The following is a 118156-nucleotide window of genomic DNA, read 5'->3' as shown; positions in this document are numbered from 1 at the left end:
GCCTTAGTGGGCAGGCTGACCTCTAGTTCATCAAAGGAGGAAACTGGCTGAATGTCTGCATCAGGATGAGGGGCCACCAGTCTGACCAGTGTCAGATCTTCAAGGGAAGGCCCTTGGCCTCTTAGCTGGATGTACAGAAAGCTCCAGTACAGTTCCACAGCAGCTCAGAATGGAGGGGGTGTGGCCACTGGAGCCATTGCAGTGGGCTGTGCTTGCTAATGAGTGTGCCCCATGGGTATTGTAGTTCTCCCCCCCCCTTTTTTTTCCTGAGCAGTTACCAAATTGGCTCTCCTTGGCTGGTTTCTCCAGATAAGCTGAGTTTTCTCTTTCTGCCAAGGAGTGGGCTGCAGATCCTGTCTGGTCTGCTCAGAGACCACGTTGTCCTCTGAACCAGAGTGAACTCAGAGAAATGGTCCTTAAACTCATCCAAGGTCCAGGAGTAAAAGGCAGAGTAGAGACTCCCAACATCTAGCCCATGTCTTATGCTCTTTCTGAAGCTGGAGTCTGAGATGCCCCTTCCAGCCTTGTCTGCAATCCTGTGAAGGTGGCCTGTGGTGACTTCAGGGCTGCAATCATCCAGTGCTCAGCTGGCCTCTCCCTCCAGAGAGGATCCATTCCTGCCCCTCTAGAGGCGATGGCCTCCTGCCTTGATGCTTCCCAGGGTGACAGCACTGCCCAGCAGCAGAGCCTCCATTCTCTTGATCTGTCAGCTGCCTAGCAGTCAGCCTGTAGGATTACCACACGGGGCCCATCTGCCTCAGACTCTCTTACACCCTCAGCAGGTGGAGCTGGCAGGAAGAAAGCCTCCTACAGGTCTCTTTAAAACAGGAAGAGCCAGCCGTGTGCTCAGGGACCCACCTTCCAAGCCAGTGCAAGTGTCCATGGATAACAGATAGGCTGAGCAGTTTGGGGTATAGGACAATATTACATAGGAAATACAACCAAAAGGTTTAAAAAGAAACCAGTAGCCACTTGGAGGTCTGGTCACTGTCCAGGTTGGGCATTTGGGAGCGGGCTTTTTTCTATGCACATTTTGGGAAAGCGCTGCTCTCACACAAACCCATTGGCTCACCATCCCATGTTCAGATGGGGGCCTGCTTAGTGATTGGGAACACCCTAGATGGATGAACCCATGAGCCAGCTGGCCTCAAGGACTGCAGAACGCTGAGGCCTGCTGCTGTCCAATGACAGGGCACTGAGTGCTGCTGCTGCCTGTGAGCCCAAGCCTGGCTGTGAGCAGGATCCTAACTTCAGCAGACCTCAATGTGCAGGAGACACAGCAGTGCAGGGCGGCATCAGGACAGAGGCCTGTGCATGTTGTCAACTTGAGCTGGAGCAGGGATTGGATGAGGCTGGTGCCACTGGAGAGTAGGAGGTGCAGGTTAGGGAACTCTTGTGCCCCTGCCTTTGGGAATGTAAGGAGTGGGACTGTGCTTGGCAGCTTTCCTTGCCTTCTGTCCTGCTATTGTGAACTACCTACTGTATATGCAAGGCAGAAGACTGGTGTCCTGGCAAGACTAAATGGCCAGCCTGGGATCTCGCTCACATGCCGTGATTTTAACTGTGTATATGGTTGCTGGTATGTGCATGCTGTGTGTGTATGGGTGGGGTGTGTGTATGTGCCAGTGTGTATGTGATAGCCTTTACCTGCCAAGCTATCCCCACCCCCCACCCCCAGCCTCAAAGGGTGGCTTGTGGGGGAGTTTTGAGACAGGATTCTGATATTTAGTCCAAGCTGGCCTTGAACACACAATCTTCCTGCTTCAGCCTCCTGAGTGCTGACTGGGGTTACTCTGGAACACTTGTTTCTTTTTTTTCTTTTCTTTCTTTCTTTTTTCTTTCCTTCCTTCCTTCCTTTCTTTAAGTGGATGTTCTGCCTGCATATGTCAGTGTACCACATGCATTGGATCCTGGATGCTATCAGATCCCCTGGAACTATAGTCAGATGATTATGGCTCCTGTGCTGGGCGCTGAGGATTGACTCTGGGTCAACTTTCTTGGTTTTTTTTTTTTTTTTTTTTTTTTTTTTGGTTTTTTTTTTTGGAGCTGGGGACCGAACCCAGGGCCTTGCGCTTCCTAGGTAAGCGCCCTACCACCGAGCTAAATCCCCAGCCCCGGGTCCTCTGGTTCTTAATGACAGTGCTCTCTCTCTGTCCACCACCTCCTCCCTGCTTCTTAAGTTATACATTCACATGCCATTTTGTTTGACAAGGGATCTGTTGCCAAAGAAGCAAAACAGAAAAGTAGTCTAGGATGTCACTTCTAGATTAGGATGCTCTGGCCACAGCAGAGGGTCTGGGAGAACATTCCAAGGCCAGATTATAGAGACCAACATTGGGTGACAAATTAAATGTACCTCTCCACTGGGGTCCTCTAGTTACTCAGGTCTCTGGTTTGGAGGGGAAGCACAGGACTGAGTAACCATCCCAAGGGTACAACTATGTGTTGTAGAATTCCTAACTGTGCCTCCCTCCTCCATGGCGGCAGAGGTCCTGAGCTGACAGCCCAACTGTATAGCCTCCAGGGATCCTCTGTGAAGAAGGATGTTGGCTGCCCAGGCCTTGCAGGCCTCTCAAGTGGCCTCTCTTAGCCGGGTCAGCTTCCTTGGAAATAACAGCGCAGTATGGCCCCCAAGCCAGTGTGTCTCTGGGCTTCTCTGCAGCTCCCTGTGATGGCGGCTGTGGCTATGGGCAGCCCTCTCTGGCAGTTGCTCCCATGGCCACCCAGCACTTAGTCCTCTCCCTGAGGCATGGGGACATTAAGTCTGTCCTGTAGTTCTCTCAGTCCAGAGCCCCCATGGACAGAGCGGCCAGGAGAGGCTGCTGGTTCACTGCACCCAACAAAAAGCACAGAGCTATGCCCAGGCAGCCGGGTGTTGAACCAGGAAGCTTTATTTACACAGTAAAAGTAACAAGCAAATTCCTGAGACTAGAGCGGCTGTAGTGCAAGACAGTCGCGGCCTGTGGGGGAAGGCAGGCAGTGGTGTGCGGTGCTAGTGAGAAGACCCAGCATGGGCTGCCGTCCTGGTGGGGGCCTGACCACCGCACCGTCCGTCCACCACACTGCCTGAAACAGTACCGCTGCTGCTGCCTGGCTGGGACAGCACACGTGGCCCTAGCACAGCCTGCAGGTCCATCTGTCCCTGACCCCTGGGCACCCCCCAACACTGACAACGCACTTCATTTGCCAATGAGACTATGCTACTGTCAGGCTACCCTACCTAGCCTAAAGAGCCCCATCAGCCTGCAATTTAAAGTATCTTTCCCTTCCTCCTTCAGGGTGGCACTGGGGGCGGGGCGGGGCGGGGCGGGGTCGGACCAGTGGCATGGGTATGGCAAGGAGCAGCATCAGGGGCTGTATGGGCAGAGGGTCCCTGAGCCCTGGCACCTGGCTTACATTTTTAAGTGGCCATCATTCAAGTAATTTTAACCATGTCAGTGGAAATGGGGTACAGGATCCAGGGGTGAGTTCTAACTGCTGTGGACATTGAATGAACCCATAAAAAAGTATGGCCATTGGTCTGCATAGGAGACTCATCTAGAAATTGTGGTGGGGGCATTTCCTGTTTAATGTGGACCTTTCTTTTATTTAACTTTTCTTTCTGCATACAAATTTAGAAAACTTCCCTGCTACAAAAAAAAAAAAATTTTTTTTAAAGTAAGGCTTTCTGAGAATATGCATCTGCATGTGTGGGCAGAGCAAGTTACAGGCCTACAGGAGCCCGAGGTGCTGGCCAGCTTTTACCTTCACCACGCATGAGTAAGGCAAGAGTGGGCAGTCATGTAAACTGTCTAGGCTGCTGCCCTGAACTCAGGTCAGGTTCCCAGCAACTGTGTCGGTGGCGGCCTCTGGAGTGAACGGGAGTCATGTGCTCAGAGGCCCTGTTGGGTCCCAGTTGGCTTCGGTGGATGCTCTGGACCTTCAGGCTGCCTGGACGAGTGAGCGAACAAGCCCACCCTCAGCCTCTCAAGGGGATGGCATTTGCTGTTGCCTGCACTGAAGCCAGGGATCCCAGTGAGGCAAGCCAGCCTGCCTGCTGCCTGTGGTACCGAGTATATGGGAGCCAGAGCGACCTCCCAGGTGAACCTTCCTCCAGGATATCCAAGACGAGAGGTGAGGGGCCAGTGAGTGGGGTCCATGAGTGGGTCTGTCTGGGTCACGTGACTGCTAATAGTGACTAGAAACCTTTTAGACAAAATCTGCTTTGCTTGATGAAAAGAACATCAGCAAATGAACACACTGGACAGAAAAGCTACCGCCATCTTTTCTGGCTGCTTTTGCTGGGGGCTTGGGCTGAGGCCTTAGCCAGACAGGGGCAGTCAAGAGAAGCTGAGGAAGTTAGAAAGGGCCAATGCCTACCCCAGGTTTGGAACATTTCTGCCCAGGGGAACAGTCTCCTAGAGGCAGGAAGGAAAGATAAGCTGTCACTCAGCAAGTTCCTGTTTGTCCTTCAGCCACCAGGCTCAAGGGAGCTAGTCTAAGATTAAGTCATCCACGCAACAGCCTTAGGACACACACCTGCCACCAGGAGCCCCTGGCCCCAGCCCCCAGGGGAGGCAGCTGGCAACCGGCCTATGCTTTGGCCTTAGCAGGCTATGTGAAGCAGACCAGGGGACAGGGCCCAGCCTCTCTTTTCCCTGGGGATGGCTTTAAGCATGATGAAGTTATTTCAGATAACAAAATCATCCACTGTGGGCTTTCTGGGGAACAGGGCACTGGTGTATACACCCCACACCCTCTTAACTACCTCCCTCTGTGACCCACCCGGCAGGGTTCTATGTCATGCATTCACTAGCTTTCTACTTTGCCTTTTTAGTGCCCCCTAGGCCATCTGGACCCCCTACCACCACCACATGTATTCACCAGGCTACCTGACCTGGGGTTATTGGAGTTGGGGGGCTTTCTGTACCTTTGGGTCTTTCTTTTTAAAGAAATGTTGCCTATACATCAGAACTTGAGCCTCTGTTCTTCTGGTGAATAGACAAATTAAAGTTTAAACAAAGGATTCCCACTGAGGTCTTTAGGAGAAAGGTAACAACCATTTGGGCTCAGCCAGCAGAGGATGAAACCTCGAGGGTAGGCACAGCAGAGCAACTACAAACGTGCCTAGATCACATGTCCGAGAACCCAAGAGAATGCACCAGTTATTTTTAGCCGTATGGGAAAACAAGCCACTTGTGTAAGCCAGCCCACTTGCTATTGTCTGCAGAAGATGCCAAGTTTGCTAAAAGCCAGAGTCCCAAAGTGCAGAGCCCTGTAGCATGTCTGCAGGGAGGACTGAGGGAGCTGCCTGAACGGATGCCCTCTGGGAATTATGCTGGGAGTGAGGAGCTGCACGCGGGAGTGTGATTCAAGCCATGCTTCGGCTGGGCCTGCAGAGGAGAGCCTCAGGGCTGGGCTCACATCAGTGGACTGGGGGGTGGGATGGGGTGTCTTGAAGCCAATGGCGGTATGCTTTCATTAAAGCCAGCAGTGTCTGTGAACAAGCAACAATGTGCCAGGAATGCAGCGGAGGCTTCCAGGCCCCCAACATGACTGCTACAGAGGGAAGCCTGCAGAGTGGCTAGCCTGCAAGCATCCAGCAGACATCCCTCTGCCCAGGAATGTACACGGGCCAAGACTCCTGCACCTGCTTGTAGATCCTGAGGACACTATGAAGAGGTCATCTTGTCACTGACATCTCTATACATAACTGAATCCACTGAGCTCAGCACTCAGGGACTGGAGGCAGTAGGAAGGCTACCAATGCCAGCCTTGCCAAGGCAGCCCCTGAGGTGGCAGAGATGTGGGTGATTCTTGGTGCCGTGGGAGAGCTGACAGGCCCACCTTTCAGTCAACACAACCACCGAATGCCTACCCAGTATGGATAGCTTCTGGTCATCCCTAACCTATCCCCTGATCCCGAAAAATGGGACATGGATTATCCCAGAATCCCTGCCAGTGCCCCAAATGGATTAAGGCCACACGGTCTGCTGTCACTACAAGAGGTGTCTCCCGAACCTTTCCAAGCCTGGGCCAGGGAGACCTGGGAGAGAAGGCACGGAGTAAACTAAGTAAAGGAGGCTTTGGGTAACTCCTCAGGAGGAGCCTGAGCGGGGCTATAAGGGTGCTAAGGCCCCTAGCACCCTGCTTGAAGGATGCAGCTGGCCCAGCCCTGCTGGAGAGTGGCTACCCAGCACTCCATAAGGAGCAAAGAGGAGGAGCAAACCGAAAGCCTGTTTTTGGGCTACAGTAGTTCCATGGAACTGGTGGGAGGCCAGCTGCTGCCTGTGAGGTGTAGCCAAGTTGCCTTCACAAATTTGGGCACTGCAGGGTGCTGGCTGGTTCCTTGGAAAATGGCTGGGCTCCTTTTTCGGGGAGCTTTTGCCAGACCCAGGAGCCAGGAGCCCCTCTGGAGTGCCTAGAGGAAAGCCTCCTCCCCAGACCATGGCCATGGCCCTCAGTTGTTCTCTATCTGCTCAATGTCCAGCTCGCCGTCCAGGGAGCAGAGGCTGTTCCTGCAGGCCCCCCTGTCCCGCCAGGCTGTGGCCGGCTCCCCCTTCCTGCAGCAATCCTCATCCAGACTGCAGCCATCTGACTCATCACAGGATAGGTCCTCCTGGCCCGTAAACTGGTCATCAAAGGAGTGGGGGACAGGCTCCGGAACAGGCTCAGGAACTGGGGTCCCAGCAGGAGTCCTGCCCCCTGGGCTGGAGGCTGAGAGCAATGCGGTCCAGGATCGGGTACTGCTGACGAGGGCAAAGGGGCTCTGAGAGCTGTGCTCATCCACCCCCATGTTCAGGCAACTGAGGCTGCTGAAGGTCTGACAGTTCTGTGGAGGAAGAGATACAGTGGTCAGTGAAGAGGCCGCACACCCTACAAAGCCACTCAAAGTTCGTAGTTAATCCACTAGGCTGTAGCAAGACCACCAGCTCTGAGAACGGTTCATGAAGTACCTGTAGCCACTGAACACAACCTGTAGCCAGTCTCTACATAAAAGGCAAGAATGTGATGAGGCCCACTTGTGGGCAGCCGTGGTGAGATGGGCAGACCTCAGACTCGATTGGTGAAATCTTAAATTAGGATGTGACACTGAAGAGGGAGTAGGTCCTAAACCAATCTCAGACAAGGGGCATCTGGAATGAAATAGCCTTAGATCAGACACCTTGTTTATTTTATGTACATGAATACACTATAGCTGTCTTCAGACACACCAGAAGAGGGCATCAGATTCCATTACAGAGGGTTGTGAGCCACCATGTGGTTGCCGGGAATTGAACCCAGGACTTCCGGAAGAGCAGTCAATGCTCTTAACCGCTGAGCCTTCTCTCCAGACTCTCCTGAATTTTTTTTTTTAATCCAAATTTTTGACTGAGTCTGAGAAGACAGCTTAAGGTGTGTGTGAAGAACAGATACAAGACTTTTCTCTTGGTATTAGAGTCTGGACGCCCAGAGCCTTCTATGTGCTAACTCCGCCCTCTGCCTGAACTACATCCCCAGCCCCACATGAACACCCATAGCCACACTGTATTAACTAAAACCAGTGAGTGACCCAGATTCCACAAGTCCTTTCAGACAAGAGACTCAGACTATGGTGGTAGTGTGCTCACTGACACAGTATCACATTTCTTACAAGAAGGGGGCCAAGTTAGATGGAATCAGCACCAGGCTACACTGTGGCCATAACCCCTACCCTACCCACTTCCTCTGACCAGAGTGAGGTGGGGCAGGGCAGGGAGGGGGCGTTGGAAATCTTTATCTAATGTCTTAATTGAGTGTTATCAGAATCATCCAGGGATCTGGTTTGATTTGAGTTCTGAGTTCCCCCTGAAGCTGAAGAAGCAGGTATCTGGAGGGCAGTACTTCTGACCCCCACTGATCTCCAGCAGGAGGAGAGTCAGTAGCCTCTGACTGCTTCTAGCCTCAGCAGCTGGGGGTGTCTCAGTGGCCTCATGGGAAAGAGATGTTATAGTAACAGCTGCAGAGAGAGGAAGTGCGGCTGCACGAGAGCTTCCCCCTGGTGAGGCACCAGGTATAACTGAAGGCAACATTGAAGCCAATACTGTCTCAAGCCACTGACCAGAGTGTCAGGCCTGACACAGTACAGTGGTGCCATCAAACCGTAGATTCCACAACACGGTTCAAATGTGGGGCACCTAATCAGACGTGGACACGGGCTGTGGGAGCAAAGGGCACTCGTGGCCAGCTTGACTTCCCTCAAAGGCGCTGTAGCAACTGGAGAAAGAGGAGCAGGCTCTGGCTTCTCCCCGTGCACAGGAACTTAACAGAACCTGCTGCCTCTCACCTGCCAATGAAAGGCACAGATCTGTCCCACGGGCCTCAATCCTTTCAAAGGCCAAAGTGTCTGTGTGTCACTTTGAAATAAAGATGTCTGCTGGCTGCCACAGCAAACAGGCTATTAAAACAGGCTCAATAGACAGAAGATGAAAGGTGCTCTCTCTAGGGAAAGGCGGCTGTGCCTGTCACAGGCACACACACTGTTCCTGACACTCCACAAAAGACCCTGTCCTGACGCGTTCACTTTTCTTGGGAACTTTCAATTAACAAAGAAAGGAGGGGCCAACAAGATAGCTCAGTGGATAAAAACACATGCACCAAGTCTGATGACCTAAGTTCAATCCCTAGAGAACTGACGCCCCCAAGCTTACCACTGCAAAGACACACACCCACAATGTCTAATAAATAAATATCAAAAAATAAATAAGAGAGAAAAAATAGGCTAAAGTGCCAAGGAGCTCAGCTCTGGGTTTCAGGAAAGAAGGTTGAGCAGGCCCAGGCCAGGAGACCCTCCACCCCCACCGCCATCCCACCCAGCCAGCTGTAAGACCCTGTTGGTGCTGGGATTTGCTGTCTGGAGTCATTGCTGTCACAGGATGCATTCCCTCACTGCCATGGCAATGCTTGGGCACACCTCAGAGATCCCTTCTGCCTTCCAGGCCACTGACCTGAGCTGAGTGAGACATCATGGCACAAGAAAGATGGCTCAGGATGGCAATGCTTTGCTGGGCCAAGTTTCGAGGGTAGAGGCGGCCTAGGGGTGAGGCCAAGACTAGTCAAGGACTCAGGAGCTCAGAGAGCTCAACCCCCTCTCCTGCATCCCTGGCTAAGTACTGCATCTTTTTGCCTGAACAGGCGTGTAAGCGTCAACAGCAATGTCTAGTTAGCACCTGAGTGTCCCAAGTGCTTGCTGACTGTTCTGGTTGGGTGATGCCAACAGCACTTGACTATCACATCTATCCACTGTGCCAGATGCCAGAACATGCCTCATTGTTCTCTGTGAGCTGTAAAGCGAACAAGGGCTGGGGCCTGGGACAGATCCCAAAAGAAAAGCTCCCTCCCTGGTGCTCTAGGGCTGTGTTCTCCTCCTTAACTTGCTGGAGTCATCCTGCCTCACCTTGGTTTTGCACAGCCGATGACCTAAGGGGTAGCTAATGGGTCTCAATTCTGTGGCCAATGTAACAGCATATGTGGTTAGACTGTGTAATCTAAATCCATGTCAGTGTCTAAAGAATCAAGAAATGGGGTCATTGGTGGGTGCTTAGGTCATGGGTTGGAGCTCCCAGTGAGTTGAGGGTTGATGTGTAAGGGTGAGGAACCACATCTCCCCCTTTGTCATGTAAGAATCACAAGGAGAGGGCGCCATCTGTGAGGAAGCAATCCCCAGCAGGCGTAGCCTCTTTAGTGTCCACTCTGTTGTTCCTGAGTTACTGGCTGTAGGGGCCTCCTGCTACAGTGAAAACACTAGCAGTTATGTTAAGCGTGTGACATAGCACACAGTAGAGTGCCGGGACCCATTTGCTGGACCTAAAAATACCAAGGTCAATTGGCCATTTCAGAAGCAGGTCAGCCTCATATGGCATCATGGCTTCAGGGAAGCTACCTCAACCCCTGAATGTTGGTCTGTCTGTTAAATATGGGTGGCCAAGATCATCCTAGGGCCATTCCTCCCCCAAGAGTCTATGATGAGACTTTCTTTCTTCATAGCAGGGTGGGAAGCTGAGGTCTAGGTGATGCATTTTGTCCCAGACAAACCACAGACCACCACAGAAAACCCCCAGTATTCCTCAGAGTCATCTATCTGTCCCCTGCCTGCAAAGCCAGTTTCACTTGGAAAGCTTTGATGACTCAGAATTCAGTCATTTGGCCAAAGTGAAAAATGAGAACCACCACTTAATGTCCCATCCGGTGTCACGCCCCACCTGCCAGGGAACGCTGTGCTCGCCACGGTGGGGCAGTAAGACTACTGTCCAGAGTCTCGACCCATCCCTGGTAAGACACTCAGGCAGTTCCACATGGAGTTCACCCATGCTCAGGCCCACCCTCTCCAGGCAGTTCACACTGTTCCCATGACAAACGCACGCTGCATAGGCCTGTCGATATCCTGGAGGCCTGTATACCTCAAAGGTCTGGGGGCAGCACAGAGTGGTGAAGTTCAAAGGGCCACATGAGTACATCGCTCCATGCTGAAATTGGTACTCTAGGACTTACTCTGCTTCACCCAACAACTTTTGCTCTTGAGGCCCACTGAGAAGACCTGCTCAGCCAACAGGCTCAGTGGGAACTGTCCTTATGGCTCTAAGCTAATGACCAGAGACAGTGCACCCACTCTTAGAGTCCACAAGAGGGATTAGAGAACAAAGCTGTTCCCAGGGCACTTTTCTATCAAACCAAGCCGACATTAGCTTTAGCCAGTCACAGCAGAGGCCACTGACCACACAGTGTTGCTCTAGCCTGGATCTCTAGCTCCGCCCCAGCCCCAGCTTCCTTGGGCTTACTGGAAAATACTGAGGGATCTTCCTCCAGGTGCAGGACCTTTCGGTACACGGACATATTAAAACGTCTTCCCTCTGGGCTGAGCAGAGATAAAGGTGGCTTGCTCCTGGGTCCTTGCTTTCCTGGTATAAGTTGAAACCTAATCCCCCAAGGGAAGCATATCAAGTCAACACACCCTCTGCCCTGCTGCCTGGACAGGGTGACTGCCCTACCAAGGCCTTGTGCTGGACCAGCTTGTTCTCTTCCCCAGGTGCTATAGCCAACATGCCAAGCACGATGACAGGACCCCAGAAAGATCTTCTAAGGGACTCAACCATCTGTTTCCTCAGCAGAGACACAGAAGCCTGAGCATAGCAGGTGACAGCAAAGCTCCCGCCCACCCCAGGGAATGCTGCCTGGGTGCCAAGGGCCCAAGCTCATAAGCCCTGTCCCTCATACTCAGAAGTGGGCATCTGGGGACACAGAGAGGCCAGCTGGTGTGGGGGTGGGGTGGGGGTGTACGCCTAAGAACAGATGGCACAGCATCCTTCTCACCCTGTTGTGGGCCTCAGAGGAGGAGGACAGGCCACCCAGATTCTACAGCCACAGGATCTGGGCTTCTCTGTTGCCCCACGGCATTGCTTCCTGGCTCCTCACCTGGGAAATGCACTGTTGATCTTCATCCAGACATTTCACTGGGCTACTTTAAGGAATGCAAAGGCAATGAGGCAAACTGGGGCTGAGTGTCTGATGACGTCTCACCTAACAGTCCCTTGGCCCACAAAAGCACCTGCTTGCTTGGCTGCTGCCTGCTTACAGCTGCCCCTTTCAGAATGGCTAGGGGCTAGGAGGCCTGGAAGACAGCTTCCTTACAGAGGCGACACCAGCTCAAGATGGACTGTCACAGGTGGAAGGGGTATTATCCAGAGCAGGAATGTCAGGCCCTGAGCAGATGCTGCTGCTGGGCCCGAGTCACCTTGAGTCTTCCAGGAAGCCATGGCTGCTGGAGACAGCACCCCTTGAGCAACCAGGGTGTCCTACGCACAGACGCCGCATGAGGATATCTGAAAGTGACAGGCTATGTTCACCAGGGGCAAGCTTGCTTTCTCCTGGACAGAAAGTGTACAGTCCCTCCACAACCACCACTCTTCAAGTCTGCCATGCTCGCATCTCTTTTTAAGGACTGGGAGATGGCCCGGCCACTAAAATGCTTGCCACACAAGCACAGGGACCTGAGTTGGGTCTCTATAATCCCTGTGTTTTTTATCTCTGTTTTGTTTTTAAAAGCCAGGTGTGGTGCTGCATGCTTGTAATCCCAGAGCTAGGGACCAAGGACATGCAGATCCTTGGGGCCCACTGGCTAGCAAGCATAACTTAAGGCCCAAACCAGAGAACTGTCAAAAAACAAGGTAGGGAGGCTGGAGAGACGGCTCAGTGATTAAGAACAACTGCTGCTCTTGCAGAATGCCAGATTTAATTCCAAATACCCACATGCTAGTTCATAAAACCACCTGCAACTCAGTTCTAGGGCGGGTATGATGCCCTTTTCAGGCCCCCACAGGCTGCTACACACATGTGGTGCATACAAATTCATGAAAGCATGCTTACATACCCAAGAGAATGAATTGAATAAATGAATAAATGGGATGGGAACTGAGAAACACCACCCAAGGCTAACCTCTGGCTTCCACACGGGTACACACACACACACAATCTGAATACGCGCACACACATGTGTACCTGTACATGCACAAACACATAAGTAAAGATTAAAAACAGAAACATTACAGTCCTCTCTATGTTCTGAGTCTTAGGACCACTTCAAATCTTCCTTAAGACACCACCACGACGGGGCCAGACTGTGAGGCCAGGTGGGTAGCCTGGCTCCAGCCAGCCTTGCATGAGGCTGGCCCTTGGATCTGCCTGAGCCATTTTCTCCCCAAGCAGATACTCGTACAACAGAACTGTGCAAGCATCTCAAAACAATAGGCCATGAGACAAGCTTTCTATGTTTCCTTTGTGCTGGGGCTGACAAAGTCTGTAGTTTCCTGGGTTTGGTTTTGATTTATTTATTTATTTATTTATTTATTTATTTATTTATTTATTTATAGACAGAATCTCACTGTGTAGCTCTGGCTAGCCTCAAACTCACAGAGATCCAGCTGCTCTGCCTCCTGAGTGCTGGGGTTAACAGGCTATTGACATATACTCTTAAGCAGGGTCAGCAACACTACGCCCAACCCACTTTTGTGTAGTGCTCACCTTTGGGCCTTTTTAAGCTTGGATGGCCTCCTTACCCTCAGGAATGTAGGAAATGCTGGCTGGAAAACTATGTGGGAGCCAGGATGCCAAGGACTGAGAACAGGAACTGAAGGAAGAGGTGGGTCTCAGGGGTTCTGATAGCACCACTGATTCATCACTGAAAACTCTGGGCTCTTCCCAGATCACAGGCTCTAGAAGCCAACAGACTAACTGGGGTGGTAAATACCTGCTGTGTGGAAACCAGGTCTGTCACTGGGAAGGTGCCTACCTTCCTTCACTGGCTACTGCTTTCCTAATGTCCCTTCGTAGGAACCAGCAAATGCCCTGCCAGCACCTGCTTCATGCTGGGAGATTGCGGCCACCTCTCCTAGGAGGTATCCCAGTGAGGGACAGACTACAGGGCCTGTCTTGGCATAGGCACTCATTTGTCCTTTCTTACTAACAGGGGACAGAGACCAGGAGGCACAATGTGCTTCAAACCTTTGGCTGTTGCCTCTAAGCCAGAAAGGCCAAGGTGCAGTCGAAGCCACAGGTATGCTGTATGGTTGCTAGACCACACCATTCTCAGAGCCACCATAGGGAAACACCACAAAGCTTTGAGAAGCCCCCTTCAGGAAAAACCTTTCTACCCACAGTCACTCTGGGCCTTGGCTAATTCTGCTCTGGAACTCCCTTGCTATAACTCTGGGGGCCACCTTCCTTTTATATTCTACATGCTATGCTCCAGTCTTGGGTAATACTGGAGGCTCCAGGTCCAGATGGTAGAATGAACTAGAAGAAAATGACCTAATATAGAGCTTTCGGTTTTAGAACCGTCTACTTACAGGCATAGCCTCCTAAGAACATAGAACCAAGAAAAACAGACCTAGGGCCAGCAGCCTTAGTCAGAGATAGCAGGACCAGACCCATGGAGAAGAAAGAAAGGTCCAACAGAGTCCCTGATACCACCCATCAAATAGAGGGCTGTCAGGGAGGGGCTGCTTCATAACAGGAAATGCCCAAACTAACCATGTGACTCAGAGTTCTTAAGGATTGGCTAGAGTGATGCTCACTGGCCCAAACCTTCCAGATAGCCCAGAGCCTGGCCCTACTCCAGTCAACTCATTGCTCCCAACATGTGCTCTGGACCGTGCAATCATGTGAACCCCCTCTACTGCCAACTGTTCTGGCTACCCAGCTCCTACCTCTCCTCTTTCACTAGCTTTCTTCCTTAGTACACACAACCTTGCATGCCTCGCTTTGGAGCAGACCTCACATTCCTATTTGCACTCTGTTCCTTGCCAACCATACAGGGAACCTCGATCGTGCCCCACAACCTGGTTCAGGGACTGCCTCACAGTGTGGCTACTGAAGGGCCCCAACCTAGAGTGCTGCAGGGAAGAAAAGACCCTGCAGACTTTCTGAATGGCAGTTAGTCAGTGTCCCCTCTCTGTTGGCACCCAAGAGGACACACCAAGGTTGCGGTTTCTGCTGTAGGCCCAGGATGGCAGATGGCATGCCTGAACACAGAGGGTGTGGAGGCCAACTTCAAGGGCCTCCCAAGCCCTCACAAGTGGAAAACAAACATTTTGTTTCTTCAGTGAACATTCCCCTCAGTGCACACTCAGGAAGGAGTGTGTGAAACCACTTCGCTCAGTTTGATGTGAAGAGGATTCTTTGCTTAACAAAGGTTAAGGGATCTTTCCAAAGCACACAGGGACCTGGCAAGGGGACAAAGCCAATGCTGTCTGAGCCCACAGCCCTCAGGGCAGTGCTGGCCAGCAAAGTCCAGGAGCAGCTTCCACAGCAACTCTGGGGCACAGAGGCGGGTCTAAGCCCTCAGAGAGGATACCGGTCCTGGTTGTCTTCAGCTGCCGTGGAAACCGTGTATTCTAAGAGATTACAACTGGTCCCAGAAGGCAGGACTGTTGTGCACCAGGACCTCCTCGGTTCTACCCCCTGGAGCTGATTATCACCATTCTAGATTCTATGGTCCATGGCATGTAACTCTGGGGATGGGAATCCATACTAGAAACATGAGCAAGTCTCGGCCAGTGTCAGCCATCTCACTCTACAGATGGCAATCAAGGCTGAAGGAGGAAGAGACTTTCTCCAATTTGCACAGCCAATGGATGTGATTGTGAGTGTGTGAGACAGAGGTGGAGGGAGGGAGAGAAGAGGGAGAGAGGGAGAGAAGAGAGGGAGGACACGTCAGGCAGGACACAGTGTAGAGAACCTGGGCAGGCTTAGGCTGGAAGCTGACATGATGTGCCCACTGGGACATAGCATTCAACTTCTCAGCCTCAGCTTCTCATTCGTGCCAGGTCAGAGCTTCTGGATGACTAAAGAGTGGAGAACAAGTGTGGGAGAGATTAACTGCCCCATCATTCTCTGTCCACCCAACCATGCCTGCGCTCAGAGGAGGTAGGTGGCACACAGTAGGGCACAGCCAAGCACCTAGAAAGTCAGTGTTGGTTCAGGATCTGTACCCAGCAAAATAGTCAGTCCAGGCCAAGAAGACATGCTAGCCCCACACAGGGTAAGTCTAACAATGCATAAAGCTAGTGAGAGGAAATGTAAAGAATGTCCTACAGGAACTAAACGAATACGCCTCCCTGTACCAGGACAGGGTGACACAATCTGAAAAACACTATCAGCGTCCCATGAGTCAGTTCACAAGTCTGATGTGAACTCAACCTGAGCCACAAGAACACTCCTGCACCATGGCCTTAAACTTTGATATTTTAGAGTTTCTTTCATCATCTGCCTCAGTCTCCCAAGTGCTGGGATTACAGACCTATACCACCACGCCCAGCTATTTTCTTTCTCTCTCTCTCTCTCTCTCTCTCTCTCTCTCTCTCTCTCTCTCTCTTCCTTCCCCCCTCATTCATTTGTTTTTTTCCAGACTGAGTTTCTCTTCATAGTCCTGCCTGTCTTGGAGTTGGCCTTGAACTCATGTATATTCACCTGCCTCTGCCTCCCAAGTACTGGGAACTAGGTGTGGACCTAGCTTATTGATTTCATTTTTGATAGAAAAATTAACAAATGGCATCTTCTGAAAAGTTCTATAGCTGACATTACAGGCTAATCTTACCAGACCACCCCACAACAAATTATATGTCTAAACAAAGCCTCAGAAGCTGAAAAGGCACAAGAATATACTCCAGTGGAGACCGACACAGCCGAAGACACAGCTCAATATATGGTGGCAACGGAATCTCAAGGCAGGGAGCAAATGATGGGTTTCCACTTGAGACAAATGAGGAGTGTATTAAAAGCAGCAGGGTGGCTCCCCATTCACAGCATGCACAGGACAAACTACAGACCAAAGATAACAACATAAAGCCAGAGACAGACCAGAGGTAAACAGAACTGCTTTATAACCTTGAGGTTGGCCGTTCCTTTCTAAAACTCAAAATCTAGAGCCATTAAAGAAATAAACATGACAGAAACATGCACATTTCAAAAGATGCCCAAAGTTGGGGCATACACAATGATGCTGTCACTAAAACTGTACCAAGCAGGCTGACAGCTCCTTAAAACACTAAGCTCAGCAACTCCATGAGAACCCGAAGTTCAGCTCTGAGGTGGATGTGGAAAGTGAGCCCTGGAGAAACCCATCCCTAGACCTCTGCATACAACTCATCCTGCAAGAGCCATCAGAAACGAGGGACTGGGAATGCTACAGTGTGGAAGCTGTGTGCAGAGGGAGAGAAGCAAGGCACTAAAGAATGTGTACACATAATGCCAAGGATAAAGAAGATCTACACAGGTAGAACACAGATCTACACAGGTAGAACACAGATCTACACAGGTAGAACACAGATCTACACAGGTAGAACACAGATCTACACAGGTAGAACACAGATCAGTGTTTGCCAGATCTGGGGAATAATGACCAGGCACACTTCTGCTTTAAGAAGCAACAAAGTGTTTTAAAATCGATGTGGTAATGGCTATAGAGCTCTGTGAATAAGTTGCAAACCATCCATTGTACATGGCAAATGTATAAGTAGTGTGGTATATGAATTATATCCTAGTAACGTACAAGAATGGTAGAGTCAGAAAACAGAGACCAAATTACAAATAAATATTTGTAACTCAAACCACAACCAAAGTTAATCTCCCTAATGTTCAGTTGGGAAGAGAAATACCAACAGCTATTTTTAAAAAGGACAGTGAAAAGGATACAGAGAAGTCCACACAAATAATCTCTTAAATATGCAAAGAGACACTCGACTGGTCTGGAAATGCAAATTAAAATAACAGCTATGCTGTGAGAGGCAGGTGTAGGAGAATGCGTGCACATTTAAGGCCCTAGCCTGCTCTACATGGTAAGTCCTAGGTCAACCAGAACCGCATAGCAAGACCTTGTCACAAAAGGGAGAAGGGAAGGAGGAAGGGCAGGAGGAAGGGTGGGGAGCACAGAAAAACAGTTGTTTACCTCCCTATCTGCTGGCAAAAACCTAATGTTTGAGCAGGAGGGGGCAGAAAGCAGAGCATGTAAATACGGCCAATCACTGCTCTTGTGACATGGACCTTGCGACATTCTCTAAAGCCACAGGCACAGGCCACTTGTGACCCAGCAGTCCTACTTGAAGGGATGTATCCTGTGGAAGATAAGCTGCCATCTCCCAAAGGAGTGTGTTGAAGAACACAGCTGAAGAAGGCTGGAAACAGCTTGGGGCCATGAGTGGGGCCAGAAAAACAGGTGGCCCACAAAATGAACAGCCTGCATCTAGCCGGGAATGTGGGAGAGGCAGCTCACACTGGCCACAAAAGTACCTGTGGGATGCTGGACTACAGAGATGGATCAGCTGTTAAGAAAGCTGTTCTTCCAGAGAACCAGGGTTCAATTCCCAGCACCTACGTGGTTCATAACTGTAAGTCCAGTTCCAGGGGACAGGACACCCTCTTCTGGCCTCCATGGGTACCAAGCATGCACATGATGCACATATATGCAGACCAAATACCAATACACATAAAATAAATGGAGAATGATGACTAGCGATCTCTGTGTGGTCTCCCTCGGACAGAGCAGCATGATGTACTTTGGATGCTGAATGTCCCCCAATGGTCCACATGTTGAAGACTCAGTCCCCAGCCCATGGCACAATTGGGATGTGGTAGAGCCTTGGAGGTGTGTCTAACTTTTTGACATTGCGATCCAACACTGTCATCTACAAAGTTTGAGAAATGCACAAGTGAGTTACCCAAAAGCAAACAAACTACCCACAAAAATGTCTCATAATGCTTTAGGTAAGTTTATGGGTTTTTTTTGTTTGTTTGTTTGTTTGTTTTTTTGTATTGAGCTGTATCCACAGCTAGAGGGAAGAGTTGGACAAACTGGATAGAGGGTGGGGCCTAGTGTTAGCAAGTGGGGCTCTGGGGGTATCATGCCCTTGAAGGGAAAACTGGGACCCTATTACCCCTTTTCTCTTCCCAGTTGCTGTGAGCTAGACAGACCCCTTCTGCCATGCACTCCAACCATGACAGTCTGTGCTGCCACACACAGACCCAAGAGACTATTCCCTCATAAACCTTCCCTCCCTCTAAATTGTTTATCTCTGGTACTTTTGTCAGAGTGATAGAAAGTTGAGCCTTTGGAAAATATGAGGGCTTCTTTGTACCCACTCTTAAGTTTTAAACTCTAATGTACTATCCAAAAACGTGACTGTATAGTTATTTATTACTTATTTCCTCAGGAGGAGGAGACACTATAAGTTAGGGAGGAAGAACAAAATCGTCAGTCAATTTGTGGTTTGTTTTTTTTTTTTTAAACAAGTTTTCACCCCCTCTCCGTGTTAAAGCATTTTGGTGTGCCTCCTTCAAAGCTCATTTCTTTTCCTTTATGTTCTCTACTGGTAAAAAACAACAACAAAAACCAAACCTACCAGGTCCAGCTTTCGTTACCTAATATCACCAATTAAATGGAGTTGGGATGAGAAAACAAGAGAAACGCACATGAGCCAGGAGCCATACCCATGTGAACACTTGCCTGTTTATGCTATGGCCCACGGTCTCTGCACACAGGGGGAATGCTGCCATGAGGCTGCAAAGTTCTTGCTGCATTTGCTGCGGGGCTAGAATGGGGCTCCCTGTCCCGGGAAGAACGTGGCTTTTTAGACCCCCGAGACAGTACCTGTCTCAGCCGGATCTCCAGAGTGTGTAAGGAGAAGTCTCCTGCAGGAACACTTCAGCAGCAAAAATGTGGAAGACACACTTGGGATGGCTGTCTACAATGTGTGTGGCAACAGACCCCAACTCCACCTGTCACATCTCTGCCCCTTCAGATAAGATGTAGAGGCCAAGTTCAAAGTGTCAGACTCAAGTGGGGAGGGGAAATTCTAATTGCTAAAGAAAAGCAAGCAAGCACTGAGGAAACAGTGGCCTCATTCCTCTGTGTCTTACCCACCTGAGCAGAGACAAGTCAGAGGCAGTCCCTAACCTTGCAAGGCTGTCCTTAGTGGCTGGCAGGGGTGTTTCCCCTCCTGCTCAGGGCCAAATCACAAGAGGGATCTGCATGCATCCCCGAAGGTAGCAGCTTCTCTAAGTCTCTATCTATCTCTGTCTAAGTAAAGGTTTTCCAAGGGTTGACCTTGCTGACCTCAAAGCAACTAAAGGCACTCTAAGGACTCCTGGCTTCTGACTCCAATCTACCATATATTGGGTTCATCCAGAGAGCTCTGCATCTTCTGGGCCCATTTCCAGGAGAGATACATCATGAGCATGAGACTACTTGGACAGGACCTACAGTAAGGGGTTTCTACCCTATCCTGACATTGCAATATAGATACCAACTGTAATGCCCTTTGAGGCCTGGCATCAAATCCAAAGCAAACTTGTAGGGATGATGGCAGTGGTTCCCAACAGCCTTCTTCAGGCCAGATCTCACCTCGTATTCCAGACCCAGTAGGTTTATCTCTGAAGATGTCACATGGTCCTCTTAGCTCAGTGTGTCTCTAGCTCTTTTTAACCTAAGCCTCCAAAAAGAAAAGTGAATGTCTCACTCAAGGCCAAAGGCTCGACCCACTAGATTTTCTGAGGCTGGTAGCTTCTCAGCTGTGCCCTAAAATCCACCCCCATCCCCGCTTCCTTCCCTAGTCATGCTAAACTCCTTCCTCCCCAGTATGACCTCTTCAGGTAAAAATCACCCCCCCTACACACACACACACACCATGTTCATTAACCTCTCTTACTTTGGAAATTCACCATACTTCATAGGCTGGCTAAAATGTCTACCAACTCTGCTTCTGCCCCACGACTTCCTGGAGCCTCTGCCCAGCAGGGAATACCCCACGTCCCCCATGCTGGACCTCTGACACCTACCTGGGTAGGCTGCCAGAATCCTAATGGATTCTCACCTGCATAGCTGAAGATCTCAGCCAGAGAACCAGTATACACTAATTGAACCTGATGCCTGCTACATCAAAGATGGATGGGTGGATGGGAGAAATCAATGAGAGGTTGAAAACGATGGACCAGGACCTGGGGTGAAGTTCAGTGGTAAGCACTTGCCTAACATATATGAGGCCCCAGGAGGGAAGGAAAGTACATATGGGGTACAACCTGTCTCTAACCTTAGAGTTGGTATCACTTTACGCAAGCTGAGTTTCTCTTTGCAATCTGTAAAATGGGGAAACAAAACTGTATATTAAAGGGCTTGTGGGGTTGGGGATTTAGCTCAGTGGTAGAGCACTTGCCTAGCAAGCGCAAGGCCCTGGGTTCGGTCCCCAGCTCCGAAAAAAAGAAAAGTTTAAAAAAAGGGGGGGGGGGCTTGTATCCAAGCCCAGATGAGCTCATGCACAATCTTGGGCTCAGAAGGGCTTAAGTAACACCTGACTGTGCCCAGCTGCAGCAGGTGATGGAGAACAGCCCCAAGGGAGGCAGAATGAGGGTCTACTTGCTCCACTCACAGGTCGCCAGGGGAGAACCTTTGGCATGCTGTGGAAGGGAAGGCTACACTGTCTCTCACTGACCACTAGAGTCCTATGAGGCATGCCCAGGGCAGCATCCAGCTGGACTTGGCTGGCATGTCCCAGCATGCCCAGGCAGAGCAAATGACTGGGGATATGCCCTATGGGCACCGGGTGTGGCAGGACATTCCTGGGCACATTCTGCTTCTCTGGGCTCAGCTGGTTCCACCCACAGAGCAGAGGTGAATGTCAGGCACAGAGTATGGGGCTCCTTGATGATCTCTGAGCCTGGGAAGACCTGTGAGAGAGCTACCTTTCTTGAGACTTTACCTGGAAGTAGATAAAACACTTGCTTGGCTTTGGGATCCTGGAGAAATAGACAGTCTGGACTCTTGTCCTCCAGGCACCTGCTGGGGATGGCCTGTCCTCCTCTCACATTCTAAATAAAACCAATCTGATTTCTCTAACCCCATTTGATATTGAGGAGGAGTTGCTGGTGCCATACTCCTGGGCAGTCTGGATGGGGTTTGCAGTGTGGGGCTTCCATATTCTCTATTTAAAGCAGGCTGGAGCCTGGGCAGATCCCAGTAAGGAGTGGAGATTCTGGACAAGAGGAAAGGTGTCAGGAGAATCTCAAGAGACTGTTAATGAGGAGGGTTCTTGCCTTATGGGTGAAGCCTGGTCCAGCCTGGCACATGCTCCTCACAGACAAAGTAGAAGATTTCACAAATCCACTTGAGTGGCTCATAGAGACATGAAGGGAATGGTGCTGCTGACGTTGGGGATGAGCACAGCATGTGCAAGTTCCATGTGCCCCCACTTGCATGAGCCACTGTGAGCTCTGGAAGGGCTAGCCAGGGCTGGTCTCTGATGCTTTGAGTTTCCCAGGGACACACCTCAATACAACTGTGTATTTCCTGATAGTTTTATTTTTTTTTCCCTTTTGTTCATTTCTGTCTAAAAGTTTGGCAGGACCTAAAACACAACACCTGCATCCCTGGGCATTTAGAAGACCCTAGAGAATCCTGCCCTGTTGGGTGTGGCTGCCACAGATATTTGTCTGGTAAAGCTGGGCCATGCATGGTGAGGAGTCCATGGGGACAGTCTCACTCTCAAGCCAACATCTTCTCTGGCTATTGTGATTTTTTTTTTTTTTTTTAAAAAGGGCTGGCTTTGAGGGTGGGGTAGTAGGGGCAGAGTCTCAACAGATGGCCCAGATGCTACCTTCACAAGGCTGAGACCTGGACAGCTTGTCTGGAATGCATGCTGCCTTGGTGGCCTGACAGACAGTGTGACTTCAGGCTAATTCACAATCTTTGTGCTCAGTCACGACCCCAGCCAGACTGGCTAACATCCTTTGGTAGTAATGCTCACTCAAACTAGAACACTACAGGCCAGTGCCCTCTAGAGACAAGGATACACTAATAACTGATGCTCACAGCCTAGAAAGATGGTAACATCAGGGAGACCTTCTCTGTCTTGGTTCTCGCTGTATAGGATCCATGGATTTCCCTGTAATTGTCTGGCAGGCGCGGGGGGGGGGCATCTAGAGGAACCCCTTAAAACTGGCACTCATCTCTGGCATCCAGGCTGGCTGCTTCTCTACTTCCTGTTCACTCTGTCCTTTCTCTGTTAATTTCCACCACTGTCCCCTCTAAGTGAGACTTCATTTTCATAGAAGCAAGAAAACCTGGCAGTTCTGAAGGGATGTCTGGGCCGGCCCACCAGAATCGTTTACACAGCCCTATTTTCTCACTGCTAGATTGAGAAGGTATTAAAAAGTGAGGGAGAGAAAAAGATACACAAAAGACAGAACCACCCACCCCTCCCTCAGTGGCTGACAAGAATACATGTCTTGAGAGACACCATCAAAGGTGGTGGCACTCAGGCTAAAGGAGACGCAAGGAGCCCACTGGCCTGGATGAAAGCAAGAAAGCAACTTCCAATGGATGGAAGGAGAAACATTAATTGCAGCTTTACAAAACTCTTTTCTTTGTAGCAAAGCAGGGCCATGGGGCCACTGAAGTCCAGGCAGCTTCAGCAACTCTGGCTATTCACTAGTTGCAGGTGGCTGACCAAGTTCCCAGGGCTGTCCAATGGTGACTGTGCCCCACTCTTTCAGCATGCCTGCAGGAATCCTTACAGGGCCACTCAAACCAGTCTCAAACTGTGAAAGGCTCCATCTCTCCCCTCCCAGGCCCAGCCGCCCAAACAGCCCTAAGAGGGCTGGAGGGCCAGTGGGAGAATGGTGCCAATTAAAAACCCAGAGCCTGTGCGCCTTTCTCTTTCTTGTTTTCATTCCTACAGCTACATTGTGTCCAGTGGCAGCAGGTTCCAAAGGCGAAGCTGTCCATTCACTTCCCAGAGCTTCTGAGCCTCCATCACTGAACTAAACCAATTAGAGCCATGGTTCCCTCCCTGGCAGCTTGAAAGATGGGGTACTACTGTGCATGCTAGGATGATGGGTCCCTTCAACCTCCACCCCTTCCGCAGAGGCACAGGACACATGGAGAGGGCAAGGCACCACCCTGGACATCTAACTCTAGAAAAACCTGCTCTCTTGAATCTTTGAAACACTCCAGGGCTGCTGGCATGTGCCAGAAATTTCCAGACTTGTCAAGAATGGGAGAAAGAATGGGTTAGTCTGACTTATACTGCTCCAGGGATGACATGACTCCAGTGACTTCTATCTACTGCCTTTCCCCATTACCTCTGGTGGACAGTCAGCTGGCCCATCAGTAGTGATTACTACAGAGAATCATAGTTGCGCAAAGAAAGGACCTGGGTCTGGATATTTTCCAGCTGCATATCCCTACCCTGGTTACTAAGCACCTTGAGCCTTATTTCTACAACTGGACACCGGTAAGAAACACTGGCTTGCCAGTTGGCTGGATCAGCATGGTTACAACTTCCTTCAGTTATAGCTAAGACGGTGGCCATTTACCTAGCAACAGTAGTAACACAGCCCTGCAGGTGCTCAGTCAGCAAACCAAGTTGCTTTGAGTCACTGAAGGCCAATGAATGCCCCCAGGGGTTGGGGCTAGCGGGAAGGGGCGCTCACTGGCCTTTCCTCCTTTTTCCCTTTAGAATTCCAGGACAGCTCCTAGCCCAGACATAGATGGAGATGTGGGTGGCAACTCTGTTCTTTCAGCAAAGCACATGTTAATTCCAGCTGACCTGCCTGGCATTCAGCAGCCTTCTGCAAATTAGCAGGGTATCCAAGTTGCTGAATGCATAGTCCTCCCACCAGGAGTGGCTCCAAAACACTCGGCTCCAAGGTTTCTGCCACAGAGGAGGCCCAGTAGTGACTTCCCTGGTGATCTGGAGGGGTTTGGGACTCTGGTTCCCAGAGGTTCACAGGTAGGCTCTGAAGAGATCAGAAAACACCCAGAGCTTGACCTACAGGTAGGGGTAAGGTTAGGCAGCAGTGTGGTGGAAAGGTGGGGGAGGGAGACAGGAAGGCCGTTCCAGAACACCCATCCACTCCATTGCACATTCACCAGCGCCCTCCTCTACCTGGAATGCTCTGAACGAGCACCACCTGCAGGGAGGAGACCCACGGGCAACTATACCAACAGTGGCCCTCTACTACGGGGGAGGGGCAGCTGCTACAAGCAGTGACTAGGGTTAGCCTTTGAGGAGTTCCAGGGTACCTGCAGCCTGTGTGGGGAGCTGGCTTAAGGCTTCAGAGAGGAAAGAAGCTCAGGACTTTCCTTGGAGGCCTCAGGTACAAGCACTGGCTTCATCACCTCCAGCATGTGGTCTGCTCTCCCATTTGTGCTCAGAGCATCTTAAGGAACAAAGGGACTTACTGACCCAGATTCTTCTTATAGGAAAAAAAAAATTAATGGAAAACGAGAGCAATAATAAAAATTAATTCTGACACCTCCTCGGTTCTTGCTGAGACCTGAAATGTCTTAGCCCCTAAAACAGTTTGCAAGGTTTTGGGGTGGCTCTGCTCTCCAGAAGTCTTCCCAATATGGGGATAGGGCAGTGGATAACAGTCAGTGCTACAGACAGAGAGGTGACAGCAATCAGTAGGGCTCCAGCCAGGGAGTTGCTCAGATTGCTTTGAGAATCCTGAAGTCCTGATTAATGGTCAAGATGGCGCTGTATTTTGCCAGTGGAGCTGGAGTGCCTTTTCTTAAGAAAAGCATGGCTGCACACTGCTGGAGGTTGTCTGGCAGAATGCCTGCTTGCCTGACCTCATTGCAAGGGTTCAGGGGAGACACTGGCATCATCCAGGAGCCAACAGGAGTGGGCAGAAAGGCCACTGGACAATGTCACTATCTTTCTTGGACCTTAGGGACAAGGACTCAGAGATGAAAGCAGCAGGGTCTGTGAAGCCACCAACAAGGGGAAAAAGTCCCAGGGACAGAAACCTTTGCAGCAAGCCTGTTTCCAGGAAACAGAATGCTGAATGGGTACCAAGTAGGTGCCGCTCCTCTGCCACTGTCTGACCGAGAAGGATCTGCTTTCCTGATAACAAGGAGGGAGCAGACCCTCAATGGCCACCGCCTCATCAGTGGTTCTCAATCTGGTCCGTACTGCTTCCAAATAAACATCACCTGTCACAGGTGGGGAGTGGCCACTTCTAAGCATGTAGGTCAGAGTGGGAAAGTTCCTGTGCATACTACAAAGCAGGCCCCAGTGCCATTAACGTGGACGCTGAGGTCACTCCACTCTGCCCCTCACCGCTCTGGGAAGGGCGTGGCTTTCTTGTTGGTATTTAAGTGTCTCATAGAATGTTTCTGCTATGGTTCCAAAGCTAAGTCTGCTCTGGCTCCGCCTTGCACTCCTACATCTTTCCCAGGTGTCTCCTCCAATGAAGCTGCTTTCTGAGAGCCACCTGTCCCTGCGTGGGGCTCTCCATGGCTGTGCCAGCATCTTGTGTCTCCATATTGTTCTGTGCTTCCAGCCCTGGGCTGTGAGGCCAATGGCTAAAGACACAAGGCACAATACAAAGTATACAGTGACATGATCTCCGAGCACTGGTGCCCCTGTGTCCAGCACAGATGTCAAAGCGGCTGTCTGCTGCTCCTTCCCATCTCTGCCATCTCTGAATTTAACATAAATGCTGTGGCTGTAGCACAACTGGCTGGATTACTTAAGGCTAGATACCCAAATGCCACTCTCTTTGAGTCTAAAGTTAGGCTCCATTCATCAGATCCCAGCGGCAAGGCACCCCTGGTCAGCCCAGGGGTCATGAATGGCAGAGGCCATCACCAAGCACAGAGTCCATTTTGGCTGACCTAGCACCTGACACTGGGGGCCCAGGTCTGGATGTATGCCACTGCTTTGGGAACTAGTCAGGGCAAGGGATGGTGACCTGCACAATTGGAGACCCCACATGGCAAGGATGAAGGAAGGACAGAAGGATAGGACTATCTGTTGAGAAACTCCGTATGGCAGACCTTCCACAGGGGTACAATTTGGTCCTCCTAACAACCAAGAGAAATGAAATCACAGTGTGAATGTGGTGCTGAGGCTCTGAGGGGAAGAATCTGTCCCCATTACCACAGTGAGGAAGGAAGTAGCAGGGAAGGCCAAGGTCACCCACAGGGGTCTTGTTCATCTTAAGGTCACCCCAGCACCTACCTAGAAGGATGAGCATGAGCTCCCAAGAGAGAATTGCCTAAAATAAGCAGATAACATCACCAGGTGTCACTAGACACTCAGTAGGAGCTTTGCCAGCAGCACCGCATAGGGCCAATCCTCAGAGAAACAGACTAGAGCATCAAGACAGCACACCCAGCTAGCAGCCAGCAGGGGGCCCAGGGTAGAGACAAAGAGGAGAGAGGAAGTGGGTGCGGGCAAGGAAAGTATCAACAGGAAATGCCCTTGGAACATGCCCTATAGCAGGCTGAGGCCTGGCCACCCCCACCCCCACAGTTTTCTAGTCTCAGTTCTCCCTGAGATGTTGAAAACCTGTTTGGCTCTGCAGGACAAAATGACACACCCCTCCACCCAAGAGCCCTCTTTCTTGTAGCACTGGGACACCTCAGCGTGCTAAGGAAACAAAGATACAGAGTCTCAGAAGCTCTAGGAACATCTGTTTGAAAACTCTGGGCTGGAGAACACAGGCAGGGGCATAGCCAAAGGCAAGCTGCTAGGATGGATAAAGACAGCTGAGGAGTGGCTGTCTCTACACTCAAGATCCTAGCACCCTGGGCCTGGATCCATGGAAGGCAAAGGCCTGGGGGTTGGAGGTGGGGCTAGGGGAAGTCAGCTTCCACCTGCTGTGTCCTGGCCTGAATCTCCCACCATCTTCCATACAACATCTCCTTTCCCTCAGAGCTGGGTCTCCCTTATCATTGACAGAAACAATGGCTTCTGCACAGTCATCCTGGTAAGACTATAGAAGGAACTGGGACGGGGTCTGCTGAAAGGACACTAGTAGTGCCTGAGGCTACACTCTCACAGCAGCCACAAGCCTGAGAAAGCTCTACTTTGCTCTGTTGACTGGTACTCAGGTTTAGAGAAGTCTGGGACCCTGTCAAAGGCCCTAAGACTCAAAGTCTCAACAGAGAACTATGCCCAGCTCACTTGCTCTGTGTGCTCAGACTCCTCAGCCACTTACAGTCTGGGTGGGATTGCCAAGTGTGGGAAGCTGCCTGCCTGGGAAGAGAAAGCATTGCCTGGCCCTGAGGAATGTGCCTAGTCACTGGAGGCCAGAGGAAAGCTGTGACAAGTCACTCAGGCAGAGGAGACAGGATGGAACCAGGGGGAGAGATGAGTATGAAAGTGTGCTCCCGATTTGCAGAGTGGCAGAGAACCAGCTGGGAGAGCGCCAGGAAGAGGGCAGGCCCGGTTGCTGCCCAGGCACCATCTAGCTCACAGAGATCTTGAGCAGAGAGCCTTACCTCTCTGGGCCTCGGTTTTCTCAGGTACACAATGACAAATGAAACACCACTAAGAGCCAGGAGGCTGATGGGTTCCGGCTGGGCCCTTCTGCACTTTCTTCCTACCTCAAATCTATCCTAAGAAAACCAGCCCTGGTCTTTTACAAAGGTCATACTTTCCTACAGTCTCAGGGGAGGCTGTGCTTATGCCTGCTTGGTCTCTCTTCTCCCCATGTGAATAAGCAGGATGGGGATGGGTGGAGATTCCTGTGAGGACAGAGCCCAGTCCTGACCCACCTGACATCACATTAGTTAGCAGCTGCGTCAACTGGCAGACTTTCCCCCAGGGTATAGTCCACAGTTGGCCTTCATGCAACTGCAGGATGCCTGCTGTGAACAATCCCCACGTGGAAGTTGACAGGATTTGTGAGCTGAGCATGCCCTCACTTGGAGTGATGCCATCTCTGGTCTTTGGGGTACAATGGGATATATGGCTTTCATTCCTTTAGCTGATGCATAGCAAATGCATGTAGGTCTCAGGAGCTGTGCCATGCATTCCTTTAGAAGGCAAGTACTATCATTCCCATTTTGCAGATAAGAAAATTGAGGTCTAGATTAATAACATGCTCAGACTCCTGCAGCTAAAGAATGGCAGAATTAGTGAGGAGCCCTTGCTCTCCGTAGCTCCTTTCTCCGTGTCCACAGATCTCCAGTAACCTACTAAGATATTTATAGCATTAGCAGTTCAAATTATAACAAGACGATTGGATGACAGGCACAGAAGACATAATTTTTCCCTAGTGGAACCATAACATTTTATTCTTAGGAATATAATTTAAGTATTGATTAATTTCACCATACTGTAGGCTCTGCTTTACTCTCAGGGGTAAGTGCTAAGAAGACAGGCCTTTTCCAGCAAGGAAGGACTTTTTACCAGTTGGAGGAGGCCAAAGATGAAGATGCCTTAGTAAGCGGACAGCCCAGGTCACTAGGGCACCTGAGAAGGAGGGTGTCTGCCATCCTGAGCTCTGCCCAGGCCTGAGCCCTCAGAGGCTCCTCTGTTCTCTATACAGAGGAAGGCAGAGGCATCATGAAACTGTGATGGCGATGGTGACAACAGCAACTCTTGTCCGCCAACCAGATGTGGTAGGTGATTTGTACCCTTTGGCTCGTGTGGTCTTCATACCAATCCCATGAGGCAAGTAATTATTGTCCTCACTTTGAGGAAAGGAAAAAACAAAACAGAGTCATGCACAGTTACACATGCCTACAGAATCAGAAGGACCAGAGGCTCAAGGCCAGCCTTGGCTACACAGTGAATTCAAGGCCACCTTGAGCTACAGGACATGACAAGAGACCTCATCTAAAAACAAAAACAAACAAACAAGCAAAAACAAACTAGGATGCAAACCTGGCTAGAGAGGGAAGGTTGAGATCACAACCTGGGCCCACTGGGCTGCCACCCTCTGCCTTCTTGTGATGCTCAAGTGAGCCATGCCAGGAGGCCACTTACTGCTGCTTTTGTAAATGGTCTGTTTGAGGCCTATTTCCCAGTGCCACAATGCCCCCGTCTCCTGGCCCTGTTTCCCTCCCCCATCAAGCACACACCCCTTTGCCCAGCCCTTTAAGAGATGAAGCTTATCTGACAGGAAAGCATTCAAATTAGAGTGGTTTTCTGCTTTCTGGACTCTCTTGCCTTTACCAATGGCTGTGAAAGCAAAGTTCTTCAGTATGGAGTGAAGGACACTGGGAAACAATGGGCACTGGAGATGCAGAGGGACTCCGTGATATGGCTCAGCTATACTGGACACCGAGGGTCTATCCCTTCAGAAGCCAGTTTCTGTGTCAGCTAGCTAACGCAGCAACAGGGAGACCAATGACAGAACAAACCAACTGCACTCCAGCATGGAGGCAGAGCCAAATCCCTTGTAGTGACTGACAGACAACTTGTTTCTGACTTGTCACCCTGTGCCCTTTCTGGTGGGCCCCAGGGACACTGCATGGAAAGGGGCACTTTGGAACTAATGGCTGGGATGGAAAGGCAGCTCTAGAGCCGACGAGTTGCTCCTTCCAAAGCTGATGCTGCCCGGTGGTGCAAGACCTCCCTCCTTGGTGTAATGCAGATGTTACACTCTGGGGAGGCACTGAGCAGGTGCTTTTGTCTGCCTTTCTCCCAGTCAAGTCCCTGGCTTTGTGAGGCACCCACTAAAGAGAAGGGTAAGGAGGCCCTATGTGACACTATTTGCCCTAGCCACCTTTGGCCTACGGAGCCCAGTGGGGTGAGTTCACACAAGGCCACTGACAGGCAGGAATGGCATGATGTGGAGCACAGTTTCTAAACCAGCATCTGGGCTATGGGAGCCAAGGGTGACTCAGGCTTTGAGCTTCTGGGATTTTTTTTATCAGCTGACAAGAACAAAACTTGGAGCTCCAGTGTCCAGAACTACCTCCCCAGGTCCAGTTGAGTAACAATTTATCCACAGTGGCTACTTCTGTCATATTCAGGTGGCATGGCTAAACTCTAGACACAGTCAACTATCTCTCCACTCAAAACCCAGGGCTACTCCCACAATGATACCTTATCATGCCACACACATGGCTAGAAGGCCTAGTGAGCCTATGTAAATTCAGGGCTGGCACCAAGACCCATTGGCTGGGAAGTGACAGCTCTCTTAGATGACTGTCAGAAAAACGCAAGTTCCTGAAATTAACATACCGTCTCCCGACCTCACTTTCTCAAGCCAACCAGACAGTGCTGAGGAAGAGAAAGAGCCACACTGTTGGGATCCTAGAAGACACCTTGCAGTGGCCTTTGCTACTCCCAGAGATAAGTGATCAGCATCCAGGAGACCACTTGAGGGGCTGGGTGGGGCAGGATCCTCCTGGTTCTGGAGGGAGCTCAACTAGCACGAGTGGACACCCAGCTCCTCTTCTCCACCGGGTACGGTGCCCAGCCATGGTTAGCTGCTGCCAGGCTCTGGAGGTTCCTCACACCATCTCTTATGGACAGGCCCACCACCTCTATCCTATCTATCACCCATGGTTCTTGACTTCACAACGCTATCTGACATGACTGTCTGTGTTGTTTATTGTCTATCCACACCAGATAGAAGTTTCCAGAGAACAGGGTCCTCAGCCATCTAGTTCAGCACTGGATCCTTCATCTGTATGATCTGCATCAAACAGAACTGCCCCAGATGAGTCCAGTGAGAGGATGGGTTATGCTTTCGCTGCCCAGCATGGTAGTTTGCCATAAAGACACAGATTAAAGGAGTGGCAGAGAACTGGAGTAGGCACCGCCTAAGTACAAAGGAATCCAAGATGCTTCCTAGATTTGGCCTACTGGAGCAGGTCCCCAAGATCCTGGGAGATAGACACACAATGTGAGCACAACTAGGGCCGACTCGTAAAACACTGGTCTAGCTATGTATGGCAGTGTGGAGACATAGGCACCATGGACTTACAAGCCCTGAATGCCTATGGGCCAATGGTCTCAGGGCGCTCTGCTGTGGAAAGGACAGAGGTGTTCCTAGGCAGCATAGTTTTAACAGCTAGCTCAGAGAGTGGTAAACTGCAGACTATGCAAACAAACAAAAAACAAACAAAACAAAACAAAACAAAACATGGCAGCAGTAGACACTGCTTTTGTTTGTTTGTGCAGAGTCCTGGTATAGATATGACAATGGAAACTACTCCATTTCTTAAATGAGCTGCAAACATCTGGCAAAGCCATTCTCAGTGCAGCCCTTTTGAATGGATAATGGATTTTTTCTTTTCTTTTCTTTTTTTTTTTTTTTTTCTGGAGCTGGGGACCGAACCCAGGGCCTTGGGCTTGCTAGGCAAGTGCTCTACCACTGAGCTAAATCCCCAACCGTGGATTTTTTTCTTTTAAAGAACGCATGACATGTGGCCTGTTCTGATGGAGTTGTATGGTTTGGAGTTAAAAGAAGAAAGAGATCGGCTGCAAACAAGGGTACGACAGCATCAGTGAGTTCAGAGACCTCGACCTGAACAGACTAAAGGAAGCCAACCCTTTCTGCACACACACACACACACACACACACACACATACACACACACACACACACACATCAATGAACCTTTGGGGCTGGAGAGATGGTGGCTCAGTGGTTAAGAACACTTACTGCTTTTGCAGAGAGAGGACCCAGGTTTGGCTCTCAGCACTTACAATGAGTGGCACACAACCACTCTTAACTCCAGCTCCAAGGAATCGGACACCCTCTTCTGGCTTCTAGAGGCCCCTGCATATGTGTGGCACACACTCTCTCACACACATGCATATATCACTAAGAATTACTAAATATTTGAAAATACGTTTTCAAAAAATAAAACAAAACCTGTGCCTTAACTGCGAGTGAGACCTGGGCACTAAGCACCTGTACTTTGTCCAACTCACTGTTCTTTTGATTTCTCCTCTCTGAGGAATAAACTGTCTCATCACTGCTCCATGCATATGCTGACAACTTAAAACCAGATCTCGAGTCTGTGGGATCAATGGACTCCCGGAGCTAAAGAGGTTATCCAGAGTCTCTATTCAATATTACAGTTGTTTAGAAAAAGAATGGCGGCATCCACCTTAAGCCACTCATGTGGCTTTAGAGGAATTTTACATCCTGTGCTTTGGACTTCACAATGTCGTTTTAAAATCTTTTGAAATTTAAGCTTCTTACACGTGTATGTACCTAAAAACAATAAATAACAAATTAAGAAACTACTATTTCTCTTTTCTCTCTTTTTTTAAAAGATTCATTTATTTATTATATTTAAGTACACACCAAAAGAGGGCATCAGATCCCATTACAGATGGTTGTGAGCCACCATGTGGTTGCTGGGAATTGAACTCAGGACCTCTGGAAGAGCAGTCAGTGCTCTTAACCACTGAGCCATCTCTCCAGCCCCCTCTCTTTTCTCTTGAGAAAGGGTCTCATTACACTGGCTAGCCTTGACCCCTTCAGCCTTGTGAGGTACAGAGCTATGTGCACACACCAATATATCCAGCTTGGACATCGCTCAAGCAGGTACCAGAGTGTTAGCATCTAGGATGAATGGACCACTTGTTTTGACCTGTGTTTTACAGCTGAGGAAGCAAAGGCTCAGGGAAGTTCACTGTCTTGCCAAAGCCCCACAGCCACACATGCACCAGCTCTACCTGTTCCAATGACCTTGCTCTGAGCCCTTCTTAGCCTCCTGGCAGCACAGGCTCTTTCCAACCTGCCCTTCTCCTCCTTGGCCACCAAAAGCAGCTATGCTGATATGTAGGTCAGGCTAACCACAAATGTTAAGACTGCAGAAACAAGTGGGCACTCTGGTGAAGTCTAGGTCATAATAGGTGATATCCTTTTCAGTGAAAACCTGCTCTGTGCCTAGTCTCACCAAGCAGACAGGCCTGTTCAAGCAAAAGATGGCCAGGGGGCCTGGGGTGGGTGTGGGTATGCTCTCTGCTAGGACATCAAGCTGAAGAAAACACTGTCTGTGATAAGGATTAGGGATACTGTTGGACAGTATTGTGCACACTGCACCACCAAGTTGCTGCGGGTCGTCTCAGCAGAGGTCCCAGCCATGTGCCACCTCCTACACACCGCCATCCTTCCATCGCTCATAACATACTAACTGATGCAGACTGTATTCCTGAGAATGGGCAGGCTCCTTGACAAACTACCTGTTCATCCCAGCAAGCTGGGAAGGAGGTGCCACACTGTGACAAAGGGCTTCTTCCTCAGCCCCATACACACTCCCCTACTCTGCCTACCAGGCCCCTACAGTCCTCAGTGGGTGTGCTACCCAGGCTCAGCAGAGATTCTCAGCCGCATGCCCTGCGTTCAAACTCCACACCAACTAAGACTAGCAGCTGGCTTCTCGTAGATCATTTCATCCAGTTTCTGCACTCCTATCCTTGGCAGTGACCTGCTGTGCCAACAGCAGTCTCCGCATTAGAGCTAACATGGAGATTAGCAGTCAGTTTGCATATGGTATTCAGAGCTCCACAGGAGTGCTTCCATAGGTTTACAATTACCTTGTTATCAAACTGTCCTTTCTCAGAGAACCTTAGAATGGTTTCGTACTTTCTCTTAGCTAACTACTTATGTACCTCTTTCCCAAAAAGGAAGAGAAGTTAGAGTACACCCCAGCCCCAGGGTCTGCTACACAATGGAAGCTTAAAGGATGCACGGAATAGTCTGGCCTTAAAAGCTAACTCCCTTTGAAAAACTGCAATTCCTGTTGCTCTCATCTTCAGATTCTGAGCAGACCACCACCCACTCCCCCTTGCACAGCTGCCCCAAAGGGGCCGGGGAAGGGACTGGAACGATGAGGGGGATGTACTCAAGACCAGTTCCGTGTGTCCTCATCACTCACCAGCTCAAAGCAAGCCTGCACCTATCCATGTGTCTACATGAGGACTTTCGAACTTTATTCCCGACAACATTCCAGACCCTGAACAGTACTCCCGGCTCTAGGCTGGCTGCTGCAGTTTCAACCTGGGATGGGCCTCTGTTCCCTAAGCTTGAGGTGGAGCACGGGATAAACCCGAAGCCACACGAGGCTTTTAAATGTTGGGGCCAACCATCCCCGCCCTTATTTTTACAAAGCTGCCATAAAACCACCTTTCAGGGCCAAGTTATTTCTCCCACAAATTAATGTCCTCTAGCAACTTCTGAGCTAGTAGTCCACCTCCATCAGAGAAGACATCAGGCCAGCGGGGAAACTCCTAGGGCCCCTGCCTGGGAGTACTTTTGAGGGTTCTCTCTGAATGATGAGGAGCACAGGGCTGCCCTGGCAGGCCAGGTTTCGTTTAACCATATTGAGTGGCACAGCCACACCAAAATTCTTCGAGGGACAGGAGGAAGGGAGTGAAAAGCAAAGGAAATGAACACTCCCTGCTCTGGCCCACACTTTCTCAAGCATGGCAAAGACTCAAGGGGAGCCTGGAAAAGGCCTTCAGGGTGGATGAGCAGCCGAGCCAGGACTTGTACCCACTGTGGGACATGGAGCTTAGTGCAGCAAGCGGCAGCACAGGCGGCTCATCCCACGGCAGGTGCCCAGGCCCTGCTCCCAGCCCCTCAGCCGGCAGCATTCTTACTTGCCATCTGGGAGCACAGGGATGGCCTCACGGAAGCCAGCTTAGGGCGAGGCAGAGCTGGAGGCCACCATAGGGTGGGCCACCTTACATCACTGACACATTTTTGACTATCAAGATAATTATCCTGGGTCCTTTCAAAGCCCAGCTTTTGGTGAGAAGTTGCCACATAATCTTTCTAAACAAGGAAACTGAGGCACCGGGCTACCTAGCTCAGGGGCTAGAGAGCAGACACTAAAGCTCTGCAGGCTGTGGGGCTCCTGTTGCCCCATCTGTGCCAGGACTTAGCCGCAGATGCCAAATATAGCAAGAGGTACTGCTGTGTATAAATGAACTTCATTACAGAGTCAGACTCTCCCTCTGGAGAGGCTGTGAAGGCTGTCACCATCCCTCAGAGATATCTTTTTAAAGACCTTCTTCTCAAAGCATTGGAAAGAGGTGTGCTGGGGCCAGTACAGAGCCCAAAACACTAGGCTTCATCCACTGTGACTGCTCCCAGGGGGGTGCTCTGTGATGAGGCAGTCCCCATGGTCCCCCTTGTACTGTGAGGTCTCTCTAGGCTTCTAGGATGAGACAGTTGGGAAGGTCTGGGTGGGGACAGATGGAGCCCTTCATTTCTCCTATCCTACCCACCCTTCTCAGGTGCCTGCCCCTCTGGAGGCTGCTGGGTTTCATCAAGACTACTTTTGGTGTCCCACTCTGTCACTACTTCAAATTTAAGTGTCATACTTCAGTAATAATCTGCTTTTAGCCCCTCTTCATCCTAAATGATGACAAGTGTCACTCAGAACGTCTAGTCAGCTCTACCACTGGTACAGCAGAGCCTAGAATATGCAGCCAGGATGATGGCCTGTGAGTCCCAGGACTGTGGGGCTATCCCTGAGCTTGGTTACTTGGACGTCTTCACACTGGGAGTCTGCTGTGTCCCCCCAGGGAATCTCTGGTACCCTGAACCTTGCCAAGGACATGTGATTGGGAATGTAACAAGGGCAACCTTGGAGTACTCTGAGCCTTGTGACTGGGGCAATGATTCTAAACTCCAGCCTCTGTATAAAACAGCAAGGAACTGTTTTAAGGCAACACTACGTAACTACATATGTTGCCTAGGCCCAGGAGTGGTGCGGTAGTTTGAATAAGTTTGGCCCAGGGAGCTATTAGGAGGTATGGCCTTGTTGGAGGAAGTGTGTCACTGTGGGAATGGGCTTTGAGGCTATGCTCAGGATCTGCCCACTATGGAATGAGACCCTCCTCCTGGCTGCCTTCAGATCAAGATGTAGAACTCTGAGCTCCTTCTCCAGCACCATGTCTGCCTCCAGACTGCCATGTTTCCTGCCATGATGATAATGGCCTGAATTTCTGACTGTTAAGCCAGCCCCAATTAAACACTTTCCTTTGTAAGAGTTGCCTTGGTCATGGTGTCTCTTCAGAGAAATGAAACCCTAAGACAAGTGGTAAGTGCCACCCTTGTGGCTGAGTATCAGTGATGCAGCAGCTCACTTATCCATTAAGAAACTAGGCTTTTGCCTTACTTCATTATTCATTGACCTAAAATAAATATTCAATAAACTACTAGCACTTCTGTTACAGATACAGGCCCTCCAGAACACAAGGAGTAGACAAATATTCACATCTAGCACGCAGCTCAGGAGAATCTCCTGACATGGCTGTTACCACGCACCAACACTGACCGCACTAACAAGCAAAGACCAAGTGAAAAATGGTCAGAGAAATGGGAAGGGATCAATGGGTATTTGCAATACTCACATCTGAACCTGTTCCCTACCCCTGCCGTTGAATGTCATGTGAATATGACCTCCAAAGACCACAAGTTGTCCACAAGCCCTGGTCTCCACCTGTCTTCTCCTGTGCTGCTGATCTGGGCCTGATGCGCTGTGGACGTCAGAAGCTTCCTTCAAAGCAGGGTCAGAAAGGAGGGTTTGGGTGAGCTAATCCCTTCTGCAGACCCTGATGGGTACAGGACATATTTGCAAAGTGCCTACTGGAAGCCCGAGAGGAAGAGAAGCTGTCACTTTGCCATTTACATGTTAATCAGAGTAGCTGTGAAAGGTCCTAAGATGAACCATGTCCCTCTCATTCCTTGGAAGAAAGGACAGTGGCAGGAGGGTGACCAGGTAGATGACCCAAACCATAGAGGACAGGGTTGGCACTAGAATAAGGTTGACCAGGTAAAGCTCAAACTCAGGGACTAACCCCCACCCCTGGCCCAGGTACAAAAAGAACCCATAGATGGGCTTCATAGTGCCAAAACAAACAAACAAACAAACAAACAAACAAAAAAGAGTGACCTCCCACAAAGACCTCCCAAGCTAGGGTGATCAAGTTCAAGTACATATTCTGATGTGGCCAGCCTGGGGTGGAGGCCAAATTCCAAATTTCTACCAAATGGCTGAGCAATGCTAGGTGCTGGTGGGAGAACTGCCTGCCCATTGTGAGCCAGCAGCTTTCCATGGCCACTCTCAGGCATCTGACAAGGGCTTGCTATGATCGCAATCTGCTCTAGATCTATGCTCTTCCAGAAAGCCTACCAGACTCCGTTTTCCCCCGATCTCCCTCCGCTCCTACCCAAGGACTTTGTAGAAAGTTATCTGCCCCAAGTCTGATGGATGTGTGAAGACCTTTAACTCACCTCCTTCCAAACTAGGAGGCTCTGGGCCAAGTTTCCAAGGTCTCGAGCACGGTATTAAACACCTCTGGGCCTCAGCACATCTTCCAATATCTCACAGGAATACTATGAAGCTAAAATGAACTGACAGGGGTTCAAATCCAAATAGAAGCTGTGATGGCCTCCAGCTGCAGCCTCAGTTCCAGGTCCCCATAGATCTGGGCAAGAATCTGAGACTTACACCTTACTTGCCCAAGAAACCACCTCTTCACTTTGGAAAGGGGACAACTTGAATCCATGAACCCTCTTTCTGAATGGACTCCTAGAGCTGCCCAACACCAGCAAATCAAATGTAGACTTGTCCAGAGGCTTAGTTCCCTTCCTGGAATCCTGTGACATGGCTTGAGGCTCCACTTGCTCTTCAGAGCCGTGACCCACTCTTTCAACACCCACATTTCTTGGGGCTCCAAACACGATCCCATCATGCTCAAGAATATTTGTCTGGTCCTGCCAGGCTCTTCTCATGTACTGGGTGCTCAATATACCTATACCTGGAAGACAAATCTAACACTGTCCAACAGGCTGAGGGCCAGCGAGATGGTTCAGTGGGAAAAAGCATCTGGCGTCAAACAGGGGAAGGAGAGAAGTGCTACCCATGGCACCCAACTTTAGCAGAAGAATGCAGGCAAATAGAGGCTGGAGGAAGAGAGCTGGCCTCTCCTGACTGTCTCGTCTGCTGGCACAGTCACCCAAACACATGTGACCCTACCAGGCTGGTCTGCTCCTTTCTCAGCAGCTGCTTCAGATGCTACTCTTCCGAGTACTCCCCGCCCTCCCCTTTCTTCAGGCTAGCCAGCTGTGCGCTTCCTGCAGTTGTTTTCTGAGATATCGGTTTTGCTAAATCCTAGTTATACATACTTTCAGTGACTTCCTTGGACCCAATGGATGGTTTGTCCTGACCAGGCTCTGGCTGATCCAACAGGCACGCCACGCTCCCATGCCACACTCTAGCGAGGGTCGGCTGCCTCCCCTCCTGCTCCATGGAAAGCAGACACATGATGTGGCCTTTTTGTACAGTGTCAGGGTAGAAATGGGGTCCCGATGACCCTTAGAGATATGCACTGATGTGAGTTCACTGCTTACAAAGGAAGCCTCCGAGAGTTGTACTATGTTGTAGGACCGAGCATTTCTTTCGTTTTCTAAAAGAGATTAAAAAAAAAAGCCACCCTTCCCTGCACCCAAAAGGACTACCCAAGAGAGTTCTAGCCTAACTTTCAAAGGTGACATTGTCAATCTTGGAGTCAGAAGGAGGAATTAAGCCACACTTAACGGAGTCAACTCGAAGGAAGTGGGAGCAGACCAGCCTGGTAGGGTCACATGTGTTTGGGTGACTGTGCCAGCAGAGGAGACAGTCAGGAGAGGCCAGCTCTCTTCCTCCACTTAACGGAGTCAACTCGAAGGATGTGGGAAGGAAGTGCAGTAGAGAGCTGGATCATCTATGTGGCATGGTTTTCTTCAGTTCTCCACTGAGGCTGGAAACTGCACAAAAGAGGCCTAATCCAGATGGCTGAAACCACAGAATGTTCTAGATGAATTACCCTGTCAACTGGGAGAGGCTGCTGATGCTGTGCTTGGGGTGGCAGAGGGGCATATCCTGAAAGGTGTGACATCTGAGCCTCAGAGCAGTGGCCCCCATAGAACAGCAGCTTGCCGGTCTTGGGAATGGGACGGCCATGCTCGGCCTGGGCCAGACTTGGCCATCAAAATCACTTCCAACTCAAGGACACCTCTATGTTTCCTTCGCTGGTCCTTGCTAAGGCTTTCCACCTCAGTTGACACCATGCTACTAAGATCTGATGTCCTTTGAGGGACCAGGGGCTAGAGGAAAAAGGGCAAACTCCTTCCTGCATTTGTCAAGTGTCTTCTTCCCTACATGCTGAAGTCCACTGAGGTTTACTAAGACTTAGTGAAGGCTTGGATGGGAATCACAGACCTCCCCCTACCTCTTCTGTGTAGGAGAATGCTGCCCCAGCTGTTGTAAACTGACAGATATGGCACAGCTGAGATGAGATTCAGCATGACAAAGATTAAAAACCATGGAAGAATCCTCCTGTGGCCCTATGCCAGCCCAGGCCTCCTCCAGCCCCGAGCTTGGAGCTTGGGATTAGGAACCTAGGCTCTAATGGACAAGGACAAACGCACTTTAGCAGAGGAACTGAGGCTTCAGAGGGAAAGGGCGGCCTGGCTGATAAACCTCTGACATGCAGTGACTGGAACAAGGTGGCTCTGTGGACACTTGGTGTAGCACCAGGCTTCATTTGTTCTAAGAAATGAGCAAGAAGAAACATGTGGGCTGGGGAGATGGCCCGGAGGGTAGGAAGACCTGCTGTGCAAGCATGAGGACCTAACATAGTCTGTGCAATAGATGCATACACAGTGTGAGTTTCTGCACTCCCAGTGGGTCTGTAAGGAACATTCTGAAGAATAAAAGCTAAGTGCCATGTGTGTAAGTAGGTGTGCAAAGCACGTGTGCACGTGTGTGGGGACAGCAGACTCTCTAGGGGCTCACAGGCCAGACAGCCTGGCGTACACAGTGGAAAAACAACCGAGACCTGGTTTCAAACAAGGCAGAGGTTGTCTTCTGACCTCTACACATGTGCTATGGCATGTGTGTACCTGCATTCATACACACTGTACACACAATAACAAAGAGACAGTCAAAATAAGCATGCAAATTAGATCAAAGGAACTTAAAACCAGCAAGCTTTAAATAGACTATTCGAACAGAAATGGTGATGTTGGAAAGTTAGGGTGACTGATTCTGCCCAGTGCAGCCGACACTGAGAATCTGGAGGCCAACAGCAATTGTTGCACTTTGGTGGGTCCTGTCGTCCCACTGCTAGCACACTACTGGCGCCTTACCACAAATGAGTCTGCCACCGCCTACCCTGCTTTAGTCCACAGTCAAGCTTGCCAACAGCACCATGATTGGCCTCCCTGACTTCCCCAGACCCCTGAGTCATACTGTTCATCACAGTCTAGAGAATTTCCAGGGATTCTGTTGCTCCCGGGTTTCAAATTCTTGAATACTTCTACCCTGTATGAAGGACAAAAGCTAAATGTCCTATATGTATGTGGGTGTGCACACACGTGTGCATGTGTATGGAGGCCTGAGGTCAACCTTGGGTGTCATCTTTCAAGAGTCATCTACTTTGGGGTTAGGGGTAGACAGGGTCTCTCTACATAGCCCTGGCTGTCCCAGAACTCACTAAGTAGATCAGGTTGGCTTTGAACTCAGAGGTCTGCCCGAGGTCTGGAGGGCTAAAAGCATGAACCACCACACCCAGCTAATCTACGTTGTTTTTTTGTTTTTGTGTTTGTTTTTTGAAGACCGGTTATCTCTGGAATTTGAGGCTCACCAATTCAGTTAGGATAACTGACCAGTGGGACCAAGGATGCTACCTTAACCCCTAGACAGGGATACTAAGGTACAGAAAGGTGGCATAAATTACCCAGGATGAAGACCTAGCTGCCCCAGATAAAGAGCTCCAGCAGGAAGCAGGTCCTGTCTCCCTCCAGCCTCTGTTGTCTCATTGGTTCGGTTCACACACACTCTGACTTCTTCAGCAACCTAGGAATAACACGGGGATTTCTCTAGACTAGTGGGTTTTAACTTTCCTAATGCTGTGACCTTTAATATAGTTCCTCATGTTATGGTGACTTCCAATCATAAAATTATTTTCATTGCTACTTTGTAACTATAATTTTGCTACTGCTGTGAACGGTAATGCAACCCCTGTGAAAGGGTTGTTCTCCCCCACTCCCCAAGGTGTCGCCCCACAAGTTGAGAACCACTGCTCTAGACGCCTCCTCCTCCCAGGGTTCTGGAGGTGAATTAGTCACACACTAGTAACAATGACCCACAGGCCTTTCCTGCAGTGGCTCCCCTGGCCGGCCCAGAGCTGCCCTGGGGAATGCTCAGACCGCAGCATGAAGGGCTGTTTTCCTTCTGCCTAGAAGCTGTAGTTCCTGGAAGACAGAGGTGCCCAAGACTACGTCCATACCATGAGGGTCTGGCGAGCCAAAGGTGCTCCCAGTTTGATCAGGAAGCTCCAGGTGCTCTCACCTAGGGAACTGGCTTGGGGAGGAAAAGACACTCACTCCCGAATGTCCTGGAGCCCCCAGAGCACCACTGCCTCTCAAATGAGGCATGGAAAATCACCAAGTGGCATGTGAATGCTTCCCTGGCATGCTCCCAGGGGAACTCCTATTTTTTCTCTTCCCAGGAGATCAAACCTATTATGTCAACACTGGGCCATGATCTGAGTGACCTTCAGAAGATGGCTTATTACATAACCCAAGGATGGAGACTGGGGACGAGAAGGGAATCAGGCATCTGTGGAGGGTTTTCCTGAAGCACGGATTCCCCCACCAAGGTTCTACAGTACCATGGACACATCTTTCTCTAGGAAAATAGGAAGGCCATGTGCCAATCACTCCAACCACAGCCTGCTGCACGGCTGGCAGGACTTGGCCCACCAACAGCACAAGCACAGCAGGTTGACCAGAGCTGCAGAGTAGCTGTATCAGGGAAGCTAACCCATGAGCACGGGAGAAAAACTGCAGGCTCTTCAGCTGCAGCTGCTTCTTTTTGCAATTGCTTTTTCTTAAAATGTGCGTGTGTTCTCATGTGTAAGAGGATACACATGTGTGCAGAGAAAGGCACCAAGCGTCCGCTGTCACTCTCCATCTCATCTTTATGATTTTTTGGTTTTTGCGTATATGAGTATTTTGCTCATATGTATGTCTGTGCATCACATGCATGCCTGGTGCCCAGGGAGGTCAGAAGAGGGCACCGAATCCCCCAGAGCTTAAGTTATAAACAACTGTGAGCCACTATGTGGGTGCTAGGAATCAAACCCAGGTCCTCTGTAAGAACAAGTGTTCTTAACCACCGGACGATCTCTCCAGGCCTCTAGCTCCTATTTTTCACCTAAGCTAGCAGCTAGCACAGCCCAATGATTCCCCAGTCTCTACTTTCTGCCAGCCTGGACCACAAGCAGCTCCTCCCATGGGTGCTGGGCTCTGTGCAACATGCACTCTTAACCACTATGCAACTCCCACAGTCTCTCGCCTTTCTTTTTATACAGCCGTGTTCAATTGAAAACTACATGCTAGGTCTATAGTGCATGACTTCGTACTATTCTCCTGAGAAAAGTGAGAGTAATTTCATTTTACAGACTCAGAGGGGCCAAGTGTGTGCCTAAGGGTGTACAGATCAGATCAGAAATGGTAGGATAGGGATAGAGCCCTGACTCACCTGACTTCAAAACTCACATTACATCCCACAAGGATCAGTCACTGACAAAGGTCAGGTGATAGGAGAGGGACTCACCAGGGCCCAAGCCTTCCTGGGGTTTCCAACTCACTATATGGCTTTGGGCAAGTCTCCGACTACCCCTGCATGCTAACAACCATGTCCTCCAGTGAGGGATAAACTAGCACAGGAGAAGCAGATGGTACTGAACCACTGATTGGGCAGCAGGGGCTGCCAAGCTGGCCCCCTCTCAGTTCACCTAGACAAACTGCCATGATTGGTTAGCAATGGCTGTCAGGGGCATGGATGAAGGCATGTTAGGTTACTATGCCCAGAGCTGCCACAGCTCAGCATCCACAAACTCCAAGAACACAGGTTCTCTGCTGGGGTCCAGAACATCTGGAGCGTCCATCCCCTATGCTGCTGGGTTTTGTCTTCACTTCTTCGAGCACTTCTTTCGTTCCAATACAATCCAGAGCGTCACACCAGGCTGCACTTCATGTTGTAGACGCTCCATCTCTAAATTCCTCTCACTACCATTGATAGGAGGTGTTTCCACCTCAACAGCGAGGCCGACGAGGGGCCAAGGCAATAGGCAAGGCAATTGGTGAGGCACTGGACACTGACAGAGTAGACAAGAGAAGACCACAAAGGCTTAGGCCAGCTAGGCCCACAGCCAGGGATTTGGTCAAGAAAATGGAAGGCTGACCCACAACTGCCAAGTCCAGCAGCATGAAAAGCCACTCCACATGCCAACTAGAAGTGCTACTGTCCCCTGTTAAAGGCAACTCCACTGGTACACAGAACAAAGAGAAAGAAGGCTGGCTGAAAAGAGTTTCATCCAAGGGTGACTCTACCCAGCAAAGAGCCAGGAGTTATCACTAAGCATCTGTTATAACCCCTGCTGATGCAACAGCAGCCCGCCAACCAGCAAAGCCCTGTGGCTCCGTTCCACCAGGCTCTCTAAACCCACGGGCAGGACCCCAGCTCCCAGTGCTCCCCTACCATATGCCAGCATGCTTATTTCTACCCCGTGCTCTTTCCTGCCCCACAACACCCAGCCAGCTTTCATGAGTTTCTCAAACATCTGCTAACACAACAGTTGCTGCCTGTTCTGGGGCCTCCTCGGGGAGCTTGAGGGTGCAATGTGTGGGCAGCTGCAATCAATCAAACCTCTGTTTCGGCATCCTGAGCCCTCCCTATGAATGTCTTGCCTCTGTTTGAAGCTCTGTTGAAAAATACAATTTGTTTTCTCTTTCAAATTGACCAGCCTGGAGTTAAAAACACAGCACCCAGGGGCATGGCATTCATGAGTAATATTATTAATTGTTGATTTTCTGAAGTCTTTGCTCACACACATGATCCACGTCTGAATGATACTACATGACTCGGGACTTGCTGGGAGACAAGCAATGTTTGGTGGTCAGGCCAGGTCTCAAATGAAGCAGTTACTATCAATGTCGGGGAAAGTCTGGCTGCTAAACAGCTCTCAATGCTCAGACCAGACCCGTCCTCAATGCTGGCCACTGGCACTGTGTAAACAGGAGGTTGCGGCTTTACAGAACACCACAGACAACCAGGACCTCAGAAGACCACTTGAGGAGGAAAGCATGGGAAGAGATCCGAGAGACCAGACCCAGGCAGGACTGGATCACATGGATTCCCACGCGCCTTTGAGCAGCTCACATCACAGAGCAGAGGCCATAACTAAAAATACAAGGAAGGTATTGTTTCTCTTCCTGGGTCTCCTTACTACAATCAACCTTCTTCACTCTAGGTCCAGCCGACTGTTAGCTGCAGCCTCGTCTGTGGCGCCCTGGCCACAATCTTAATACTGAGATTTTAAGACAACACGACCTAAGACAATTGGAAAGCAACCTTTTACTGCAATTTTACCTTTACTGCTGAGAGGATGAGGGCCACCACTGCTGGTAAAGACAGCTGTGGCCCAGAGATATGGCAGGGGACAGGGTAGCTGTGGGCCCTGGGGATATTTCAGCCCTGGTTACAAGAGTGCTTGCTGGACATGGGGAGGGAATACTCACATATGGCTAACTCCCTGTGGAGGGAGGTAAATCCTCTTCTGTCACCATTTCACCACCTTAGCAGGCATGCTGGTGGCCAGAGAACTGCTTCCTTACCATTTGCAGGAGAAGAGGATAAGGCAGAAGGATGAAAAACAAGGGGTGGTAGATGGCTAAGACAGAAAGGGACACTAGGACAGGAGGAAGCAAGAAAAGCAGCATCGACAATAGCAACAGACTGTACCCTGCAGTTGTTCACACCTCCGCTCTAGCCCTAGCAAGCACAGTTTGAACTGTGCCTGTCAGCACTCACCATTCAAGAAACAGTACACTGGGTAACATGGGTGTGGTGGGCATGAGTGTATGGACAGATATACAAATGTTCATAAAAAAACTATAGATAGATATACACATAGAAAGATAGAGATAAACATACATGCATGCATGCACACTATAATGAATATTATATTGGTGAACTGTAATGTGCTGGAGATCACTGAAAAATACCTGGGGAGTGGGGTTACTCCCCACTTCCAGACCCAAGAAAGTATGTCTCAGTGTGTGCTCTCCAAGATGGCTTGTTTGTATTGTGCAAACTAGCACAAGGAGAGCCATTTCCAACAGGGGCCACTGTCCCTTATCCCATGATATAAAGGTACCTGCAGTGGCAATGGGAAGTCTGAAGCTCATCCAGAAAGATGAACAGGGACTCCTGCTATCTGCCTCCCTGACTTGATGATATTTTCTATCTGTTGCTTCTGTCTGTCTATCTGCTACTGGCTGTTTATTCTTTTATTTGGACTTACTATATATAATAAACTCATTCTTTTAAAAGAAAAAACACAGCTATCAAAAGCATTCTCCAGATTATATAGAGCACATGCACACACACAGACACACATGCACATGAACACTCAAATATAAGTTCACATTAAATACACATTGGCTATTTCCCCAAATCCCCCCTCACTCCTGTGTTGGTTGTGGACCTGCTACACAGTACTGGTCAGCAAACTGCCTAGGACTCTAGCAACATAACCCCTTTTCTGGAGCCTTCCAATTCACCAGCACCTCTACATATGGATATAGAAGTCACTACTCTGTCCAGAAAGGTTCTGGCAGGCCTAGGAACCAGCAGAGCCCCAGTACCCTCTCAGGGTTGTAATAGATAAGCCCTGACATAATACAGGCTCTGTCAGGGAGCTTGTGCCTATGGCGTGTGCTCCTCCTAAACCAAGGGGTAATGGAGACTAGGGCCTTGGGGTCTAGACCTCTGAGCTCTTTACCCTCTCCTGCTATCTGGCTTTCAGCTCTCATCCTAACCAGGCCTCTTTTCTATGGGCAGATTAGAGAGCTCTGGCTCCCACCAGCTATTGTGAAGGCCAAAGGAAAGCCCCACAAGTTCACTACCCTCAGGGTCTGTTCCTGGCCCCAGTGGGCCCCTAAAGGGAGTTGGTTTATTAGAACACCCAGCTGCTCCAAAGGTCTAACCAAAAAGACACTTTGTACCTTTATCTAAAGAGTTCATACACCTGGTCTCAGTGGCCACATGTAAAGAGGTTTCTTCACAAGAACATGAAAGTGGAACAAATATACGAACCAAGATCAAAGACCTACGAACCAGTTAAGAAGGCAGCTTGAGGAAGAAAGGGCTGTGCCAAGCCTATCCTACAGCTATCTTCCTCCCAGACATGTGGACACTGTAGTTCTCTAAGCAGCTAAAGGCCTCTAGTAAAGCCACAGCATGCAGAGGGTACCAGCCTCAACCATCCTCCGGCAAGGTTTGGTCTCTGTACACCAGTGACATGCCTTCCTCTTGTGAACCCAAACCCAGAGCCCTACCATATCCTGGCTGATTCCAGGACTCTTAAAAAAAAAAAAACTGTGCATGAGTGTTTTGCCTAGAGGTAGGTATATATATGCCTATCACGTGCTGCCTGATGTTCCTAGAGGTCAGAAGAGGGTAGCAGTTCCCTTGGGACTGGAGTTGTAGGCAGTTCTAGGCTACCAAGTGGGCACTGGGAGCCAGACCATGTCCTCTACAAGAACAGCAAATGTACTGAAGCCATCTCTCTAGGCCCCTAACCCAGGACTCTTTACAGACACATAAGGACTATCTCAGTGGTTATCAGATCCCTTGGCAAGTAAGGCCTACCTACTGAGAATGTATACTACTGCATGGAGAGCCGAAGCAGGCAGAGCCACAGAGGGCTAGCCAGAGGTAGATGATGGCGGGACATGGACCATGATCCACAACTCCATCCTCAGGGTCTAACCTGTGGTGGATAGGGTGCATATTCCCAGGGCATTCTCTCCTTTCCCTGAGCTTTGTACCACCTACATAGTCAAGGAGTCAGCCAAGGCGACAAGCAGAACCAGGGTGGCCTTCTCAGGCTCCATCCAGTACGCCTTCCTGGATCTTGGAGGCCTGCCTGGAACCAATGAGGCAAGCCATACATTTGGGTACAACCCCACTGAGCAATATATTTTTAAACAGTGTCTACATATGTGAGGCCAGAAAATGTCTCCCGCAATGCAGTGCTGTTACTCCAGCTTGTGGCTAGTAAGATCTAATAACACGTGTAAGCTGCCTTTATTACCTCTCTGGCTTATTCACTAAGAAAACAGGCTTGGCATTAAAAAGTAACTGAGGCTATGTATCACACCCAGAACTTAGGGCTCAGAAGTCACCCAATGCTGTCCCCTTTCAACCTATTTCAGTCTATCTGGAGAGAGAAACTTCCTCTTGGCATCCAACATATGTGTTCAGTTACAGTCCAGGGGGGTAAGGCAGAAAGATCTCCCACACGGGAAGGAGGAAGGGACTCTCGTGGAGCCAAGATGAAAGTCATGGAACCTGCACATGGAAGAGGGCAGCAACTCTGTCCCAAGCTGACCCATGGGCACAGGGGTGGCACAAGCACATCACCAACTTGTCCCCAGTTGTCCTGGACATGTACTGGGCTCATATGTGAAAGTGGCTCAAAATTGTAGACCCTGAAGCCACCTCAGATACAGATACCTGCACCTTGTCTTCAGTGGGGGACTGACAAGCTTGGAGAATTAAAGGAACAGAAGGTAACCCCATGCATAGAAACATCTTTGTTGTAAATAGAGAGCTCTACTGCGGAAGTGTGTGTGCATTTATGTTTGTGTATACATGCCTGTGTGTGTGCACACGCCTATGTAGCATGAGAACTGAAGATTGCCTGCTGGATATACCTGCCTGGTGCAGAACAGGCACTATGAGCCTGCCTGCCTTGGGTCTGCCCATGGTCTGAAGAACTTGGTCAACTCTCCTGAGAACACTCCCTCACTAGCAAACAAATCTTCATTGCCTCAAACCAAACAATAATCAATGCTTTTATACATAACACCCAAAACTAATACTCACACCACAGCACTGAGCAAGAGGCTCTCCTGGGTAGGCACACAGCTAGTAGTGCCATGTTTTGTCCACCTTAGCCATCCATCCTAGAGTTAATGGTCACAAGGACCAATGTCATATACAGCAGAGGCCTCACCATTTTGGTCACATCCTATGGCCACCATAGCAGGCACCAAATGCAGCCAGCCCTCAGGCTCTGACAACTGTCCTGACGATGGGTCTAACTCCAAGCCCATCTCTCTTGGATCAATACCCAAGAGAAGAAGTGCTGGTACAATGCTGGACTCCAAGACAAAGAGGACAACAACAGCGGATGGAAGCACATGGGAAAGACTCCTCCCACAACCAGTGCTAGCAACAGTTGCAGACTAACAATTTCTGAGTAGTCTAACTGTTTGACAGTTCAGTCAAAAGAAATGATTGCTTCCCACCTTCTCTAAAGTCATCATCCATGGCCCTGATCTAGGGATCAGCATAATCCAAGTGATACTGAACACTGGTGTGTGGGTTCCAGAAGAGGAGGGACCAGCAAAGGACTAGAAGAGGATTAATTAGTGTTTGGTCACACTGGACTCCTAGCCAGTGCCTGCCTCTCACCATCTGTCTGCTCCTGTCCTACTAGCAATGGCTTAACAGGGAAAGAACATGCCTCAGTTTAAATGGAGAGAATCAGATACTTAAAACTTAAAAAAACAAAACCCTTGAAATCTTTTTTTTTTTTTTTTTTTGGAGGGGAGGAGGAACACTATGTTCAAAGCAAGGGGACTGACTCCTAAACATTTCTGAAAGTGTCACCGTCCCCTTAACAGCTAGACCAGGAACAGAATCCCAGAAACAGTGCAGTGTTTCTGCAGCTTATTCTAGGCTACTGGGGCACTTACCTGTGCCATCTTGGCAAGGTCTAGCGAAGGTCTTTGCTCCTGCACTTCGTCTGGACGCCGCCGTTTCACACCGATCTTCTTGTCATTAAGGACACACGGCTGGGAGCGGCTGCGGGCAAGCCCACTGGAGCGTCTTGCCAGCTCTGGCGTTGAGGCAGGTGTGCTGTTGGCTGAGGGGGGACAGTATTCTGGGAAGGAAAACTGCTCATGTGAACAGGAGAGAGACCGTTGCAGGTCCAGCCGGCCCCCTCCCACAGGGTGTGGGTCTGGGCTCCAGCTATCCCCCACCCGCCCACAGGGGGCAGAGCCTGGCGCTCCTCTGCAGGGTTGTCCCCCAAAGCGGTGGTGCAGGCTTGACTGGTGGCAAGGTGACGAGAGCCCATTAGCCCGGGCAGGGAGGCTGAAGCTAGAGCTCCGCTGCATGGGGCTGACACCATTGGAGTAGCGCTGGACACTGCCTCCGCTGTAGCATCGTCTCTTCTCCACGGGAGTCCAGACTTTGGACCCCAAGGGCCGCCATGACGTCCGGCAACTGGACATCTCATCAGAGAAGGATAGTGACCGGCACTGGCGTTTACTGGGAGGAGCTGAGGGGTTCCCATTGTGGTCATTTATGTTGAGGTCTTTGATTAGACTGGTCACTGCACAGGCAGTCACCGCCTCCTGGTGCCACAGAGAGCCATCCTGACACTTTTCAGGCAGACATTCCCAGATGCTGGCGCTTGGCTGGTCAATCTGAAGAGGGCATTTTCTATCCAGGTCTCGCCATCTGTCATTTTCTGGTGCATAAATACAAAGAGAAAATAAGGTCTGAGAGGCCTTCACAACAGTGCTCTGTTCTTTACAAACAGCCTGGTTGCAATATAGCACTTTGGCACCAGAAAGGTCCTCATAAATCAGCCAGTTCAACCTCCATAGATGAAAACTGAGGCCCAGAGAGGAGTAAGGCCCAACATGCTGAGTTGGAAACCAAGACTTGGGTTTCAGACCCATGCCCGGGTCCTCATCTAACTTCCTTCCCAGCACTCCAAGTCCAGACCTGCTGCCCCAGGGGTTCCTGACCCACGTTTCCTACCATGTCCTGAGTTCTGCCTTGATTGGTGACTGAGTCAGGGGAGCAGTGTAAGTTAGCATTGGCAGAAGACCATGACCAACGCTGAGTCTTGGCCACTTCAGATGGCCAAGGTCAAAATGGGGCTGGGTTTGCCTTCTACCAAAATATTCAACAATATCAGCACTGACATCAGCTGCAATCACAGCACCTTTTTAAAAATATTCATTTGATTTCTTGATGAAACTGAGGATATGTAAAGCAGGTGAAATGGGTAAGAGTAACACTTAGGCCACAGACTGCAGGGTATGATATAGGATCAGTCAAATCTGTTTGAATGAATGAATCCAAGGGTTAGCCCAACCATGGAATGCAAGATCTGAACCTGAACTTCTATTTCAGTAAAATCTTAAGAAAAAATTGTTGTTTTTCCACTACAGAATCAGACATCATACTGGGACTGTTAGGAGATGAAAGTCCCTGTTCTCAAGATTTACAAAAGCAAAGGTCAGAAGCACCTGCTGTCCAGTTAGCCCTGTCTCTGTTAGTCTGAATATACGTTTTAGCTAGCAAACGTGACAGCTTGAGCCAGGAGGTCAGTGGACCTGAAATAAAGCTGGAAATGGCTTGCAGTAAGTTATTTAAATGACACCACTGACAACCACAGCAGTTCAGATCACTCACTGGGCATGCTTCTTGGACCATAACATCCACACAGCAAACTGCCCAGGGTAATACAGCTATAGGGCGTAGTGAAAACCCAGGCCAGTCTGACATTGATCCTGCTTCAAGATACTTATGATACAGGGAAGATGCAGATGGTTCAAAAGATTGCTCTATCCCTAGGTGAGCCACTTCAGGGAGCGAGAACTGTGAACCCAGCTCTACAGTACCACTCTATTCTGTTCCTTTCAAACCAGGTGCTACTCTGTAGCCTTGGGCCTTGAATCTGTGTCAAATCTCCTGCCTCAGCTTCCCAAGTGATGGAATTAGACATGAGCCACCATGACCACACCTGGCTTACAGGGGTCACTTCTCAAAGGTCACTGAGATACACCGTGCACTGAATGTCACCCAAACAGCACCGAGTCCATTAGGTCAAGAGGGTGAGTAATGCAACCGAAGACAGTGCCTAGGAGTGAAAGGAAGCCAAACCAAGGCTTCGTATAAAATTTCTTCTTCCCAGATACTCTGCTAAGTCATGAGACAGATGACCTGAGGAGCTGCAAGCCCAGGCAGAGGACACAGGGAGAAACTGTCCAGGGTTATAAATGCTGAAAACCGGGGTTGGGGATTTAGCTCAGTGGTAGAACGCTTGCCTAGCAAGCACAAGGCCCTGGGTTCGGTCCTCTGCTCCAGAAAAAAAAAAAAAATGCTGAAAACCTCAGGAGTTGGAGAGGCAGAAGAAAGGTTTACTGAATGTTTAGCAGGCCAGCTGGGAATGATGCAGCAGTGTAGCTGAACACCCAAGACCTCAACTTAGACTCTCCCTGACCCGATGGGAGGCAGCTGTGATACCTAGCCTTCTAGGTGAATTTGGTAAATTACTTCCACATACAAACTTTACCCCAGACCCCAAATAGCTCTCTGTAAGCTGCTTATATTGTTCAGGAACATCTTTGGTAACTGTGGAAAACATTTCCTTCTGGTATTCTCTTCCTCTTGAGTATTCTCCCTTCCCACAAGTATGTGTATGTGTGGGTGTGTGGGTGTGGGGGGGGGGACTCTGTAGACCAGGCTGACCTCAAACTTGGGAGCTGCCTACCTCAGCCTCCCTAGCGCTGGGATAAAAGATGGGCGCTGCCACTGCCAGGTTTTTCTGTAGGTTCTTGAATCTAGATTAAGGTCATCAGGCTTGCACAGTAAGTGCTTTACCCACTGACTCATCCCCCTATTCAATGTTTACCATTCTCTGAAGTAGTTTTAATTTGGCATTAGTTCAGTGAATCAAAATAATAAATTCAAAACGAGGAAATATAAACTAAACTGGGCATGGTGGTATAAGTCCAGCTTAATCCTAAGAAACTGAGGCAGGAGGATCACCTTGAATGCACAGTCAGCCTGAGTTATAGAATGAGAAGAAATGCAAATTAACACTGACAGAGTCATGACTATCTATTAAAGAAGGAGAAAAGTAATTCTTTAAAAAAAAAAAAAAAAGTGGGGGTTGGGGATTTAGCTCAGTGGTAGAGCTCTTGCCTAGCAAGCGCAAGGCCCTGGGTTTGGTCCCCAGCTCGGAAAAAAAAAAAAAAAAAAAAAAAAAAAAGTGTGTGTGTGTGGGGGGTGCTGGAGAGATGGCTCAGCAGTTAAGAGCACTGACTGCTCTTCCAGAGGTCCTGAGTTCAAATCCCAGCAACCACATGGTGGCTCACAACCATCTGTAATGGGATCTTATAACCTCTTCTAGTGTGTCTTAAGAGGGGTGCAATGTACTCATATACATAAAGTAAATAAATCTTTTTTTTTTAAGATTTATTTATTTTATGTATGCAAACACACTGTCGCTTCAGACACACCAGAAGAGGGTATCAGATCCCATTACGGATGGTTGTGAGCCACCATGCGGTTGCTGGGATTTGAACTCAGGACCTCTGGAAGAGCAGTCAGTGCTCCTAACCTCTGAGCCATCTCTCCAGCCCCCTTAGGATTGAACTCTTTTTTTCCCCCCCTGGAGCTGGGGACCGAACCCAGGGCCTTGCGCTTGCTAGGCAAGCGCTCTACCACTGAGCTAAATTCCCAACCCCTGTAAATAAATCTTAAAAAAGAAAAAAAGTGGAAAGTGAATCAAAATGAAAAGAAATGACAGCAAATTGTCTAATAAGGTATAATTAAACTATTCTACAGTACGGAGCTGGTGAAACAGACCACACCACAGTACAGGTTCAAGGACTATGGCGTGGGGAAACGCCAGAGGTATGTTGCTAAAGAAGCTGTGAATAAAGCCCCACGATTCCCTTTTTTTTTTTTTTTAAAGATTTATTTATTTCATGTATGTGAGTACACCGTTACTGTCCTCAGACACACCAAAAAAGGGCATCAGACCCCATTACAGATGGTTGTGAGCCACCATGTGGTTGCTGGGATTTGAACTCAGGACCTCTGGAAGAGCAGTCAGTGCTCTTAACTGCTGAGCCATCCTCCAGCCCTCCACGATTCCAACTTAGTCAATATATAGTATGCTATACAGGAAACAAAAAGAAACGGACCAAAATATTAATGAATGATTGTCAGATGGCTGGTTAATTTACGCTTTCTTAGTTGTGTTTTTCATGTCTGTACATTTCGTGAGGAAAGTTTATTAGTGAGTATGTGAGAACCGTGGCTGCTGAGCCTATGGTGCTGTGTGTGCTCTGCCTTAGTTCTGGGAAGGAGGCCTCTAGAACAGGGCCTAAACTCATCTTCCTCTGGGTTCTCTCCTGTGGGTTTTCAGAAAGTCGCTGGAACTGACGTCCATTTGAGGCCAAGACACTGAAAACACCACAGAGCTCAGGGGTGTGGTAGGCTGAGGAAGGAACCTACCAGCCTATCTGGCAGTGAGGGACCAATATGGTACCACAGCTGGTGCTTGGGAGCCTGGGACACAGGACAGAACGAGAAGAGGCTGATCCTATGTACGGAAGTTTGCATTTGCTCTTTATTCTGCTGGGTACCAGTTCTGAAGTACAACTTAGGAGGACTCTCCACAGTCCTTCTCGGAGTGTGCCAAACAGCAGACCTAGCAGGGAGGGGGAGGACGTGAAGGAAAGGTGGTGACAAAATGAAGGCAAAAACTGTAGAAGGGGCTGTGCGTGTCCATGAGCTCTTCCTTCTTACCACCCTCAATCTGTGCTAGGCCACAAGCCCTGCACCCTACTCTGCACAAGGAAAGCACTGCTGGTGCACATCGACAGCATCCGTGTGGCCATTTGTATGTCTGCAGCACAGATTCTAGTGGTTTCTAGCTTTATCACTTTGAAAAGTACAAATACAAAAAAGTAAAAACAATCAATGCTATGTTTAGCTCTCGAGTTTCCACCCTTCACTGAGGGTCTAGAAACCAAGTCATTGGGTCAGATCTCCAGACAAAAGAACAGGAATAGAAGTTAATTTTTAATGGCAAACTGCCCTATGTGTGAAGCCCCAACTTCATAGAACACAAAGAGTTCTGAGAAGACAGCGAATGCCCCCGCCCGGCCATTCAACATTATCATTTCTGCATAAACAACTAGAACTTTTTCCAAAGTGACAAAGACCATGGATTTGGAGGAGCAATGGTCACTTGATAGGGTTAGAAAGGGCAAGGCCCTTGGTTTGAATCACAGTTCTCCACATTTCTTAATCCCTCTCAGCTACTGAGAGAAGACACAGGCCCAGCAGAGTGCCCAGATCGATCTCTCAGAAATGGCAGCTATCAGTGTAATTCTGAAAGGACAACACTGAAAAACATGTTTGTGTTGGGGATCTGATCTTCTGTACCTGGGTACCAAGGTCTGTGGGTGGACTCAGGCTAAAGAGGGACCCAGTATTTTCTCTATTTGAAACCAAGGTTGTGGTGAATTTTCCAAGGTATGGTTCCAGGATTGCATGCTGGATGGGAGGAGGTGGAACTTGGAGGTAGGAAGTAGAAATGCAGAATCTTGGTTGCCACAAATTTGATTCTTAAGACTAAAGCTGGTGGGTTTGCTTTACTTCTGCTTTGGGCAATTAGAGGATGGCAAACTTATAGAAAATATCTCTTTGCTTTTTAAGTCCTTAAAAATCCATGTTTCACAGGCCAGGTGGGAACTCCCTGACTTCCATCTCAAATGGCACATGGCCTACATTATGCCATTCCTATTGTATCATAAAAAGTTCCTCGATGTTCCTAGCGCACCCACTTCACAAGTGTGAAAGTTACACAACAGGGAGAATGTGTGTGAATGCATGTATGTGTGTGCGGGGGCTGGAGGGTTCAGTATTATCAGTTTGCCTGTGGATGGAAGGATGAACCACACAGGCAAAAACATTCCGTGGGCCCAGCTCTCCCACAAGTGACCCATGTGATCAAAATCCCTTCCAAAGCTGAGGCTCAAGGACTGAGGCTGAAGTTTCTGACCGGCTATTCTTTGAGAAACAATGACATGTACCCCAGATTTACATTTATAGGGCCCAGTCCTGCTGTCCTGGCCACAGAGAGGAGAGGCTGCTGGGTACACAGATTTCGAGCTTTAAGAAAAGCACTTGAAGGAACACAAACAGCATCTGACCTCAAATGTTCTTGTTTCCATTTCTGCACTCTGACTGGGAAATTCCCAGGGGCCCAGGTTCTCAGGGGACTGTAAGACTTCTTATGTTCAAGAGATAGAGGAGTTTTACAGCCCTGGAGATCTCAGTGCTATGTTTTTGATAGTCTCTTAAAGTGATACAGCCATAACACAATGAGGTTTCTAGATAAGTAGTTACATACTGACTCAAGAGATCTGATTCTTGCAGCCTTCAAAAGCCCAGGAAGCAAGCCACCAGCCAGAACTGTGGCTGACTCATTCCTGGATTTCATACCTGTCTACTTGTGCTGACAGGGAGGTGTAGTTATGTATTGACTCCCCCACCCCCAAGGTTGTGGTGTGCTAAGGTGGCCTCAGGGCTGCAAAGACTGTCTGTCTAGGGCAGGAGCTCACCAACCCTTTAAGAGGGAGATTCCAGAGAGCCGGCTGTCTTTCTAAAGGCAGCTTTGCTAACCTGATCTGTTGACAAGAACATCAAAGGACAAGCGAAACAATAACTTGAGCTTTCCCCCAAGGTCTCATCTGGTTAGTTGGTTGGTTTAGTTTATTTTTTAAATACCAGAGTCTGACTCTATAGCTCAGGCTGACTTGAAACTCACTATGAAACCCAGACTGGATTTGAACTTGCTGCAATCTTCCTGCCTGAGCCTCTTAGATGATGGGATCACAGACATCACTTCTGGCTTCCCCATCTGCTTTTAATGAGGTTTAGAGCCTGTCACCAGAATGGAAACTTACTAGAAGCTGAGTCAGGAAGAAAGGCTTCTAGGCTTCTCTGCTTTAGCCTTTGGCCCTGCCTTGTCTTAGGGACATAGACACCAAGTTCATCTCACAAGGACCTCACACAGACAACGGGTTAGGATGGCTGAAGGTGGGTATCCCACTCGGTCTCACCTGGGCAAACAGGAAGGCTGACCTGTGGGGTTCTAAAGAAGGGACAAAGATAAGGGTGTAGAGTGGCTAGCAAGGCCTTTGCCTCATTAGTAGGGCGGGGACTGCAAACAGCAGCTTTCATGCTTTTGGCAAGCCTGTAGTCTTGCAAAAAAAAAAAAAGTTGGCCGGGGGCCGATGGGACCACTGAGATATAAAAACTACACCACCCTCAACGTTGAAGGCACAGGCCTTTGCTTCTTCATTTGTACAAGGTGCTGTGGAGTCCTGACAATCCTTTCAACCTTGACAAGAGCCTTGAGCTCCATCCCCAGGATCCCAGGAGTACTTACAAATGTCAGGGAAACTAGTATTCTCCATAGCAGAACCGTTCCAAAGGACTGGAAAGGCCAGCTTGGCTATTTTTTGATTCCCCTCATGTTTGGGGCACATACAGAGCATGTGAGACAGACAGTTCTCTAAACCTCGGGCACACCAAGGCCAGCTACGTTTGCATTAGATGAGGGGACTAGCAGCAAGGACAGCCCCTCAGAAAGCTGTCAATAGATGTGTTACCTACACATTGGGGTCCTTGCTGAAGCTGAGAGAGAACATGACCATGCACTCTAAGCAACTGTTTATATCCTGGGCCATCACAGCAATCCCTGCCCACTGGTGACACTGGGCTTCAGCACAGTGCCATGTCCTCTTGGCACACCCAGTTGGCAAACAGCAGACCTGAGCATGCTCTGCGGTCCTACAGCCATACTCCGGTGACTAGGACAGGATGTTCCTGACTTGCCCACCGCCTATCCTTCTCCACTGAGAGACCAACACCCAAAGGTAGTACAGTAGCCATTCTCTGGCCTGTGGCATCACTGCGGCCCCTCCCTCACCCTCGTGAGAGGGCGGCCTAGGAGGCTCGCTTGTCACTATACGCAGCTGTCTTGTGCTAACTCTGTCTACTTCCATTGTGTACTTCATCCTGTCTGGAACCAATAAAAGGTACATGAACTGAAAAGCATCCTGTGTGGATTTTAAAAATCACATACATATGTAACCACAACAAAGACAAATTCAAGCTGTAAAGAGTTTTCTTTTTAAGCAGACACATGTATTTGTATGTGGATGTACTTTTTCACTGGAAACAAATCACATACTAGCCTGTATTAGTCCATGAGCAAGTTCTTCTAGGAGGTCCTGGCTCTAAGACCACAATCAAAACAACCCAAGACCTGTGCTGAATAATGCTGGTATGCTAGCGGTGCTCTTCCGTTTGTTTTAGTCATCTGACTGCAATGGAAACTACCTATCCCCGAATGCCAGCTTCTCCCTCCACACAGGTACAATCAAGGGCCACTTTCAGTGATCAACTAAGGCTGAGTTAAGAGGCCAAAGCCCGCTGAATCTCAACATGAAATCTCTTAGCCCTATGCAGCTCAACACAGCCAACTGGTTTCCCAAGGAACTCCATTCACAGAGTGCCCCGGGGAGCAACCCTTTTATGTACAGAGTAGACGTTAACAGCCGAGTAATTAAACACAGAAAGTGAGGCTTATAATTAAAATGCTGACAAACCTGAAGCAGAGCGGCACAAGTCGGCTGCTCTAATGTTTTTACAATTCCTTTTTATACATAATGTATGATCCTTCTGCTCAAGTTTCCTCTATGTTCCTTGCCTGTGAAATATAATTTACATTAATAAATAATTTATTACCATAACTCCTGAAGTAATTATGGGTTTTCATCCTTTTTTTTTTTTAAAAGCATATGAATTGTTTTGTTCTCTGTCCACTGACTTGTATTTACTCGATGTTTCCTAGTGGCCTTTTGGGAATAATTGGTGTTGCTCTCCCCTTCTCACGTCTTACGTGATTTCTAATCTCCTGGCCTGAGTGGTGAGAAAGATGGAATGTGTGGTATCTACTGTCCTGATGAAATGGGGCTCATTTAACAGCTGCAATTAGCCAAAGGTGATGAACAGGGCCTGCATTCACCCCAGCTGCCCTGCTCTATCAGAAAGAAAAGAGGAGGAGAGGAGGAGGAGAAAGGTGGCGGCAGCGGCAACATAAATGTGACACCAAGCAAGCATGAAGCAAGCATCTCCTAGAGGCTCCTAGGCTCAGGCTGGATGTCACATGCAGCCCCTGCTTCACTGGACCCAGGAGGACATCCCTCCCACACTCCCTCAACACACCGAAGTAGATGCAGGGAAGGGTGCTGCTCTCGGCCCAGAGGGCAGGCTGGGAACTGCCATTCAACTCATGTCATGAGTAGACGCCTCACTGGAAATTCTGCCTTAGCACAGAGGTGTGTGGGAAAGATCTGGAGGTGAGAGTGGAACCCCGTTTTCTACTAGAAGAAGCTGACCTGGCACCCTAAGAAGGAACCTTCAACTGGGTACAAAGCAGGTAGACAGGGTTGGGCTTTGTTTTGTCCTGCATCTTCTTCCATCCACACTTAACCCAGATTTTTTTCTCTTCCTCACTTTAAAAAAGTGTAAAAATAACTTTGTATCATGTTCCCAAATTGAGGTAGGGCACAAGAGTAGGGAAGGGTCTGGAATCCAGTTAACAATCACAAGAATGAGGCACTTTAAAAAATAAAGCAAAGCACACACTGTTAAGAACATCTGACTACACTGTTGGACGTAAGTGGGCACCTGCGTAGCTTAGCCACCAGGAAGGACGGCATCCTGTGAAGCAGCAGCAGCCCAGGGCTGCTCTGTGCGCCCTGATGCTCTGGCTGGGCCTTTCTTCAGGTGCCTAGGAAACTCCCCACACCGGTTCCCAGCTCCAGCCCTCGGGACGGGGTTAAAAGGGAAAACCCTGAGTCACAGAGCAGCTGGGGCTGAGGTGCTGAGTATGATGATGGACATTTTATCTTCCCTCTGCACTGTCCAGCCCTGGAAGGGCCAAAAACCCTCTTGAAAAGTCTGGCCAGCCCCTCCGGGTGTTCTCCTCCCTGCTAATGAAAAGCAGGCACACCCAAGATGAAATCTCTCTGCCTAAGGTGCAACTCCCAGTGAGCCACAGTGATCGCACAAGACGAGCCCACGAGCTACTCCATTCTTGGAGTAAGTGGGCTGGAGAGCTGACGGAAGCTATGTGCTCCAACTCCTAGGGAAGTAGGAAGGCCTCTGGCTGCTGAGACCTCTGGCTCGAAAGCTGTTGGAATGAGACAGAAGGTGGAAGGACCTCCTACCTAGAGCAGCTAGACTTTGCCAGAAGAAAAGATCAAGGAATGGGGGAAATGGAGTGTACTGCCACGTGGCTCTACTGGTCTCACCAATTTTGGCACATAGAATTTACTGTCTGTGGCTCTTTCTCCTCCACTAGACATAATGTTCCTTGTAGATAAGACAGGGTCCCTTTCATTCTGCCCTGCACTAAGTGTCTAGCACATGCTAAACGCTCTATGAAAATCTATGAGGACAAGCCCCTGAAACCACCTGTGGTGAATGAAAGTCCTGGTAAGACATGCTGTGACATGGGACACGGCTCTGCTGAGTCAAGGAAGCTGTGAGCAGGCAGACAAGGGGCATGGAGCTGGAGAGCCAGAGTGTCCGTGCATGCTGCTATTCCAACAGTAGGTATTACCCCTGCCTCTACTCTAGCTGAATGGTAGAGCTTTGAGCACTGGCCTGCAGGATCCAGAGCCAGTGGGGAGCCAGTGGATAGGGCTTCCTGAAGAGTCTGCCTGTAAACACAGCTTGGCACGGTCTCCAAGCCCTGTGCCACCCCGGATAGAAAACATGCTGCTGGGCTCCACAGGCTCAGCCGGCCAGAGGGCCCTGGACACCCTGAGCTGCTCTTCACTTACCTCCTTCCCCTGGCCTTTACCTACCCCATGGATAACTCGGTCACACCCACTCCCAAAGGAAGCCACTATGGTCCCAGTCCTTTGCAACTACTGCTCTGTGCCCTCCCATGCTGACCTTGTCACAAATGTCCTATTGCCGTCTTCACAAGCCCACACTGCTATTGCCCAGGAGGAAACCAGGCTCAGAAACGTTAAAAGGTTCAGTACTCACAAGACCTGTCACAGACCAGACCCATTAGAGTCAGCTTTATTATACTGGAAGGCCAGAGAAGCCTAACAGAACAGTCTTAAAATGGAGGCCCACCATCCTTATGACAGCTTCCTGGTCTGTCTCTGTTGGAGCTAAGTTTGGAGTAAAGGTTGGACATTCATAACTGATCCCCATGATAAAAGAAGGCAGCTCAATTGCAAGCCTGTTCCCAGGTGCAGAAGTACAGTAGGTTTTTCCACCATGGGACGGTGGTGGTAGAAGAGAAAAGCCACTAACCATCAATGGTCATGTGAGAGTAGGCCACGGAAATGTGTTACCCAGGTGATTTCCCTGTTTGGATGTCCTCTGGGTAGCAGTATCAAAAAAGACATCTAGCATCCTCCCACCCCACCCCCCCGCCCACCCCCCGCTGGGGACTGAAGTAAGTAAAAACACAGGAGAGAGTCTCTCCAGGACTCCTCTGGGGTTTCAGCTGGCAGGAAGGACTAAGGAAAGATGTCCGTAATATGTAGCTACTCACCCATAATTCCACAGGAGAGGAGGGTAGGTCCTTGACTCATCTTTGGTGTGTGCTGAAAACAAGCAGAAAAGCTATTGACTCTTCACAGCATCAGGAGCACGTTTGCACACGACTCTGCACTGAGCTCTTTCTAAAGTCACAATTACAGGGGGACCTGCCCTTGGGCAGCAGCAGGTTGAGTAAAGGGAAGAAAGTAGCCTAAGAGGCAGCATCTGCACAGGACTGAGCCTGGCCTTTGCCTCAAGGCTCCAGAGTTTCAGACTGAGCAGACTAATGGGCTTCTGAGTCACACAGAATGCCTCTGACTCCTGGCAAGATGGCACAGATGGCATATCTCCACAGAGGGACATGGGGAGGTTTGATGCAATGACAGAACTTGGAGAGATGGCCCTCTTAGAAACACAGAGCAGTGGGCCAACTCCCTGGTGGCTCCCCAGGCCATACAGGGACCTAGAAAGAAATGCTGGCCCCCAGATGCTTATGGTTATAGTGAAGCTGTCAATCGTCCTCTCGGAAGGACACTCACTAGTTCCGTCAGGTCTCAGCCTAAGAGCTATGGCTTTCAATTCCTGGGCACTGTCCATCCATGGGGCTTCCTACTCCACTGTTTTGTGTCTTCCCTCACAATCCACACCTACCTCAGCTGAACATAGATGAAAAAGAAGCTGAGGACTCACAGCTAGACAGTAAGCTGAGCACAGAATATTCTGGGGGCTCTTGTGAATATTCTGGTGTACTCAGGTGGTGAGTGAGGAGCAGACATCCTTGTCCGGACCCTGAGGAGAAGGTCCGCCTCAAGCACACAGACATTCAGACACAATATACTCAGTATGCAGGAACAGACAGTTATCTGTATTCAGGCTGTGCTAGGGGTTGGTCATGCAATGGAAATGAAGTTCTCAGCCTGTTACACACGGTTGTAGCTTCTGAGAGGAACCCCAGACCCAACCACATGACAAAAAGAGGCAGGGCTTCTAGGGTAAGAAGTGGGTGGGAGCCTGGGTCGGCTCATAAAGTCCCAGGAGGAGGGTGGGGCTCACCAGCAACACCTGGCCTACTCAGATAAGACAGCAGGCGCCTGGCACCAGCTTCCTCACCCCATCCCGGTGCCCAATTTGGGGACCTTTGCTCTTGGCGAGCAGTACATTTATCCCATAGGGGTTTAATGGGCAGGATGGTCCTTTCCAGACTTGAGGACATAGAACGGAAGAAGGGCTCAAACCTTCAAGAGAGCATGATCACAGAGACAACTCATTACATTACAGGGAGATGGGCCTTGGGAGAGGAATATCTTGGCTGCTGTTGATAGGCAAGGTTACTGATGATAAACAACCCTTTCCCCTGCCTTTTCTTGGCTTAAAACAATCCTTAACACTACCAGGTCAGGTTACCCTCTGGTATCTAACTATCTATAGCCACCGACTGAAATCTCTAGAAAGAGTTCAAAGGGACTGAGTCTGCCTCCATCCCAGCTAACGTGGCTAGTGCTGCAGGATATACAGCTGAAAGCCACACCAAAGTCACCCAGTAGAGAGCAGGTGACAAACACAGAGAGTCTGCCATCAGGACTGTGCCACCCACACAACCGATGCAGAAGCCTACTGAACCCAGAGAGGCCCCTTACTCTCCAGAGAAGGGGTCTGAGAAGGAATGGGGATGGCCTCCTGCCAGGGTGGCTTGCCCGTTAAAGGAAACTTGGTGCTCAGGGGGTACTCGGGCTCAAGGACAACATCCATTTGGAAGATCCCTACTTAGGGACACCAAGACAGAAACCACAGAAAGCTGAGAGAACAGGAAGGAAGGAAGGCTGGCATAGTGAATGTGCACTACTGGCACACAAGTGTCACAAACGAGGGCTTGGGGCTTCGCATGCACAAGCAGGAAGCAGAGTGCAGCCACCTGTGCCTTATTATGGGCGAGCTCAAGGTCTGCTCATTCCACTGACAGGAGTGGAGGGCCAAGGGAAGCCCGAGTTGGTCCCAACGCCTGTTTGTAACCCCTGTCTCATCCTGGCCCTGCCCCTTCTGGGTATGATCTACATAATCTTCTACAGCCTGTGGGCTTTCCACCTTTATTCCAGCAGCATTCATTTTGTTTGAGCTGATTAGAGATGGCCTCTGTCAGATGAGGAACCCTGAGGCTAGAGATAGTTCAGCGGCTGAAAGCACTGGCTGTTCTTCACAGGACTCGGGTTCAATCCTAGCACCTAACTGGCTTACAACCATCTTTAACGCTAGTCCCGAGGATCACACTTTCTTTCAGCCCCCATAGACACCAGGCATGTACATGGTGCACACACATACATGCTAGCAAAACATCTATACACATCTTAAAAAAAAAAAAGAGGACTGGCTTCATGCTGGATCCCACATTAGGACCACGGCCCTGACTTGCTTTGTGAGCCCTACTTCCCTGTGTATAAGGGCACACCACATGTTGACCCCTGGCAGGTTTGCCTAAGGATTTTACTTTGGGGAAAATGGCATCCAGGAAACAAACCTTCCTATTCCCAGTCTACCAAGAATACAATAAAATGCCCACTGGCACATGCCATTCTTGTAGCCAGCTTCTAACTCTTCAAATCCTGTATTCCTAGAGTGGGAAGAGGGGATACGCAAATCACTGTGTCAAGCCAAAGGGACTCTAGCTGGGAGGCCTCTGAGACTTCCGGAATCTGCAACAGAGTGAGCTCAACTGCAGGCTGAGGTCTGCAGGGAAGGAAGCGAGAGCATGCTTCCTTTTTGCACGTCTCCCTCTTTGTGTCTGAACCCACGGAGGCTCAGTCTCAATGAGACGATTCCCGTCACAAGAGAAGCCTCTGGAATCAGGTCCTGGTAGGAAAGACAATTGCTGGAAATCAAAGTGAGGCTTCAGGGACATCTGTCTGACTGAAGAAGGCCTGGACTTCTATAAAGACCGAATTCAGGCTCCAAAGGAGAAGCTAGCAAATACAGAAACGCCAAGCCTTACTCATGGTTCTCACAGCTTTCTTCAAAGGTTACTGCCTAAAACAACTGAGCACTTTCCCCCTTTGCTGACACAGCACACAGACAGCCACAATGTGAAGGGGAGATGTTCATACCACATACCAAGAATAAGCATTGTATCATGCCTGCCTCTCAAACAGAACTTAGTAAAACGCAGCAGCAGGAAGCAGAGAATTCGGGTCTACAAAGATGAAGAGAAGCAGAAGGGAACAGTGCAATGGAGACAGGCGCTCAGAGATGCCAAGGTAGCCCCAATTTCAAGGCTGAGGGTCCCCAGGCACAAAAGTCCCCATAGCACATTTATCTACCCAGGATGAAAGACACCAGACTTCAGTTACTGTGCAGTCAGCCAGAGACCCTGGTTTGGAGCTGCTGAGGACAAAGTGTCAGGTTGTCCTAACAAGGGATAATGAGGATTCTCTGTACCTAGATAGCTGGACACAAGGCCTAATGTGGCTACCAATTTCAGAACGGGAAAATACCTTAGCTCTAGCACTCTAATGTGGCTGTGCAGAAGGCAGTGCCTCTTCTACTCCTGACTGCATGACTGAGGATAAGTATGCTGTCTGTACCGAAGTACACTGAACTCTGCCCAGAGTAACCACTAGCCTATCTTCTCTGGTCTCCAGGATTTAGAGTAGGCTGGGAGAGAAAGTTGGCCTGGCCTAAGGAGGTGGTTACTCTGGAAACAGGCTCTTGGCCTGCATGTAGGCGAATGGGCAGGAGCTGGGGGAGTTCAGTGCTCCAGGGTCAAATGTCTGGGCTGCTTTCCAATGATGGTGGCTAATGTTAGAATATGAGAAGGAAAGGCCCTCTGAACAGAGGAAAGCAACCAGGCAGACTAGGGAAAGAGGACCAGACATGGTCATGGCTATGTGGTGTGCAAGCCAGGGCTGCAAGGATGGCTTCTCCCCATACCAATCATCTCTAGAGAAGGGGCTCCTGTGCCCAGAGGGAATAGGCTAAGCACTTGTAAGTTCCTGTTCTTGCTCCTAAACTCCCTTGGGAGTAAGAACAGTCTACCTTTGTCACCAGAATTAGAGTTTTGCTGTTTTGTCTTGAAACAGGGTCTCTCATGTTGTCCAGGCTGGTCCCTAACTAGCTAGTAGCCAAAGCTGGCCTTGAACTTCTGATCCTCCTGCCTCCACCTCCCAGGTACTGTGATCATAGGTTTATAGCACCAGTTCTTAAAAAGAGAACGAGAGAGTGAAGACCATGAAAGGGCAGAGACCACTACCGGTCTTCCCATTCCTCACCAGGACTCAGGGCAGCAACTGGGGGTGCTCCAGGGTCGAAGGGTCTAGGGAACCTTCCACCTAGGGTATCCCAGACCTTCCCTCTGTGACTGGGAGGAGCCCAACACCACACCACCACACCCTGGAAGGCTGCGTCTACCATCCCAAAGGCTCCTAGCGTCGCTAGAATCCTGTTCCCTTTTGAAATCTTAACCTCCACGTCTGTTATCTTTTTGGTCTAATTAGAAAACAAAAGAGAAACTGTTTCCCGTCTTTTCTGTGTTAACTGGTGGCAGCTTGTGTGCTTCATGGACCCCAGCAACTTCCTCTGCTGCTCACAGTGAGGACTGGTTGACCTCAGGCTCTGTCTCAGGGAGCTCATCACTAGACTGACACTATTTGGATCTGTCTTCAGGCACATATACAACTTTTTTTCCCTGAGGTAGCCACAACCTTCAGAGGCTCCGCTAGCCCATGCACTACTCCCATACTGAGTTCTCTGAGCCACAGTTCCTGTCTATTTAAGGGACAGAGATGGGTACACCCCTGCCCCTGCCTGAGTACCCTCCATCGAACTCTCCATACCTTCTGTGGCCACAACAGTACTTCCTCTTATATTGAACCGGCCCAGAATGTAACAAACAGTCAGTATGTAAGATGTCAACAAACTCACAGATAAGAAAAGCTCTCTCAGGGGAGAAAGAGAGCTTGCCACTGACCTGCCATGTGGAGCAGAGGGGAGAAGGAGACAGATGGTCTGGGCCTACGTGGGCCAACAGCAAAGAGCAGAGGCAAGAAGGCTGCACTCTGGAAGGGGAGCAGAGGTTGGAAGACGTGGAGAGCAGGCCGTGAGCCCTGAGGGAGGGATGAATAAACCCCGCCCTTCTATTCTAGGAAGGCAAGGCTCCTCCCCTAGGGAAGGCACAAGGCCATGTTCCTCATGTTAGGGCTCAGGAAGGGTTCCTTCCATGACCTTGGGCCCTGGTACTAGGAACCAGCTCTGTGTGGCCAGCCCCAGCCCAGTCCTACCTTGACACTAGACAAGCACAGAGGTGGCTATGGAGGCCAGTAATACAGCTCAACGCTCAGATGCATAACCCCAGGGGGCCTCTGGGCAGCCCCTCTGCCCCAGACCATTCAAGTCCTATCTTCAGATCCTCCACCCTAAAGCCAGTTAATGCTAACAAAAGAGATGAGACAAGCATGGTGCATATGTGTGATCCCTGGGCTACACATGAAACAGAGGGACCAGAACAACAAGGTCAGAGCTGTGGCAATGGGAACAGACCATGTGCACTCACTCACTCTAACTGAACAGCTCTTATGCAAGAGCCATGGTTCCAGGAGAGAAAGGCAAAGGCCTGGCTTTCATTAAATGTCCGCCCTAGCATGAGACCATGGGTAACCTGTTAGAAAGTGGTATGGGCTAAAGAGGGGAATCCTGGGTAGACATAGGGCAGGCGGTCTGGGCGTGGGCAGGACTGAATTTGAGGGTGAGAGGCCACAGAAGGAGGGAGGATAGAGTCCTGTTAAGAGAAGAGTTCTAGGCTATGGAAGAAATCCAAAGGTTCTGAGGTTGGCGCCTCTGTGCCAGAGGCCAGTATTAGCTGGGTGGAATAAGCAGGAAGTTACAGTACTCATGAGGCAGGAGGCCCGTGGAAGGTTCTGAGCAGATGGACAGACTTGACTGGTACTTCGAATGGCTGCTGGGTGATGAACAGGTTTTAAGAGCCAGAAGCAGAGACCCAGTTACCACAAGAATCTCTGTGAGAGAGGCCAGCACATAGGGTAAGGGTGGCTGCTCAGTGAGGGTGGAGCTAACAGCGGGAAGTGACCCAATTGCAGATACACAGTCTATGTGAATTGGAAGGAAGGCGCAATGGCTGAAGCAGCTCCATTCCTGCTGGGATGGACCAAGTGTCCACCAACCAGATGAACCTCGGCTGCTTCTCTCTGCCCCAGGCCCACAGTGCTGGAGCAGAGAACAGCCAAGGGATAGGTGTCCCAGTACAAGCCTAAGGGAAGAGGCCTAAACACAGGCCAGCAGTGGGGCTGATGGCCGGGAATGAGGTGAAGAAGTGGGCAAGTCACCAAGGCAGTCGTGCCCTGCTGCAGGCCTCAGCTTTGAACTACATGTTTGGAAAATAGGATTGGGCCCAGTGGTTGCTAAGCTGCTTCTTTTTAGCCTCTGAGGCCACACCCAGCACCTCTGTTCTGTGAGGCTCTGATGTGCTTACAGACCAGCCAGCCTCCTCCGCACACCTGAAGCTCAACAGGGGATCAGCTATGAATTGGCATTACTGGCCCTTAAAGGGCCACTGCATACATGCTTGGCGGAGCCTGTCTCCATACTGCGAACTACTCTACACAAACAAGGCAAGGCTCAGCTCCAAGTCATGCTGTTTCCTCAATCTGCTGGCCTATGCCAGTCCACGGAGCAGGCACTTGGGAAAGCCTATGGAACACACACAGGTCCCAAGTATTTCACCAAACTCCTTGGGGGAGGGGCTTCAGCTGTCACAATGTGGTGTTTGCCAGCCAGCATGAGACAAGGAAATGTAGCCCACCACCACATGGTAGAGGGTACATAACTAACTGGGTTGTTCTAGGAGGGTAGGTGACTAGATAGAAGCCTACTGTCATGTAGTCAGAGGGCAGCCGTAGCCTGCCACCTTACTGCCAAACTGCTTCCTTTCTCCCTAACCTACCACTCCTGACCCTCAGGTGGTGGCTCTCACCCTGCATTGCCTTTGAGAGACAGTCTTATCTTGGCTCCAACCCTGGCACCCTCATCCTGGAAGTCACCTCTCTCTTTAGGTGGAGGTGAAGGGAGTGCTGGGCTAAGCTGAGCCACCGCTGGCCTGACCTTCCTCCCTCATCAAAGCAGCTCTAATCTGGGTCCAGCTACTGTCTCCCTCTGAGTACAAATCTACACTCTGCTCCTTTGCCACACAGCCCCAGCCTAGACCCTCTCATAATGCTCTGCTTACTTCTAAGTCGTGAGGCCCAGATACCCCTCCACAGCCATACCACGAGCCCTCCCTGCACATCACAACACAAAGAAGGAGAAAGAAACACAGCCCTTGAGGTTCTCACCAGTTCAGGGATGAAGGTCCTGTGTGCTACAGAGTCAGCTCCCTGGTTGATGAGGCTTCTCCTTAGGATCATCACCATGGTAAGGACCTCAGGCACTGGGCTGCATCCCAGGTTGGGTACAGGCCATCTTTAGGTGGGCAGACTTGATTAACAGTGGTACTTGAGCATCCTGGGGAGTGATGTCATCGGAAACAGCTCCCCATCAGTTGCTCAGACTGGTGACAAGGCCCACTGGGAAGGGCCAAAAGTAGTCAACAACCTGGAAAGACAGAAGATAAGCAACGGGCTCAGAACTAGGAAAGCCTCAGATGGAAAGAGCATAGCTCGGCCCCTGTGATACAGAGAACCCCATGGGGATGGAACCACATTTCTTACTAAAGGAAGTGTACTCTGGGAAGCCACCAAAGCCTAGAATCACTTTCTTAGATCTCTCTCTCTCTCTCTCTCACACACACACACACACACACACACACACACACACACACACACACACACACACACCAGCTAGCCTTAGATATCCAATAGCCAATGCTCTGCCAGACAGAGCAACAAATTTGGGTCCAGCCATGAGACATCTTCAAGAGCATAAGTTCTGAGATGCTAGCAATATGTGGTTCCTGGCAATACAGCATCTTATCACTGACTGGGCTGGCTTTGCAAGCACATCAAGCTCACATTAGGACAAGTTTAGACTGGCTAAGGATCAATATTCCTCATCCCCACATCCAATATCAAAGGGGGAAGGGAAGCCAGAGCTGGGCCCTGGCTTACCTCATCTACCTTGTTATAAACAAATGCTACAGACAAATCAGGAAGGTCTATTTAAAGACATGTGCCCCATTCTTAACCGTTGTAGTTGTGTCCCTTTCCCCAGAGTGAACCGCACCAAGTGACCTAGGAACTACTGCCCAGACCTCCTTGGTACTGTCATTCGCCAAAGATTATCATGCAGCCTCCTTGTTCATTGTGTCCCACCAAGCAAAGGCAGAAACTGCACAGGCTTCCGGGCAGGTCTGAAAAGCCATTCCTTACAAGGTGACTTCTCTGAACTTAATTCCCCATCCCTACCAGTCTGTGGTTCAACCTTCAAAAGAAAGTTACATGGATATAAGGATCAGAAGGTCACCATTAAAACCTAAAAAATAATGGAAATAATAGCAAAAAAGGAAAAGAAAAGCAGCTCCTAATCTGTAATTAAAACTGGAATGTTCAGTGCAGGAAAATGTTTTAGAAACTGCTGTGTGAAAATTAAATGCACCCTGGTATTTACTTCTCATCCAGCTTGTAAATCATATTTTCCTGTTTACTTCGATTAGACTTTACAGTGGGTACTGTTGAAGCTGCTACGAGAGGCCAGCTGGTAAGCACAGGAAAATGACCTCCTAACTTCTTCGAAAACAAAGTTCGTCCAAAGTGCAAAATCAGGAATGGGGAGGGGGTAGTCAATGCATTTATAAAGCTTGACTGTTCAGGAAAGGAGGCGGGGGGGTGGGGGTTTAAGAGTCTCTGGCGACACTGGGAGACCTGCTTCATGCTTCGATACCACATCAGTCTCCAAACTACATCCCAACCAAGTGTGATGTGTTTAAGGAAGGAATGTCAAACCATTCCGCCTAGTTCTGGCTTAACAGCAGGGCCAGAAGTGCCTGCTGGCCCTCTGCATACTTGGATCAGGAGCAGGCCAGGAGGGGTGCCCCTGGACTCACCCTTCAAAGGGCCCTTTGTGCTGCCTCGGCAGGGGAGGCCCGATGGCAGCCATCACCTTTCTGGGTGTGAACCTCAATTCAGTTCTAGGGCAGGCAGCCATTGGCAGGAGGCCTGGGAGGTAAACTTACCATTTCCTTCTCTAGGTGACTGGTAGGCTCAGTGGTCATAAACTCAGATCCTAAGACCAGCATATCTGGGTTGGAATCCCCACTCTTGAAATATTTCTCTGTGGGGCTCAGTTTCCCTCTTGATAAAAAAGAAAACACTGGCTGCCCTTAAGATTATTGTATCCTAGGAAATCAGAGCTCAAGCCTTTTGCTCTGTGCCTGGTTCATCTGAGAAATCATAGTAGCTACTACCGTTAGTTTCAGGGGAAGCCGCTTTCCAGGGATGGACATCCAGACAGCCATCCTCTCCAATTTATTTAAATTCCATCAGCAGGAGCTTGGCTGCATTAGGGCCTATCCCTCCGGTGAAACTGGGAGACCAGTAAAAGCAATGCTATGGAAATCTATTGCCATGGAAACACAACAGCCCTTCCAGCCACTGCTCTTCTCTCCACAAAGCAGCAAAATGGACCTCCCCACTCTTTCCAGCTCCACCCTCACTGTAGCCCCTACAAAGGGTAGTTGGCAGAGGCAGCACAAGGGTGGAGCACTGTAAACACCTGTGTACCTGAGTGAGTGGTCAGTAAATGACCACAGGTCTGGAGAAAGGAGGAGTGCGGCATCATCCCTGCCCTCACAGCTCTGAAAAGAGGCAGCAGAGAGCAGAGGGAAGGGCAGTGGGGGGGAGTATTAAAGCCTCCCCTGAACAGGAGCCCAGGGCAGGAACACCCTGGCTGCCCACTCACAGGGGACTGATTAAATAAACTACAGTAGAGTTGTGTGACAGCAGGCTGTGTGGCCTTTAAAATGGTTTTAATGAAACAGTCAGAACATGATGTGGGGAATGGTACGCATGCTGGCAGCCATGCACAGGGTACATGGAAGGCAATAGGACAGAGAGCTGGAAACACCCTGAGCTCTGAGAGCCATGCTAAAAGCAGACTTTATTCTGCAACATGGTGGTTCCCAGGAGCTGTGGCTGGAACGGGTTTCTGGGACCTACTGTAAGAGTCTTTGCCCTTTACATGCCCCAGCACAATCCCTTGAACAGAGTTGAGCTCAGCACACACTTCTGGAATTAGGCTAAATCTCAGCAGCTTCTTTGAATCTGGGTATATATAGCCCCGGAGAGGCTAATCCAGACCAGCAGAGCTTGGCGCAATCTGGAGTTGCCTAGGATTCTTTTGACCAGTAGCACAGGCTCAAACAACCCCAACCTGTCCAGTGACCTGGACCAATGTAAGAAAACCTCTTAGAGAGAGAAAGGGAAAGCACTAGGTGATTCTAGGAAGGTGGGTGACAGACAAGACAGAAGCCTAGCTGTCTTCGAAGCTGCCCCTTGAGCACAGGAACTGCTTGACCAGGTTGGTTTTCTCTGTAACCTCACTTAGAGCAGCTTTTATCTACTGAGCACTGCTGGTGGTCTGTCTCTAAGGATTCACCAGTTCACAGTGTAGCCATGTTATGGGGTTGTAGGGCAGGGACACTGCCCTTTAGCAGGTGTCATGGGACTGAGTTAATTAAAAAAAAAAAACTATTATAAAAACATGTGCCTGGCCACACCCAGCCACTCCTGTCTCACCATGTGATCTCTCCCTTTTCCACATAATGTGATACCATTTGCCCCAGCCCTTCAGAGCTGAGACAATTCTTCAGCCATGCCACGAAACCTTCCCTCTGAATAAAATCTACATAAAGTTGCCCAGCCTTTGCTCATCGGTTAAGAGCACCGACTGCTCTACCAGAGGTCCTGAGTTCAAATCCCAGCAACCACAATGGTGACTCACAACCATCTGTAATGAGATCTGATGCCCTCTTCTGGTGTGTCTGAAGACAGCTACTACAGTGCACTTATATATAATAAACAAATAAATCTTAAAAAAAAAAAAGCTACCCAGCCTTGGTTATTTTATCATAGCAGCAGGAAATGAATGAACAATTCAGGTATTATAGCTCATGCCTATAATTCCGGAATTTGAGCGGTGGGGGCAGAAGGACTAGGGGTTCAAGACCACAGCTTCAGATACATCATATCCCGTCTCATATTAACACCACCCCACACTAACGCAACTACCTACTGTGCTAGTAAAAGCTGCTTTACACACATTAGCTGTAAAGTAGGTTCATGTATCCCCGTTTCACAGCCACATGAAGCAGCTCGCCAGCACTGAGTCTGAAAACTGGGATCTGTCTCTGGTGGATCAGCTCCCACGCTTCTAACTTCCCACAGCTGCCCACCTGTCCCTCCCATGTGTGCCCTTCAGAAACCCACTCAGGCAACTATTACACAGCCTAGCAATCAATCACATTCCTCAGCACTTCTCCTGGAAAATTAAACACAGTCACCACAAACCCTGCCACAAATGCCTTACTCATAACAGCCAAATCAGGGAAGCATCCAAATGTCCTTCAGTGGTGAATGGTTAAACAGTGGCTCATCCAATCTAGGGAATACCACTCAGCAGAAAGGGAGGAACTAGTCTCACACCCTACGAGCTTCCAAAGAACTATTCTGGGCTTTTAAAAAAGTGACTCCCCTAGGGTTAAATTGCTATATGATGTCATTTATAACAAACTCTTGAAATTATAGAATTATAGAATTGAAAACTAGCAGTTGTCAGGAGCTTGGAAGGCGGTGGTGTCAGAAAAGCAACACAAGATACACTGGGAAAGATGAAAGTGTTCCAAACAACACTGTCCCATGTCTACTTCCTGTTTCTGACGTCGGGCTTCAGTCTAACAAGCTAATACTATTAGGGAAAACCACCCACGCTTCAAGGCCAGAAGAGCCTAGGTCCAAACGCCTGCCGGTACCATGGTGCTAAGAGCATAAAGCCAACGTTCAAATCCAGGCCTGATCCTTGCCATTTCCCTCCCTAGCACACTCAGGCTTTCTTCTCTGCTGCTCTGTTTGATACAGGGTCTTATCCTATAGACCAGGCTGGCCTGAAACTCATTTTGTAGCCCAGGCTGGCCTCAAACTAATGGCAATCCTCCTACCTCGGTCTCTTGAGTTCTGGACTAGAGCTGTGCACTACCACACCTAGCCTGGGCCTTTCTCTGATACCACAGGGACAGGGACGGCTTTGCTCTTTCACACATGTCCTTCCTAACAGAAAACTGTCTCACTTCTCTTCTATATACTTCGGTGAGGTTCATGGGCTTACATTTTTGAATGCAGCCATGTGATAGCACTTGCAGTCCAGCCACTTGGCTTCCAGAGAATGGTGCTGAGCACACACGGAACATCTGTGGCAGGAGTGCATGCTAAGTGAATTAACACACATGGAAGCTCTGCAAACTACACAATTCCCCATGAATCTTAAGACTGCAAGAGTATGCTGAGGGAAGGTGTCCGTCATCCATTTTGAAAGGTTATCCCCTTAAAAGAAACTGACCACACTGGAGCACAGCTGGACTTCTCCTCCTTTTAACATCTGTATTCAGTCTGTGTGGTTGTACAGGCAGCAGTACCTCGATGTCTTAAAAACAGAACCCTGACTGGAGCCTAAGCGTGGACTTGGCCACAGGCACTGATTTTCCTGACAGTGTCTTGGGTTCCACTTCCCCTCTCATTAAGCAAAGGAAACAGGAGGGGACGGCAAGATCACAAGGTCTTTGTGAAGGACTTAAGCACGTTGAAACTTTCGTGACAAGTCATCTGGAGACAGGATCTAGGAACAAACTTATGAATATCTGGGGGAGTGCATGTCTCCATGATCACAATGCCTTCAATCATATTCTCTAACAAGTCAGAAGCATGAGCAGAGCTGAGGCAGCTGTGTCCTGCAGGCCTGCTCCCTGGCTACCAAGAGAAGGGAACTGCACGGGTGGGTGCCCTTCCTTGTTGATGGTCTAACCAAGCCACCTATGTTGAAGGATGAGCATGGAAAGCTGCTTAGGGACTACATCCAGAACGCTACCTTCCAGACCAAGGTGACACTGAGAAGTTGATACTGCAGTTTCAACCGGACGAAGGTCCTGAGGATGTGTAGCCCCACCAGAGTACACACTTCAATTCAGCCCAGCCTCCTCAGTACTCATGAAAGATTGATTAGGAAAGACAGGAAGAAAAGAGACAAACAAAAACCTCTGCCATCAGAATTTAACATTAAGGATATCCTCAGTACCAAGGCTGATTTAAGAAAACCCCACAATAGAAACCATATCCATGAAAAGCTACGTGTGTGTGTGTGTGTGTGTTTGTCCGTGATGCACACGTGTGTGTGTGAGATGCATGTGTGTGTGTCTGTCTGTGATGCGCACACGTGTGTGTGTGTCTGTCTGTGATGCGCACGAGCGTGTGTGTGTGTGTGTGTGTGTGTGTGTGTGTGTGTGTGTGATGCGTGTATGTGTGTCTGTCCATGATGTGTATGCGTGTGTGTGTGTGTTTGTCAGTTTTGGAGACAAGGTCTCTCACTAAGCCTGGTGCTTACCTATTTGACAAGCCTCAACTTAGATCTACTAAACACAAAGCTTCAATTTAGAGCTGCTTGAACTCCAAAGGCTGTCGTATCTACTAGACCCTGTGGAAATGGCTCAGTTGGTAAAGTGCTTGCCTTGCAAACATGGAAAACTGAGTTAAATTTCCAGAACTTACTTGGAAAAAAAAGAAGAAAGAAAGAAAAAAATAGCCAAACCCAGCCCATAGCTTTGCATGTAATCCCAGCACTAGGGAAACAGGAGGCCAGAGGATCCCCTCAGGCACACTGGCGAGCCTGGCCTGCTTGGCAAGTTCTGGCTAATTAGAGAGACCCTGTCTTAAAACACACGCGCGTGCACAGGAACTCCAGGCTACATACACACCTTTATCTACCTGTATGCACATGTACATACCCATGCACACGTTTACATGCACAAAAACACACACTGCTTTAATGCCAAGGTGCATATATCTCTCAAAGGCAGCTCTTCTTAAGCAATCTAGGGCAAGCGCCAGTTCTCTGGAATATAGGTTAGCACAGCAGCACAGGTCACACTGCAGGCAGCACGAATGGACAGGTGAGGATGTCTTGAAGGTGAAAGGGGGATACAAAGCCATCACTTCTCATCTTTTTCTGCACAGCTTAGCTAAGTGCATAGAGAAGGTCATATGTCCCAGACATGGAAGGAATTACACTGGTCCAGCCAGAATCTGTGCTTATCCACCTTCCCGGTGCCCCCTGGGCCTGTCTTCCATTGTATGCTGACCACAGCACGCTTTACCCTTCTCTCAAAGTTCATGTATAATGTGTGCAGCTTAGGTGTGGCCCTGCTTCAATCATCCTCAAACTCAGTACTAAGGCACACAGCGGGAGCCTTATCAATGTCTATCTGCTAATCAAAGCTGAGGATCAGCACCGGAAAGCTGTACTTCCAAGGTCAGCCCAAGGTGAGCCATGTGGCTCTGGGCAGCTTATACTACTTTGTTAATACACAAGGCAATGCATAAAACTGTGTTCTAGTGAGCTCAGGCATAAGGTTAGGAAATGATGTTCTCTCTGGTGGGGGCATAGAAACACCCCTAGATCTACTGAAACCCTCAGCACATGTCAGAGAGCAGACATTTACTAAATGCTTGCTAACTGGCTAAAAATAAAAAATCCCGTCACTGAACTGCTGATGCTGTGCGCTCAAGGGACGAGGGGTATTTCCTTCTTGCAATCCCAAAGCATTTGTCATTTGTAAACGAAGAAGGTTGCCTCCCCAACCCCTATGCCTGCTTCAGAATGAGGCGTCATAAAAGGTGTTCTCTTCAGTCATGGGATGAATACATCTTCCTGGCCCAGAATTTTGGGTAATCAAAGTCTACTGATGTCTCATATTTGAGGAAGGCCTTGAAGTTACAGTGCAAAGCTAGAAAGGGGCCCGGCCTTTGCCTCCCCCTCCCCTTCTTCATAGAGGGGAGGAAATAAAACACAATAGTAAATTAAGTTGCTAAACCAACCCAGGACTGTTTTCTAGGACATTCCAATCACTGGCTCAGTGTCACGGGGATTTTCTGTTCTTCTTAAGCAAACATTTCAAGAGGGAAGGGAATGACATTATTCCAAGACACAGATATGCTGTGGTGGGGAGCAGAACAAATCTGCACATGGGAACAAGAGGGCCCATGTTGTGTCTTCATACTGAGGGCAACAGTATCCATGGCCTGTCAGGCACTTGTTTATCAATAAGAAAGAGCAAAGAGATGGGTTCCTATGTGCACTCCTCCAGTTCTCACCACTAGCCACTGCGAGAGGCCTTGCTGCAGCCTGGAGTGTGCTAAGCCACTTCCAAGGGAGGGAAATGGGAACAGGTTTCAGGGGAACTAGTACTCACTGACAGCACGGGCTACACAGCACCCTTCTCCTCCTCCAAGCCGGGATGAAGAGCGGAATGGGGTGAACAGGACTATGACAGGACAGCCAGGGCCCTCAGGATAAACTACAGCAATAGTAAGCCACTTAGCCTAAGACAATCATGACCTACCTGCTCATCAGACCTATTTCTATTATATCAAATCTAATCAATTCACAATTTACAGTAGAGGTGAGGAGTTAAAAAAATTAAAGACAAAACTAAAAATGGAGACGTTCAGATAAGAGACAATGTGGAATGTGAGGGTGGGATGGGTCTTAGGAAGTGTGGACTCTGGACCTAGCAATGCCACTCACTGGCCAGCAATGCCTTATCTGCCAAGTCACCTGACACATAGATGGTTGGGTCAGACTAGCTCTATCAGAAATCCAAGTACAGGAACATATCAGCTACGTGGCTCTATGCCTTTTTGAGCCACACTTTCCTTACCTGTTATATGCACATGGGAACCCCACACTGGTCCCAGAACAATCACTATACTGGGTCATGTTTCAGTATCACTCACAACTGATAGATAGTATTCAAGGCCCCAGGAAACAGAGCAGTAGCAAAAGTCAAATCCTCATTGGCTGCCACAGGGCCCAAAATGTGACATCCTCACATCCGCATATTTTGGTGAAGGCAAGAGCCTTCTGAATTATAAGAGTTTCTTGAGGAAGGAAAAAAATTAGCCATTGGTCAATTCATCTCAGGACAAGAATTTCATTCTCTTCCCTTACAAAACTTAACAACAACAAGAAGCCAGCCTGTGTACATATGTGTATATGCACATTAATGTGTGACAATGCTGGTACACGCATGCTATGACATGTGTGGGGTCAGGTGACAACTGAGTGTTGGCCTTCACTTGCTTCCTGGTTTCAGACAGGATCTACTGTTCATAACTGTACACTCCAAGCTGGCTGGCACATGGTGTCTAGGGACTCTGCCATCTTAACTTGGGAGCCCTGGGATTGATGCTATATGCACTAGTGCGCTGGCTTTAAGTGGTTTAGAGATCTAAACTCAGCTCATTTGCATGGCAAGTACTTCACCCACTCAGCCGTCTCCTCAGCCCAGGAAATGCTTATGAGGTACAGGGCACTTCTGTAGAAATGTTCTTTCCTTCTGGGAGGCCGATTCACCTTAGCCCAGGATACACCGCAGCTTCCTAACAGTATGGCTTCAGCGATCAGCCAAGCAAAGAAAAGCATGCCTGCTGCCCCTGTGCTTGTACCAGACCCAAGGCCAAGGCACTAAGCAGGGACAGTCACTTAGGGTGCTCTTTATGACAGAGGCTGAGAGGTGAGTGGCTCCAATATCCTCACCCAGACCAGGATCACACTTATTTTGTGTGGGATACACTGGAGGTAATACTGGGAACAGACCTACGAGCTCTGTAGGAACTATGATAGACACGAAGGCCACCAGCTTTCCCATCCGCCACCCACGCATCCTGACCTCAGTGCACACTTCAAGACTTCCCCTTCCTGATCAGGTGGCGTCAGACCCAGTCTATTTTGCAGAGGTGGTACAGAAATTAATCAGAGTAACCAAACACACTTGAGCTTTCTGTCTTTTCTCCTCAACCCTATATCACCGCAAGTTCTAAGACATCTTCAAGTTCAAGAACGCCATCAGCTGCCAAAACAGCATCTGAGAAGCTCAGAGCTGCCTGGCAGGTCTGTCTATGACAGACAGACAGGAGCCACTACACTAGCAGCCGTCTTGGGTCAGATTGCCAGAACCATCCATCTGGTCCCCAGGATGGGGAGGGTTCCAAAGGGCAGGATCAGCTCCAGAAAGCCCACTCCCAGCATCAGCTGCAGCATCACAGCAGGGGAACCTCTAAGTACAACAGCAACCATCTGTCAGCAGACAAACCAAACCATCACCGGACTCTGGCATCTTTAGATAGAGAAAGAGACTCCCACTCTTAATTCTAAGCTCAGTCCAGGTATTCAGTCTATGAACAGACAGGCCATGGAATTTACAGAAGTAAATTTGCAGGAGCAGCTGCTCACTGGGTCTTCCTTTCTGTCTGACAGGGTGTGGAGTCATAAGAAAGGACAAGAATCTCATTTGCAAATTCTTCTCCACTTCCTTCTACACCAAGTCTCCTGAAAGGGATGAGAGTACAGACCTGGGGCAGAATCTGTGGCTGGCTAAAGGGGAAACAGCATAGCCAACCAATCACCCAGGCTAGAAGCAAAGCATTTTGGGAAGCTATCTAGCCTCTTTCAAGCCTCAAACCAATCTCTGCACATCTCTGGAGATTCGAAGGACCCTGAAAGAGTTAACTCAATTTCCAAAGATGAGTACACCATCTTCCTCATCAAAAATAACCTATGCCCCAGAAGAAACAAAAATTTGTTCTACTGTTTGTCCAAAACATACCCTAAAGTGCTTGACAAACTGCCAAGGCCGCCAGCTGCCGCTGTACTTATCATGCTGTTGCTGTCATCCCCCAGCGGCACCATTGGAACCAGGTTTTGGTGCAGATGTCTGTGCTCTCAGGAAGCCCACTCACTGCGTCAGCAGCAAGGTTCACTGCAGGCTCTGAACACTCCACCTCCACACACCTCCCAAGCCACGTCGCTCAGACGTGTAGCCATGTGGAAGAGCACAGCCACCAACCAACGCTGCCAGCCTGAACCACGAGCCAGGCTAGGGAGGGTTTCTCGCTCTCAGAATTAAAAATAACGACAGGGGTTGGAGAGATGGCTCAGTGGTTAGGAGCATTTACTGCTCTTGCAGAGGACCCAAGTTTGGTTCCCAGGACCCACGTAGTGGCTCATAATCTTTAACTCCAGTTCCAGGAATCTGACACCTTGTTCAGGCCTCCAAGGGCTCTTACATACCCACAGCACATAAAAACTCAAGTAGGCTCACAATGTCTGCATACAAATAATAAATCATTTAAATAATAATATCACAGTTAACCATGAATGAGATGAGAACAGATGAAATTGAATAGATATGGAGAGGTGAGAGCCTGGCACTTGGGCGCAAAATCCATGCTTAGTAAATGCTATACTGGAGGTCCTGGAGAGTCCATCTGACCAGTAAGTGTATCAGTTGACTCGATCAAGCTTACCAAACACATATTTTGGGTGTGCTGGGATTGTGGTAAGGTAGAAGACATAGCCATCCAGCTCTGCTCCAAGAAGTGGGAATCAGTGATAGTCAGTGGGTGAGTAAATGAAATCACTGAGAGGGAACGCTCACATCTGAGGGGCTGAGGACATGGTCCAGTAGTAACTGCCTACCACAAGAGCAAGCAGACCTAAGACCGAACCCTTAGAACACACAGAAAGAGCTGTGGGTGGTGACAGGTCTGTAACCTCATCTCTGGTGAGGCAGGGACAAAAGATCCCTCGGGCTCAAAGGCCAATCAGCCCAGCCTAGGCGGCAAGCTCCAGGTCCCAGGGGAAGAAGCTGTCTCAAATAATAAGGTGAAGGCTGGAGTTTAATTCCCAACATCTGGTTAAAACATCTGCATAGAGTGGTGTGCACTTGTAATCTCAAGTCTCAGAGAGGCTGAACCAGGCAGATTCTTGGAGCTCACTGTCCAGGTTAGTCAAATCAGTGAGCCCCAGGACTCAAGGAGGAATCTCATTGCAAAGTGAATGACTGCTGAGTAACAACGCCTAAGGTTGACCTCTGGTCACATACACACACACACACACACACACACACACACACACACACACACACACACACACACACACACACACACGTGCACACCACACAAATGCATACACACAAGCACACATAAAATAATTTTTAAGAAGAGAAAATCCATGCTTAAAAATAAATAGTGTTGGGGTTGGGGATTTAGCTCAGTGGTAGAGGGCTTGCCTAGCAAGCACAAGGCCCTGGGTTCGATCCTCAGCTCTGGAAAAAAAAAAAAAAAAAAGAAAGAAAGAAAAAATAGTGTTAACGAACCTGGACTCTGTGAGGTCCAAAACCCTGCACCACAGTGCTGTAAGGATTACAAAGCCTTCCCGGATGGCTCCCTCCCACGCCCTTAAATGTCCTCTGCCTGAGCAGGCCCTTGTGCACTTCACTTATTAACAAACTGGCAAACAGGCACTACAGCTGTGATGTTCATGTGGCACAAAGCTATCAAGTGCCCAGAAGGAGCATCTGCCTACTTGAGGTCCCGCCGGGCAGGGCTGGTAGAGCCGGGCTGCTTCAGCCAGGCTGGCCTGGTCATGCCTGCTACTGGGTGTGGCCCAGGGGTCAGAGTTAGCACAGAAGTCTTTGAGCAATACTGACCACACCCCTGGATAAGCCTCATTCTCTGAGAGCCCACACAGGGCCTTGGGCCCCTCTGCAGAGAAATCACAGACAAAGGCAGCTAAGTAACAAAACTAAAATTGAGTGGAACCCAACTGCCGCAGAGAGGAGTAGGTCCAACTTGAGATGCATGAAAACATAATTGGCCAGTGTCCTAGTCCCACACTGCTGCTACTCTTCCCGATGTCCCTGTGAACCACAGGAGCCATGAGTGCCTATCCATCCATCCATCCATCCTACAGACAGTCCTACTCATGTGCAAGGTACACAGGCCATGTGGTGCTGCCAGGCTGGGAAGAACCCTAACCACCTAACAGGAGCAGCATGAACAAGTGTCGAGGTCTTCATGCCAAAGCACAGAGAGTAGTTTGCAAAGAAGGGGCTATGAGAGTACGGCTGTCTCAAAAGAACACCTTCCAAACAGCACCAAGTCAAAAGGAAGGAAACGGAAGAATGGGCGCAGCAGCTCCCACTGGGGAGAAACTGGACACTGTACTAATGGGCAGGAGTCTCTCAAAGGATGTAAAAGAACTAAGATCAGCTGTCTGCAGGGAGGCCAAATAGGGATCCAAGGGCAGGGCACCCACCAAGGAATGAATGCCCTTTGTGTATTGATCTATGCAAAACTACAGAACATTTTTAGAAACTAATATAAATAAAATATAAGGGCTATGGAGATGGTTTAGTCAGTAAAGTGTTTGGCATGCAAGCATGAGGACCTGAATTTGGAACCCTAATACCTATGTAAAAAATAAGGTGTTGGGAGGGGGAGGGGTTAGGGGGAAGTTGGCCCGGAAACCGGGAAGGGGAATAACAATGGAAATGTAAATAAGAAATACTCAAGTTAATAAAGATGGAAAAATAACTACAACATTGCGAGTCTGAGGTCCACATCATAATCTATGCATGCTGGGATCCTGGTGAGAGATGTTAGGAATAGTCTACTTTGAACACAGAGTTTAAATGTAGATTAAAGAAAAATTTGGAAATCATGTCTAATAAGACATAATCCCATAGCAATTGTGCCAAGCATCTTGACCAGATAGTATCTGAGTCAGAAACGATGACAGAGGATTCCCCATAAGCCATGGGAAATCACTGGCTATGTTCCTGGGGACGTCAGAGTCACGGCGGTTTGATGTGTCAGGAAGAGCCAATCCAAGTGGATTGAAAGCTCAAGCGAGGGATAGGATGGAGGAGAAGCGAGCAAGGCAGATGGCTGTAAATTATGGATGAGTAAAGAGAAAGTTCATCTTTTTGTCATTTTTTTTTTCTGTTTTTTACTCTCAGAATAGATACCTCCAAGGTGATTTCCACGATCTTCCTCAGTCTTGAGGTTTGGGATTCCTGGTTTGGGTCTGCAGAATTGAGACAGTGTGAGTTTTTCCTATATTCTTAGGTAGGACTTTCTGTTTTGCGTTTCATGCCTCTTGCCATCTCAGTTTCTTATCTTGGAAGAGGAACTGTAGGCAAAGGATGAATACAGCATGTATAGAAACGAAACGTTCAATAAGATTATTCCACATTGAGAGTGTACAGAGAAAGAGATGGTGATCACTGCAAAGGGTTCTGTAAAGTCTAAGGTACACTCAAGGATCTGGTAGTTAGGGTTTCATTTTCTTTTCTTTTTTTCATGGATATCCTATCGACAGTACTAGTTGTCAATTTTTCAGTCAATGACCAAATTTAGAGAATGGACAGATGATGTGGGTTCAATGATGACTACAATTGCAGGTGTTGTATGAGTCATGCATGGATGATGAGTACAACTTTTCGAGTCTGAGGTCAAAAAAAAAAAAATAAAGATGGAAAAAAATAAAGAAAAAAAATAAGGTGCTGCAGTATGTCTATAACCTCGCCACAGGGTCGGGGAAGGGGAAAAGGGAGAGCCTGGGGCTCGCTGGCCAGCCAGTCTGTGAGCTCTAGGTTTAATGAGAGATTGTCTAAAAATAACCCAAAAGAATAAGGTGGAGCAGTGGTTAGGGAAGATGCCCCATGTCTACCTCTAGACCCCATACACAGGCACACACGTACTCATGCCCACATATATAAACGGAATACAGATGCTTACCAGCTTTACAGAATGGCTTGCACATGCATGGACTAGTTCTACGAGGTTAGCAAGAAAGTGGACATGGCTAGGGGTCCAGACTGCTTTTCACAGCTGAGCTGGTACCCTGCACTTATGCTGCTGTCACTTAAAACACGAGAAGCCCCTGGGTTCGGTCCCCAGCTCCGAAAAAAAGAACCAAAAAAACAAAACAAAACAAAACAAAACAAAACAAAACACGAGAAGCCCCTATAGCCCCTAAATACTCTTTATTGTTTCATGCCTCGAGACCTCTGTTCACTGGCTGGGACTTGTTCATCCTCTTCCAACTGCCCTCTTCAACTCTAAACTCACCACCTTAAGCTCACTCCTCCAACGACAGGAAGCCCCTCTACCTGGCCCTCTCTATCACTCTGGGCTTCACAGTAGTTACCTGTGAGCTTCTAGAGGGCACCAGCCTAAGTCAGTCCCAGCCACAGTACCTGGCAGGCAGGGCTGTTCAGAAGATGTCTGCTGAAAAGAAACAAGGCCAGGCGTGGTGAGGCCTGCCTGTGAATTTGAGCCCTTGGGAAGCAGCAGCAGGAACACTAGGAGCTGGAGGCCCCCTGGGCTACAGGGCACAACCTGATTTGGTTTTGTGTTTTTAGAAATGATGAACACCACACTCACCACATCATGTCAAGCCTCAGCTTTGATGCCACTGAGTGCTGAGGTGTCTCTTGCTTGTGGAAGTTTCCATGTTATCAAAATAGCATTATTAACACTAACTCAAAACCTTAAACCTCCATATTCACAGAAGACCAAGCTTGAATCCCTGGCACCACAGCAGAAGAGCAGGTTGGAATGCCTACTGGCTAGCTAAACAACCCCCATCCCCACAGACATCCCCCATGGAACCTTCTACAACTCAATAGAGTCTTGGGCTTCTACAGCCAGAGGCCTGTTCACACCCAGTCACAGGCAACCCTAGAGCACAGAGCCCTGCCCCAAAGCTGTTTCCTGTATGTTCATCTTTCTAAAATGCAGCTAAAGCCAGACCAGAGGTAAAGCGGTGCTTACAGGGTAGCCTTGGGCCAGGCAGAGTCCTTTGTAGGAGCTCCACTCTAACAAGTACAGAGGGCCAAAGAGCAAAGCTATCCCAAAAAGTCAAGCATGCATGTGCTGCTGCATTCTGGGTGCTTCCAACTGCACAGGCAGATTCTGCACACACCCTTCCCATGTCTCCTCCTGGCATCATAGTCCTGTCCCCAATCCAACCCTCACTGGACTGACTTGCTGGGGACCTAATGTTCACACAGGACAACAACAGGCTTTAATAGATAAGTGTCCGGCACTGAAGGATGAGCCAATAATCCCTAGGAGAGAGGTAAAGGGCTGGGATTTCCTTGAGAAGGTGGTGTGAGTGTTGGGATATACAGATGGATAGGAACTGTTTCAGAGCATTCTAAGAGGAAGCCACCAAGTAACAGGTCTGACACTCCATCCAGCAAGCTGTAGAAGCTGGGAGTTGAGGGCTCTCTCTTAGCTCTAGGCAGGCAAGGTTCATACTAACATTCCTCATGAAGCTCAGAGAGAAGTGTCTGCTTCACAGGGTGGCCAGGGTGCCACCCACTATTATTACTTTGTTCTGCCCTAACTTGCAATCTGCCCACAGACCCCAGTTTGCTTCTTTTTTAGACTTCCAGACAAATGACCGGAGCTTCAAGGCTGTGGTTTACTCAACTGAACAAAGTCAGGTGACCCAGAAGATCCTGGAAGTGTCTCCAAAACTCCCCCTTCCATATAATAGCCACGTAAGGACTCAAAAGCTTCAAAACAGCTATTCCCATCTTCCAGCACAGCAATCCCGTGCTGACCCACATGGCTCACCCATTACACCACAGACAATACGACAATTGTGCTGTCCCCTGGGGAAGGAGAGCGGCCACACAGAGCCCCATATGAGAACATCACGATGGTCTCAAACACCACAGTCATAGATGTATGCTCAAGCGATGTGCAAGGCACGCGCTCCCCACGTGTTCTTATAGCTATGAAAGCACAAGGGCCAACGTGCCACAGCTGCTGGGAGCTGGAAGCAGAGGGCATTGCCTTGGGGACAGCAAAGGGGAGTTGTTCCAACTGCAACTAGCCTAATATCTTCCAGCTCTTAAGAAGCAGGAGAGGGAGGGAGGAAAAAAGGAAGGAAGGAAGGAAGGAAGGAAGGAAGGAAGGAAGGAAGGAAGGAAGGAAGGAAGGAAGGAAGCAAAGACTCCTTTATAAAGCAAAACTGAGAGTTTAGTGAGTAAAAGCACTCACTACACAAGAATGGTGATCTAAGTTCAATTCCTAGAGCCCACATAAGGTGGGAGAACCAACTCTGTAAAGTTGTTCTCTAACTACCACAAGCACACTGTGGGGAGAGAGAGACAGACAGACAGAAAGAGACAGAGAGACAGAGACAGAGACAGAGATAGACAGAGACAGACAGACAGAGACAGAGAGACAGAGACAGAGACAGAGATAGACAGAGACAGACAGAGACAGAGACAGACAGAGACAGAGTAGACAGAGACAGACAGACAGACAGAAAGAGACAGAGATAGACAGAGAGAGACAGACAGAGACAGAGACAGAGATAGACAGAGACAGAGACAGACAGAGACAGACAGAGACAGAGACAGACAGAGACAGAGTAGACAGAGACAGACAGACAGACAGAAAGAGACAGAGATAGACAGAGAGAGACAGACAGAGACAGAGACAGAGATAGACAGAGACAGAGACAGACAGAGACAGACAGAGACAGAGTAGACAGAGACAGAGAGACAGACAGAGAGAGAGAGTGAGAGCGCCGCGAGCTCCCTGCTGCCTGCCAGCTAGTCCATCCGTTTCAGTGTCCACAGGCCAGCCATGATTTCATACTTACTCCATTTGGCTTTTGGTTTTCCATCTCAGCAAGCACTAAGCCTCCACAGGCACCTTCAATCCAAGTGCTGGCTGTGCTACATGATCTCAAGCACATACCTTTTTGGCTCTAAACCTCTACTCACCAGCCAGTGTAGGGGTCTTTCACTTCCAGAAGCTCAAGTAAAAGAATCCCACCACTACACAGGGTCCCTGAGTTCAAGCCACTTGGGACAATAAAGTTCCAACACAACTGAGAGCTGTTGTGGGGAATCTTGAGAGTTCCAGAGAACAAACTCAATGCTTGATGTTCTATCAGCCATTCGACCACAGTCTTTCTTCAGGAGAATAGGTAAATAAACCTCTGAGAAACCAAGGCTTCAAACTCAAAGGTATCTCCTTTGACATCCAGGGTCCAGATAAAGAAAGTGAGGGGATAGGGATGGTCAGTGGGTGGTGCATGTAAGAGAGAACTGCCACACACGGCAGGTTAAACACACTCTCTGACAGCTGCTTCAACAGGAGCAACAGCAGCCTCACCTGAAAGCTCATTAGAAAGAGCCTCAGTCCTTAGGAAGACTAAAAATGTATCAGAAACACTCAGAGGTGGCCAGCAGTCACCATTTAAGTAGATTCAGTCCCAGAACCTAAGCAATGGAGACGGTCATTTGCAAAAGAGAAAACCAGGATCCACAAAGGTTGCATCTCCTGTAAAATGTCAAGAGGTCAGTAGGGGCAGGAATCCTACAGCCCAGCCAGCACTTCCTCTGGACCAGGACCTAAGGCAGAAGTGTTCCCAACTGTCTCCACAATGCACTCAGGGACAACTCCGGCATTGCTAGGGCCTTTGAGCCCTGACTCCAGTGACTTGGCCTAACAAACTAAGGGACAGGGCCAACTTTGAAACTTAGGATGTGCTGGCCATTGTGGAAGGTGGACAGAGATAAGAACAAGTCTCTGCCAAAAACCGGGGGAGGCAAGAGGGCTCTCAGGCAATGTGACATATGCCACACATCTCTCAATTCGGCTGCAAACGGAGGATGACACTGAGAGGTCCGAACAGGACAAAATGGAATCTGCAGAGGATCTGTGACCAGAGGAGGAAATAACAGAGCTAGGTGACATAAGACTAGCTGCTATCAGAAATGTGGAAGAAAAATACCATTCTTTTTTAAATTTTTAAAAAATCTTGTGTATTTGTGTATTTTGCTTACATCCATGTCTGTGCATTAAATGCATGCAGAGCCCGTGGGAGTTGGCAGTGGGTATCAGCTGCTCTGGCCCCTCTAGCAGAGCGCTCTTAGCCACTGAGCAGTCTCCCAGCCCCTAAAGCTCCTTTTTTTTTTTTTTTTTTTTTTTTTCCCGTTTTGCAAGACAAAGTTGTTCTGTGTAGCCCTGGCTGTCCTAGACCTCCATCTGCAGATCAGGCTGGCCTCAAACTCAGAGATCTGCCTGCCTCTGCCTCCTCAGTGTTGCCATTTGTACTCTTTACTTTCACGGGGTTCACAAACCTCTGACAAAAAGCACCGACTAGAAGAATCTGCGAGGCACACTGAGTTTATCCTCAGCAGTCCTTCTTTACCAGCAGCGAGCAGAAATTATCTACTGTATACATGGCAGCTAGACAGCCTGTCAAGAGACGTTAAAGATAAAATCCTTATTTTAGAAGGAATCGTGCAGTGTCTGTGAAAATTGTGAAAGTTCTTCTCAGACTGAGAAGATTAAATAGGGTAAAGCACCTCAAAGGGCTTTATGAGGGGAAGGGACAAAAGAATCCCTGGGTTGGCCTCAAGAAGTGACCTAGACAAGAAGTGACACCACAGAGCTGATGGAGTTAGGTTAAGACTGGCCCTGGGGACTTAGAGGACATGTGTGGACTTCCATTAACAGTTACTGTGGGAGCACACGACCTCCAAGCTCCTGCTCACTTGGGAGTTTCCTTCCAGGTAGAACAGTTAGCATTATGTTGGCAAAGACCTGGAGCACTGGAAAGAACAATCTGCAGGGTGTTTCTACCAGCCACGGCTGCTCACCACTGCTAGCCATGCAGCAAATACCCTGGTGAATACTCATATGCTTTCTGAGGCTGCACAGGGAAGAGATGAGGAGCTAGCTGCACAGGGTAGGAACAACACTGTGTTCAGAATATATGCCTACCAACAGCCAAGTGCTTCGGGTACACATAAGTGCTCTGCAGCTCTGAGGGAGAGGCCCCAGACAATAACTAGAACCCTCCAGCTTATTAATAGAAACCAAAATGCTACATTATACTCTGTGCAATCTTGTGGTGTTTAAATCTTGTCAAGCAATTGAAACATTAGCAAGGCATGGTGGCACATGCTTGTAATTGTAGCAACTGGTAGGTATGGGCAGGAAGATTAAGAATTCAAGACCAACTCTGACTACATAACAAATGGGAGGCAGGCCTGGGCTATACGGCCAGCCAGTCTAAAAACAGGGTGGCAGGTAGGGGCTGTGAGATGGGTCGGTTGGTGAAGGTGTTTGAGTTTGATCCCCAGAACCCACATAAAGGTAGGATAAAAGGGGCTAGAGGGGTGGCTCAATGATTAAGAGTGCTGGCTATTCTTCCAGAGTACCTGGGTTCAATTCCCACCACCTACATGATGGCTTACAACTGTAACTCCAGTTCTTAGGAATTGGATGTTCACTTTTGGCTTTCATAGGCATTGCACGTGTGTGGTACACAGACATACATGTAAGCAAAATACCCAAACACATAGTAAATAATATTTTAAAAAAAATTTAAGTGTAGAGAACCAGCTCCATAACATTTGACTTCCACATGTGCTCCATAGCATACACACTCACACATAATAATAATAATAATAATAATAATAATAATAATAATAATAAATAAAAATTTTAAGATAAATGATTTAAAAATCAAAGGATGGAGCTAGAGAGATGAGCAGCAGTTAAGAGAGAATACTACTACCATAGAGAGCCTGAGTTTAGTTTCCAGCACACCTGAACCCATATGTACACACACACACACACACACACACACACACACACACACACACACACACACACACACACACACACACTGAAAAGCAGGTTGTTAGGGCAGCCAGAAGTCCAAACATTGGTCAATCATCCTTGGGCCAAACAAACTATAAGGACATCTAGCCCCCAGAGCACCACTGTGCAAACTATGGTCTTAATGATAACAATTTGGATCCCTACCAATACCCAACATCTCTAATAAGTTTTCATAGTGATTTGAAGAGCCAGATGGACTAACTCTGATCTTGGAAGTCTACAGGCATGTGGACCCTCTGCATCACTCCCCGACCACTCTGAGTCACCTGAAGGCCTTATACTGACTGTGAAAGTCTGCACATCGAAGTTGAGCCATGAGACTACCAATCCCAGGACAGGCCAGCCTCTCCGAGCACAGTCTGGAGAGATGATGAGTCCTTTCTAGGTTGTGCCATGCCTTCTAAGAGTGGGCTTACATTGTGTGGAACAGAGGCATCTAAGACCTGCACCATATCAGTCAGGCATCTTCTGGACTCTCCCCTAAGGGGGATTTGAGGAAAGAGAGAAGTTCCACGTCATCATTTAAGCTGGGAAGATGGAGAAGCCCCTCTAGGCTGCTGGCTTTGTTGAGTCATCCTGAGCAGCTGCCTCCTTGTACCTATACTGCAGAGAACAGAGGATTCTACTTTGATGACTTCTGTATAAGATATAGAAACATGGGGGTAGTTTTCTATATTTCAAAATAGCCTAGGACAAATGAAAACTTCTTGTACCACAACAACACAGTCAAAGGGAAATTTGTGTGGAGTTCACTTTCTAAAATGTCACCCCACAGAGACCAACCTACATCTCTGCCCAAAGGTCATGATAAAAAATGTGGTTGGCAAAACCATCCAGAATAGCCAAAGAGTTCTTTCAAATAGCAGTTTGGGGACAAAACCGAGTGAGAAAAACAGGTTCCAGCCCAAGGCCTACGATCTCAGGCCTAGGGCTGAAGCTTGGCCTGTCCCTGGGAAGGAATGACCACAACACAATCTAGTGATGTTCACATGAACACGCGACCAATGCCAGCTCTACAAGGGGAGCAGGGAACCCCACATAGTTGAACCAAGGTTCTTCTGCTGGCATACTAAATTCACCCCTTTCTCCGTGTCGGGACAGCATAGTTCTCCATGTTCTTGCTGGCCACTGAAAGAGTTGTGAGAGTGGCCAGCTGGAGACAGGCACACTGCCAAAGGTACAGAGAGATGACAGGAGGGCCTGTGGTCAAGTTTGCCCCTTCAAGACTATCCTAGGACCTTTCTTCCTTTGGAAGCATGAAGGAAAAGCCTTTTCTACATACATCCTCCAACACCCAAAGTCCTCCCTACTACTAGGAACAACTTTCATGAGCGTACTGCAAGCCTCAATGAGCCAGACTCACCAAGTCTTCTTTCTTCCCTCCAGCCCAAGGTCCAGAGTCCTCTCTGAATCTTATGTATGTGCTTTATGTTCCCTTCTGATATAAAGGGGGTGGGGACCATCTATGGAGGGAGTGGACATTCACATAGGCCATATACTTAACAACAGCCTATTCAGGCCAGGACCAGCCCTATAGCAAGCAGCTGCACTGCTTTCCTCCACACTCTGCCCACCAGTGGGTACTGGTGTGATGGAGAAGATTCTGGAACTCGTGTCTGAATAGCTGGCTCCAGTGAACTGGAAACCATCTTTATACCTAAAAATGACTCTGCCCCTGATCAGCCTCCCCAGAGATTACTATGTGAGCATATCTGGGCCAAGCAAGAACAGAACTACCACTTGCTCCCCACTATTCACCAGGATGCTTCGGTGCTTGTCACTGACACATTTTCAGAAGGTTCTATGGCATCCGCTAGCACAGGGGCCACCAACCTGTGTGAATGAAGGAGTCCTTGCTTATAGCAAACCCAGTCACGGAATCAGGTCAGAGACCCTCCCATCCCAGCTCAGTAGAGACACTGGTAGATCCTGGCAGGTCCAGATGGAGCAGCAAAGAGCACACTCTGAATACAAGAAAAGAAATGGCTGCAGATTTCTGCAGACCCCAGCGTGCAAACACACAGGGTTCCTGACATGACTGGGCCAAAGAGGACAAGGCCTGGGGGAGCTCTGAGCTGAGAGGGAGGGCCTGGGGTTACAGTCTGAAGAACGGCAGGACTATGGACTGTTCACAGGGTAGAGGTCAGAGAGCAGTGCAGCACATTGGCCCGGGTTCCTTCTGCCTGGACAGATATTTCCCTAACCCTCAGAGGAAATGAGCTCATTTCCAATTCTGTATCTTTAGGCCAAGGAGCTCTGGTGTCCATCCTTCTACCAGACTGTCTCCTCTGCACGTCGGGTTCTCTGAAATTTAGATTCCCTATACACTGGGAAACAAGACTAGAGTCCTCCTACCTGATGGAACAGTCTACAGGGAGGACAAGGTTGCATGGCTATGCTTTACAATGACACGCAGTGGCCACTTTGTACTTAGAATGTGGCCAGTGTTTCTGAAGAACTGGATTTCACATTCCATTTAGTTTCATGGGCCCTGTGACTACCACCCTGAAGAGCACAATCTGGAGTATGGAGCACCATATAAAGAAAGGGCCAGGACTTTCTGCATAGGGCCAGGCAGTAAACAGTTTAGGCCCCACAGACAATCTGGTCTGTAAACTGCATAGCAACTTAAAGGCAGCCATAGACATGGGTGTGGCTGGCATTAGAGTGATGGCTCTGTGGTTAAGAGAGCTGCTTTTCTAGGATCCCTGAGTTTGATGCCCAATACCCACATCAGATGGCTCACAACTGTCTGTGACTCCTGTTCCAAGGGATCCTCTGGCCTCTGAGGGCAGCTGTCCTCACATGAGCAAGCACACCTGTAAACATACATACCTACATGTAACCGAAAAAATAATAAAATCAAATTTTAATATGGGTGGCTGTCTTCCAACATAACTTTATTTGTGAAAACAAGCAGCAGGCCAGATTTTGTCATCTGGCTATAGTCTGCCAACTCCTTACAGGAGTACAGGGTTGGGAGTTCAAGCCTCAGGACTATTACCAGCCTGGACATCTTGCTGAACCTTAAATCCTTTACTTTCTTAAAGGTGTCAATAACACTGGGGGTACGGCTCAATAAGAGAGCACAGGCTGGTACATGTGCAAGGCTCTGGGTTTCACACACACACACACACACACACACACACACACACACACACACACACACACACACACACACACACACGCACACACACCTCTGCCTCCCCACCCCCTTTAAGTGCTGAGCTCTATCATGCAAGACAAGGGTCCTTGTGGACTAAATGAAAGCGGCAAAGTCCTGAAGGACCTGCCTCATACCACCCCGTAACTCCTCTACTGTGGATTCCCCGTCTGCTGGAGAAGTAAAGTACATCCAGTGCTCAAGGTCAAATGCAATCCGAGGGCAGGTCTAGGGCAAACCCAACTGGGGCTCCTGGCTCCTGGTCAGGCTGTCTTGCTCTCAGTCACCCCAACCAATGGTGACCCTACCAAAGTGCTGCTTGACCAACTCTATCATCTGCACTAATCCGGGACTCAGTGAAAGAAATCGCACAGAAGCAGACTCAGAGCTGGAGAGACGGCCCAGTGATTAGGGGCATTTGCTGCCCTTGCGGAGGATGGGGGGTCCAGTTCCCAACACCTACCTGGCAGCTAACTCACAACCACCTATAGCCCCAATTCCAGGGGATGCGAAGCCCTCTTCTAGCTTCCACAGATACCAGGCACATGTGCAGTACACACAGGGCAGACACTCATACACACAAAATAAAAGCAAGTTTTTAAAAAGAAAGCTAATAGCATCTTAAGATTCTGACATGTCAAGTAACCCTAGGTAGTGTTCTTAGCTCCATGCCATCACCCGTAACACAGGAACACCGTCTGTGGTCGTCACCCTCGACCATGCAAGATCATATGACATTTGATACACTGGAGAGCCAGGTGAATTCAGGCTGTTGAGCACAGCACCACTTTCCCACGAGGCCTCCAAAATGGAAAGATGCTTTCCTGTTCTTGGCCACTGCTCTCTGCAACGCCTCCCAGAGTCACACAGCTCTGCACAGGAGGAGGCCAGCTTCAACATGAACTGAGTGATGCTTGTTTCTTCCTCTACTTAGGACTGAGCTTTAGATCCCACCCAGGCACAGTGCTGTCCTTTTGCCTCTCCTCAGTCTATCTACTATGGGTATCATCACTAGGACTACCACCTTCTCCAGAGACACAATACATAACCAGCTCTGGTCCAACCCTGGCACCAGCAGCAATAAGGGGCCTGCCCCGACAAATTAAACAAAGGTGAATTGAGATGCAGCCATTCAGCCTCTCAGGCAGCAGCACCGAGGGCTCACTCGGCCCTCTCCTCAGCCCCAGCTCAACACCAAAAACTAGGCCTCTGTCTTGAGGGGTACTCAGAGTTTGGCAGTGACCAACATCATCAGGTCCCTTCCCAACTTTAATCCCTCCAGAAACTGGACAGGAGTAGTTGGTTATTCTGTCCCAAATACAGGGACAGGACTGGGTTGGGACAGGCATGTCTCATTGGTTCAAAGCCCGGCAGGAAGCTAGTAGGCCAGGAAGCTCTGCAGAGGAAGAGAGCAGACTGCTGGCCATGCACTTATGTAGCAGAGAACCATGCCACATAGCTGTGACTTCCTGCAGTCTTTTCTACAACACACAAGATTATGTCTAAAAGTCACACAAACTAACAGAAAGAACAGGCATTTCCCCAAGCCAAGTTACACTCCATTCAGCTGTGGCCTACCATACTGATTGGCTCAGGGTCTCACCTTCTAGTCTGGCCATGGCATCCTTTTGCTACATTATTGCAGCTCACCTTTGGACCAATGTAACCTCAGCCAGGCCCAATCTGTCTTCTCCCTTTCCTTGAATGGGCCAAGGCCTTTGCTAGCCTTCCTAGGAATTAAATGAACAGGAGGTTCACTGCCCAATCCTACCTCAGGAGTCAGTGCTGATGAGCAAACCCTAAGGGGTTGGAAGAGACACCCAAAGGGCACAGAGCCTCCTCCCAGGTTCCTTATTTTTCTTCCTTCTCTTCCTCGGGGCCAAAGTCACATGCCACACAGACAACTGGGCCTGGAATTTGGGCTGGCATCAGATGGCTGTGAGGCTCAGGAGGGCTAGCCGCCAGCAGTCAGGTGACCTGGGCAGGCTGCTTCCCAGGCCGTGTCAGCAACTCCCCCACCCTCGAAGAACATGCTTTAACAGAGCCCAAGGGGCAGCAAAGCTTCTTTCCGATCACATCAACACGATGAGAAGTTTTTTCCCCTTGGTGCTGGTGGGGTGGGAGCGTTTTGCAGTGAGTCAGATCTCCGTAATTCATGTCAGGCTGAAATGCACCGATATAGTACAGGCATGGGTAAGATGTAAGCTGCTTCTGAAAGTCCCTGGTGACCCACTGAATGCTCCTTATGACTAAAATACACGAAATCAAGTCACCCTGGTCATACAGGGAGTGCAGGCATAGCCTTGGGTCTGCTTTAAGGTCAAAGGACAAGACCCTCCCTCAGTCAGTTGTATCACCAAGATAGCACCTAGTGGAGCCTACTGGAGAAGATGGACCCTTGCACTCCAGAGCTGCACAGATATCCATACGGGCAGGCCCCGCTCCCATGTAAACTAGGTCTCACTTAGGTCTCAGATGGACCCTAAGCACCTGACACTTCTGACCTCCACCTGCCTCTTGCCTTTGTGGACCGCATCCTTCCTAGGTCACACAGTGGCCTCCACGCTGTCTGCTCCTCCCCTGCCCTGTGCCACCACTGCTCAGACACAGCCTTCAAATCTGCAAGCATCGGCTTCACATTCCTCATTCACAGCCCTTGGCACTCCGAAGCCAGTCTGGCCTTGACCAGCTTAGCTTTTCCCATCTACACATGTTACCTTGGTGTCCATCATCCTGAATGCCAGAGAGAAGGTTTCCTGCGGCTGTTGTCCCTTTTGCTCAGAAAACTGTTCCCCTGGCCTGGCTAGTCCCTTGTCTCCAGCCTTCATCTGTCCACACCCCTCCTTTCCCTAAGATTCAAGTCAAATGCCCTCTCTTCTAAGGGGGTGGCCTAGCCTCTGCCCCACAGCTGGCTCCAAGTGACCTTCCTACGACTTCCACAGACTTGTGTGACTCTCATGTACCCGTGTCCACACTACAGTAATCATACTGTGTGGTCCTCAGTAGGAACCCTATGAACAACTGCACTGACCACCATAACCCAAGCCTCCGTGCTGTGGAGCTAGGATTTGAGGTTCTCAGCTCTCTGGGGCCTAAGGGTGTTAGTCAGGTATTTACCAGATGTGACAAGCTCACTGTAGCTTTTGTACCATCTCTATGACAAGCAAGGTCTGTGCTTTCCACAAAACCAGTGACAGGCTGGAAGAAGGAACACAGTAAGACAGAGGACTAAGGCCAGCCCCAAGGGGGAAGAGCTGCCACAGCACAGAGCCCCTCCCAAAAGTCCATAAGTACATCTTCCTCTGTCAAGGGATAAGGGACGTCTCCCAAAACTGCCAAAACGACAGAAGAACATTTCAGTACATACTGGGATAGGGATGGTGGTAGACACCTATAATCCTAGTAATCTTCCTGGAAGCTGAGACAGCAGGACCATAAAGCCAGCCTCAGCTATATAATGTATAGGGCCATCCCAGGAAAAACTCATAAAGCAAACAAATTGGGAAAAAGAAAAAAGAAGAAAAAAGGAAAGGGAAGGGAAGGGAAACCGTGCCTGCTCTGCCCTCCCCAAAGGAAGCTGGGCTATGGCTGATAGTGATGTAATACTCCTGAGACACAGAGGTCAGAAGGACTGAAAATGGGCAGGCCACGGACAGCAATATGGTCCAGCCTCAGCTCCATGCCCAGAGCACATGTAAAGGTGAAAGAAGAGAACTAATTTTATTAAGCTGTCCTCTGACTTCCACATGTACACCGTGGCAGGTCGTGCGCACACATGCACGCATGTGGATGTGAGTACACAAAGGCACATGCACACACATGCCCCCAAGGCAATCTGAACTATAAACAGTGCCTGAGGAACAGTGCCCTAGGCTGGCCTCTGGCCTCTGCACCCATATGCATATGCACATGTGCATACATGGACCCACACACAGACACAGGGAATAGGCAACCTGCATCAACAGAAGCATTGTGAGCACACAGGCTCTGCCCTGTGTCACTGGATCAAGTTCTTGTCTGACTTCCACACGAGTATCATGGCAGGCCACACACAGCTTAGTTAAACTCTTGCTCCTTGAAGAGACTTTGGTCATGTTCAGGTGGTGGTGGGGTTCTAGAGGAACTACGGAGAGCACTCTAGATGAACCACAACCTAACTGAGAGAGTGCTGACCTGTCACCAGTATCAGAATGTGCCCCACAGAGAGGGAGTGCCTGTCAGTGATACCAACTGCCAACTCTGACACCAAACCTGTGAAGTGATAAATGGCCCCCCACCCTCTGCCCTGATAGGCACACCCAAGGTTTCTGGAGAATCCACTCATAGCGGAGAGAGGAGCCAGATTCTGAGGCCACACCAACATCATCCATCCATACATTTAATTTTCTACTCGTCAGAAAATTCAGTGAATTCACTTTTAGTAAACATAAAATTTAGTTTCTTAAAGAGAAAGCTTAAAAGATTTCATTATTATTCTTGCTTTAAAACATACACTAAAAACTAAATTATAATGCATAATTTCAACTTATCTCCCTGAAAAAGACATAAGCCCTAAGGTGAGAGTAAAAGCCTGTCCAGAGGAGCTCAGCTCAAAGGCCTCCCTGCTTTGCATTGTGTCCTTTACCAGATGAGCCCAGGAGACCTCTGACTGTCCTCCTGATGACACATTTGCCACTAATGGCTATTGGACTCTAGGCATACCCAACCCACAGGGTGAAGGCTATCATATTCCAGAGGAGGGAAGTCAGGGAGCAGAGACACCTGCTCTAGGGCACACAGTCAGACAGTCAGCACATAGACTGTGCTCTGAACTTAGGACTGATCCCAGAAATGAATGCTGTCTTTGCTTGAAATGACATGGGAATGGTTTCAGCTTACTTTGCTCTAAGATTCTGTGATAATTAACAGTCCCCAGTTCTTCCCACTTTCTGGTTGACAAGTAGACTGCCCTGGGCCCAGGACAGAACCTCTGTCTGACCGTCACCTCCTTCTGTACATCCCTCCACGTGGCACCACCCCCCTTCTGCCAGGGACTTCACAAACCAAACCAAACCAAACCAACCAACCAACCAACCAACCAACCAACCAACCAACCAACCAAGCAAACAAACAAACAAAAACCCTCACCTGATCCTCTTGAAACATGGGGGGCATACAAGCAAGCTATGGAGTCTGAGGCCCACAGAAAGTAGCAGACAAATCAGGCCTAACTAGGAAGCGGTATAGTAACTAGAACCTTACAACTGAGAAAGTCACATGGCTGCTAGAGGGACTTCATGGAGACACAATTCCCAGGGCCCAGTTCCTAGAACTATGCCAGAGAGACCACCCCGAATTCTCTACTACAGCTTTTCAAGACACAGAATCACAGACAAACACCCTACTCACTGGTTCCAAGAGACAGCCCTCCCCCCCTTCACCCAGAAGATGGCAAGCAGAACCTGGACATTAGCTTTCACCTCTAAACATGCAAAAAGATTGTTGACAGTCGGCCTGTGGAGCCTCCCTGTGATTCCAGGCCCTTGGCCAGTGTGAACGCCAGAGCAAGCCAGGTCTCCTCCAGCTGGGCTTTTTGTCTGGTAGGGCACTTTGTGCTTCAGCTTGGGAGGGAAGGTGGCCTCCATATGACAAGGTGAATGTAGCCAACAGAAGGAACCTACCACACGGATACTCAAGGCCCCTCCTGGCAAGAGTGCACACTGCTTTTAGCAAAAAGTCTGTTTTCTTAGCACTGATGGAGGAGGTTCGGCACAGTGGAAGGGCTGAGATCAAACCCCCAACCACCTTCTCAAGAGGGCAAGAGATTCCTCTAAGCAATACCATGGGGCCAGTACGCTGAGCAACAAGTTAACCAACAAGTGAAGTAAGCGGCCCACCTCCAGCTGGATGCTCAGCAAGACCCAGGCAATGTCTGCAGGATAAATACAGGAAAACCTGCCTTGGAGAATTCACCCTCTCCCTGCCTTGTACCAGGCCCAAACTAACCTCATTTACTACCACAGAGACTTGGAGGTTTTGAGACCAACATCTTTTTCATGGAGCACATCTTGCCCTGGCTCCTGGCCATCACCATTTCAGTGAGGGACACTACAGTACTGGCTGAGCACACTGATCTGATCCACCATACACCTTTCAGTTGAGGTAAGTATGCACTTGCAGAGGCAGAAAATGGCTCTGTCACCTCCCAAGAGCAGGTGAGTGAGTGTGCACTGATTGGTTGAAGAACTCTGATTGGCAGTGATTTGTGTGAAAACAGATGGCCTGAAGCTGGGACGAGATCCGGGAGGAGAGATGGGTCACAGCAGAAGGGTGAAGACTCAGGAGGTATGGCCCTCTCAGGAGTCACCTTACGTCCAGAGTGCAGTATCTCTCTTCCTTTAGGTCTGAACTGGGAGGTCAGAGAAGCTCTCTCTTCAAGGCCACTGGCCAACTCTATGCACTGTAATCCTATTAATAGCTTTGAGCTACAAGGTAAAATCAGGTCTGACCCTCATTTTCATAGAAAGATTACTGGGCTGTGCCCTGGACCTAAACTTCATTCTGCCTACCCAGAAAGTCCAGAGGAAGCCTGCTTGAGAGAACTACTCTGGAAACAGCGTGGGCAGCCTTCTGCCTTCTCCAACTCTGAGGAAGGTAGCTCAGAGATTTTAAGAACCCTGAGCAGCGACTGGGTGGCCACAACAGAAACAGGAACTACCTGGGTGACGTCCACAGTGGGCACCTCGCCCAGAGGTGAGTACCTTTCAGATTCTTCTTCACAGAGACTGAAGCAGCAGTGGAAAATTCCAAAGGCTTTGCTCCACTCCTGCACAAGAAGGCCCCTAATCCCCTGCTAAAGAGACCAAAGTTTGGTAGGGTCTGCCCTGTTCCTCAGTCTCGAATGTCTAAGAGAATCAACTCAGGAACATTTTCTAATGAAATACCAGTGCTTGAGTCCTTTCCCCATCCTCTAATCCCAGCCATGTTTGGAAGTCTTGACGTAATCAGGCAACTGGATTTTTTTTTTTTTTTTTTTTTTTGGAAACCTCTATGTTAAGTGATTCACAGTCATGCATGAGGGCAACTGCCCTGCCTGCCATCTAGAAATTCAGCACACAGGGATCTAACACCAGCTCTACACACACACACACACACACACACACACACACACACACACACACACACACCTCTCTCTCTCTCTCACTCTCTCTCTAAGAAAGGTGGGAGGCCTGGGCAGGGAGGCCTTGCTGAAGCCCACTCCTGCACACGCACCCACACACTGGGCCTAGCCTGTGCTTAACCATCTGTCTGGGGATAAGGAGTCTTGGCCAGCCCTGGCAGGGGCAGACCAGTTGCCCTGTGCTGGAAGATGTGTAACTGTGTTCTCTGATTACTTCAGACATGTAAACAAAATATGATACTTGCATGAACCTGGGATGGCAAGCACCACAGAATAATTCACTTTGAGACATCTGAATTACAAATGCAAAAAATAAAAAGCCAGATTAAAAAAAAAAAAAAAAAAAGCTCACATGCCTTTGGAAACCCTTTTAACAATCTCTTGAGTGGAAAACATGGGATCTGAATAAACGGGGAGGCTGGAGCTGCCAAATTTACTTCCTGTTTCCCCCAGAAGGTCACTGGGAATAATTACATTTTCTTGTGAATCTGTCTTTTGTAAAGTTCAAGCAAAACATCTCTGTCTCCCCAGCTAAGGCCCTGCCTTTGGGCCTGCAGAAGATAGAACTCAAGTGTTCAATTAAAGAAAAAAAAGGAGGTGGGGGGAGAGGGATGGGCACAGGAAAGGAAGAAGCGTGGAGAAGGGCAGTTAAAATTTGTAAGTTTTGCTGTTGTGCTAACAAGACTAAACAAAATTTATGCTTTGAGATAAAACAGAGCCTAGTGCCTCTAGCTTGTGACACTCAAGACTGATAGCAGGGTGGAGGGAAAGCGGGCTTCTCAGCCAGCCAGACTCAGCAGCTGCTGCGGGCTTCTCTGCCTTCCAGCTGTGTGGCCTTGGACCAGGTATCTGGTTTCTCAGAGCCTCAGTTTCCTCTGTGGAAGCGTGGGCTGGCTGTGCTGGAGGAGGCCGGGCTCAGGAGTGCCTTCCACACCCCATGGGCCCTGTGGTCTGGCTGAGTGAGAGTCTCACATCAGCCTGCATCTATTGGGCTACAGCCTTGGGGACAGCATTATACCAGCACCGAAGAGAATCTTCTTCTTTGTATAGTGCAAGGAGGGAAGTTGCAAGAGAAAGAGTCAAATGTCGGCCTGCCACCCATCCTGGGGTCAAATGGGCTGTTTACCAACACGATTTGCTGTCACCCACCTAAGAGTGATACAGTGGAAAAAGCCTCCCCTAGAGACTCATGAATGCCTCTGAGATTTGCTTTTAATTCCATGATGTCCTAGCAAGATCTGGCCACGCTGCTCCCATCCCCCAAGCAAAAGGCAGCTTCCCCTCCAGCCCCCACAGCAGGAGAGAGAGACTGGTTAAAAGAGTGGGGGTGCCTGTCACACTTCTCTGTAACCCCTGACGTGATGTGAAAGTCTACAAGGTAGACCCTTTGAAATGCAAAATCTTCCCGAGTCCTTCAAATGTGTTTTTATTTTCTTGGGTTCCTAAGGCAGCTTGCAGACCCACCCATCAGCACTTTCCCTCTCAATCAATCGGCGTTTAACAACGATGGGGGAGGTGGGGGGAGGACGACCAAGGACATCTCTATTTTTTTTTTTTTTTTTGCTTTTTCAGAAAAGCTCAAGTGTTTCCATTCACTTAGGGGTAGGGGAACAACTTTGTCCTTGGCTCCAGCTTCCCAGCACCCCCTCCAAAACACCCTGAAGCCAAATCTCTCCCATTTTATTTGCAAAGCATTAATTTCTGCTCAGAACCTCAGAACATTTTCATAGACAAGAATACAGATTCCCTCTGACCCAGGTTCCTTAAGATTAAGACAGACATCATCGAAACCATAACCCCAAACGTACAAAGGCCAAACCCTCATGCAAAACCACGTGCACTAGAGGTCTGTATTAAGTCAACCCAGTTACCTTCAAAACAATGTTGTTTGGCAAGGAAAATTACTTCACCATATGAAGAACCCTAGGGAATGGAAACTGCTTTTGAATATAGACTTTTCAGTGGCATGGTCATTAATCATGTTAATGTAAACTGTACTAAAACAAAAATTTTCTAAGCAAATCTCAGGGCACATCAGCATATCTAAGCCTCTGGGTTTGTTTCCAAAGTTCACAATCCCAGTAAGCAATGAAGCTACTGTTAATGGGGTCAGCTATTACTAAGCAGCCTCCAACCCTGGAGAATAATAAAGGTGATTGGAGTGTATAGAAAAAAAAATCTTCATAAAGTCAGACAGGAAACAAACAGAAATTAATGAGAGGAGACTACGCGGCACCGATGCGTTTCGGGAAAGGGTGTTCATTGAACAAGTGTGAACACCAGCTTCCAAGGGACGATGTTTAAGAAGGAGAGCACTCAGCATTTCTGGCAGTACCCAAGTCCCGGGGCTGTTCTCTGTTTCACAGCGTGGAGGGCAGGGCAGCAGCTGGACGAAGAGAGAAGAGGAGGAACGGAGCCCAGCAGAGCTGAGCAGAGCTGAGCCCAGCCAGATCCAGCCATGTGCTTCGTGTTGGCAACAAACCGGCTCTTTGGAGAGAGGAGGAGTCTGACAAAAAGGACAGCTGCAGCACAGCACAAGCAGAGAGGCAATATGCTTGAGAAAGCCCTGAGATTGGGGTTATCCCCATAAGTTAAAACAAAAAACAAACCACCTTTGGGGTTTGCAGAGCTACTTAGTCTATTAACACCCCCTCCCCTCATTGCGGGATCAATTAAACAGTCTGTCCACATCTGGTTTCCATCTAAAACCAAAACTTGTACTATCAGCATATTATATAACAAATTATGCCTGCAGGTTTCTTTTATTACACATCAGAGAGGTGTGCACGGTGGTAGTGGTTGTGCTGACCTGAGTGTTTATTTCAGTGCCCCCCCCCTTTTCTGGGCACAAACAAGTTTTCCAGACTGTGCATGATTTAACCCTAGAAAGTCTCATGCCTGAATGACACATCAGCTGGGACAGAGGACCCAGCCCTCAACCCTCAGTGCCAGCTGAAGAGGAGTGGCTGAGAAGGGTGTGCATTTTAAAGAGTTCTGCAGGTACCAGATTGCTCCACAGTGTCCCCTGCTGACAGTATTTAAACATAGCTCCCTTGTGACGGGGGAGGAGAGCTGGCTTTTGCTGAGCTCCCACCATGGGTCAAACACCAGCTCAAGGAACTCTCTTAAAACAAACCAGTTTCTACAGAACTACAGGATGGGGATGCTAGAGGGTACCAACTAATAAGAGCAAAAGAGAGATTAGGAGTGAGGGACAGAGGAAGAGAGGGAGGGGGAGAGGGGACAGTTGGAGAAGAGAGAGAAGGAAATAGGAGGGAGAGAGGGAGGGAGAGGGAGGGAAGGAGAGAGAGGGAGGACGAGAGAGGGAGAGCACAAGGGAGCACCCAGTAAGGGCTTCCTGAGTGTCTCCTCTATGGGCCCTCAAGTATCTATCTTAAACTTTTTCCATAACATATACCTACTACACTGAAAATAAAGGGGAGATGGGGATTTGAATCTTTATCAATCAAAATAGTGAACTTATCCTGCCTTGAACAACCTTAAGTCCTGTCTGCAGCAACACAGACAGCTTTTCCAAAATGCTTGCTTTGATGTTAAAATCAACGCACATCACACTCTTCTAAGGGGGGTAGTGGACAGCAAGTCCTTGAGCAGAGCTATTTTGAACTGGTCTCAAGAGCATCATGTTCCCTATGTGGACATTTGGGAGAAAACCATAGGCATTCCCCAAGCCTCTTCTTGACTAGCACAGCATCCAGAAACTGGCTCGGCACACCCCTGGGTCTACAACTACAGTTACTAACCTTGTGACTCAAACCTCCTTTCTCTTAAGGGGGCCTATCACCTGGAACAAGTTTTCTGCTAATCTAGCCCACAGCCAAGGGGGGAGGGGGAATCTACAGACCTTCAACTCACCGTCAGAACTGTGACTACAATAAGTCCCTGCTAAGTGGACAAATTAAAATGAAACCAAAACTTGGCCCAGTCAGGATCCTGAGTTTCACGGGTGGGCAAACTCCATTCTTTCCCGGGGCCTCAAGTGAAGTCACATCATTCTAAACGAGAGTCCATGATTCAGCAAGGAGGGATTCCCCCTTTCAGGCAGGCGTGGAGACTGCTGGGAATACATATGCTAGCATGTCATTTGGAGGTCTGCTAATATGTTGAAGGAGCACAAGACATTTGCCTGGCTTCCTGGGCCAATAAACAATGTCATTCCAACTCTTGAAGCAGTCAACAGAAAACAGTCCCTTTTCTTCACCGTCCAATAATTCAACAAACATTTGTTCCTGTTGAACCACCACCAGCCTAGCTCCATCTGCACCAACTCCTGCGAGACAAGTACCGAGGCAGCAGAGGCGGCACAAATGGGGCCAGGACCTGAATGCAACCCAGGACGGGGACCACTTTCCCAACACCAGAGTCCTGATTCTACCGTATGGAAAACTCAAGAGTGTGGCCTATAGGAGGCAGAATCCCATTCACCAAATGCTGCAAAGAGCTTTTCTTTGTTCGCCATGGTACTAAGTACAGTACGTGTTAATGAACCCGGCGGTCAGAAGGAGCAAGCTTGGCATCAGGGGGCGTCCAAAGGGAGGGTCCAGAGCAAGCCTGCCCACGCAATTCCAGGCCCTTGTCCCACACTCCCCAAGCACTGTTCCCTCAGTCTGGGGGTGAAAGAGGAGCTTGTGTATGTGTCGGGGGGGGGGGGAGTACGGGGGGTATCGAGAAAACATTTGAGCCAACTCAAATCACCCTCTTCGGATTCTTGGGTTTCCAAGTCTCTTTCGTCCCGGTTCCACCAAGAGAAACCCCTAACAGGGAACCTGACTCCCACTGGCTCTCTAATCAAGGATTGGCAGAAAGAAAAAAAAATGTGCCTAGGCTAGTATCCTGTGACGGACGGCCCTCTTCGCCATGTGCATAAACCACGCCGGCACAGGCGACCCCCCACTCCTCAAGCCCTGGCCGCGACCACACCGCCTGCTTCCCCTCCCTAGGCAGAGCGCCCTCTCACCCCCATCGACACCGCGCGGGTCAGTCAGCAGCCTTGGAGTCGTCCCTGCGCGCCCGCATCCCAGGGGTGGCGGGTGTAAACTTCCGTGAACAAAAGAGTTGTCTGCAAACGATGCGGAACTTCGGGGCTCAGAGCCTTCGCTGCTGCCACAGCCAGGGCTCAAGTTGAGCCTCAAAGGAGGAGGCTGCCCCGGACGTAGCCGTCTCCACGGCCGTCCGCCGGGCCCGCGGAGCGCAGACTTTTCTGCAGCGCTAGGTTTGCTCTTCCCCCGCCAGCGTGCTGACAAGTCTCACGCCTGCACCGGGGCGAACAAGAGTCGGCGCCGGCAGAAACCACCCGATCCGCCGCCTAACAAGGAGACAGGGAGAAAGAAAGCCAGCAGCATTAAGGAAGGAAAGAGCGAATGCAGCGCACGCGAGCCCAGCTTTCCCCGCCAGCGCCGGGGAGTTCGCACGGATCCCGCTCCGGACCAGCCCCCTGGCGCGGTCGCCCGGCCGGGTCGCTTACTGTGCGCGCCGGACGCGGGCCGTCACTGCTAGCGCTCGCCAAGTCGTCCAGGCTGCCCGCCCGCGTCCGCCGTGCGCACGCTCTCCTGCCGGCGCCAGCGCTTTGTACCGAGCGACTCCCGGGGAGGAGGAAATCGACTTGTCACTTCCTGAACTGTTTGCAACTCGTCCCTTTAACCGACCTCGGTCAGACCGCCTGTGCCCGCCGCTGCCGGGCCGCCCGACCGCGGCTGCGTGAACTCGGTGGCGTTGTGCGGGCGGCGTCGCGGCCGGGGCACCCGGCGTGCCGCTACGAGGTGCAGTGCGCGCAGCCGCCGGTGGGCGGGGAGTGGGGGGGGTCACGGCGCGCCTCCGTCAGGGCTGCCGGGTGTCCAGTGAACCCGCACGGCGAACCCCTCATGCCTAGAGGCCCAGGGAAGTAGCACCGCACAAGTCAGAATTGAAACTCAGGCCTCGTGGGCTTCGGATGGCCAGCTTCCGGGTTTGGCTTCGCAGTTTAAAACAATCTGCGGCGAACAAGACCGCAAAGAGGGGGCGGACCATGGAGCGGCCACACTTTAGGATAATAAAGCACTGTTCCTGACTCTGGGTGCGATCGAAATTGAGGAATTTGTACTTCAGATGCCACATCCAAAATACATGCAACTGGGGAAGGAAGGATTTGCGGTTGCTAAGCAGAGGCAGGGCATGTTTAGTTCTGTAACTTAGGATGTTGACTTAAGTGCAGGAATGTAACCCTGATAGAATAAGCAGAGTATTTTCATTGTGCAGCTCACCTGGGGGAGGGGACAAGGTTCCTTATGAAATGAAGTCCTAGATTTCTCATCACTCCTTTCCTGCTGATGTGTGTGTTATTAGCCTTTTCCAAAGAGATTTTTTTTTAAGAGTTCTGGGCTTTTTTTTTTTTTTTTTTCGTCCCTATGCCTGTTTTGCGTTCCCCTTTGCCAAAAAAACAAAACACCTCATTACTTTACATGGATTGTGTCTGCACCATTTGAATGGTTCTATTCATAAATCAGGAAACTTTTTCTGTTGCTTCGAGGAACACTTAATTGGTTTTAATCCAATGTTGCAATCCTAGTATCAAACATAAATGAACAATTAACTTTTTGAGTTTGTGTGCACTTGGGAAACTATTTGATTCCATGGATATTGCTGAAATATTTCAGTTTGTCACCACACTGGACCTATTCTTTTCAGAAAAGCATGACCTAACGTATTTCACACTAACTACAGCTCCTTACAGAGGTTCTGCCATAAGATTAAGATGCTCATCAGAAGAAAGGATGTCAGCTCACCTCAGAGAGATGATGTGAACATAATCAAATCACTCTAAGGCCAAGTGTGCTAATACACAGAATATAAAAGACGCTGATATCCATAATACATTACTTCCTTTTAACGAAGTGTTAAGGGCCATTTTTTAAAGGAATAAGACTCACATGTTCTGTCAAAAGAAGGAAGGCACATGAAAAGCAGAGACTACTATAATACACTTAAGGTCATTTCCTGAAAGCCACCTTATCACAGCACAGCTCCACCATCTTAGCCTCCAAGTACTGTAAGAACAGAGTTTAATGCACTAGCTTTTTTATTGGGAGGCCTAGAGTGACTCCTGCTGGCAAACATTCCGTTTATCCCTGCAATTTACTAGTTCATCAGGTCAACTTAAAAAAATCAAGATGTCAGGGGTCCTAAGTCTGGAAACAATTATTGCAACCATTATTCTTGTTGCTTTCAGAACCATGTTAGTCTCATGAAATCACAAAGATGGGGGTTATGGGGAGCTCCTTTGCTCTAATGCCTCAGTTTTCAACCCTAAACAGCCTGTTTTTCTGGTTCTTAGCCTTTCTTGACCTTGCCTAGGACTAAAATTCCTGCTTAAGGAGCTGGCTAACCAATGGAGTTGTCTAAATCTGAATCTTCAAGACTAAAAAAGCACACATGTTAAGGCTTATGCCAGTCTTCCATAATGTTATCGCATCTTGGCTTCTTACTGCTAAATATGATGAATCTTTATTATAAAAAATCCTGTCCCTTAGGCTGCTGTATTAAAGTTTTGTTTAGTTCAGAACAGACACAAACCCAGTCAACTGCATTTAAGATTAGGTAAACAGCAGTAGGAAGAAGAGGAGGAGCTCAACTGCCTACTGTTTGTTTGTGCCTAAATGGTCAACCAAATCAGAACAAGATTTAGAGTACAACCAAACACCTAAACGCAAATTCACAGGTCAATTCAGAAATAAATCCACAAATCTAAAAAACAGCCACCTGTAACTCTACCATTATCCTCAATAAATACTAACCTGATTTAGACTATGCAACACCCCAGGAAGTACAAAATGCAGGGATTACTTAGTTTCTTACTCTAAGACCAATATGGGACACAAGAATAAAACAATAATAGTTCTTTTGGCTTTCCCCCAAAAAGAAGCCTAGCAAATAGCAGGCTGTTTGTTTGTACGGTACGCAGCATGTATACTTCAACAAGTATCACTGTTACAGCTCTCCAATTCCAAGCTTACAGATCTTAAGCAACAGGAGACAATAAGGGTGTATTTTATTAAGAAAGGGTGTAACCAACTATAACTTGTATCAACAAGCTAATGAAGTGTTCACCCAAGCACATCTGTGTAGAGGAGGGTAAAGGTTGCTTTTGATATTCACTAAGGAGTGTCTAAAACAGTTAGTGGGTGTTTTATTCCTATGCCTTTAGAACCAGATCAATGAGATGCTCAAACAACAAAGAGCTAAACTTTGAGGTTTGAGTCAGTGCAAGTAAATGGTCAGTTTCATATCTATCTATACCTATGTCTAAGAGTACACCACTAAAATTCTAAGAGAATAACCATAGGAATTCATTTAGACTAACAAAGTGAACCAGACAAATGTCAGATGTGGTTGTTATACTGGGCCAACAGAGTATGCAGATGCTCGTGTACCAACTCTTTCATTCAGCTTCTCAAAGCCACCGCGCCTCTGTCACACTGCTGTATTAAAAGCCAGTCACTCACATTTCACACTCTTCTTTCTACATCTGAAAAGACTTTTTTTTTTTCAAGCAAAACCTTTTAAAATTGCTTATAATAGATTATGGAGAGACAGACGTCACCAAATCCACCTGAAATGTTATCAAAGAGATTGGCTTCTGAAAGCAAGTTGATAGAATATACCTCAATGGCAAGTATATAAACTTTCTGGTCAGTTAGAGGCCAAACCTCTGAGTCCATTATGGGGCAATTTTCATATATAGATCTTACTCAGAAAAAAAGTCTGCAATTTTTTCCACATCTACAATGAATTACAACTAATAGTCCTACCTATCAAACATGTTATAACACATTAATCCTTGGTTCTTTCCTGTGCTTTTATCAACCATAAAAATAAGTTACAAATCTAGGGTTATAAAATATGCATGCTAGATATCGAAAACACAGGATATTTTAGACTATTTAGAAGCATTTTGATTCTTTTTTTTTTTTTTTTTTTTTTGGTTCTTTTTTTTTTGAGCTGGGGACCGAACCCAGGGCCTTGCGCTTCCTAGGCAAGCGCTCTACCACTGAGCTAAATCCCCAACTCCAGCATTTTGATTCTTAAAAGAAAAAATATATTTTTTGATTAAAAAATAAGCCAAATTTACTTCCATTGAAAAATAACCACAGCAGTGAATTTAATGATACCAAGCTCACTCCTTTGATATAGAATAAGAGTTGAAAGCAGCTTGGAGAGGCAATCTGCACTTGAGAAGCAGTGCCGCTCTGTAACCGACTGTCTAGCACCATTGAGGTATGAAAGCATGCCAGCTGGGCGGCATTGTGTACCACAAAGTGTGGGTTGTAAGCCTATGTCCTGAGCACAAACCCTGGTTTCCAAGTTGGCAGGTGCTGAAAACACAGCAAATGTCACGCATGCAACTCATTGGATGGAAGACCTCTGGCTAAGGCAAGCTAAAGGCTAAAAAGAACAGAGCAAGAGTTAAAACTTGAAAACTCAAACAATTTGGTAGCAACTTTTTTTTAAAGTTCCTAGTGACTATTATTATTACGTGCTATAAGAAGGCACAAGGATGAAAAGCAGGCATTAAAGCTTATTCAGTAAATAAAAAGAAAAAAAGTGTAATAAAGGCATTTAGTTATTAGAAAACTGACTAAACCAATCTTAATATTCTAATACTAAACTTCAAAAAACAAAGCCTGGGGTGCTGGAGAGACTACTCAGCAGTTTAGAGCACTTGTTATTGCAAAGGACCTGGGTTCCATATCCAGCACTTAATGGTGGTTCACACTGTTCATTTTACTCTAATTCCAGTGCCTAAGATGCCCTCTTCTGGTCTCTTCAGGTACCAAGTACATATGCAGTACAACGTACACACATATAGGCAAAATATTCATAGACATGGAAGTAAATAATTGTAAAAAAAATTAAAAGCACACCTCTGATGTATTTGTGATGATAGCAACTGAAGTAGATGTGTCACTACACACAACTAGCCATCTATAACAGCTTACCTGTTACTACACCAAAAGCATAGCTAAAAACAAAACACAGTATTTTCATATTGCCCTATGCTTAATTTGGAAAACATTTCAACTGTACTCCTGAACTATACTCCTGATTTTAAGTAAAAAAACTTCAAGCCTTTCTTTAAAATTCATTTAGTATTTACATTCATTTAGTAAATACATTCATTTAGCAAAATTCATTTAGTAAATACAAACCCAAACTACTTTTTCTCTGTTGAGTATCTGTCATACAAGTCACTGCCTCAAAAACTTATTTTTAATTTACCCTTACTGATACACTACAAACTACTGTGATCCTTCCTCTACACCCACCCCCACCCACCCACCCCCCCGCCAAGGATATTTTCCTTTCATGAACCAAGTTCTTCTTCATTAAAAAAGAACCAAGTATAGTTCATGATTTCACAGAACTTAAATGTACAATCCAAAACCTGAATTCTTTGGATTTAAAATACCAAGGAGGAAATGTTGTCTCTGGGTCTACCAGGAGGAGCTGGAGCACCACGACAGCCCTGGCCCTCTTGCTAGCTTGTGAACCTCTTCACTCTTCAACAATAGATTGTATCCAAAAGCTAAGGTTTCATTTTAATTCGTGCCTGGTTCTTTGTTGTTCTTCTCTGCCTGTTTTGTATGAGTTCTCCTGCAGCTATAGTACAGCCATAGCTGACACAGAGGGGACAGCTATAGCTGATGCTGGGAAGGATCAGCTTCAGAGGCAGGGGGCTTGACCAGCATACATGAAGTCCTAGGATCAATCCCAGTATCAGGAGTGGGGTGCCTGAGATGAATGAGACGTTAGCTTCCTATTTTAAAGAATCAATTTATAAGTGAGGGACAAAAGAATAAAAATTCTCAAAACTTGCTAAAAGCTAGGTTAGGCAATCATTGCTTTGTTAAACCATCATGATCTGTTTGTTCTAAAGAGATCTCAGACTTTATCAAAATTTCTTTAAAATGGAACAATTACCTATAATTCCATTACATGAAGAATGATGCAGCCAGGACTGCAGTGAGGCTCAGGAAATAAATAAAATAAAGGTTCAAATGCAATAAAAGCTACAATTTATTACACAGGCCTGTAATCCTAGAACTAGGAAGGCAGAGGCAGGAGGCTCTCTGTTGAGTTTGAGGCCAGTCTAATTACATAGTGAATTCTAAGCAGTCAGAACTACATATTAAGATTCTGGGGGGTTGGGGATTTAGCTCAGCGGTAGAGCGCTTGCCTAGGAAGCGCAAGGCCCTGGGTTCGATCCCCAGCTCCGAAAAAAAAAAAAAAAAAAAAAAAAAAAAAGATTCTGGGGGGATGCCAGGGAGGAGTGACTAAAAAGATTTGAAATTTCTTGGGATCAAGGAGTAAAAGCATCAGTTCACAGTCATGCTAAGGCACTCTGAAGATATTCACTTAACCATCAATGACAAGGTTTAAGACATGTTTTCTAGACTAGCATAAACAAGTGGTTCACTACACTTCCATACACTCTATTGTCAACTCTAGCATAAACTAAGAACAAATTGGATAAACTACTATTACTCAACATCAAACAATATAAATGGCAGTTGACTTACAGCAGGGAAAGAAATGTGACTCAAATCAAAGAAATCAAACCTGGGGGTTGGGGATTTAGCTCAGTGGTAGAGCGCTTGCCTAGGAAGCGCAAGGCCCTGGGTTCGGTCCCCAGCTCTGAGAAAAAAAAAAAAAAAAAGAAATCAAACCTGGATGATACAAACTAGAAACTAGTTATAACATGCCAGTCTACTGCTTCTTAACTAACCAGTAAAATCCAAGTCCAACTCTATTCTTATTAGACTCAGGGCTACTGAGTCACTGCTCCATGATCTTCTGTCCCTGTTTGATATATCTTGGAACCATGCCTTGGCTCAGATCTAATGAAGAAAAGTACACAGTAATCATGCCCATTTGTTTTCAATTCAAATACATTATAACATTTTTACCACCACATCTACATTTCTTACCATTTATTACTACTTAAAAGATTATGCTCTCAATCTGAAAGGTATTTTTCCATGCACTCTGAAGCACAGGAAATCATCTGAAACTCCAGCATTGTGGAATCTATTCTTCATTCCTATACTAAAATAAAAAGGTGCTTCAGCGCCAGTCCAAGTTAGGCTAAGGAAGGCACTATACAGTGTGATTTTTAAAGCTCTTTTGAAAGGCCCACCTGTTCCAGATGCTCTCTCTCCTACTCTGAAACACTCGTTTAATCACTCCTACAATACTTTCAATGGAACTGAATATATTAGCTTGAACAATTCACCTATTAGCTCCAATGGAGAAGAGGGTTCTTGAAGGAAAGTATTTATCTGTCACTAAGGTACTTGCCATGTATCTTTGCAATATTCACAGCCCTGTTGGGTAAGAGTTCACACATAATTCTCTCTCCATCTATCAACCTGCTTCAAAGACAGAAAGTAAAGCAGCCTTAACAAGTATTGTTAGGTCATTTGCTAGTGCCTCTGACAAAGTTCAGTTTCTGAGCTGAGATGGAGCTCAATGGTAAAGTGCTTGTCTCACATGCACACAGCTCTAGGGTTTATGCCACAGCACCACCAAAACAAAAAGGCAAAACAGAACAAAAAAGAAAAAAACTCTTTTTCATCAGCAGGATAAGCAGTTACAGGGCAAACTGACAGGCTGCCAAGGCAAGGGCACAAAAGCACAGACCCACCAATTACACTCAAGCAGTCTCTTCGACGCACAAGAGAAGCATCTCAAAGCCTTAGAGTAACAAAGTGGGTCAGCTGGGAGTATTCTGTTGCATGTATTTGGGGCACAGAAGAATCAGAGGAAGATTCTTTAGAGTATCACAATTGTTCATTTGATCTCACCTTAATCTTCATGTAAGATAGAAACAGACTAAACAAAAGATGTAAACTCCTGATTTATTGGTCAAGTCATCTCTATGGCCAAATGAATACAAACTGAATAATCCAACACATATCAGAAACATCAGTCACCAAGAACAAGTTTTGGTTTTTTTTTTTTTTTCAGATTAAAAAAAATACTCATTTGAAATGTAAATGAAAAATATCCAATAAAAATACTCATTTACTTCAAATATTTTATTATAGGTACACATATACCTTTTTAATATACAAATACCTTAGTTAAAGAGCCATCAAATTATCCAACAGCTGATACTTAGTAAATGGAGTGCGTAATATCCTCATGTATAATAGAAACCTATTTTTTAGGCTTTGTTCATTAAGTCTCAATTTTCAGGGATTTTTGCTGGTTCCTTCCCCCAAACCATACATTGAAGCCCTAAGCCCCAAATCAAGAGTATTTGTAGATGAGACCTTTAGGAAATAATCAGGGTTAGGAGAGGTCACAGGACCGGTGCCCTCACATACAGGCTCCTGAGAGCCTGCATGTGTTCTCCTTTGCCTTCCCTTCCCCATAACACACAAAGAGATCATGTGAACACACAAATGGCAGCCACCTAAAAGCTAAAGAGCAAGGTTACAAAACAAGACATACTTGGGGACAGGCATGGTGATGGACAGTGGGCAAAGGTGCCTACCACCAAGCCTGATCATCTGAATCCAATCTTGGGGACCCACATGGTTAGAAGGAAAGAACTAAGGTTACAAGTTCTATCTGACCGCATCACCAAATAAATAAATAAATAAATAAAGTAAATGTGAAAAAAAATAGTGATCATGATACCCTACCAACACTTTGGTCTTGAAATTTGAGCTTCCAGAACTCCAAGAAAAGAAATGCCTGCAGTTATGTCACCCAGTTTATAGTATTATGGAATCTGAGCTGCAGGGATAGGAAGGAACTTTGATTTAGTGCAAAAAGGTTCCTGACATCAACCCTGATAAGCTCTAGGCCCACATGGTGGTTGAGACAGAACTGACTCCTGAAAGTTATCCTGATCTCCACACACTTGTCATAGCACATCTATGTCAACATGTATATACACATACATGTATTTGCATGTACCAAATAAACAAACAATCCAGAACCTTAAACATGCTGGATAAGAATTCTACCAATTAAAAAAAAAAGAATTCTACCAATAAGTCCACTTAAACAATTTGCAATTATTCAATGAAAGGAACCAAGACAAGCCAACTAAATTTCAAGTTCAAAAATAACCTATTTCCTTTGTTGCAAATCATTAATCAAACAGAATAAAGAAAATGATCTCTTCTGTTTGTGTAGCATCTTTACCATAGAAGCCTCCCATAGGAGCCTCACTTAAATGACCAAACCTTTGGAAAGACAGCTTACTTCAAAGTGAGGTAAGATACTTGGAAGTTTGGTCTTTTAGTTTAATCTCGTTAATTACTTTTAAAATAAACAATAACTGTAATAACTGGCACTACTATAAGTCTGTGTGGGACTTGATATTACTTCCTGAGCAAACTATATTATCAATTATTTAACCCAATAATTATTAATTATTTGACCTCCATAGAATCAAGAGCTTTCCTTCTAAGATTGCTGTGGTCTGCAAGCAGATAAACACATCAAAACTGTGTTTTATTCTAATTACTTCTCAACAATAATGACTGTTACTATCACTCACTTAACATCATAAAAGCAGGCTCACTGAAACCCTCAGACGTTCCATCTATAAACCACACAAGATATGAATTAACCTTACAACTCTAGATTCCTACCAAAGTTTGTGCATGACACTTTAACTCGGACAATGAGAAAGTCTATTAAATACTATTCTATAATTTCCCCCATTCAAACTCCAATGAGGCTTCTACAAAAGATACAGAAGTAAATTCTAAAACTATTGCTTCAGTACATCTAAGTTTATTTCCTCAGCAAACCAACAGATTAAGGGCTAGCTGCTGTCACAGAAGGCAGGCAGGCGGATATGGACTATAAACTGCTCTTTCCTCCACTCTTCCTCCCTGCGTCCCGCCTCTCCAAGTTCCATGGTTGGAAATCATCCTAATATTTTTTTTTAGCCAGGATATACTAAAATTAGATGGGAACAAAGGCCTGACATTTTCATATTAGCAAAGAGGTTAGGAAGCAAATCTGAACTTGAAGCACCCACACTCATCTACATTTAGCCTCTTCCTCATGAGTCTTTCCTTTCTAAAATATCAAGAGAGGCAATAGCAGGAACCAGACAGTTTCTAGTGTGCTACTGTCCTTGACAACAAAATACTTCATCCACAGTGCACCAGAGAAGACCCCTAGTCAACTAGAGTATTACATTTTTCTTTCTAAGCTACCCTGGTATTATCCAGGATATATAATTCTGAATTATGTGTCAATGTTTATGGCTTGGGGGAAATGGAGAAATTAGTCTCACTTTTAAAAAAAGGAGCTTCCAGACACCATATAAAATAAAGATCAATCACTGAAATATTTATCACTTACTGATACAGTAATAACATGTAAAATACAACACAGGGTCTGTAAGAGTGGACCAGAAGAGCACTTGCAGCTTTTCCAGAGATTTGGTTCCAAGCTCACAATTGCCTGCAACTCCAGTTCCAGGGGATTAAACATTCTCTTTTGACCTATATGGGCACTCCCTCCCCCAATGAAATATTTTTACCGAGACACAAAAATAATAAATTGAAAGTTGTTTTTTAAAATGTGCCATTTCTTCAGGAAAGTAAGAAAACAGTTTCCTCTAAAAAATGAAAACTGTAGAGTACGGGGTGGGGAGGGGAGGAGGGGAGGTGGGTTATGGCTTGCTCTAGAAAGCCAGGCAGTAATTTACAAACACTTTAAGATACAATGGATTACTTGGTCTTCAGTCTTTCTCACAATAGTATCAGCATGACAAAAGTTCATTCTACCAGCTCATACATCCCCATGTTTTAAGTTATACTGCACAAAAGCAGAATAATGACACATTCATGTTTTAGGATTATTCCTATCTTTTAAATTTGGCTTCAAGTCCATACAGTTATAGCTTGAAATTCCACTGGAGAAGCCTTTTTAATGATTAGTCTAACTCACTGTGTTATAAAGACTTTTAAAACTTGGTAAGTACCCACTCAAGCACTCTTTCTCTCCTGGTCACTAGAGCCCATCTTGACATGTAAGCTGGAAATGAATGATCTTTCAACAACACTCCAGGGATTGTGCTAAGGTCATATTCAATCATTCATTAGGCTTGGTACCCAGTGCTTTTCAGAGTTCCTTTGTAGAGCTGGTTTTATTCAGCATTTATGTAGCCTGTGGGCTTGGGTATTTGTCTGCTTAATGTTGAGTTTCATTTCTATAGCCCTAACATAGGAATCCATCAATTGACCAAAGAACATCAAACTATTCCTTTACTTTCTAACAAACTGCATGGTGCGTATGAAGAATAAATTTGCATTAATTTTCTTCCATTAACTGTTAATAGGACATGTTCCTGAATTCTCCTTTCATGTAAGACCATCTCTGTTTCCTGTCTAACCAAAAGAAATGATAAGGATGTTCTAATTTCTCACCTAGTATGTCTTTAAGTCATGTTTCTTGTTTCCCACAATCAAAGTTGTTTCTAGGTTGTAGCAGTCTTCCTCTAGTAAAATATACGGGACAAGACTCCTTTCAGAGGCCATCCATACCCACTACAATCAGCTGGAGTGGCTACTACTGTGCAACACAAGACCCCTGGTTTCTTGCTCTGAAAACGGAGCAGTTTCTGCAGCAGACAGATCCTAGTTCACAGAAGCAAAACCAGCAAGTCAAAACTCGGGTCTCTCCCCTAGAAACAAACTCATTATTCAAATTTGTCCTTATTTTCAATGTAGGCTACTAGACAGAGAAAAAGTCTAACACATTAATACACACACACACACACACACACACACACACACACAAACACACAGTCGATAAAATGAAATTGCATAGGTTTGACTTGGGTGTGATGGTGAACTATGACTGGGGCTCTGCAGGCTCCCTGTGGACCTGAGCTCCCTACAGACATCACCTGTTGTGCTACAGCAGCACCACCAGGAATGCTCGGTTCTCCTTTGCATTTCAAACAAGTTTCCTCAAAACATCTTTTGATTAAATTAAATTGCAATTCCAGGTTCTCAGCTACCAAGCACAGTCATCATTATATCATGTACTGTTCCTTTTCTGTAACTGCATCATTTCATTCATGTGCCCACATATTTTTTTTTCTTTTTTCTTTTTTTTTTTCGGAGCTGGGGACTGAACCCAGGGCCTTACCACTGAACTAAATCCCCAACCCCGTGCCCACATACTTTAAGAGTTAACAATATTAAGCCTTAAAGTATTTATAGTTTATTTCATTAACTAAGGGATATTTAATAACCATGCTTTTAGCTGTTTGGTATTATTTGAAAATACTAAATTATTTGAAATACTTGTTAACATTTTCAGACCTTCTATTTGTTCTGATTTCAATCTTTAACTGGCTTCTAGAAAGATTAAAGTGCTGAGAAGAAATGACAAATTCTTTTTTTTTTTTTTAACCTTCTCAACAGCTCCACAATGGATAACAGGAAAAGCTTCTACCTTTGCAAAATGAACAAACATGTCCCATATAGGAGGGTCTGAATCAACCTCAACAGACATATATATCCCAAGTTAACTGAGTGTTATAAGCCGGCTCATACAGAAAGTGATTTGTTGGGTTGGTACTTAGTAACACTTGAAACTTATCCACTCAAAACTCTAGGAGTACCTACCTTATTAGGGTTGGGTGTGGTGCTACAGGTTTACACCCAGCATCTAATCAGGGAGGCAGAGGCAGGCAGATCTCTGGGTTCGAATATCTGTGTCTACATAGTGAGCTACAAGACAGCCAGGACTAAGCAGAGAGATCCTATCTCAAGAAACAACAGAAAGATACTAGAAGTCTTCCTTTGGCCTCCCTCTGTGTGCTTATGCACTTGCATGTATGTGTTCATATACTCTAAAAGGACCCTGTGCCCCATAAAGCACAATTTTCTGAAAAGCTTAAATTGAATATATTTTAAAGTAATTTCTCATTTTTGCATGTTAAAATAAAAGCTATTCCAAGTTCATTATTTTTGCTCAAAGTCCATGCAATTATCTTTAGATCAAATGACAAGTAGTAGCCTTAATGGTCACACTGATCTATGGTTGTCTTCCTTTATTCCTCAAAACAGAAAATTGTACAATGCTCGACTAGGCTAAGTACTAGAAAAGTATTTACAATTTAAAAAAAAAAGATTGTTTTGAAAATCAAAAGACCCAAAAAGCTGAAAATCATCAAAAGTCATACAACTTAAGGATTCATCTCTACTTTATGCATGCGGGTGTTTTTATTACATGCATGTCTGTTTACTACATGCCTGTGTGGTGCCAAGGAGGCCAGAAGAAAGGGTATTGGACCCCTACAAACTAGAATAACAGACTATATGAGCCACATCCGGGTCCTCTTGTAGGAGCAGCAAGTGCTCTTGACTGCTGAGCCATCTCTCCAGTTCCCCAAAAGTTATATAATTAAAAAAAAAACCCTTAAGATTCTAATACTAAAATACTGTCCCAGGCTGGAGAGATGGCTTAGTGGTTAAGAGCACTGACTGCTCTTCCAGAGGTCCTGAGTTCCATTCCTAGCAACTACATGGTGGCTCACAACCATCTATAAATAAAGTAAATAAAAAAAAAAAATACTGTCCCAAATACAGCTTTACTAAATATTGGATATTTATATAAGATAATTTATCTTTTCACAGTAATATATAAACATTCTCCAGATAAGCTCCAAGATAGAGAGCCTTTGCCACTTCATGCCTGAAGGTTCATAAAACTGACAACCTCCTTCCACAGAAAGATGAACAACAAAATTCAGTTTCACTTTTCTTCTGTGTGTGCATGTTTGCACGTGTGCACACTGTGCATGGGTGTGTGTGTGTGTGTGTGTGTGTGTAGAAACCAGAGGTCTTTGGGTATCTTTCTCAATTGTTTTCTTCTTTATTTTGTGGGACATGATCACTGAGTGAACCTGGAGCCAACTGATTCACAACTAGACTGCCTGACCATCAGGCTTCAGGGAATCCTTCTGTCTCTGCTTCACGAGCATTGAGACTCTAAATGCCTATTGCTACACACCCCGTTTTATGTAGGTACTAGGAATCTAGACTCGGGTCTGCATGTTTTCATGGCAATTTCCCCCAGCTTTCCACCCTACCCCACACCACAGTTCCTCCTACTACTAGTGCTAAAATTACAATGTGGCATACCTTACTTAAAATTCAGTTCCTGCTAAAGGAAAAATCAAAACAAATAGACGATAAGGAGTAATAATGGATGTCATGACACTCAGGTGTTTTCAAAGTGCA

General features: G+C 48.0%; 1 protein-coding gene and 1 pseudogene across 1 annotated transcript; one reads left to right on the top strand and one right to left on the bottom strand.

Annotated features, from left to right (window-relative positions):
• Window positions 1–2870: 2870 nt before the first annotated feature.
• On the bottom strand, window positions 2871–68370 carry Fam53b (family with sequence similarity 53 member B). Its single transcript, XM_032892418.1, has 4 exons — window positions 68116–68370; window positions 60798–60849; window positions 49081–49859; window positions 2871–6811 (listed from the first exon to the last, which is right to left on the bottom strand). The coding sequence occupies exons 1-4, from the start codon at window positions 68191–68193 to the stop codon at window positions 6440–6442; spliced, it is 1281 nt and encodes a 426-aa protein (XP_032748309.1). The 5' UTR covers window positions 68194–68370; the 3' UTR covers window positions 2871–6439.
• A 13887-nt stretch (window positions 68371–82257) lies between these two features.
• On the top strand, window positions 82258–82339 carry LOC116894953 (annotated as a pseudogene).
• Window positions 82340–118156: the final 35817 nt, after the last annotated feature.

The sequence above is a fragment of the Rattus rattus genome, chromosome 2 (genome assembly GCF_011064425.1).
Source record: "Rattus rattus isolate New Zealand chromosome 2, Rrattus_CSIRO_v1, whole genome shotgun sequence".
NCBI lineage: Eukaryota > Metazoa > Chordata > Mammalia > Rodentia > Muridae > Rattus > Rattus rattus.
This window is presented reverse-complemented; position numbering and strand designations above follow the sequence as displayed.

Excerpts from the sequence above, each read along its gene's own strand:
- Fam53b (XM_032892418.1), bottom strand. The coding sequence starts at position 68,193 with ATGGTGATGATCCTAAGGAGAAGCCTCATCAACCAGGGAGCTGACTCT. Across the intron at positions 60,850-68,115 it reads GGACCTTCATCCCTGAACTG|CACACACCAAAGATGAGTCA; the intron begins GTGAGAACCTCA and ends GCTTGTTTTCAG. Across the intron at positions 49,860-60,797 it reads CCTCTCCTGTGGAATTATGG|AAAATGACAGATGGCGAGAC; the intron begins GTGAGTAGCTAC and ends TTTATGCACCAG.